Consider the following 144,179-nt stretch of genomic DNA (forward strand, 5'->3'; position numbering starts at 1 on the left):
ATGCTTGAGTGAGAGATTCTCGCTTATGCCAACTTTCTTTTCTCTCCCGCGCGTTTAGAGATGCGCCACACTTGCGTTTCAGGTGCCGGGACGCCAACCAGTGCTGAACTAACTTCAAAGGTGCTCCATTTAGCCCTCTTTTAAATCTACACACGTGTATTTTACTTGTAAGAAAACTATCGATTTGCAGAGTGTTTGGGTTGGACATTCTCGCCCATATCAACTTTCTTTTCTCTCGTAAGTTCTCGCTCGTTTAGAGATGCGCCACACTAGCGTTTCAGGTGCAGGGATCCCAAACAATGCTTACCTAACTTTTTAAAGCGGCTACTTTTAGCCCTCTTCAAAATCTTCAACGTCTGTTTCATTTCTGGAAGTCTATCGACTTGGAAAGTGCTTGTGTAAGAGATTCTCGCGCCTATTATTTTTTTTTCTCTTAAGTTTTTCGCGCGTTTCGAGATGCGCCGCACTCGCGTTTTAGGTGCAGAGATCCCAACCAATTTTTGCTTAACGGTTTAAAGATGCTACTTTTAGCCCTGCCCCAAATCTACGCACGCGTATTTCATTAGTGGAAAACTATCGATTTGCACAGTGTTTGTGTTGGACATTCTCGCCAACTCGTGCGTTTAGAGATGCGCCACACTCGCGTTTCAGGTGACAGGATCTCAACTAATGCTTACCTAACTTTTTAAAGATGCTGCTTTTAGCCCTCCTTTAAATCTACACACAGCCAATTCTTACCTAAATTTTTAAAGGTGCTACTTTTAGCCCTTCTCCAAATATACCAACCTGTATTTCACTTGTAAAAAGCTATTGATTTGCACAGTGTTTGGGTGGGACATTTTTGTACATACCAACTTTCTTTTACCTCGTAAGTTCTTGGGCGTTTAGAGATGCGCCACAGTCGCGTTTTAGGTACAGAGGTCCTACTTACCTAACTTTTTAAAGCTGCCACTTTTAGCCTTCCCTCAAATCTACACACTTGTCTTTCACTTGTGGAAAACTATTGATTTGCAAAAAGTGCTTTGGTAACAGATTCTCGCCCTTATCAACTTTCTTTTTTCTCGTAAGTTCTCGCGCGTTTAGAGATGCGCCACACTCGCGTTTGAAAGGCAGGAATCTTAACCAATGCTTACCTAACTTTTGAAAGATGCTACTTTTAGCCCTCCTCCAAATCTAAACAAGCGTATTTAACTTTTGGAAAACTAACGATTTGCACACTGCTTGGGTGAGGGATTCTCACCCGTATCAACTTTCTTTGCTCTCCTAAGTTCTCGTGCATGTAGAGATGCGCCACACTTGCAATGCAGGTGCCGGAATGCCAACCAATGCTTACCTAACTTTTTAAAGATGCTTCTTTTAGCCCTACTTTAAATCTACACACCTGTATTTTACTTGTCAAAAAACTCTCGATTTGCATAGGGTTTGGGTTGGACATTCTCGCCCATATCAACTTTTTTTTTCTCTTCTAAGTTCTCGCGCGCTTAATGATGCGCCACATTTCCGTTTTAGGTGCAGGGACACCAACCAATGCGTACCTAACTTTTTAAAAATGCTACTTTTAGCCCTCTTCCAAATCTCCAACGTTTATTTCACTTGTGGAGGTCTATCGATTTTGACAGTGCTTGGCTAAGAGATTCTCGCCTTTTTCATCTTTCTTTTCAATCTTAAGTTCTCGCTCGTTTAGAGATGCGCCACACTCGCATTTAAAGTACAGGGATCCCAACCAATGCTTACCTGCTTTTTTAAAGATGCTACTTTTAGCCCTCACTAAAATCAACACACGTGTGTTTCACTTGTGGAAAACTATTGATTTGCACAGTGTTTAGGTTGGACATTTTCGCACAAACCAACTTTCTTTTCCCTTGTAAGCTCTTGCGCGTTTAGAGATGCGCCACAGTCGCGTTTTAGGTACAGGGATCCCAACCAATGGTTAACTAACGTTTTAAAGATGCTACTTTTAGCCCTTTCTCAAATCTACACACGTGTCTTTCACTTTTGGAAAACTATCGATTTGGAAAAAGTGCTTTGGTAACAGATTCTCGCCAATATCAACTTTCTTTTCTCTCGTATGTTCTCGCGCGTTTAGAGATGCGCCACACTCGCGTTTTAGGTGCAGGAATCTTAACCAATGCTTACCTAACTTTTGAAAGATGCTACTTTTAGCCCTCCTCCAAATCTAAACATGTGTATTTAACTTTTGGAAAACTATCGATTTGCACATTGCTTGGGTGAGAGATTCTTACGCATATTAACTCTCTTTGCTCTCTTTTAGGTGCAGGGATCCCAACCAATGCTTAGCTAAGTTTTCAAAGATGGTTCTTTTAGCCCTCCCCCAAATCTACACACGTATATTTCACTTGTGGAAAACTATCGATTTGCATAGTGTTTGGGTTGGACATTCTCGCCCATATCAACTTTGTTTTCTCTCGTAAGTTCTGGCGCGTTTAGAGATGCGCGACACTCGCGTTTAAGGTGCAAGGTTTCCAACCAATGCTTAGCTAACTTTTCAAAGATGGTACCTTTAGCCCTCCCCAAAATCTACACACGTGTATTTCACTTGTGGAAAACTATCGATTTGCATAGTGTTTAGGTTCGACATTCTCGCCCATATCAACTTAGTTTTCTCTCGTAAGTTCTGGCGCGTTTAGAGATGCGCCATACTCGCGTTTGAAGTGCAGGGTTTCCAATCAATGCTTAGCTAACTTTTCAAAGATGCTACTTTTAGCCCTCCCCCAAATCTACACACGTGTATTTCACTTGTGGAAAACTCTCGATTTGCACAGTTTTTGGGTCTTACATTTTCACCCATATCAACTTTCCTTTTTCTCGTAAGTTCTCGCGCGCTTAGAGATGCGTCACACTTGCGTTTTACGTGCGGGGATGCGAAGCAATGCTTTCCTAACTTTTAAAGATGCTACGTTTAGCCCTCCCCCAAATCTACACACGTGTATTTCACTTGTGGAAGTCTATGGGTTTGGACAGTGCTTGGGTGAGAGATTATTGCCCCTATCAACTTTCTTTTCTTTCATAAGGTTTCGTGCGTTTTAGACTTGCGCCACACTCGCGTCTTAGGTACGGGGATCCTAATTTTTGCTTTCCTCTCTTTTTAAAGATGTTAGTTTTAGCCGTCTTATGAATCTCTAACCTGTATTTCTCGTGTGAAAGTCTATCGATTTAAACAGTGCTTGGGTGGATATTTTTAACCATGTCAATTTACTTTTTCCTTGTCTTTTCTCGCGCGTTTAGCTATGCAGCACTTTCGAACTTTTGGTATCGGGATCTTAAACTATGCTCACTGGGCTAGATGCTAGTTTTGGCCCTCTCTTAAATTTAAACATGTGTATTTTTTACTTGTGGAAGTCTTTCGATTTAGAGAGTGCTTGGGTAAGAGATTCTCGCCCATATCAACTTTTTTTTCTCTCGTAAGTTCTCGCGCGTTTAGAGATGCGCTACACCTGCGTGTCTCGTGTGGGGATTCCAGAGTATGCTCACGGGGCTCTTTAAAAATGCTAGATTTGGTCCGCCTCCAAATCTACACACGTGTATTTCACTTGTGGAAGTCCGTCGCTTTGGAGAATGCCTGGGTTAATGATTCTCGCCCATTTATATCTCTTTTACACTCGCGTGTTTTCGCGCATTTAGCAATGCGGCAAACTCGCGTTTTTGATGTGGGGATCCCAAACTATGCTTAAAGGGCTCTTTAAAAATGCTAGTTTTTGCCGTCCACGAAATCTACAGAAACGTATTTCGCTTGTGGAGGTCTATCGATTTGGACAGTGCTTAGGTTGGAGGTTCTCGCCTATATCAACTTTCTTTTCTCTCGGAAGTTCTCGCGCGTTTAGAGTTGCGCCACACTTGCGTTTTAGGTGCGGGGATCCCAGCCAGTGCTTGGCTAACTTTTTAAAGCTACTACTTTTAGCCTTCCCCCAAATCTACACACGTGTATTTCACTTTTGGAAATCTGTCGATTTGGACAGTACTCAAAGTTCGATTTATATTAACTGGGGCGATATTTCTGAGTCCCAGGGACTCTAAACTAATTCGAGAAGACTTTGGTTGTCAGTAAAAGGGACAGAGGAAACATTTTTGAACGCTTGGTTATGAGCAGTCTGCCCGAGATATATAGCCCTCTTTAACTCACTTAGTGACTAGAGAGTCGCCGAGACCGGGCTATGCCCAGAGTGATTTTGACTCTGGGTCGATTTCCAGGAACTTGGGCGATATTTCCGAGTCCCAGGGACTGTAAACTAATTCGAGAAGACTTTCGTTTTCAGTGAAATGGACAGAGGAAAAATTTTTGAACGCTTGGTTATGAGCAGTCTTGCCGAAATATAGCCACTTAGTGACTAGAAAGTCGCCGAGACCGGGCTACGCGCAGCGTAATTTTGATCAACTTTGGGTGGATTTCCAGGAGCTTGGGCAATATTTCCGAGTCCCAGGGACTCTAAACTAAATCGAGAAGACTTTGGTTTACAGTTGAATGGACAGAGAAAAATATTTTTTAACGCTTGGTTATGTCTAATCTCGCCGAAATATAACCCCTCTTTAACTCACTCAGTCACTAAAAAGCCTTCTCGCATTCGTTTAGAGACCCTGGGACTCGGAAATGTCGCCCAAGTTCCTGGAAATGGACCCAAAATTGGTAAAAATCACGCTGCGTGTAGCCCAGCCGCGGCGACTTTCTGGTCACTAAGTGGCTATATTTCGGCCAGACTGCTCGTAACCAAGCGTTCCAAAATTTTCCCTCTGTCCAATTGACTGAGAACCAAAGTCTTCTCGAATTAGTTTAGAGTCTCTGAGACTCGGAAATATCGGTCAAAATCCTGGAAATCAACCCAAAGTCAGTTAAAATCACACTACGCGTAGCCCACTCTCGGCGACTTTACGAACACTAATTAGCTATATTTTGGCCAGACTGCTAATAACCAAGCGTTCAAAAATTTTTCCTCTCTCCATTTCACTGAAAACGAAAGTGTTCTCGAATTAGTTTAGAGTCTCTGGGACTCGGAAATATCGCCCAACATCCTGGAAATCGACTTAAAGTTAGTCAAAATCACACTGCGCGTAGCCCGGTCTCGGCAACTTTCTAGTCACTAAGTGGCTATATTTCGGCCGCACTGCTAATAACCAAGCGTTCAAAAAATTTTCCTCTCTCCATTTCACTGAAAACCAAAAGCTTCTCTAATTAGTTTAGAGTCCCTAGGACTCGGAAATATCGCCCAAATTTTTGGAAATCGACCCAAAGTTGGTCAAAATAAGGCTGCACGTAGCCCGGTCTCGGTGATTTTGAGCACTGTCTAAATCGATATACCTCCACAGGTGAAATACACTACGTCCAATGTTCAACCCAAACACTATGCAAATCGATAGTTTTCCACAAGTGAAATACACGTGTGTAGATTGGGGGGAGGGCTAAAAGTAACATCTTTAAAAAGTTAGGTAAGCATTGGTTGGGATCCCTGGACCTAAAACGCGAGTGTGGAGCATTTCTAAACGCGCGAGAACTCACGAGAGGAAAGAATGTTGATATAGGCGAGAATCTCTCACCCCGTAACAAAACACTCATTACTGGTCGCGATTCTCGATTCTCATGCCCAGGACACTCTGAATATCTAGGTTAAAATTTGGGAAATTTTAAAAAAATATTTTAAGAATAAACCCTAGACTGAGATTCTGAAAAGAATGTATTTTTTATGATAAAAATTTGTAAACAAAATACGATTATATGTTTTTAACTAAACTTTACAAAAATTCTTCCTTTCCATTACTCGCACAACTGCCCAAAAAGGAAAAAAAAAAGAAACAGCACTGGTCATAGGTTCGATGTTCATAACACTACTGGAAGAAGTTTTGTGCGCGATATCAGACTTAAATGCCTGCAGGCTGGCTCCAAAATTACTTGAACACGATCAAGACACCAAATGTATTTACAAAACAGATATGACATACGCTAAAGTCTAAGATTATTCACAAGAATATTATCAGCCTAAAATCGGCAGAAAGATAAGAATATTTAGCATCGGCCGGAAAGAAAACATTCTTGCCAGAAGAGCGTGTAATTAAGTGTATATCAGTGCCCATCTAACAGCAGTATTTCTATAAAAATAGGTCCGCAATGCGTACTTGTGGGTATATGCTTAGTTTTATTCCATTCGGTTGGAGTTTGTTTTTAAAAGTCAGTATCTGGAAGTATATAATGGTATTCTAATAACTTGACGTTTTGCAACGTTTAAGCCCAAAAGGGACTCTAAGGGTGCGTTTCTTTTTGTTGTTGTTGTTGTTTTTGGTTTTGTTTTTTTTAAAGAAAATCTAAGATTAGATTCTTAGATCCGAAAGAATCCAAAAATGGATTTTGCTTTCCGTTACTAAACAGATCAATCCAAGATCTCACGGATCATGGTGGGTCAAAGGAACCGAAATATCCACTCCCAGATCAAAATCCGTTTTTGGATTCTTTTGGATTTAAGATGCCAATCTTGGATTTTCTTAAATAAATGCACCCTAATTATGTCATAGAGCACGTTTGAATTTTCAGGTTTATGCATTACCAGACATTAGAAAGGCGGCCCAATAAGGCTCTCGAGTAGGTCAAAAGAGGAGTTATTGCTCAAGTTTCTGCTAACTAACCAGTTCTTGCTCTAGAAGAAGTATCCATTGCAATAACAACTTTTTGTTTCATTGGCAAAACTTAAAGAGAGATGTTTTTATCACTTCACAGCCGCCACGTTGGTGCCCCCTCCGAAGGGCACCAACATGGTGAAGGCTTCCAACAATGCAATACATTTTCAGTCGAGTTGGTTTGAGATGACCATGTTTTAAGTCGTCTGGTAGTGTGAGCAGGTCTTTCCTTAGCTTGTGTGGTGCTACAATTAAGGTTCATCGACGGCAGTATACGCGCTAAAAGCAGATAACACGTGACGTGACTCTTCAACGGTACATCTTTATTGTTCATTACGATGCCTTATCGAATATGGCAGAAACACAACTATCATAAATCAAACACGAATAACATATCACAACTATTTTGCAAATGATACAAAACCATACTACTATGAACTGCAGAGCATATATTTTGCCTCTCTCTTACCTAATTAGAGCTTCAATGTATCGGTTCACAGCAGTATTTCAAGGATAAAATTCTGGCTATAAGTCTTAGGCCTATTCAACTTCACAAGGGGTTTGAGGTGGGTTTATAAACAGGAGGGCTTATATCCTTAGGGCGTGGGGAAGGGGGGGGGGGGCGGCGGCTAATAAATGGTATAGAAAACCTTTTCGCAATGAGTTGATGAGACCAACCTATGTATCAAGTATAATAGAGTCGTTAACTGAAATAGCTGTTACATTTAAGCAATATACTTCTATGAACTACCACTTTAAGTCGTCCCGGTCAAAGTGCTGCTTATTTTAAAGTACTAGCGGACTACTGAAAATGGGAAGGTCAGCTCCCCTTGTCATGTAAGCAGGATTCGATACTTGCAATATTTGAGTGCTTTCACTCTACTGAAGTAAAGTTAACTATGATCAACAGTTCTCTCTGTTTCACTCTACTGCTTTGGAAGAAAACACACACACACAAAAGAGCAACTGAAAAAACAACTTTCGTCACTGGCTATTAATGCATGGTAATTGGGTGAACATCCCTTTCAATCATGAAGCGACGTGATCTACAACTCTGATTGTGTAGCTACGTTTTCGTAGCCTCTGCCTCCATTCTGCTCGTCTTGTGAAGATCTTCTCTCTCCTAAGCGTAATTCGCCCTTGAATTCTGGGTCACCAGGGTGCACGCTGTTCTTCCACCGGCAAGGGTTTTGTTTATTAAGAGAAGTTGTGCGATTAAAGCAGCATTGGTTCCGAAACCTACGTGTGAAACTAAGCGAAAAAAAATTTAAAAAGTACATAATTTCCTCAGTAACTTGGACTGAAACAAAAGGAAAACCGCTGGGAGTGTATGTAACGTGCTTCCACTATGATGTGTATGCGTGTTCATACTTAAAATTGAAAAGAGTATTCTACGTGAAACCTCGATTTAACGAAGTGCCAAGGAACCTTGGAAATTTGGAAATGTCAATATAATCTGTTTCCTGAGACTTCTCTGTTTGCTTCTAAAACTTATATCTTCCAGTACTACTTTTCCGTTTCTTTTTATTTTATTTTATTTTATTATTATTATTTTATTTTTTTTTTTTTGTACTCAGATAAATAAAGTGAATTCACCTTTTCGGAGTTAAATTTCACGTGTAGTTTCACGTGACTTATGATGTAAACAAACTGGGAAAGTTCGGACATTCTAGTGAAGCACGCATTACACGTGTACCAAGTTTTCAACTTCGCCAACGTCCTGTCACTACTAATATATATTTCTCTCTGCTTCAAGTCTTTGAACTTAGAATAGTTTCACCTTCAAAATGGCAGAAAAAAAGAATAAAAGCGACTTCAACGCCATGAATGTGGCAGAACTTAAAAGATATTTGCAGGAACGTGGAGTTTCAGTAAGCGAACATTTGAAAACTTCGCTCGTGGAAATCGCTTCCGCAGTCGAAAGAATGGGTGTGCCAGTGATGATCCAAACTTCGAAAAAGATCAAACCACTGATGCTGACGAATAAATAATTCATGAAATGCTAATTCCCAAGCCAGTTTCCCTGAAGACCTTGAACAACTTCAACTCGTCGTCGCCGTTTGGGTAGTACGACATTTTTAATTAATTGATTTACCACTCAACCGATTACGATAAGCAGGGACTCGCCGCTTACAAGTCATTTGAAGATTATCGTTTATTCGCCGATGGTTACGTGGAATCTTTACTAACTGCTCAGTTGAATCAAGAGGGTGTTCATGTATATATCGCCAAAGTGCGACCTTTGAAGTTTCATGAAAATCAAAACGGATGAAGGACGGGGTGGTCATGAAGGAAAGGAGCACTACGATCTCTGGTTTATTCTCGAAGGTAGAGGTACAAACCAAGGCAGCCTTCTTCAGGCACGATGCAAGTTTAAAGGTGGTAGAGATGGGGGATGCAAGCACATTGCGGCCGCCATGTACTTTTTCATCAGTCTTTCTGTTGATTTGAGACTCGATCGGTTCAGGAAACTCGTCGGTTCGCTCTTCCGGTTCGAATTTCTCAGGGGCACCCAACGACCGTTTTCTCTCAAATGCTTTTTAATGCTGTTTTAGGCTATCTGGAGTACTTTTAAAGCTCTGTAGGTTACTTTCAGGTTGCGCCAAAAAAATTTTATCTGTTCGGTTATTCTAGGGGAACTTGAGTATTCTCAAATTTATTAGGGCTTCTTTGTCCATTCCCCCAAAACCTTGGGTCTTATTACCTTTCCGAAACTGATAGTTGACCTATTTTCGGTACCCAAAACGACATTTTTAACAATCCGAAAACAACAGACATTGAATTTCTCAAATCACGAAAGTTCGAGACGACAATTCTCTTCAGAAAATCAGAAGAGATTAAAGGCCTTCCGAACAGATAATTTACCGAAACGATCCGTTGGGTGCCCCTGATTTCTGGATGCTTTCCTCATCGGGCTCTCCTAAACTCGCCACTGGCTCTGAGCTCAGATCTAAAAGAGTCATGGCGGCGGAACGTTCTTCTTTAGATTTGCCAGCAAGGCGATTAAACGTCAGTTGGGTTTTAACCACTGATCGTTCAAGGTAAATTTCTTGCTTCTCGCTTTGTCTGCCTCGCGTTCACGGGATGCCTTTCGTTTACGATTCAGTCACGACACCTAGGCACGGTATAAAATATCAATTCAAACGACAAAATGTGTTATAAAAGCACATATTGATAAACGCACCCTTTCTTTACTGGCAACGGCAGATATAGGATCAGGATCCTCTTTTGTTAGACCATTTCCAACGACAAAATGTAGGCTACAAAGCTAACTGTCTTTCGTGCACACGAGCGAGTCACCGCTGTGACATGCTTTTAGCCACTTTTTATCTTCTCTCGTTTTGTCTAAATGCGCCAGGAAAATGGAAGAACCTCACTGGATCGCCGTTTGGGTTTCTTTTCCACGATTCAGGGTATCGGGAATCGTTTCTACATGTAACAAAAGCACATCTTTTAGTCGTGACCATTCTGTTAGAACACTACTTGTCGAACTCGTGTGGTTGACTAGAATGTCCGAACTTTCCCGGTTTGCTTACATCATAAGCCACGTGACACTACACGTGAAATCTAACGCCGAAAAGGTGAATTCATTATTTTTGTAATATCAGTGTTCCCCAGGGATTTTGAAGAAGCCGACAAAAGTCGAAATTTTGCCAGCACTTATTGATCGAGTCTCCAAGCGCAAGAGCCTTTTTCGAAGTCAGAAGTATCGTTTTAAATAATTCAGCACAACTGAACACAGTTAAAAAAAATACAAAAACAAAAACAAAAACAAATGTAAATACCTGTAATAGACAGCGACACCAATAAGAATAAAAACAACAGGTATGACTACCCCTAGAGTGATTTTGAGGATAGTACTGGGGTCTCTCGGCTTGCTAGCTTCTTTTGCATCTGGTGGAAAAATCAAACATTTAAAATAATTTGGACATTTACCATCTGCAACTTTTATTTATTTTTTTTTTCTTTGTTTTGTTTTGTTTTGTTTTGTTTTTTGCGATCTCTTTAACTTTGGCCATCTGTATTGCTCACGCTAAACGCTAGACATCCTAGCAACAGGTGATCCACTCACTAGAATTGTCATCTGGCGGTTTACTATATAACAATACTAATACTTCGCCTATCTTGCTGTTGACTACCATATCAACCGTTAAGTATCATTACTTTCTGCTTTACATATTGAAGTGCAATCTTACACTCGATGCACCCGTCACTGTTAGTCGTTCCACGTCGGAGGGTTGTCATTCCCTTGCCACATGTTTCGCAGCTGGTCCGGCCTTCCTTGTCTTGGTAGCTGCCTTTACCACATAGTTTACAATCTAGGCTGTTTTGGTCATGAAATGATCCGACAGAACAAAGCACTGAAAGTCAAAACAGGCGTTAACTGTTTGCATTATTACGGCAGCTCACATGACCAACCGTAAGTGCTTGAAAACAAAAATCTTTCCAAGGGTAAACATTACAATCAAGCTCATTAGATCTATAAAGGATGTTACAATTAAGCCAACGTAATTCTGGCCCAATCCTAACATATTTTCCAGGGTGTATTTCCACGGCGAGTTGTCGTAGTAGCCACTTGTGTTACATTGGCAAAATAGTCGATGAAAAAATCAATAAAATTACCCACCAATTATGCAGCACGCATAATTAGGTTTATGTAACACGAGAAAGGGTCATTGTTAAGGATATCTAGTCGGCGGAGAACAATTGGCCTTACGGGTTGTATCAGATTCCTTTATAAAAGGTGTGAAGACATGATCATCGCAGTAATGCACGCAACTTAAGCAGTTGCGAAATTAAAGCCTGAAACACACACACACACACACACACACACACACACACACACACACACACACAAATATTCAGGCCTGAACGGGATTCGAACGCATGACCTCTGCGATACCGGTGCAGTGCTCTACCAACTGAGCTATCAAGCCATCTCCGAGCTGGTCACTTTGTGAGTTTGTAATACACGCGTAAATGATGAAGAATGCAAATAAATATATTCATTTGAATATAAAGGTGTGTCGCCAAAGAGAGGTCCTCTCTTTGCTCCTAGCAGCTGAACGTAAACGTCGCTGCTCGTAGTTGTCAGAAGTTTTAACCCTCTCCCGCCCCTTCTTAACATTGGCCCTACCCCTATTTTTTTTTTTTTTTTACTTATGCCTATATCCAATTCACACTTATGTCATCAGCGTTCTAGTTCTCCCCACTTTTCATGAATGTTCGTTGTTACTGTCATCACTTCATGACGTGACAGGATAAGTGTTTATGGGATAAGTGTTAATTTGCCACAATCGTGGCAAATTAATCCCAGCAGGGTTGTTGTCTCATTTCATCAAACTGAACTCGCCACCGTCAGGTAATGAGCTGAGAAATAAAGCCATTAGCAGTGTGTCTTCTTTTGAGTCGTAACGTAAAAATAAAGAAAGAAACAAATCAATGGATAGATAAATCAATACCTAACTAAATGAATAAATAAATACATAAATAATTAAATAAAATAAATAAACAAATAAATAAATAAATAAATAAATAAACTTACTACTAAATACTCACCACATCTCTTTCCATTATTGCTTGGGACAGAGCCAACACTGCAAGTAACCTTAGAGAAGAGATATTTTAGTGAAGACCTCTGAGCAGTGGTGTTTATTCCATGTAAGCTTATCGTGAACTGTCCAGCAGCAACGGCATACTGCATCTGAAACAACACTTCTTCACTTTTTTCTTCGACATTGCCTTCTGATGAGGACGAATTAATATCCTTAAACAACACCATTGAAAATAGAACTTTAACGTTTGTGTCGACTGCTCGTTTTGACCTTTGATTGGCTTTCGATTCACATCCAGGAACTGCGACGGTCTTTAAGTTACATGAGTGACATCCAGAGAGTGTTGAAAGTGTGTTGCTTAATCTCTTCTTGAGTGCCGAGCGTAACTCGTCGTAACTCTGGATGTCCTCGCATTTCATTCCAGGAAAATCAACCGAGAAGTGATGTTCTATTTCCTTGGGCGCGGCATTTTCTGTGGTAGAAAGTGAGTTATAATTGTGAATTTGAATAACACTTATAAACTGGAGAATTGAACTGTTTTTGAAACTCAGTGACTGATGGCTTCCATTAGAATATTGGCTTTTCGAGATTTTATTTCAATTTACAAAATAAAATTTACGGAAATATCGCAAAGAGTAATTTGGCCTACTAATAGTTACTTCCATGTCGCTCTGCATTTTTGATGTTTTGCAGAAACAAAGGAACGGTCTGTGAAAGTAAAGCTGAACTCACATTTTATCATGCCAGGAACTTTTCGTTTCTCTTCTGTGGAACAGTACCTCAAATATTTTGTGCTGGTACAAGTAACCGACCTTCCAACTTTTAAGCACGAAATCTAGTCAGGCAGTTTACCGAACATTGCCCTGGGTACAGGAGGTTTTTATTTCTCGCGACTTGACTGGGATTGCAAATCAGGCCATGTTACCCAGGGAGCAACTTTTTCTGATGATAGTTAGGAGATAAATCGATTTCTTCAGTTATTAATTAAGAACTATAGTGCGTTGTTTGATCAGTTATTAATACGCACTTAAGCAGGTTGGTATAGTCATATCCATTATGCCATTCCAGGTCCACTCTGTGTCAGGGCCGCAGACAAAGGTAGTCACTGCCTCAGCACTGAAAGAGTGACCTTCATCGCAGTTCATAGTACAGGAAATCGCTCCAGCAACTTTTTGGCAAGATTTTTTTCCATTGACGGGCTCTCTCAATTCCGGACACTCTGTAGAGTTCAGATAACACGCCGTTAGTGGTGTCCTTGTGTTCTTCCGCAATGAAATTTATAAGAGCTTTCTTTACAAGTGTTCAAGAAAAGTTTCGTTGCTTTCCATACAATCATGCAAAATAATGCATTTAGTGTAAATACAAGATAGGTTGAAAAAGTTAAGATATGGCTACCTGCTGAGGACGGTGCTCTTAAAATATCGCAATTCGTAAGTTGTTTAGACAGTTGTCTCCTTGTCTCTCGAATGTATGTTAGGTCAACAAAATGTAGAGAACTGAACGTAATTCGTCTTAAAATAATAAGGCAAAGAGTTTAAGACCCTGGTAGCAGACCACTTCTTAAAATTCAAATTAATTTATTCTCTTAGGTCCTCTTGGACTCTCATGAAAAAAAATGTGTCACGCTTACCCAACAGATGAACAAATTCATAGATTTCTTTCATCATTGTGCTATAGACTGATAACTTCTGTAACCATCATACCTCCTTCATTGATGATTTTCTTTTCACAATTTACTCCCCAATAGCCTTTGCTGCACTCGCAGTCATAGCGATTCACACCGTCGACACACTTCCCATTGACGCATGGATTTGAGCTGCAGTCATCAATATTAATGTTACAGTCGGTTCCTGAAAATCCGGGTTGACAACTACAGTTGTATTCGTTCTCATGAAACTCGCATCGGAGGAAGTGCAAGCAGTTGGCAGTGCACCTGTCAAACGCTGCAAAGCAAAGTTGTAAAACGTTATAACCTGTTGGTTTTTCTTTCGTTTCTAGGATAGTATGAAAATCGATGTACTCTTGCGGTGACTGAAATGAACTGAACTACCGTCTATGTTAAATATAAATGTAAACTGCAATACGGAAAAGCTCTCAGGAACTCATTACAAAGTGTTCCAATAAGACTAGGGAGTGTTGGATTTTGTGGCGGTGGAAAAACCGGAAAACCCACGGAAAAGACCCTCGAACAAGGATATAGAATTAAAAGCAAACTCGTCCAGGTTTTTAAAATAAGCAGGCACCGAATCAAAGTCATCGGCTGTTACAAGCATTTGCGGCAGGTACTTTTTGTATTCCAAAGTTTTCTAATACGCAATTTTGTTTCCCCAACGTAATCGGTCTATGTCAGGAAATAACTGAACAAGTGAAAAAAATAAACAGTGTGGCTATTGTATGTACACCTTTGAAGCAAGAGCAACTTTTTTAGCGGGCGTTCTGCCGTCATTCAAACTTACATGTATCAGATTTGCCTATACATGGACATTTTCGACGATTGAAGTGGAGGCGACAGACTATGGTAGCTGTCTTTTATTGCCACTGTTAAAAAGTTAGGAAGGCAAACAGGTAACTAACAGGTTACCAAATATTATGTGGTGTGCAGAACCGTAGCTAGGGGGGTCCTTGGGTGCCCGTGACGCCTCCTTTTGTAACCTACAACAGGTTTCGAAAACGACAGGACAATCTGGTGAGTACCCTCACATTTACATAGTGTGAGCCCTCTCCCCTTTGAAAAATCCTGGCCACGCCCATGGTGTTCTAGTTTTGAAAGTGATGATAAAACAATCTCCTTACAATTAGGATGAATGCAATACAAATTGGCCTAGCCATGTACGCGTGCGCGTGGTGAATATGTAGTCAATCCCGGTACAAAATGTTAACAAAAAATATCCATCAATAAGGCGAGTGTTTGCTGTACAAAAGAAACGAAAATTCTAAACATCGAAGCACAAACTAAACGAAACCGCTGATATTTAAAGTGGTGATCAAAGTATGCGACAGAAACTATGTCACCGGCAAAATATATGTCACCTTAATCCATTGACCATCAGTTGTGTCCCTAATTCATTTACTGCTATTTCATTTCAAAAATTAACACAATTTTGTTGCGCGCTATTGAAAGTCTATATCTCCAACTTTCATAATTGACATAATACTGATAACAACGCGACAGCTGATTCACGTTATTACAGTTCAATTAAATAGAGATGAATTCACTCGAAGATTGTAAAGTAAATGACTTAAATAGGACTGTACCAAGAATGCTAAGTACCTTTACACTGTGTCATGAATCGTTTTTCTACATGTCCTTTGACTCCGAAGAGAAAGTTGCTCCATGCACGCAGACTTCCTGCGATGGGCCACGTGCAGTTATGAGCCGCGTTCCACATGTCTAAAGGACTTGCTGGAACATTCCAAAAGTTTACTTGATGCATGGTGCCGGCAAAAGCTGTTGAAAGGGTTGACATCTTTACCTCTGCGAGATATCGCTGGCCAAGTACAACCCACCCTCCGCCAATGATCGTATCGTTGGTCTTGACGTTTCTTGCCTTTTTTATTTCTGCCCTATCAACGTACACCGAGACAGTCCCAGTTATCGCCTGCCACACGACTCCCAAGAAATGCCAGTGATCGTCTGTTAACTTAAAGTCTGCGCTTACTATGCTATCTTTAATCTCCACCTGAACTTGAGACTTGGTAAAGGAAAGCACGATGATGTGGTTTGGTTGCTCAGGCACACTGTAGCTGAACAATGTTCCAAAATTGTATCTGGAGTCTGCACGAAGATATAGGGCGATTGTGAAAGAATCCATGTTTGGAAGACCTTTGCCATCTGATAGCAAAATCATGTCATCTGTGCTTTTGCGTTTGAAAATGAGATCAAAGTCACTGCCGAGAACTGCAGACAAAGTAAGAAAACGAATGTTAGGATATTCCCTCCGTTGTGAAACATTCCCTACAATGAACTTAAAATATAATTTGCAGCGGTTCCTCTCGAAAGGGTTATCATTTCATGCATTTCATGGGCAAAGGGATATAAAAAGGTGGTTGACGAGTCGAAGTGAAGATAGGTCAGGGGAAACTTTCATTCAGGTATTTCAAGGACCCTTTCGAAACATCTAAAAGTAACGTACTTAAGGACTAACTCATCCTAGTATTTGAAGGGTTCTTCAATTAAATGGTACAGGGAAGGGAAGCAGTGTTCACCCTATATATATAAGAAAGGTGTGAATGACTAACTGCTACATAACAACAGTTTGTCTAGTCAGATACATTTCTTACATTTCTTAGGCTCCATTTTCGGACAGCTCATTGAAATGAAGAATTCGCGAGGTGGGTGAAGAGATCCGCTATACTTTATTGTTTTTAATTATAGACTTGCTACTATTCTTATGGAAATGTTGCCATTTTAAATGGCCGAGCCACTTTATAATACTTTGTTAAGGACGCTGTAGATTAAAGAGAAATTTAAAAATACAGCTTGCTTTGCTGCTAATGCCGTCGTATGAAGTACCGCCCCCCCCCCCTCTCTCTCTCTCTTTCCCTCTCGCACACGAGTCCACTGCCCGTCAGCAACTTTCTCAGAGTTTATGAAGATGATATATTTACTCTCAGTCGCTTTTAGTAGCTTCTTATTCCAAACTTATGGAAATTTTGATGTTGCTAATATTTGGCTTCGTTTTTTGACATGCCATAATAAATGCATTTTGCAAGTGCATCTTTGTGATAGAATCAGCCATTTTACTAGTTTTCTGAGCAGCATTGCAGAATTATATTGCATATTTCCTTTGAGTAAATTATCCTGCAATGAACCTTTTTTTCTGACCTTTACAGAAAATAATGAAATCAATGATGACGACGTCATAGTCAACATATAAACAATGGTATCCTGGAGAGCTAAGTGCCATCTATTAAACGCAAAAAGGGGTTTGTACGTCTTTTTACCACCTCCTTCCCCTCAGAAAAAAACAAAAACAAAAACAAAAACAAATAAATAAATCTGAGGGAAAGTCTCATCCTACGTCTTTCCACCTGTGCCGTTGTTTAGGTAAGAGTTTCGATTTGAATGGACCTCCGAGGGTCAACTCAAGTATTTTCTATCTATGGCATTTCCCATTTCATCCGTTTTAATAATAAAGAACTATCAGAATTACTAACTTACAGATGTCACAGTTGTCTCCAGAGTAAGAGGGGTAGCATTCACAGCTGTAACTATTCATCATATCCTGACAATACGCGTTTGGCATGCAAGGCTCTGAAGCACAGTCGTCGATGTCCACCTCACATTTTTCTCCGGTGAAGCCGGCTTTGCACGTACAGCTGAAGTCTTCTGAGTAATTATAAGACCTACACGTACCGCTATTGAGGCAAGGCATTGATAGACAGACGTCTGTAACGTTTTGGCATTTCTCACCAGTAAACGGACTCAAACATTCACACTTGTACCCTGGTGTCAGATCGATGCAGGTACCATTGTTGATACACGGGTTCGATTCACATTCGTCGATCTCGGTTTGGCAGTAGGTTCCATTGTATCCCGCGGGGCACAGACAAGAATACCCGAGAATATGCTCAACACAAAAAGCGCCATTTTGACACGAGGCATTGACACAGTCGTCTATGTTAAGCTCACAGTACCTTCCAGTATACCCATCAGCACATGAACAAGTGAGATTATTGACCGCATCGTGGCAGGTTCCGTTGTTAAAACACGGCCTTGGTAAACACTCGTTTATTTCCAATTCGCAGTAATCTCCGAAGTAGCCAGCGCTACAATTGCAGTAAAAATGGTTATGAGAGTTAACGCAGAAGCCATTTCGACTGCAGTTAGTTTCTTTGCAGTGGTCAATGCGGTTTTCACAGTTATAGCCGTTGAAGCCCTCTGGACAGGAACAGGTGTAATTTGCCACTAGATCTGAGCACGCGCCATTATTTGCACACGGACTGGATTTGCAGTCGTCAATATTAACTTCGCATTGCAGACCTGTCAATCCATTAGGACAGACACAAGCAAATCCGTTGATCTGTAAAGTAAAAGGAGACTGATTTGAAGTTCCGTTACCGTATCGCTGCTATATACAAAAAACAATCCAATGTGTTTCTACTACTTATGTATAGCACACCTTTTTATTAGGCGTTTTAATTTCCTACGTAGCTATAGTCGGGCCTCCCCTTTGTCAGCAGCTCGGTAGTTTAACTAAAATCAGATTTTTTGAAAACGCAAACTACGACAGCAAATCCAACTATCTGAAAGCATCCATGGGTCCGTGCACCCATGAATCCATCCATTGATGCATACATGCATCAATGCTTCCATACCTCTATGCATACATTTACTCTTTCATTTACCGGAGCAAAAAATCGGAATAATTTGCCAACCAGTTTTAAGGAAGGAAGTTCAATAAAAAAAAAAAAAGGTTTATGGGTAGGTAGACCTATACTATCAGGTCAAGCAAAACTAATTCTGTAACATTAAGCTAGTAATAGTAAAAAAAGTAACCTATATTGTGTGTGGTATTCTCTGCAGAGCCCTTATTGAAACCAGATTTAACAAAAATGCCGTGTTGAAATAAAAGATTCCATGCATGCATCTATCCATCCATCCACAAAGAACGTTGATGGATTGTCATTCATCCTCCAAAATCATTGTCGACGAAAAGGAAAAAGTTTTGTCAACCTTACCATGTTTTTTTTCCTCTAAATCTTTATATTTCATTAAATTCTCATACAAGTAAATAGGGACTACATCTACTAACCTCAACCGAACTTAATTCATGGAATGTACATAGGTTGCTCCGCTTAACGAATGTTACTACTTGTCTGGGCTTGTGCTTAATTAATACACGCGCATAACGTAGGATTGAGCATTTGCACATTACCTGATCATAACATGTTCCTCCATAGTAACAAGGGAAAGACAAGCACTCATCGATTTGCACTGTACAATCATCGCCCAGAAATCCAGGTGCGCAGTCGCAAGTGTAGCTGTTCATTCCGTCTCTGCACGTGGATCCATTACCACAGGAACTTAGCACGCAGTCGTCGATATCAACCTCACAGTGTGGTCCGCTGAATCCATCAGCACAGGAGCACTTGTAGTTATCCACTTTGTCGATACAAGTAGCATTATTGGCGCATGGAGAGCTGGCACACTCATCGATGTCAATGCTGCAGTTTTTTCCTGTGTATCCCTTTTTGCAAGTACAACTGTAGTCATCTATGAGATCAGCACAAGCTCCATCGTTTGCGCATGGATTCTTTCCGCAGTCATCGATGTTTACTTCGCAGAGAATACCAACAAAGCCGTCAGAACAAGCGCATTTGTATCCATCTATTACGTCAATGCAAGCGCCGTCGTTTAAGCAAGTGACATTCTTACAGTTGTCTATATTGCTCTGGCACTGATCTCCTTCGAAACCATCTGGACACTGGCAAGTAAAGGAAGTGGTACCATCAAAGCATGTTCCATTGTTCAAGCAGGGCATCGAGGCGCAGTAGTCGATGTCCACATTGCATATTTTACCTGTGAAACCTATCGGGCACACGCAGGTAAAGTTGTCCACCCCGTCATGACACGACCCGTTGTTTGAGCAAGGACTCGATGCACAGTCATCTATGTTGTTTTCGCAGTGTAATCCATCAAAACCATCGCGACAGTCACAGCGATAGGCATTAACCATATCCACACAGCTGGCTTGATTTTGGCAGGGACTGGAGATACATTCATCGATGTTGAACTCACACGCTGATCCAGAAAATCCCCTCTCGCAGATACAATAAAATCCATTAATTTGATCTAAGCATGTAGCGTTGTTCTTGCATTCTGCCCCAGCACAATCGTCGATATTATGTTCACAATTTGTCCCGTTAAATCCTGCAAGACAATTGCATTGGTAACTGTCAATTCCATCGCGGCAGTGGCCCCAGTTTTGACAAGGGTCACTCGCGCAGTCATCGATATTCTCTTCGCAATCGTTGCCTTGGTAACCAACCGGACAGACGCACTCATAGTTGTTTATTTTGTCTCTGCAAGTGGCTCCATTCTGGCATGGAGATAACAGACATTCATCAATGTCCGTATCACACAGTCTTCCCGTATAACCAGGCTCACATTGGCAATGATAACCACCAGGGAGATTTCTGCACGAGGCATTGTTTGAACACGGCGAAGAAACGCACTCATCTATATCCTCTTCGCAGTTAGGGCCTCGGTAACCATATGCGCATGAGCAGGTGTAGTCGTTGAGCAGGTCTTGACATGTGCCATTGTTAAAACATGGTTTATCTTGACAGTCGTCAATATCAGTAGCACACTGCTTCCCAGTGTACCCAGGTTGGCAGGAGCACAGGAAATCGCCAATGAGGTCAGTACACGTGGCGTTGTTGATACAAGGGTTAGAATAGCACTCGTCGATTTCTGGAACAAATAAACCCCCTAGAATTAGAAACTATGAGTTTCCAGCTTCAAGTGGTTGCGGACAAAAAATTAGGTAAACATGACACAATTTAAAAGCACGCACAGAAGCTCCGCGAAGAAATGGAATTGTACTTAGGCGGTATTCTATGTTAATTGACAAGTGATCAAAGTTCATAAGCATTCTTTTGTCAATCGATTCCAGAACTTTTACGACGTGTTCTTTTTATCATCATTCGCAGTCCGTCTCATCTTAATCAATCGTAGCCACTCGTTTTCTTCTTCGTTTAAGTTTACATCTTCAGTGTCCATCTGGCTTAGTTAACAAACTTCTTTTTTGATGAGGTTTCTGTTTAATTGAAATGATTTGTATGTTATAAACGTCTCTTGTTAAAATTATTGCTGTCTTAAAGATTTTCTTTGAAATTTATCTTACTGAACCATTTAGGGAAGAGCGGCTCTCAATGTTTCAGTAAGACTACTGACCTATACAGTCTTGTGCGTTCTTTGATCCGGGTCTCAGTGTTACAGTTGTTCCTGGGCATGAAAAACACACACGACTCTTGTCACGTGGCTGAAAAGAGCGTCGATCGCATAAAGAACATGGGGCCAGTCCAGTTGGGGAAAATGATCCAGCCGGGCACGGAACTGTGGAAAATAATTGATCAAATGCTAGTCATCAGAATGAAGATTTTTAAATTCGTTTGGAAGAAACAATATGTAAAACCATCATTTAAATCTATTAATATTAACATCGTTTTCGACATTGACACAATGTCTACTTAAACTGAATGTGCTAACGACGTGTTCTTGATTAAAGAACGTAGCCGAGGTCAAGTTTTAGCACCTAAATTGAGGAGCGAGACAGGTCCTTAAGTTACTAGGTATGTTGCCGGTCCGCTACAAGCCAACTCAGCATTCTTTTCTTAGCTTGCCCTTACAAAAGGCTAATAGCTAGCAGGCATATCATTTAGATTCCCTGGTGGAGGAAGACACTGTGTCCATGTCGTCCAAAGAGCACAAGGAAACTTCGCAGGGTACGAAAAAGAACCAGAACCTCTTAATCCAAAAGTAACTTTGCTAGAAATCAGACTATTTCATTTCTTTGGGAGTAACACCTGGTGTATCACATACATGGAATCTTTTTTTTAAATACATACCTTTACATTGTGTGGAGCTGTTAGATCCCTCAGCAGAAGTTGTCTTGTTCGGACTGCATTTAAAGCATGAGCTTTGGCCCTCCTTGGTCTGATAATAGCCCTTGTCACAAAGAAGACAGGGCTCCATTCCGGTGGGCGAGTGCGAACCAGGTCGACAGAGAGCTGCCATGAAAACAAATAGTCAAGAGAGGCTGCCAGTTATGCTTAGTCCTAGAGGTTGCGCACTTCACTCTACCTCAATATATATTAGATAATATCTTAAGGTCTACTGAACACTTGACGTGACCACAGGATATTCAACCTCTGGTGAAATTCTGGGACCCTACCTTTACTCCCTCCCCCCTCCCATTGTGTATTCGGCATTTTTTTATGTTCATTGATTCCGCTTTGCCATATAGCCAAGGTTATTAGATTGCTCATTCGTTAGTGTCAACAGCTCAGAGCTGAGAAATTTCTGTCTCATCAGCTTTATTAGAAAAGTCAGTTACCTAAGCAGTCGGAGCTATTCTGTGTTCTGGAGTCTGTTGTGGAAGTGCCTGGTGGACACATCGCACACTCTTCCTGTGCACTGAGCTCTTGGTATGATCCGATAGGACAGTCTTCGCACTTTCCAGTGGTACTGTCTAAGTAAGTCCCCAGCGTGCAGTTTACTGTAGATCACAAAGACAAAGATGTAGTCAAGAAGTTTGTATGAATGTAAAACACGCAAATTCAACTTACCTCGACAATAAACTAATGAGCTCTTTACAGTTATAACTAAAATAATACAAGGCAAGATAGTTTTGCTGTAAGCGTAATTCACTAGCAGGAAACGTCTTAGGTACTTCGTGAGAAATGCTGACAAGAGCTTAACGGCTAAAACTAAAATCTGAAAAACTAGAAATAAAACTTTATCCTGTGCCTACTTTAAAATGAGGCACTTGAAGCATCGCATTGTTGGGTCTTTTGGCGCAAAAATGCGATCAAATTAATAACAAATGTTAATTTGAGGAAATATACTAACGGCAATATCCCTTTCTATTAAATGTTTGTCCCTTGGTACAGAATTGTTTAGGTTCTGAGATGTTGAATGAATTTCCATCAGCTACGAAGTCAGTGCCATTGATGGTCAGACTGAGATTGCCGTTGTCAACTGCAGCTTTTATCCGACTGCTGATGTTTTTGGCAATTTTTGTGCCCTCCTCGCCAATGAAGATCTGGCCTTCTTTGGTGTCATTTGCTTCAATGCCATTAAGGTCAACTACAAGAGTTAAGCATTCAAATATCATTATTGCACTGAGACTCGATAATAATAGGTTATGGCATAGATTATTTAAAGTCTTTGACTTTGTGTCTTTTGGTATCTTTTTGGTTGCCTTATGGTTAATATGTTGGCGAGAAATATTTCCAACGTGGCTGCGCTGATAGGCTAGAGACTTTCTCTCACAGCTCTTTGCTATACCCAAGAGTTTGGTTTGGGTAAAGGTGGATAAGGACAACCGGATGCTATTTAAGTCCCATCCGGCAGTATACAGATATTTCCATTCCATCCATACCACCGAAATGGGAATCAAATTAAAACCCAGTCATGAGTTAATGCCTTTAAATTTTCAATTCTCGGAAGCTACATTCTCCGTTATCACTATAACGAGTAACGTGACTTTTTGACATTAAACCATTGCAAAGTGAGAAAAGGGTCGGTTGAACGATTTAATTTAGGCAGGGTGATTCAAAACTTGAAGTTTAATTTTCTAACTATCTAGTTTTAGGAGAACAAGTCTTTCTTCACACGCTAAACTGCAAGTTATGTAGAAAAACACTTTATTATAATCGACGCAGACAACCCTTTTGTCATTTTCAGGTGTTCAGTCGTCCCAAAAAACAACCAATTAAAGTAATATTATTGACCTACCAACGATATCTAGAGTAACTGTGGTTCGTGGAATTGATCGTCGAATTCTTCTATGATGACCAACATCGTCTGGAAAATAATAATAATAATAATAATAATAATAATAATAATAATAATAATAATAATAACGTAAAGAGATTAAAGATTCAGGCAATTCAAATTACAGGGCTTATTCTCTACAGGTAATTATACTGAGGTACAGTCTTAGTTTACAACAATTGGATAGTGCAAGTGCGAGTGCAAGTGCACAAGACTGTAAGATGAGATGTGGCTGGACAAAGTGGTTTTCTGTCAGTCTGTGTGTGTCTGTCTGTCTGTGTGTCTGTCTGTCTGTCTGTCTGTCTGTTCAGATCTGTAAAACGAATATTTAATAAGCAAGCTCCCAAACTGATTTGGTGCAACGTTTAGATCTATTTGAAAACATCCAGTAAGAAAGCGTGCACTTATAGCTGCACTTCTCGGACTTAGTAGAACAACAGTTCTGTAGTCCAAGCCGTTCACGTAATGTTGAAGCAAGGAAAGAGAATGTACATCTTCTTTTCCGCAGTGTTCTCTTAAGAAACTAGACAAAAATTTTCTCTTTGTAAGTTCGAGTAACGCAAACATTCTTCAAAGTTTGGAAGAACTCGAAAAAGCACATGCCGTTCGTGTTCCTTTTTGCATATTTCCACTATGGAAAAACTTGATAGCCTAGGGATTATGCAAATCCTAATAACAGAGGCTTTGAGCAAACAGTTAGGAATAAAAATCAGCGATAACATTTTCGAATGACGTTTCGATGACCCGTGCACCATTCGAAATTATTATCGCTGATTTTTATTCTTAATCTATTATGAGCCTCCCAGTACCCACGGAGTAAGTCGGACTTGATCTAGCTGTTCGCTTCCATTTTCGCCTAGTCTTGGGTTTTCACCAGGCCAGATCGATTCCCCATGACTCATTACCATGTCATGAATAATAATACCTACGGTAGAATATTACATTATTCCATCCAATTGAAACAACGAGGATGTTTCTTGTTTCTTAAAATAATGAGAGCTTTGTGTAATGTTGCCATACCTGCTGAACGCCTTCTCCTACTGATAACAAAATCAACCGCAGCGCACGTTACTTTCACATTTTTTGCCTTGCACTTGTCCTTGAGTGTTGGATCTTGGCAGATCTCTTTGAAGAAAGACTCGTTTAACAGTTGGATAAAGTTCTGTTTTATTTGAGCCTGGGCTTCTGGCGTATTACAGTCACCATAGTAGTAGTGCAAATCCATTGCCATCCTGACATCGTTGGGGCGGTATACCTCTACAAAAGGGTGGACAAACAAAACGAGTTGGGTCTTCCTTACATTATCTGAGGGTCTGGATGGGTTTTAACTGAACTGATAGCAGAGAATAGGTCAAGATTTGTGAAAATATGAAAAATATGCGGGGTTTCTTTTTTTTTTCTTTTTTTTAACTAAGAACTGCGATCTCAGATCAGCAAAATTTGCCAATAGTTGAGAATGAGGTGAACTTTGACTGATAACTAAATAAAATCGCCCAAAATGTGGAAAGCTTTTAAAACACGAAATGGCGAGATTACGAAATGGCACTACAAGTAAGAGTCCATGTGGGATATGGGTGTCTGTAAGCGTTACCTTTACAATTACTGAGAGCTAACCACTGTCAAGGCAGTAATATTTAGGCTAATCTGAGTTCTATTTAGGCTAACTGGAGCCATTTCGCCATTTCGTTGCTTAAACACGCCCTGAAATTTAACTGATAACTGAGTTCCCACCAGTTCATCTAGACCGTCTTAAAAAAAAAAAAATTGTGGCTTGGTAAATATTGACAGAATTTCATTTCTAGTGTCAAGCACTTTTATAGACCATGGGAACTGCGTCGTAACATTAGTTTTTAAAACGCAAGTACAACCGCTAGACTCAGGCCCATGATACCCTTCTCCGTTGACATTTAATTAATTTTACTTCAATATAAAACATGATTAATTCAATCCACCATTTGGATTACACTACATTGTTATGTCCTTAGCAAATAACATAAATCAAGATAAGATTCCAGAACGGTAAAAAAGAAAAACTATGAAAGAACATATTAACATTGCGAAGTTACTTACGAAAATAATATCAAAGTAACACATAGCAAAGGAGCAAAACAATTATGTCAGAAAATTTCAATTTTGGGTACACTTGCACAGTTGACACAGTTGACGGTTTGTTGTCACATATTAAAAATGCCCCTTAAAGACAAGCCATCGCCAAAAGAAGACAGGGAATGGTATTTATGTAACTTCTTGTGTTGTAGTGTAAAAAGGAAAAATGCAACTAATTATTTACTCACTTGTACAGTCTGGAAAACGATTGGTTGGCATCCAAGTTCCTCTTGCTCCACAAACCCACATAGCCGCAGGCAAAGGTTGGGCAAAGTCCGATTTGTTGCTGCAAAAAGGTGAACAGAACGTTCCAAACATCCAATCGTCACAAGCCTTTGCGCCCCCTTTGGGAGGAGGCAGGTCACTGCACTTCGTCGCTGTACGAGTAAAGAAAATTAAATTTTTCCAACAATTATTGTTATTGTTCTTCTTCATTCTTTCTGACCGGTTACTTTCAAAAGTACTTTTCAACATTGATTGTTAGTTTTGTTAAAAATACAAAGAACCGCTGATAATAATTTTGTTCATTACAATGTCGTCATCAACACAATGTCTTCTGCATAGTGAGATACAGGCAATTAGGGGTTAAACTGATGGTATTCCGAAGAGGTCACCGTAGTTTATCAAGTATTAGCACATAATAGGAGTAAAACAGTACGCGACAAAGAGAAAGTCGACATTAAATTTAACACCAAAGAGTTTGGCTAGTTCAAGGTACTGAGCGGTAGTTGCATGTGGCACGGGACGTTTATACAACTTTCAGATGCTTGCCCTTTTCTATTTTTTTGAAAATTGGGTCTTCAAATATCTTAGGTTAGTCTACCTGATGCTTACGTTTAACCGTTATAGTAAACTGGCAAACAGCTGGGTCGTTATCTGGATTATCATCGTAAGCTGTGCAATGCACATTCCATGTCCCCCAGTAAAACTCAGTCCCACTTTGATGACTGCATGTTATCACCAATGGACTATTGCTGTTGTCTTTAAACTGAGGTTCGTTCCACGTAACTGTTGTTGTCATCTTCGTAGCAGTAATTTTCTGGTCTGCGGGGCAATATACAACCTGAGGGCCTAAATTATCTACGATGAAAATATATAAAGGGTTTGTGTCAAGAAAAGACTCTATCCTCGGAGCAGATTCTATTACATTGACATAGCTCTACCGGCCATTTTGGCGATAATTCTTACACCACACAATGACAAGAGAGAAGGAGCGGAGAGTGATCGGTCTTCACTCTTAGACCGAGGTGAGATTGTTGGCAGCTGACAGAGTGCTGGACTATAATTTCCTAGCCTTTTACTCAGACATTATATGAGTAAGGAATCATGTCAGCAATATAAAAAACAGTTCGGAAATCAATTTGGCATAATTCTCCATACACGTGGCAAAATCTCTTTCGGACTCACCTTCCAAAACTACTTTAAACGAACACTCTTTCTTGTTCCCACTTGCATCTCTTGCAGTGTAAACAACAAGAGTAGTTTTATTGAAGACGTGTGGTGGGCTGATCCCTGCTGGAACAACTGTAACTTGTGGTGGCAGATCGTCGTTGTCCAGAGCGACAGGCTCCGTCCAATTAACCAATGCTGTAGAATTTACATTGATGCTTGCACGAATATCTGAAGGACAACTACTCTTGAACACTGGTGGGGTAACATCTATGAGAATATGTCAATACAAAAATACGTTAAGATTTCAGACGTACCATCTTCCTTAACGGATCATCATAGCCCAATCGTTTAACTATTATAGAAATCAGCTGACTTTTAAAAATGCAGTTCTCTAATAAGCTAAAGGCCGCATGTGTCTCTATCCACCCAAATAGAGACGGAAACGTTATAGATCTATGTAACATGTGTTTCTAAATAAATATAGTTGAATCTAAACATCCGCTGTGTGTTTTTGTTGTTGTTGCTGTTGTATATAGCTTTACTAGACTGGAATAAACTTCTAATGAATACTTTAAAAGTGAAATGTTTTAAAATAGATATAAATGTTTCTTTCAACAGGGAGCCCACTTCACATACATGTGGTTTTCAGTGGGGCCCTGCAAAAATAAAATTGCAAAAGCTAAAGAGATAGTAGATTAAAAATAATAATAACATTTAACCATTGTGCTAATAGAAATATAGAAAACATTAAAAAAAAAAAAAATGATAATTAAAAATTAAGAAATACCCCTAATTCGACTTTTAAAATTAAAAATACTGATACTGTTCCTAACTTCATTGGGTAAAGTATTCCATTCATTAACTGCATTGTAAATAAAACGCTTTTGTCCCCAGGAGTGACGGGATGGAGGCTTACAAATGCTGTCTTTACTTCTCGTATTATACCCATGAATATCTTTAAAACTACAAAAATTAAAATCCCAGTCTATTAAACCATTTAAGGCCTTAAAAATTAAAATCATGCGATGAAACCTTCTCCTTCTCTTCATGTTCTCCCAGCCGAGCTGTACGAGTGCCTCTGTAGCAGATGAATGCATTGGCTTGTCGAGAACAATCCTCGCAGCTGTGTTTTGCAGTACTTGGATTTTATTCATCAGGATTACATTGTTTTTGTCTCCCCATGTAACATCCGCATAGTCTAATAACGGTGTTATGGTCGTCTTAACAAAAAGTTCTCTGATGTTCCTCGGAAGAAAACACTTAATTCTTCGTAATAAACCCAATCTTTGCGAGACTTTGGCACAGAGGTGTTCTACATGGTCTGACCAAGTCAGATTCTCATTTATTCTCATTTACAACATTAACTAAGCGAAAAAGACTGACCGGCCTCTATTTATATGCAGTTATCAACGATACACAAGATTGACACTGATACTGTCTCATATAGATTATTAACTCAGGTGATACAACACATACTCGGATCAATATATGATAATTTACAAAGCGGTTACCAAGGCACTGTAAAATTGAAGATTCATTTTTGGTCCAGTTTCCATCATTCCCACACAGAATCGAGCTAACTCCTCCGTTCCCAGAGAAACCATGTCTGCATTCGAAAGAGCAGACAGTTCCACTATCTGGGGAAAATGTACACATGTGCGGGTAAATAAAACCATTCTGAGGTGCACTTAGTGAAGAACAGGAACGTACTGAAAAGAAAATTAGGACATAAGAAAATAAATTAATAAAGTAATTAATCAATTAATTAAATAAACTAATTAATTAATAGTTGTTTCAAGTCTTTAAAATAGTTTACAATCACACCGATGTTAATGAGTTTTCTCAAATGATAATTTACGCGAAAACTCTGAAATATTTACTGCAATGGACCCATTAGCCTTTTAAGTCCCAAGCTGAAACGTTAGATTTTCTAATGTCATTTGGTGGTAAATCGTGACAATATCACTTAGTTGGTGATTTCGTTTACTTTCGTCTCGTCCTACGTTATTTGCATTGTAACCAGAATTAGATTTTGATCACTCCACAGGATTAATGGGGCTTTTCCAATGAAAGTGATTTCTGTATCATTTTGCAAAATGCAGTCACGTGTCTCAGTAACCAGTAACTGATCCTCGGGAAGGTAATAAACTAATAAACAAAAAAAAAAAAGGGAAAGCTATGCAGAGGGAAGGTTTTGACGGTTGTCAATGGCAACACTGATTAGTTTAGACTACTGTTTCCAAGATATGGAAATCTGAGACGTAGCTCCTTTACGATACTAATCTAAATAGGTCTGGGAATTACAAATTTAACGGGCTTAAGTTAGGAAGTTAAAGTTTGATGCAAAAAGGGAACATAACGTTTACGAACTACTGGTCGCTTACTTTTACAGGTCGGAATCGATCCGTTCCAGTACCCGGTAAGATGGCCCGGTTTGTGAAGGCAGGTGAGGATCTCGGATCCCAACAAGTTATATCCATCTTTGCATCTCATTTGACATGTGCAGCCGAAGCTGTTGTCACAGTCTCCCACTAGAAAGCCGTTTAATGGAGGAAACAATGTTTGGCATCGCACAACTGTAGAACAAATTACAAAACAACACATGTAACAGCGAGTCTTTCTAACTCGAAAATGGTGATGTCTGGAAATGCCCTTATGGTACAATATTGACCTGCATACTGTTTAGAAGACTCGCGCACACAGAGAGACAATTCGTATTTAATGTGACTTAGTGTGTCGCTGATGGTCGAAAAACAAAAAGGTATGGCCGGTGTTTCCCGAGGAGAGATCTGCCACAAAATAATGCTCAATCTAAATGCCTACTTAGTTGCCAGCTACATCTATATTGAAAACTATCGCAAAAAGCCTTCCTTACGCGGAATGTTTTGGTTAATAATAAGCAATAGCAATTTGTTTTGCAGGGAGATCTATCATTACTTAGTAAAAAGCTTACTTTCGACCGTGACGTGGAATTTGCAGATTCTGTAATTCCCTGCTGCGTCACTTGCGTTGTAAATGACCTCATGTCGTCCTTCGTAGAACTTGTTCCCGGAAGGAACACCATGTTTCGTAACATTGGTTACCATGCCAGAGTTATCTGTGGCAACCACTACAGGCCAGTTTACAGTGGTATAGTTTTTAGCCCTGTCTGCGTACCTTCTGATGTCACTACTGGGACAAGTACCGCCGAACAAGGGTTTTTCCACATCTGCAAGTATTGGAATAATAAAAGGGAAATCTTATTTCGGAGCTCATTAAATATTTCTCTTCCACGAGATTCAAGTTTTAGATAAATACCTAGGTAAGTAAATTTGAAACTGTTCCTCATCATGCCCGACGTAACGCCCCCAGAAACAGAGAATTGACTTTTTTTTTTTCTATTCTTTTAATATAAACTAACCTTTACAAAACGTAGTGGTGTTTCCTGACCATTGACCGTCGCTAAGGCAGGTCACTATTGGCTCTCCATGCAGTCTATAGCCTTGGGGACATGAAAAGTGACATGTAGTACCGTATTCAGGATAAATTCTGCAAGAGTCGGGTGTCACCTGACCATCTGATGGAGCTTCAAGGGACTTACAATGGACAACTATAGAAAATAAAAACAAAACAATGGTTTTACTAATAAACGATTTAGGCATTTCCTCTCGTCAACATCATCCTTATAAACTACGTTCAGTGTGCAGTACACTGGCATCATTATGTGACTCAGAAGAACAGGATTTTAAGGGTCAATAAAGCTTTCTCCTTTTACACATTCGCGAGCATTTTGGTAAACACCAAGACCAAAAAAGACCACTTGGGAAAATAATACCCGTTACACTCATGCAGTGGTATAAATACGCTTTGTGGAAACAAAAAAGTGATAAGTGATTCCTATTCATGTTGCTTCCCTTACCTTGACAATGCGGTTTTTCTCCAGACCAGGTACCATTTGCTTGACAGACCCTCTCAGTCGAGCCGTTAACTAGGCGATAGCCACGGACGCAGTACAGAAGACATTTGTCACCAAAGACGTTTTGCAAGGAACCGCCTCCGCAACCAGACAGTATGCTGTTTGGAGGGGGAACGAGTCGATCACACTTGGCGACTAAGGAAAGACAATTGAATGCTGACTTTAATTTGTGATAATAGTTTTGGTGGAAAGAGATGGAAAGATCGACTCGTAAAGCTTTCAATGAAGCATTTCTTTTTACAAATATGCAGTCAGAATCTTGTTTTTATAAGCTTTACCCATTATTATTATTATGACATGAAAATGTGGATTATGACATTAACTTAAGCATTATTTTACTTACGTTCACACTTTGTCTCATTCCCAGTCCAGACACCAACCGACGTAATCGGATCCTTCTCGCAGATTCTGCGGTCAGAGCCATTCATTGCATGGCCATCACGGCAAGCGAAGGAGCATTCTGATCCATACTGATTGTCTTTGGTACACTGTAAGGAGCCTCCAGCTGGAGCATACAATTTAGGCAGGCATCGGACAACTAGAAGGAGATGACAAAACAGCAAAATTAGCACGAAAATTCGAATTTTAGAACGTTAGTCCTTTTTTTTTTTTTTTTTCTCAATACATCTTTCACTTTATCGGTAGTTATAGTTTTTCAAATGTAAGACCCTCTAAGAACTTGACGTTTTGCAACGTTTTAGCTCGACAGGTTTCTGCATTTTAGTAATGTAGCACGTTTGAATTTCCTAGTTTATGATTTGCGTGACATTAAAATGGCGGCCCATAAAGTCTTTCGTGTGGGTCAAAAGCTGAGTTATCGATTAAGTTATTGGTACCCGAACGGTTCTTTCACTAGACGAAGTATCAATTTCAATCTGTTGGAGCATTACAGTAATGCATTTTCGTGTAAATACGCAAAACCAAGAATTACAAATGTTTCTGTTCCTTTGTTCATGTCTGTGCCCCTCCGAGGGACACCAACATGGCGTCTCGCATTAAGGCTTTATAAATTTGGGTGAAACACTCCTCCGAATAACTCGCGAATAAACACTGCGCGGACTTAAAAATCTTAGCGAGGCTGTTTAGATATCAATCAGCTATCATATACCAGATTCTTGAGTTAATATATTCTGGTGGTTACGATTTTTAACTTTAATGGCGTTACAGAGTAACCAGCAATGTATAACTACGCCTCAGAAAAATAGAGCCACGAACAACGACGACGAAGATGCAAATGGGTTCCATGCTTTGCATGCTATAGTGCGAGTGGCTGCGTGGCATTTTGAGATAAAAGCAAAGAAAAAAAAACTTTTATGCATCCTTTGTAAAAATTGACATATTTTAGGACTTCGTCATGGACAAAGAAAATGTCTAATGATTCGGGGTCAAATTTCTTTGGGTAATTAATGGTGTGGTACCCTTCCGGTATTTACGGTTGATGTTTTTGTAGCTCGATCAGAGGCGTTCTTGCTAATTCGTTGATAATAGGGTGGACAGAGAGCGCTTTCCTATCAAATAAACCTAAAATAAGGCCATGTTTATGAAAAATTCAATTTCTTGAAAATACAAGAGTTGAGACCGTCGTAAGCTGCTCCAGTTTGAGTGAAGTAAGACAGTGTCGAATTTAGGTATGTTCCACTGTAAGCTTGTATATATCGCTGACCAAGTTGTGTTCCGACTGATGCTTCGTTTACATGAGCTGTACATTACTCCACTTTAAATTTCACATATGTTGAAGATTAACAGCTTTTCCATTACACAGCAAAAAACTAGCTGGATATATCTAGATAACGCAGAGCTTCAGGACTTCATAGTTTCCTGGCTCCTCTTGCCACACGCTTGCGAGGAATTTGTCAGTCTATCGCGACCGGAAAGTAAAACAAAATAATTGCTAGTTTGAGTTTCGCTTGAATTGTAAGCAACGCTTGATGTTTCATCAAGGCTTAGTAACTTTACGTCCGTAGATACTGCTCAGTTTTATTCGTGTAAAAATCCAGTAAATTCTCTGTTTTCGATGAATGAGAGCGCCCACCGATGCGTGTTTTGTACAGTCAGTAAACATGACAAATTGTACTTCCGCCGCACTTTCGTGTGAAAGCGTACATCGAACTCAAACAATAGCTCTATAGTTTTTAAATATGTTTAAGATTGATAAATGTTTGACACCATATTAAAAGTTAAGCTGAAAATATGTGAATAAAGCAAAAACAATCAGCGAAGTTACGATGACGCTTTCTTTAATCAACTTGGAATAACGATTTCGATTTACATGATCGAGTTATCAAAACTCCTTGTCTATTTTCATTTTCGCAGTGTAAAACTTCACTATGCTTATGTTGAAGAAACACACATGATGTAAGTAGCCTTTTTGCATTCGTGAAATTTGTTGCAGCATCTCAGCACAAAAGATAACGAAAGAAATCTTTGTCAAGATTTGTTGACAAATGAAAACACCGACTCGGACTTGAAAGTGCACGAGCAGCATACACTGTGCAAATGAGCTAATTGTACGCGTCAGACTTTCCTTTCAAAAACTTTTGCAAACTGACCAAACAAGCAGAGACAATAAGAAACCATCAAAACAGGTTTTGGTTATGATTAAAAATTGTCTGAGAAACTCACAAATTAACTCGATACCAGAGTAGAGAGTTTTCTTGCTATATTTTTAAGCATACGCGTAAGCTTACGACTAGCGTGAGCAGATCTTATTATTCATTCCCAGCGCGAGATTGAAGTCTTGTTTTCAACCCTGAAAAACCCACCTTTTCCGTTAGCTCAGAGCATAAAACTACATATAAGCGCCCTGGTTCGTATTCCCTGCCTTATTCCCTGCCATCGCTGTGAAAAATACGCAAGAGAATCTCTCAACTCTCACCATTTGATCACGCAACGTGACAACATCCACGCGAAAGCCCCTGACATGTGCGTGAATCCGCGCGGATATATGACGTCAGGATGGCGCAATTTGTTCTAAAAATAGAAAAATTGTCCCATATCATGGGTGCGCGCGAATCCCGAGACTTACGGTCTCCGTCCCCGATTATGGTTCCTGATTTTTCTTAATCGTGTACTTGTACCAGCTGACTTCACGCCAACATCTCCACTTTGGACAGCATTTAAGAGAATTTCCTGTGACTTGGGGTATTCAAAGACTAATAATATGTCGTGACGCAATCAGCCTAAAAGATCACAACATTTTAACATCTGTCATGTAACACTGGATAATTTGTCCAGTGGGTCTGGTGCAAAATAAGGTTATTCAGATAAAGACTGGTAAAAGCACAGAAAACATGAGTTAAGTGTCAGAACTTTGGTTGATTACACGGAACGGAACAACGAAACAAAAACTTTTAAGATGTGCTTGTTTGAAAGTCAATCTTGTTTTGTAAAAGAGCAGGAATTGTTGGCATTAATACTATAAATCACAACCTCAAAAGAGAGCAACCCATTTTAAGTAAAGTCTTCAAAAATTATTTTCTCTTCCCGAGTGCAATCACACGAAATTGATCTTTCTTACCATATTTCAACAAGCTTTTTGGTCTATTTTAGGGTATCATAATACAACCTTAACCGGACACTAAAAATTTCCGGACATTCCAACCGGAATATTTTGTTCGAATGGAAAGCACCCAAAGATTATCCAAGATGAAATCAGTTGCTATATCTACATGGGGCATGCGCAAATTACCTAACACGAAGACTTTAAATTTGCATTCGGCAACGTTTCCTGCTTTGTCTGAAGCCAAGTACCGGATGCTGTGTTCCCCAGCATGAAATAAGTCCCCTGGTTGTTTCCCATAGTGTGTTATGTTGGGGATGAAGCCAGAGTTGTCTGTAGCTGAAGGATGAGACCACGTGACTAGCGTGGACGTGGAACCCCTGTCAGCGGTGGCTACAATATTTGACGGACAGTTTGAGATAACTGGTGCTGAGACATCTAAATGATAAAGAGATATCGCTTAGCAAAGACAATAAGAAAATACATATAAAGATGTCATACACATGCAGTGGCAGCTTGGCGATTAAAAACTGTTAAATATAAATGTGATAATAACGAGAGTGACAAAGCCCAATCAGCATCATAAAGAACTATTACATAAAGGTCGTAGCATCATCGTCATCATCATCACCATCATCATTATAATCCTAATCATCAACAACGGCAGGAAAAACAAAAACAAAAACAAAAACAAAAACAAAAACAAAAACAAAAACAAAAACAAAAACAAAAACAAAAACAAAAACAAAAACAAAAACAAAAACAAAAAAACAAGAACAAGATATAGTTGCTTCCATTTTGTCAAAGTAAAAACACCAAAATGTTATGTTCATTCACGTCCAATAAACTAATTTTCACTTGTTTTAAAATTATTGGGAAAACAACTTCCAAGGTCGTTTTCGCAGTCAGGACTTTTTTTAAAATTCAGTTTGGGCACTTATATTCCTTTAATGCAACGATTCGTAAGTTAAAATTCTACGGATTCGCATGGAAAACATGAAAAGCATTTTTAAGGCCTATTGAAAATAGGTGTTGCCATATCGCAAATTGATCAACTTACCATTGCACCATGGATTTCCTAATGGCGCCCATGTCTTCTGCTGATTACAAGTCTTCACCCCAGGTCCATGGTGTTGATAACCGTTTTTGCATGTGAACCAGCACTCTGATGCGTAATAAATGACAGCACTTGCATTGGTGCAGAACGGAGGGCTAATGTCCAGTCCTTCCGATTTTATTGTCAAAGGGGAACAGGTGATAGCTACAAGTCAAAGAACAAAAAACCCCTTTTTTCAGCCCATTGCAATTGTTACGAGACAAAGCGTGGTATGTCAAAGAAGACGCATGTTCGCTGGTTCGTAAATCTTAAGGTTGCTCTGTGCTTGTTTGTTTGTTTGTTTGTTTTATATTGGTATCGCTTTGGTGTTTTTCTACCTCTGGTTTGTAAATTACCGGACAAATTACAGTCATACTTTGCTGCTGGTTGAGGCTTTAAAAATCACTGACATATTTCCATCTTTAAGAGGACAGCATTAAAGAAATTGGTAGCTTGCAGCTTCGCTTGGTAGAGAAGGAAGTTAAAGATATATAGCTCTACACTATATGTGTATTGAGCACTATTTTAATGGGATCTGCTACTTCCTCATATGGTTAGCTAAGATATCATGGAAAAATTACCAAAAGATGGATATATGTCAAGGTAACTAGGAGTCGCTTTTCTTACTTTTCAATCGATGAATACTCTTTATTACCTTGACACTGTAGCTCGGTTCCACTCCACTGTCTAGTCTCCAGACAAGTTCTTTTTTGTGATCCTACTAGAGTCTCATATCCTACCAGGCAGCTGAAGAAGCAGGAAGTGCCGTAGTTAGAGCTCAGGCCACTGCACCCATATCCGGACTGTATTGCATAGTCTGGAGTATGCAGTGAGGGACACTGGATGACTGAAACGAATAATAAAAAATAAAATTACACATTTCCGAGTCTTCTTCTTTTCACTTTTAAGCTCGTGAATACGAGTTTGTAGTGGTTACTAGAAATCACTCGCTCGATAACTCCGCCGATTAAACGACTGCAAAGTCATCGGCGGTTATAATGTTCAAATACGCTTTGGATAACTTTAGCACTACATTTCTTCAACACTTCAAGTCTTTAAAATTTTGGATGTTTTTCTGCCTCTAAATGCATTTCTTCGCTTTATCTTGAGCGATAATCGATTCTACAAGTTTCGTTAACATTTATTTCACTTGGTCGTCTATCGCTGCGAATTTATGCTTTATCTTATGCTTTAACAAATAAAGATCGTAATTATTGTTACAAAAACTGAACAGGATTTAATTGCCATTGCTGTTATTGACATTTCTTCACGGTTTTGTTTGTTGAAGTAATTCGGTTTCGGAAAAGGCTTGCTGGTCAGTTTTTTAAAGGTTTAATATTGTTTCAGGTAAATGATTAGTATTTTATGGGAGATCAAAATAACTCAATGCAAACGACCGCTCTTGGTTGATAATAAAATTTCAAATGGTCCACCTCCAGAATGAAGACGTGAACAAATACCCAACTATTGCCTGGAAGGGCTGTGGTGGACACTGCTGGAAATACGCCCCCGAGCGAAAGCTCACTCCAAGATGGCGGAACTGATAATGTTTTATGTAAAAACATGCTAGTTTTTGAACACGGCAAGGTGGTTTGCCCCATCTACTGAATCAAGCTCCAAGGCGTTTTGTCCACTGAATGACATGCTCATTTCATTTGTGACGGATTCTTATCCAAATGCGTTTTTGGGACTTTAGCAAACAACTACTGCATAAACCGAACTTATCGCATAGAGACCAAAGACAAAATTATGTACATAATCAGTAACCGATAGTCAGGAGCTCCTGACATAATTTCATTCACCTTTTGTACTCACGAGTTTTGCTCATAGAGTGTTTTGATCTAATGTAATAATAATCCAATAGGTTGGACCTTGCTCAATGAAAAGTTCCATAGGAGGTTCATAATACAGGCACCAGTTGAAAGTGCCAGTTCGATAATTGTCACATGCCACGAGTTTTCCAAAAATACTTCCCTATCAAAATGTGTTTACATATTTCGACCCAGTTACGCCAAATCAGAGTGCGATTATGAATTATTTATTTTATGAAGGATTTTCACGATAATGGAAAATATGTTTACATTTGCCTAGCGGGCACGTTTCTGCAATAAAAATAAATTATAATAGCTACTAACCCTCACAGGAAGTTGCATTTCCTGTCCAATATACTACATTTGTGCCTGCTTTCTTGGCACACTTTCTCTCGGCAGATCCCTTCAAATCATAGCCCTTGGAACACGCGAAGCGGCAGACACTTCCATATATATTTCCACAGGCGGAATTCTCTATCTTCCCGTTTGCAGGTGAAAAGAGAGCGGAGCATCTAAAAACTATCAATTTTTATAAAGAAAGTTGACGTTTAAACATTAGCACTTGGCTAGGGAATCAGGTTCGGGGTGAACACTTTTGGTGGTTAAACCCTTAATTACACACGCTACAGTCTACATCAAAACTGGGCAACGCTAAGAGGGGGCTTTCTAAACCATTCAAATACGGACAATGGTGACCCAAGATTAGAATTTAACTGAAGTGTTCATTTTTCTTTCATAACTGCTTGCGCTTTGTGTAGTTCAGGCTTTAGATCACCCACACTCAAAACTGAAACACGTTTGAATCAGTTTGAATCAGCTCAAATAATTAGTTTTTATTAAGAACCTTTAAGTTGAGTTTTAAAAGATCCTGCGTGTATAATAGGCCCTTTGCAGCTAAGCCATCACGTGACCTACTTTTCATAAAATTATGGGCTATAACTTAACTAATGCCAGAAATGGAAAAAGCATGTCGAAAATATCAAAAATGGCCAAGTTTGAGGCCCCCATCATCAGAGAATGAGATTTTATGATGGTCTGAATTTTTGAAAGAATAAGAAGATTTGTATGGGAAAATGTTGCTGGAGAGCAAGACCTTGCTCTCCAGCAACATTTTCCATACGAATCCTCTAAATTTTCCGAAAATTCAAACTATGGTATAAACTTACTCGTTTTTTCCTGGGGCCTCAAACTTGGCCTCTATAGTATTTTCGATGCGCTCTTTCCATTTCTGGCATTCTTTAAGTTATAGCCCATAATACAAATTTTTTTTAGGAAAAATTTGGTCACGTGACCCTAGCTGCAAAGGGCCTATTGTACCCCAGAAATAAATTGTCCTTCTTACCTTGAACTGTAATTTTGAAGGAGCATTGTTTTATGTTTCCCGATGGATCTTTAGCAGTGTAGATCACGGTATGATCTCCTTCAGAAAATATATGTGGGGGTGTCACTGCAGGGAACACAGTTAAATTTGCTTGATGATTGTCAGTGACTTTAACTGGCGCCCAGGTCACCACCGCTGAGGTTTTCCCTTTCTCTGCAACAGCACTTCTTGAGGCTGGACAGGTTTCACCAAATGAAGGTGCTTCCACGTCTTAAGGAGAAAGAAAAAAAAAAAATACGTAAGTTAGCAAGTTGGCGACTTTAGTGAGCAACAAAGTTAATGAGTTAGTTATTTCGTCACCCATTCACGCAATAACTCGGTTACCCAGTCAATCTATTAGTCAGTTATTCAGTACATGTACTGTGTCACCCATTTGCTCCGTTGGTCGCTGAATAGACCTTTTTCGCTTCGGCGGCTTGTTTTCCCATTACAGACTACGTGGTATCCTCTAGAAAATTGTTCTTTTAACCATCTAAAAATTATATAATAATATACACGCGGCTATTTGAAAATATGAAAGGAAGAAGTCTCAAGAGTATCATCACATGATCTGGAATGGGGCAACAAACCGCCCAGTCGGAAAAGGTCTAATGCTCTGGTGCTCGGTTAACTAGTCTCCAGCATTCAGTCTGTTCATACTACCGTTCGCTCATCTAGAGACTACTCAATATAGATTTACAGTGCCTATATGAATTTCAAAGTTAATTGGAGGATCATTTCCAGTTATCTGTCCCTTTTTGAGGAAGGCGCCATCAAAGACTCTAAAAATACCGAGCTGGGGTTTTGTGATATTTAGTTCCAGTAATTACCCTACGAAAGGATTACTGGTAGTCTACGACTTGTAGATTAATAGCAAATTATGTGAAGCCATCGCACACAACTTTCCCAAAACGTGAAAATATTATTATTTTTGCAATTACCAGATTTGTTATCCCACGGAAACTGGAGCGAGTTGAGCCCCGAGTTACAAGCGGGGCAGGGGAGGTGACAGAGATAGAACCCCTCTCCTGGGTTTTCGTTCTAAGAAGGCTAATGTAAACTATTTGACCTATGTAAACTATAGCCCTCGGCATATTCTAAAAGATGGCACTTGTGTTTTTGGCGAGTCTGCTTCACAAAATATGACATGATGTCATCAAGTCCGCCATCTCGGAATTCCCTTTTTTCTCAGATTGGGAGAGAATAAAGTAAATTAATGAAAAATTATTCAAAACTAATACTATACTGGTTTTGCAATGGTTTTAAAGAAATTTAGACAAAGCCGTAGAATACTGTCAAAAATGACGAAATGTGGCTTGACCTGCGTGTCAAAATGCAGTTGCTATGGAATGTCAAAATCTTGGTGTGGGTGGGATGAATGAACAGCCACTGAATTTTTTAACATCACAGAGTACATCGTCTTGTTAAAACTCTGAAAATCCCTCGCACGAGGAGTTTGTTCGGACAGGAATCTTTTAAATTTTGTGAAAATTGAGCACGTTGCATTTCTGTTGTAATTCTCTGGGCCCAAGTATGTGGGTGGCTGAGTAAGTGTATAGAGTATGCCTTTCGTGACCATATGATAATTTTGTAAAACTCACCTTTACAGTGGAAGATACCCTGTCTCCATTGCCCGTTGTCACACATATTCGAGCTAGAACCAACTCGAGCGTAGCCTGAGCTACATTCATAGGAACAATTTTGACCATGCAGGGGTTTTATTTTACAAATCTCAGGAATGATTTGTCCATTGTCTGGTGCCTTTAGGGATGGACATGCACGTACTGAAATTAGAAAAATCAGTAGAATAGGAGTTAAAACTATTGTGAACCGTATTTAAATATCGCGAGATTCCATCATCATGCTCTTTTTGCTTTATTTATTCACTACAAAACACATCCTAACCACATAAATAAATCCCTGACCTCGACAATTTGCGGTTGCTTTAGGGCTCCAGCTGCCATTAACGTCACAAAGAGAGCTTGTGTTTCCGACTATTTCAAAGCCACGATTGCACGTGACCACGCACTGAGTCCCATGAGGAACCTGCGATTTACCACGACAAGGGGTCGAGATCTGTCCGTTGCTTGGAGACGGCCAGTCACTTGTGTCACAGGTGATTCCTTCAATTGACATACATATAGGTCGACAAAATTAGTCACGTATTTCCATCTCACTGAACACAAGGTTTGTAGATCTGAAGTCACTTGGCTAGCAGGATAACCTCTTGACATTTTTTTTTTTGGTAAAAGAAAGAAGAAAAAGATAGAAATTGTCATGCTATGAAAGAACCCCTTGAGCTACGCCTTGAAATAAATGTTGCATTGTATTAATAATGTATTTGATTAGTATGTATTAGTATGTTAGTATTAGTATGTGTTAGTATTTTGATATGTAAAGTTTTACATCTTTCCTCTTTCGAGTAGCCTTGAAAAATTAAGAAAATGTTTAATGTTCTTTTTGGGCCATCTTGACATCTTATTTGCAAGCTTTCGCACGTAACCGCTACTGAAACGAATCAATTCCCGATGCTCATAACACATGATACAGGCCTCGTTATCATCAGTGACGCTTCTGGAGATAAAGGGGTAAAGAAAACCGACACCTTAAACAAATTGGTTACTGTAAGAAGAATGTGAAACGCGAGCAAGCAAAAAACCAATAGCACCTCTTATAGCCATGAGCTAAAAAAGTAAAAAAAAAAAAAAAGAAAAAAAAACTTTTATTTACAGGTAGCTGGCTCTCGCAAAGCACTATCCGGTTTGATATACATGGTTCATCCGATTAATTGAGTAAACCAGTGTCATATATATGTATATATATATATATATATATATATATATATATATATATATATATATATGAGTAATAACGAAGAGGCAAGATTTGCTGTTACTCCGAGTTTCGTGCTTACGCACTCATCAGACAGTATTTAATACTTAAATACTGTCTGATGAGTGCGTAAGCACGAAACTCGGAGTAACAGCAAATCTTGCCTCTTCGTTATTACTCATATACTCAGCTCTACACTATATGTGTATTGAGCACTATTTTAATGGGACCTGCTACTTCCTCATATGGTTATATATATATATATATATATATATATATATATATATATATATATAGGCAATTGTGGAAAACGAGGACGGACAACTTCGAGCGAAAAAAAAATATATATACAGTAAAAAATCTAAGAAATCTAAAAAAAGTTTAAAAATTTAATAAAAATAAACGTTTCGGTCAAAGACCTTCATCAGTTGCAGTGCAAGTGAATAATAAATTACAATAACCTTAAATAAATTTACAGTATAAAAAATGACATAATATACTTATATATTTATACTGTAAATTTATTTAAGGTTATTGTAATTTATTATTCACTTGCACTGCAACTGATGAAGGTCTTTGACCGAAACGTTTATTTTTATTAAATTTTTAAACTTTTTTTTAGATTTCTTAGATTTTTTACTATATATATATATTTTTTTCGCTCGAAGTTGTCCGTCCTCGTTTTCCACAATTGCCTACAAATTTCATTACTCGAGGTTTGGACTACGAATCCTTTTGGATCCTTCTGGCGCGTGGCATCCCTGTTGGCTCGAAGCATCTTAACTTTATATATATAGTTTCAAAACCACGTTTCACAACATGATAAGGTGTCCCAAAATAGGTACTCTGTCTGCAGCATACCGTGAAAAGGTTGCTGAAGATTTACAGTACCTCTCAAGAAAAGGTTCTCATTGTGACTAAGACCGGTTTAAACTTTTGTGAGAAATTGGGTCAGTCAAAAAAAGAGGCTAGAGAAAAAAGAAACGTGTAACAAGTGGAATCTGGCTAACTGAGGTGTTCTTTTGTTTGTTATGTAGCGCTATAGTTTCAACCGAGCTTGGGAGGTGTGGATGAAAAAATTTTGACCTCGTCATAGGTGCAAACTTCATGCATTGCATTAGATTTGTACTTACAACCTTCTCGGTCAAAATTTTCCCATAGTGACCTCTCGCTCAGTTAAAGGAAACTAGTTCAGAGAGCAGATGTTCAGCCAGAAAGTTTATACTTACTGACGCATCTTTTCCAATTTTGTGGCGATGTTTGATACCCAGGATAGCAACTGCACGTGAATGAACCGAGCGTATTATGGCATAGATGTTCGCACTGTGCCAAACCAAGAGAACACTCAGAGCAATCCTGTTTTTGGCTATTAATTCCATTGCATCTGGATCCACCGTGGGCTGGTGGGGGATTGGTGCAGTAGCGGTATCTTGTTTGATAACCACCTTGACAGCCAACACTACCCCAGCTCTGCCATGATGACCAACGGCCATGAATTGGTGCTAAAAAAATATCATCTGCCTGTTACTGAATAGTTATCTCGGCATGCAAGGTTTATAGAAAAAGACCATTACGTATATGTCATTCACGCCGTTCTCTCTAACCGTGAGCTACTCAGACCACTGTACTTTGTAAATTTTATTTCGCCAGGTACTATGATCGTCGTCATAACTGCAACTTTCCTATTATTATTATTATAATTATTATTATCATAATAGTAATAATAATTATCATTGTTATTATTATTATTATTACTGCTATTATCATTGTTGTTATTATTATTGTTATTATTATTATTATTATTATTATTATTAATCACGCGGCCTAGGGCAAGCGCGGTTCTCAAAATGAGGCTCACTTCTTGCTGCTACACCGTGCTAACGATACCCAACCAGGTCGAAGCAGCTGTCCACCCGTCAAGCTTCTCTCCTTTATTGTTGTTTCTATTTTTGGCTGCTTAGTTCTTTTACAGTTCCTACGTACACTAGCAGCATTTTTCGTTTGTAGTCTGTACATGAATCATTGTATTTAGTGGCCTCTTTAGATCCGATATGCTGCTCATGTTTAACATGGTATGGCAATGTACTTTCAGCGAGAAAGTTTTTGTCTCTCCGCACTCTCCTTTCGCGACCACGACACGATCTTCTGTATTTTGCATATTGTCCGTGATCACGCGTTTAGACATTGGCCAATCCGCAAACATTTGGATTGAGTTTCACCTGAGGTCATTATCATGTGCATTTAGTAGACGATCGGCCAACCAACCGGCTGCTTTACTTCTTGCTGCTACACCTTGCTGCCGAGACTCAACCAGGTCGAAGCAGCTGTCCGCGGTTGTAATTCTTGACTTTCAGTTTGGACTCTATCATGTCGTTGTCCCGTTAAGCTTGCTACGTAGTCGATCAGGCTTGCTACATTGTTATGTTTCTATTTTTAGCTGATTAGATCTTTTACAGATCCTACGTACACCGGCAGTAGTTTTGTTTGCGGTCTCTTGCATCATTGCGCAGGATGCGTGAGGTAGACCGCGTCATACTTTCGGTCTAATTTGGGAGCACGTGGTCTTTGTGCTTGTTTCCCGTGGAAGTATGTTGAAATCACGTCGGGCCAAAGGAACAAATATTTGTTTTATCCATAAATTTTCTTCAAAAGCTCGTATTACCTCCAAAATGCACCAAGAACATGCTCGATAGATGCCCTAACCAACGCTTTCCTACATCGCCTACTTGGTGAGAATCTAAACTTGCAAATCTCGTAGTCATTTTTCCAGGCAAACTATAGTTGTATGCTGAGTGGGATTTTGAGCTCGCAAATCTCGCCGATATTTCTCATAGAGAGACCCACCGAGAACATTGCTTTCCTCAATCGCCGGCAAGCGTTCGCTAAGTGGGAATTTAAACTTGCAAATCTTACAGAATTTTTGGTTCACCGTAACGCACCGCAACTGATATTTTTCACGGCGAGCCATCGCGAAGCCCAGCAAGTTAAAAATTTATACCGAAGGAGGGCAGCCATAAATTTGCTTTCCCTTTGTTGTTGGAACTCATCAGTTGAGTGGTAATTTAGATCGCAAATCTTACAGATATTTCTTCGGTGCGACCCATCGCAAAGTCAGGCGAATTTGCCGAAGGAGAAAAATAGCCATAAATTTGCTTGAAAACTCCCACCGCTTCCAGGTTTCTCATCGCTGCACGTAAAAAACACTGAAAAACAGTGAAACCAAAACTCCCTGAAATCGCTTTACTTCGACTTTACTCTTAAACACGACCTAAACCTCTACAGCAACATGGAAAAAACGTACACAAACGAAGCCAGAGAAGGTGTTTTTAGTGTATGTCTTTTCTGCAGTGAAAAATTGGGAGCTGCATGAAAATTTGAAATGCGACACGAGTGGGGCATTTCTATGTCAATTTGACACAACAGTAATAAGGTCGACAATGCTTATACTACTATACTACTACATAAATTTTAACGCGAACCACATTATGTTATCTTTTTGGTGAAGAAAATACAACTACAAAACTGAATGTTAGCGTTTCCGTTCGTGTTTATTGTTGCGCGGATATTGCTATTCGAAGTTGATAGCATTAGTACATCGACCAAAGCATCCCGCGTGAAAGTTGTTGTACTTCAACTGAGAGCGCTTTTATGCATAAATAAAATTTAAAAGGCTGGTTTTTGAGCTCCTTCGGTTGTACTTTTATGATGAACTGGGTGTAAAGGGACGGTGAAATGTGTTAGAGAATAACAAAAACTGCCGTTGTAGTAAGTTGGTTTTCAAGTGCTGCGTCACAAATTTTGAGGTGCTCTTTCCATTAGCACGATTATTTTTTGATGAAGTAAAAATACAAATTCAAAAAATCCAAACGACCTTACCGTGTAGATACTGTAATAGAGCTTTTAACGTTGCCGTTCCTAAATTTTGGAACTCACTTCCAGCCAGTCTAAGATCTATTTCATCCCTCATAGTTTTAAAAATAACAGTAAGACTACTCTTGAATGAGACTTTTAGTAAAGCTTACTTAATTTAGGGCAATGGTTAAACTGGGTGTGTCTTTGTTTCATTGAATATTTTTTCAGTCTTTAATAATGATATAGTCATTTTAAGAAGTTGCAGTTTTGATCTTAAGTGAGTCTAAACCTTACTGGTACAATTTAAGTTGCACTCTTGTTTTGATGATATTGTAATTTTAGGTAGCAGTAGTTTTTATTTTAATCACAAACATTTAATTTAATCACAAAGATTTAATTTAATCACAAACATTGAATAATCAGTCATCGGAGTACCTGAAAGGCCTATTTAAACCCTTCAGCACGGACTATGGACTTAGAAATAGTGAAAACAAATTGGCTCTGCCTAAGCCCCGTACCGATTTTTTGAAACGTAGTTTCTACTACAGTAGAGCACATTTGTGGAATAAGCCTTCCATCTAACGTCAGAGCCATTGGATCTTTTATTAATTTTACAGATGGGATAAATCGCCAATTGTCCTTCTCGTACTCTCACACGGCAAACATATAAATCAGTTTTTGTAAAGGGGCATTGGGCGTCGGAAATGAGTGCTATATAGATTCATATATTGTATTGTACTGTATTTTACAAAACAGTCCCAAGAAAATACGCGCGCTGATTAGTTAAAAATCGTGTTTCTATAACTCGATGGAAACACAGCACTAGTACGAGCTGTTGACGTAACGATAGCGCAATAATCAAAGTTAGCGAGCTGTTTTCCTTTTTTTTTTTTTTTTTTTTGTCGCAGTGTTTTCTAAAAGAAATGGAAAACACGTTCTCCGTGTTTCTATCGAGTTATAGAAACACTCGTGAAAGTTTGGGAGAACTCGAAAAAGCTGTGGAAACACTCGCATACGGTTCGTTTTCCCACAGCATTTCTCGTTCTCCAAACATCCACTCGTGTTTCTATACCTCGATAGAAACACGGTACATGTTTTCTATTTCTTAATTATATTGCACAGTGACCATGATTCTGACAACTGAGAACAGATTTTCGACGGAAAGCGTTGTTTAAACTTCTTTAACTTCCTTTGAATATCAAGCAATTGCAATAAACAATATACTAAAGCAAACGTGTTTTAACCATCGGCGAAAAAGGTAAACGTGCATTGTCCAAAAAAAAAAGACATTTCACTTTTAGATCAGATTGTTGTTATCATAAATCGTGCTGTAGGTGTTGTAACTTTTTCAAATTACGATCTTAGTACTAATGAATTAATGCAGATGGTAAACTGGGTTAAACTGGACTGCTAACGCCTTGTTGATAAAGCAATAATAATGCATAAGACTGTAAATAATATGGTTCCGGACTATCTTAGTTCGCACTTTGTCTTCCATTCCGATACCTTAACATATAACCTAATTATTTTAAAACAAGACTGTACATGTCCTACAGCGGAGCTGTACTGTGGAATAGTCTGCCCTTGGATATTCCTCAGTCACCCTCTCTTAATGAATTTAATTAACAAATTGACGTCAGTTTTTTATGCGTCTATCCTCTTATTGATGTTAAATATTGCGTCATAACATTGTCAAAGTGGTTGTGGAACCACAAGCCGCGGGCGAGTGATTCCGCAGTAAGCTTTGACAACGTTATGACGAAATTTATTATCAATAAGAGGACAGACGCATAAAAAACTGACGTCAATTTGTTTTTTTTTTACAACAACAAGACACCAAAATGGCCAAATGCCGGAAATAAATGAAGGGAAAGGAGGCCGTAAACTTGCCGTAAACAAAAATAAGTGAATTTTATTCAAAATGACATGAACATTGTCATTAGCTTTTCTCGCTTTTTGACTGACTACTTAAAATAGTCCATAAAATCTCATTGGTTAAAACGTTGACAGTTTGACAGCTGAAAGTTAAACTTGAAAGCTTGCATAAATTAAAATTTTATCTGTCTGTACTCTTATTCATGATAAAAATGAGCTAATCAGCGCGAGAGAAATTATTGTAAAAATCTAAGTTGAAGACTTATGATTTTGATAGACTTAAAATCTGCTAAAAAAAAAAAAAAAATCAACAACAACCACAACATATAAATGGCTAGTAAGCAAAAAGTTTCTCACTGCCAACATTTTTATTAAGTGCTGGTTGCAAATCACGAATCAATCTTTCTTTAATTTTACAATGCACATCAGATCGTCCGGTGGCTAAAATGTCAAAGAGATCCTATTTTATCCTGTTGCCTGTCAGCGTCATATGGTCTGCCATGGCAGAAGAGTGGTTAGTACTCGTCAGCGCTTTAAAATGCTCCGTTTTACCGTCATGCAACCGACGCTTTGTTTATCCAATGTGAAAGGCGTTGCAATCCCAACAGCCAGCTTTGTACACAACCTTCGACATAAGGGAACGGCTGAGTCGGTCCTTATAGGGGAAAAAATACTTAATTCAACTAGTGTTTCGGAAAATAATTTTAAGACTAAAACAACCATAGAACCTGTGGATACATGATTTGAGCTGTTATGTGACAATTTTACTTTGAATTCCTACATAAGGTAAAAATATGAAAATTTCTTTTTTGGGGACATGAGTGATGGGGTCTTTAGGTTTGTTGTGTTTGTTCACAACATCGTTCATGTTGTAGTTAATAATACCACGGGGCTACCCACTGCGTGACAAAAGCTTCTTGAGATCGTCCAAAGCACACTGTAACAGACTGGGTGACGAACAGATGCGAAGACACCGATATGTTGAGATGCGGATTAGGTTAACTTTGTACTTCCGAGGTGTAAAAGAATCCCATTGAGTGTAGAGTTCAGTGAAAGTTTTCTTTCGGTGAAGTCCAAAAGGGAATTGGCTATTTTAGTCTTAAAATTATTTTCCGTAACACTAGTCGAATTAAGTCTTTTTTTCCCTTATAACGACAGACTTAGTCGTTCCCTTATGTCGAAGGTTGTGTACAAGGCTGGCTGTTGGGATTGCAACGCCTTTTACATTGGAAAAACAAAGCGTCGGTTGTATGACAGGAAAACGGAGCATTTTAAAGCGCTGACGAGTACTATACTAACCACGCTTCTGCCGTGCCCGAGCATATGACCCTGAAAAGCCACAGGATAAAATGGGATCACTTTGATATTTTAGCCACCGGACGATCTGATGTGCATTGTAAAATTAAAGAAACATTATTGACTCGTGATTTGCAACCAGCACTTAATGAACTTAACGTAATGTTTTTTGTTGTTGTTTTTCTTTTTGTTGTTGTTTTTTTGTTGTTGTTTTGTGTTTTGTTTTTTGTTTGTTTGTTTTTTTCTCAGCAGACTTTAAGTCTGTTTATTTTCATTTACATCCATTGGCATTTCTTTCCTTATTAGGTACCGGTTTACCTTATTAGGTATTAGTCTTCTCGTTTAAATTTATTGTAGTGCAGCTACCATTTCTATACTTCTGATGATGCATGTAGGAGCATACGAAACGTTAAGTTCTTAAATCAAGGTTTTTACAGCATGCGTTGTTTTGTCATGTTTGTGACCGCAGTTTGTTTTCTATTTTTAATTTAATATTGTTTAGTCCTAAAGGAAATGCCTGGTAAAAATAAATATTTTACCTTTCTCCTACCTACCATAAGTCATAGTATGGCAATACTTAAAGCATTTAAAAACTTTTCCAAAGTATAAAAGAATACTCACAAGGTCCCCATCTTCTACGGCTGCTGCAACCTGATGATGTTGGTTTTGAAAAATAGGTTAAAAATAGTTTCTCAAAACAGTTTAAAAACAAGTTTAAATAGTGTCCTGTTTGTTAAGGGCTCTTGGACGTACAAGCTAACTCACTCCCCACCGTGGTAAAAGGGGTAATGGTGGGGGGGGGGGGGGAGGGGGGGTTGAACCCCCTTGGGTTTTCTTTCTCTTAAGTCATAGCAAAATAAATTTATAATGATTAGATAGCCCTTTGCAGTTGCCATGGCAACGTCAAAAATGATAGACACACAAATGAAATATCAAAATTTCCGGAAGAGATGAATGAACAGCTACTAAAAGTTTCAGCCCCTCAGAGTAAATCGTCTTTTCAAACATTTGAAAAAACCTTATTTCGTGAGGTGGCACCACTCTCCTCCCCCAACCCTCCTGTACGTCCGAGGGTTAGGTGGCACCACGATCTTCGTAAGTTTAAAAAACAGATGACACAACATATTGATACACATGTTTGGAATTGGAGATCGATCAACTAACGAAAAAAAGGTTATAAACAACATACTAAAGCACACATGTTTTAACCATCAACAAAAGAGGTAAATGTGCGCTGTCTAAAATAAGACATTTCACTTTAAAATCAAATCAGTTGTTGTTATCAAAAGCCTTAGTATGGCAATACTTGTTGCATTTAAAAACTTTACCAAAGTATATATATATATATAAAATACTCACAATATGAACGTCTTCTACTGCTGCTGTACCTTTGTGGTGGTGGTGGTGGTGGTGGTTTTGGTGATGGTGGTGAGCGCCTTCTTCTGCGTCTCCGCCACCACCACGCATCTACATCATCTTGAATGATAATAAATGCAACCACCAATACCAGGAGACCTAACTTAGCGAAAGAGACCATGCTGCTGGATAGGCACTCTAAGCTAGATGAAGGGACATAAACCAATCAGCATTATTTAAAAGTATTCAGTTAGCCGTGTACTTCTTTAATATTCTTCCCTGCAAACAAAGCCGAGTACCCTACGTCGATGTTACCTTTTGCTTCGAGATGACGAAATTAACGACGAGGCGACGAAACTAATGACGTCAAACTGTTATTATCAAGTGACCAGTTTTTCATGCAGCGCAAGTTAATTTCACGCTATCTACTAAAGACAAAGTCAATTATAAGTATGACTTGTTTTTAAGAATAACTGGTGATGCGCAGATTTTATCTCTTGTAATTCAAACGCAGTGACTCTATAAAGACGAACTGCTTCTTTCCAACTTACTTGCGAAATGGTTGTTCCCCTAAAATGTCAAAATATACAGCAGGAGAGGTAAATTATCTTATAGGTACGAATTCAAAGTAAACATCTCCAAAAACTGTTCAATTTATGTAATGGATAAAAGAAAACAAACAAACAAACAAAAAACAAACAAACCTACAAGCAAAAGGTAATGTACGTACTTCCACACACATCTTAGAAAAATGTATTATCTTTTTAAACTTTTTCCAACCACCTACTTTGATTTACTAGCCTAAAAAGTGCTTCCGTTATATAAAATCTTACACTGATTGGGCTTTGCTACAAGACGACTTTGACAAGCTGGTTGATTGGAGTGACAACTGGAAGCTGGCCTTCAATATTGACAAATATTCTCTCTGCACAGTAACAAGGAAGCGCAACACTCATAATTTGTAACTACAAATTGGGAGGGAAGATTCTTAGCAGAGTAGGAGCCTAACGCGATCTTTGGGTACTTATGTGACATACAGCTAGCTTTAGTGATTACACCCACGCCCAGGTGAGCAAAGCTAACAAAATGGTGGCTTTCATTCGTCGCACTACAATTTCTCATCGACTAGTCCGGTCTGTTTTAACCCTTTGAGCCCCAATTACGCATATATGCGTAATTAATAGCCGTGCTCTTTGTACCACTTGTAATGTCATCAATTTAAATGTCATCAGATATTCTTGATAAGCAGATAGTAGTACTAGCCTAGGCCTTTCCGTACAATGGTCAGGTTTAGATATCGACGACATTCCGACGTCGCAAATCGAAAAACAACGTTTTAAGTCCAAATTTTGACTTATGCGCATGCCCAAAATTGAAATATTGCTCAATTTGTACCTAATTCTCGCAAAATGTCTCCTTTTAGTTAAAAAAAGCTTTCTTAGCAAAACGATGGCCTATTTAGCGTCATGCCAACTAAAAAAGCTGACTAAATGGTTAAAAACGGTAATTTTTTTGGCGAATGTTTGGTATTCAAAGGGTTAAACTCGACGATCTGCGATTCATGCCTTTCGTTTTGTACGGTATTCTTTTCGTTCTTCACGCTCCGAAAGCAGCAATAAAACTTCACGTTCGTTAAGAAATCGCGCAAGTAACGACTCCCTAAAAGTAACGACGTGCTCGCAAAGTAGCAAACTTAAGCACGCCTTTACTTCTCAGAAGAAATAACGGATTAAATATATCTAGCTAAAAAAGGCTGCACAAAAAGGATCAACCAAAAATCGTTTTCAACATAATCATTTATCCTTTTCTGCTCTCTGTATATCGATTTAACAAATTGACGACAGTTTTTTTTATGCGTCTCTCCTCTTATTGATGATAAATTGCGCCATAACATTGTCAAAGTGGCTATGGAACCACGAGCCGCAAGTAAAAGACCCCAAAATGGTCAAATGCCGGGAATAAATGAGGGAAAAAGACGTCGTAAACTTGCCGTGAACAAAGATAAGTAAATTTTATTCAAAATGATGCGAACATTGTCGATAGCTTTTCTCGCTTTTTCATTGGCTACTTAAAAAAAGTCCATAAAATCTCATTGGTTTAAAAGTTGACAGTTTGACAGCTTAGAGTTGAACTTGAAAGCTTGCATATATTAAAATTGTATCTGTCTGTACTCTTATCGATGACAAAAATGAGCCAATCAGCGCGCGAGAAATAAGACAGTTATTGTAAAAATATTTTTATTTCATTTGGGACGCAACCCCTAAATAACATCCTGTTGCTAAGCGAAAGTAGCGATGCCCGGAAATATGCCGGCGATAGGATTCTAGGGCTGCTAAATTCGAAACTAAAAGAAAGACGTTTCTTTCCAAAATTTACGGAAGTTGGTCCCATCCATGTAAATAGTGCCAAAAATCGGACTTAGAAGATACAAAAGTCAGGAACAATATGCTAGACGACAGGCCAAGATATTTGGGAGTTTTAGAAAGCCACAATAACGGAAAAACAGCCTCAGGTAAACTGGTCGGCGTCAAATGGCGTAATATTCACAAGGAGTGGTATATAAAGGCCTGATTATCCCAATGGGAACTAATAAAAAGCAACCTAATTTAACACCTAAAAGAAATTTATTTTAATTTGTTTACAGTAACGCGAAGTACCATCTATTAACGCCTATCTTTGCTTTTGTATTTTAGCAGCAAACAAGCCTGTTCTAAGAACAGGAATCAAGGCTGCACGAATTTGGATGAACGTGCTTGCAAACTATTTCTCTTTCAAACAATTCCTAACTTCCCATAAGAGCACTCGCTTAAGTTCTTAGCACCCCATGAAGATTCGAAGGAAATATTCTTACCTAACTCTTACCTTGAATGAAAGCAATACCGAGCAGTTCCGACTGAAGAATTCTCTCCTTGTGTAGACGGAATAACTTTCACTTGGATAACAACTGAAAACACGAAGACCTAAAGAAAACAAAACAAAACAAAACAAAGCGAAACCAAACGTCAATATGATTTAAAACTACCATTGTTAAGTGCTATACTGGTCAAGTTTCATTGACCTTCTTTTGGTATCGTGCCTCGGATCAGGAGAACACAGTGAATAATCTGTTCTACGGATAGTGGTTGGTCAGTTACTTAATTTAGCGCTTGCTGAAACGGGGTCAGTCCTGAATGGGCAAGACGTTATTGACATATAATCCGGTGCGGTATTTCCTATAATAGACTACATGGTTAAGGGTTTACACCCACAGGGGTACCCTTTTCAGGCTGGAGGTATCGTAAAGGGTGGAGAATTCACAAGTTCAAGTTTGAAAGAAGGCAGGGAAATTGCACAAATATTAAGGAATGTTGCTTACTCTTCCTCTTGTGCGCTACTGAAAACAAGCGTTTGCGCGCCTTAGACATGTCGTGGGAACTTATTTATTGTGTAAACATCGATCATATCACGCATTAAATATTTCCTGATCTGTCCGTGCAGAGCTGACCTCGTTTCAGCGCAATCATATGGATTAACTAAAAACTATTGTTTATAGTGAGCAGAAACCGGCGCCGTAAATCAAATCTTTTGCCGACTTGTCCCGTTCTGAGACATAATATTAGGAGAACGTAAGTGCAACTAAAGTGAAATAGTAATTTACAATGAGTGTTTTTTTACCAGGTTATGGTTCGGGTTTTGCTCTTTTATTGCTTTTTCTTAAACTGTCTTCTACGTTCTTTATTTCGGCTTTCCCTTTGAATTTTCTGGAAGGTAAAGATGACCTCCACAAAGGCACGCCACGTTTTCAGTGATAGAAGCGTTAGATTAAATCCAAAGCGATTGTTATGCAAAAAAACTCCAGTCACCCAAAGTTATTCGCGTGCCCGTACAAGATCTATCTCAAACTACTATATCCTTCAATGGGGATTTGTAAATTTAATTTTCTCAGCTGCTTTCGACAGCAGTTTTCCTTTTTTCCCAACATCTCTGTCTCCACTGTGTCATCGGCTTGTGGATGTCACGTGACAGATTTGGAAGGCAGCCATGCATACCTGCACGATTCTTTGAGTGAACACGAAGGTTGCCATTCGTGATCGTATACCCAAATTAATCTTTTTCTTTAAGTTTTTCAGCAAATAGCTTCATGTGCTGCTTGTTTTGGCGCGATTTATATTTTATTTGCGAACAGATCATTAATGTAAAATGTTCTCCATTTCGCTTATTGCTCTACTTGTTTGTTGATGTTTTAATTACACTCTTGCTTAGGGACTATTTTTTAACAAGACCATGAAGGTCATCTGGCACCTTTGTACGCTGTTCATTTTGACGTTGATTCACAAGAAAAGTGCACAAGTCAATAGAGGTACGAATGTCTAAAAACCTGGAATGTTATCAACATTTCCAATCGACTGGTCGAGTCTGTTAAACTCGACGATTTGCGATTCTTCCTTTTTGTTCTGTATCGTATTCTTTTTCTTCACCCTCCATAATAAGTCATAAAACTTCACGTTCGCCAGCAAATGGCGCAAGTAGCGACTCCCCGAAAGTAACGATGCTTGTAAAGTAGCGTTCTCAAACACAGCTTTGCCTCTTAGGAGAAACAATGCGGAAATATATATTATAAACAAATACAAGAAGCTGCACTAGAAGGATCATCCTAAAATATATTTTAACATATCCATATGTCATTGTCTGCTCTCAGTATATCGACATATTTTATTTTATTTGGGACGCTTGCCCTAAATAACATGCCTTTGCTACCAGAAAGTAGCGATCCGCGGAAATATATGCGATATGATTATTAAAAGGACTGCTAAATCCGAAACTAAAAGAGAGACTTTACTTTTGAAGTTTCACGGTTGTTGGTCCCGTCCGGGTAAATAGTGCAAAGAAGCAAATTATGAAAATATAAAAAGTCAGCAACGACATGCTAGGCCAGCGCCAAGAGGATGTTTAAACGTTATTGACAGTGTACTTAAAACATTTTTGGGTTGCCATGCTACCTGTAAGTATTCATTGGGTTTTCCATTGTTTGCAGTAACGCGAAATACCATCTATTAACGTCTGATGGTACAATTATTATGCATTTATTTCCAAAAGCCACGCCGAATGCTTAAGCTTATGCGCTACTGAAAACAAGTCTTTATGCCTTACTTTAAATATGTCTTGCAAACTTAGTGTGTATACTGATAAATATCACGGTATGGGACGTGATGAGTGTCTGACCTATCCATGCAGAGCTGACCCCGTTTCAGCAATGAGATGTCGAATTAACTGAGGGCCATTGTTCATAACGAACAGAAATAGATTATTGACCGAGCTGTCTTGTTCTCAGACATAGCAAAACCTGACATGTTATCAAGCCAGACTTCCTACATTGGTAAGGCTGGCAGAAACCTTAACACGAGACTGACCGGCTGAACACAACCGAGCCACGAGAAATGATGATGCCAACAATCATATTGCTATTAAAGATTGAAGCGCAGCCAGGATGAGACATAATCAAACGAGAAATAAAAACGTTCGCTGGCTAAAAAATTTCATCCCCACACCTGAAGAATTGGTTTGCATGTTTAGTAAATGGGCTGCGCCTCAAGAGAATCCTAACAGTTTTGCTGTCCTTTCGTTCATCAATGGAGTCACGCAGCCACTAACGAGAATTCTTCGAAGGCACGACATTCAAGTTGTAAATAAGCCCTTCAAGACTTTACAACAAGAATTTCCTCCCAAGTTCAGACCACCTATTGAACATCATCCGAACGTGATTTATAAAATACCCTGTGCCGATTGTGATTGGTATTATTTAGGAGAAATCGGCCGGCGTTTTGAAACTTGTAAGAAGGAACATGTCAGGAATGTCAACACATGTGCTAATGGATCAAACATTGCGAAACATGCGTGGTCATTCGACCATCGCATAGATTTTGATAATTCTAGTGTCATCGACAAAGGCTCTTTTCGTATTAGAAAAACTTTGGAGGCTTGGCACACCTCTGCTACCAGGCATGCTAATAATAATTCTAAGCCGATTCCAAACCAGTATAGTGTTCTTTTTAAACATTAGTCACCTAATTTACACATTTTTACTTTGCTTTTGTTCTTATTGCTTTTATCTCGTCTTTTTTTGCACATATTTTATCATTTCGCATTCCATTTTTTTATCCGTCGAAGGCTGTAGATTGACAGCCGAAAGCTCATGTTCCTTTATGAATTTTTTTAGCCAACGAACGTTTTTATCTTAATTTTGGTTAAATCATATTGCTATACATCATCAACTGACAAACCACAACGTAACATTGACTGGGATTCCGCTCAGTGCTTAACCTTTAGTACTATATGTATTATACTATTTTCAACGAGTGATTCTGGAAAGCTGGTACACTAATCTAGAAAAAAACGCCTCTTAACAGATGTCAGCAACTACCGGCGCCTTACAAACGACTTATCCACGATGGAAACGAAACTGTCAAAACGGACTTCTAACGGACCGAATAATTTGACTAACAATAGACGGACCAAAAACCGACCAATTTGACTAACAATAGACGGATCGAAACCGACCAATGACTGATGACAAACTTTACACGAGTCTTTCAGCTAATACCATCATGGCTAAACTGACCGATCACGTCCAACGGACTAAAGTTATAGCATAATCGACTGACAAACACTATTCACTTGACTCTGATGATGACTTCCGCTCAAGTTGTCGAAACGTCGGTCACCAACAACAGTTCTTTTCAGAGCTACACTCACCCGGACGATCACACTTACGAACTACGGCTTTACTTTACTTTACTTATATAAACAACTACTAAATTACACGGATAGGCAGTATATTCGTCTGCTTTGATGATAACATATTCATTTATCCTTTTTCTGCTCTCTGTATATCGAACAATATTTACTTTAGTCAGGACGCATCCCCGAAGCAATATGCTTTTGCTCTCTGACCCGAATGTAGGGAAGGACTGCTAAATCCGAACCTAAAAGAGAGTCGTTAGTGTCAAAATTGAACGGTAGTTGGTCCTGTCGGTACATAGTCCCAAGAAGCGAATTTGGAAAATAAAACGCAGCAACCAGGATACCATACGAGTGCCAAGAAAGCGACAGCAAACTTAATAGCACTTTAACAGCATTTTTTTTTTTTCCTGTCGCGCTCAAACTTCTATTCATTCAGCTTGGGCGAACATATTAAAAGAGCACTCAATTTGATTGACATTACCTGTGTTGATTAAAAAGCGGATTTTCTTAATTACCTTTCCGCGAAAAATTTCCACAAGGCTAATAAAGCCAACTTAGCTACTTTTCACATAAAGCTAAGCTCTAACAAGAAAGCGAACCTGCAGTGTTTTTTCCTTGAAATTGTTTTTTGGACGGTAAACTGCAATCATTCCAATAATGTTTCTCGGAACGAGAATCTGTTTACACAGATGAATATTACACACACGTTGCTGAATTATGGCTGTGCATGAGGGGCACTCAACTTGATTGACATTTCTTGTGTTGATTAAAAAAAACGGATTTTTATTCCTTTTCAAAACGATAATGAACACCGCAAGTTCTTTTCCAAGCAGCGCTGTTTAAAAGCAAATGTCTTCACAAAAGTCGAACAAAATTTCGGCAGGGCTAAAAATAAGTCAACTTTGCATCTCTTTTACATCTTGCCAGGGTCCAGGATGAATGCAAACGGGCAGTGTTTTGTTCTCCTTGAAATATTTTTTGTCTTTCCGAGAAAATCAACGTTTTCGATTTGACCTGCGGCCTAAATTTCGCGACCCCCAACTTGGCCAGTGAAAAGCGACCATTTTCATTCGATTTGCACGTCGGAACTACCGAGCGCAGAAAAGTTGTGATATGTCTAACTTATTGCAGAACTCATTTTCACTTAACCATAAAGCACAATTTCAAAAATATCCGATAAATTTAATTATTTCGAGGTGAACAAAACCAGAGTGTTCTTTGGCGTTATGAGTTAGTCGGTGGGGTAAAAAGAAATGTCTTTTGACCATGTGCCATACCTCGAAATTTTAAAAGATTCTAGATTCTAATTATAAAAGGTTAATTCTTTCATTAGTGTAAAGTTTAGCTTTGGCAAATGAGTAAGCATCCATCAAAAATTACTCCAAATTAAATCGCTTATAAAAATCAGAAAATCACGCCACGCGTGACCAAAAATTATTATCGCTGTACCTTTAAACATGTAATGAAAATATTACTTCAGTTCCAATCATCGACATTACGAAGGTATAAGAATCCTAAATATGTTTACTTTCTTCAGTTTCAGGGGAAAAACTGCAAAGTTTTCTACAGACCTGTGGATTGTAAAAAATCCACAAGACCTAAAAAACAAAACATGGATTCCCATATATGGTTACCCATTTTCACTTTTAACTGCTGAAATTTCAATAAATTGGAACTTTTATTCAGCTAATTTTATTCAACTAATCATGGTATTAGAATTATCCTGATTAATTTTGGTCTTCAAGCCTTCCATAATTTTCCTTTTTGTGAATAAATAGTTTCTAAAGTAACATAATTAGATATGTAATTATCCAAGTAACTTTGGATTTGACGTTACCCAGAGTACTTCAACTGCGAAATCCGCCACATTTTCCAAAACTGAGCATTATTTATTAACCCACATTTTTGGCGCGCCACATTTTAGTTCCCTGTTTGTCCTCAGATCGGCGATATGATTTTGGTAAAGGGTGATGATGATGAACTATGGAGAGCTGAAGTAATAGCTGTAAACCATCAGTTAAATCAGTTAAATCAGCAGGAGGATACTTCTTTTTAAAACATTGTAATTGGAATGACTTTTCCCGTTACAACTCGCTGCTCGGTTATGCTTGGATAAGATAATAAGCCAAGCCAAACTGTCGGCAGTTTCATTCCAGCAACATTCAAAGCTAGCCTTTCTCACAAATTAGTGGGGTATTTGGCTTCAAACGACAGCTGATTGTGGCGTCGTGGTGCCTTTTTAATGCTTCTTCATTCGTTGTTGTTGTCGTCGTTGTTGTTGTTGACGGTGCTGTTGTTGTTGGAAGGAGAACATTCGGCGTCTATGCACTGGTAAGACGCCGTCGACTTATTACAAAGGCATTACTTCGCTCATCTAATAAGAGCATTTAATAATGCCAGCATTATCTTGAAAGTAAAGTTACTTTTTTTTCGCTTTTCGCTCCTAGCCACTATATGCAGCCCTCCGTGTTTGCTGGTGTCAAATACTTCGGATATTGTTTCCATCGACTATAGCACTACAGCTGTTCACTCCGTTATTTCGGGTTTAACAAGAGCTGTTGCCATAGACGTTCATTTCAGTTTGGGCTACATATTCTGGAGTGACGTAACAGAGAAAAACATCAAACGCTTCCGCATCGACGTACCAAGCACGACGACAATTATTACTGGCATTGGAGTTTGTGATGGATTGGCGGTGGATTGGAGGACAGCACAGCTGTACTGGACTGATATGACAAATGATAGAATATCGATATCAGACCTTAACGGTAATAACCAACGCAGCCTTGTTTCCTCACAACTGGAGAAACCCAGAGCAATAGCTCTGGATCTCGATAATGGGTATGCACTATTGTTAGTAATATGTCTTTTTAGAATTTATTTCTGGTTAAAGAACCTAGGAATTTTCTCGAGCTAACAAACTTATATCACTGCGCTTATCCAAACAGTACGAATAGGTAATTCGAACATTCTAAATTTATACAAGGGCGTGATTTCCGTAACCTCAGATATAATAGGGTTATAAAAAGATATGGTTAATGACTGAATTCAGATAAGAAAAATTACAACACTTTGCTTTACCTGAATTATCTATGTTTTATGCTTCCTCTCTTCCATGAGTAATAACCAATTCGATGTGTAGGAGAATTCATTATTGATGCAAGTTTACTTTCAGCTTCTCTGGGCATATTGGAGTATGGAGTGAAATTTGTGTTCTTTCGCTGTTTTCGTATTAATTAGGACAATTGGTGGTCTAAGTTATGACATGCTGATTGACTGACTGATTGATTGATTGATTGATTGATTGATTGATTGATTCATTCTTTCTTTCACTGAGGTTAATGATCTGGACTGACTGGGGAGCTAACCCTAAGATTGAAAGAGCTTCACTAACTGGAAATCAAAGGCTCGTCATTGTAACAACAGATCTTTTCTGGCCTAATGGTATTGACCTCGATAAAGGAAACAAACGAATATTTTGGGTGGACGCAAAAACGGACAAGGTCGAATCGGTCGATTACAATGGCAACGACAGAAAATTACTTTTCCAACAGAGTGGCTTACATCCGTTTGCAGTTGCACTGATTCCCCCTTTTTTATTTTTCACGGATTGGAAAACGAAAGACGAGTTTCACCAACTGGACGCCTCAACTGGGAAAGTGCTTCGAAGTTATAGCATCAATGGTGGGCGTCCTATGGGCATCGTACCGTACGACAGCTCGCGACAACCAGCAGGTATTAAAAGGGAAATTTCATGTCATGAACAGAGCTCGTTTATTTTACAGGGATTGAAAAACTGCCTGACTGACTGACTGTCTGGGTGACTGACTAATTCACTGATTCGTTGATCGGGTCGAATGATTGATGTTTTGAATGAATGTTTGACTGATTAATTGATTGATTGATTGATCTGCTGTTTGATTGATTGATTGATCGATCGATTGGCTGTTTGATTGATTGATTGATTATTTCATTGATCGATCGGCTGATTGATTGGTTGACTAATTGATTGATTGATTGATTGATTCATACATTGATTGATTGAAGGTGCATGCAAAGCACTGGCGCCGGTGGTTCTGGTTTGGTGGTGCAGTGTTTGGTCTGCTTTGGTTTATCACCGATTTCGTCAGTTGATGTGCTTGCATCTAGTTCTTAATCCACTTTCGTGCCCAATAATGTCATTGTACCATGTATACTATTGTGCTCACTAAGTTCACTCGTGCTCAAGCCATGAGCAAGCCGGTATCACTGTGCGCCATTATGCTCGTTTACGTACACTATGTGACAAACTTTGTTTTACATTGTGTCTCTTTGAAGCCTCAAGTGCTTGTGCTGTTAATAATGGTGGATGCAGCCATTTTTGTGTCGCAACACAATCTGGTTACGAATGCGTTTGTCCCACTGGTTTGACAGTAAAGCAAGATAACAGGACCTGCGAAGACAGTAAGTCTACTTAAAAAAGTGGAAGCATCGCGTATGACGAAGTAGAATACAGTTAATGATTTTGCTCCATGATAGCAAGTCTCAACCGAGATAACACCGCAAATTAAACCGCAATTCACAAATTAATACAGTTTAAATGGAAACGATTGTTTCTTATTGCCAAGCAGGGAACAAGGTCGGCTTTATATATATAAATCTATCTATCTATCTATCTATCTATCTATCTATCTATATATACATATACAGAAAAGAAACTCCCGACTTATCTTTAAATATACCCGTGTGACAAACCTAGTTCGTACTTTTTTTTTCAACCAGACGTTTATTCACGTTGTCGTCTACACGCTGAGTGGAGATTTTAAGATATCTTTGTTGAAGGTCACCTCAAAACCATTATCTCTACTTCCTTCTCGTGAGATCCAAAAAATAGCCTGCTCTGATGACTCCTTTGACAAAAAGGTCAAGAATGCATTACAGTTTGTAACCCTGTAAGGAGCTGTACAATAAGTATTTCTACATCACCGAGAGAAAAAAGTCAAATCGTCAAATCAAGAAATGTGTTGTCATACAGTTCTTGTAATTCTTATCGTAGAAGTGAAGAAGTTTATAATTTTTGCTGACGCCGACGCCAAATCGACGAACATTATTTCACTGGATGTTAACTACTTTGTGGTACAAACTTTGTTTCGTCATCTTGGAAATCAACGCCCAATTGCTTTGGACTTTGACCCAGTTGAAGAACGTGTGTACTGGTCAGACATTGCACAAGGTCTCATAATTAGCGCATTTTTCAATGCAACTGCTGTGAAAATTTTGTTTCGCTGTAACGTGGAGAGTCCCGAGGGCTTAGCCATTGACCACGTGGCACGAAATATTTACTGGACTGATAGAGGGACCAATAGGATTGAAGTGGCTCGGCTTGATGGGACAAGCAGGAAACTGCTCATCAAAGATGGACTTGATGAACCAAGAGCCATAATCCTGGATGAGAGAAATGGGTAAGTGAATCGGATGCCGAAAAATTGGAAGGTCGTAAAATAACTCACTTAGCATTGCTCTTTCCTTGAGGTGAAATCTGCCGGCATAACATACGATAAATATAGGTCCCGGCATTGTTTTCAAGATAACACAGCTTATAGCATTTGATCATGCATAATGTTGCAAATATTCTACTATATATTTGAAGCGAAATTGGTTACTACAGTGGAACCTCGATTAAGCGAACCTCTATATATTTAACGAGGTCCTCGGTATAACGAATGTTGTTCTTCGATCCAGTAATAGTAAAATGTATGCAAACGAACGTACCCTGATATAACGAAACCTCGTCCTAGCGAACGTCATTCGCCAGTCCCTTTGCCCTTCGTTATATCGAAGTTCCACTGTGCATTGAATGGCGGTATATATATATTTATCGACATAGTTTCACCTCGTAGCCACCCCCAGGCGGAATAAAGTGAAATGTTGTAATTTTTGGTTTACCCAAGGAAAATGTAATCTACGGTATATTAATGCATATATATTTTTTTCCCATCCTAATTGAATGATACCACTACTTAAATATTTATAATCAGCCATCAGCCGATCGATAATTTGTCCAAGGAGGAAAAACGTTTCATACTTAGGCATTCATTCGACACGGACATCGATGGATGTACTAAATTTTGCACTGCTGCGAGCCCCCTGTGTTCTTACCTTATTCCGAGTTCAATCACAAAATGTTTCCGTGTTCTTTGACGCTTTCAGCACGATGTACTGGACAGACTGGGGCGCCAGTCCAAAGATCGAGCAGGCGGAGATGGATGGTTCAGCGAGACGAGCCATTGTAACTAGAAACCTTGTCTGGCCAAATGGACTTACTATCGACCAAACGTCAAACCGTCTCTTTTGGGCCGATGCCAAACTAGACAAAATTGAGACATCAGACCTTACTGGAGGAAATCGACAGCTTATACTGTCATCTGGGAACAACATCCATCCTTTTGGCCTAGTAGTGTACAATAACATGTTATACTGGACCGATTGGAATAAAACGAGCGTTTCAAGATTCAATCTAACTAGCGGAAATCAGGATGTGATAATAACTGGCCTGCAAATGCCCATGGACATTCACGTGTTTGATCCTTCCTTAATATTTTCGGGTAAAACATCCACATTTCTTTCTCTTTAAACTATTAACAGTACATGGTATATGAACCTAAAGTAATTATTTTATTTTTGTTAATGCTGTTTAAGAACTGTTATGCTCATTGTGGAACGGTTTTCAGCTTTCCATAGTTACCTGAGATGGGAAAAGCTAGAAACTTTAAAATAACAAAATGCAAAGGATCCAAAGATCCATTTGTTTCTTTTTTCTGGGATAATGCTTATTGCACAGATGGTACGTTTCTGAATATTTCTAATATCACGGATCTTTGTCTAACATTCTTCTTTGCGTTCAGAGACGCAAACTGTACTCGATCAGCGTCAAATACATCACAATTCTAACGAAATTCCGAGGCTCGCAAGACAAAACGCTAAATTTGTCCACTTCTTCTTTGCATCCGGTTCTCCTCCGGGAAAAGGGATTTAAACGATTTTTCTTTCCCTAGGGGCCTTAAAGTCTTGTTAGAAGACTGAGATATCGAGCGTTGACTATTGCAATGCTTTATTTCTTTGTCGGTAGGACCTCATGTTTGTTCTCAAGGGAATGGTTTATGCAGCGATTTGTGTCTTCTGAAACCAGGAGGATATCAGTGCGCATGTCCAACGGGTATTGCACTCAAGCCGGATGGTAAAAACTGTGATTATGGTGAGGGTACTTAAGTATTCCGCAATTAGTCACTTTTTTTTACCAAGCTCATTCACTCACTAGTTTAAGTGAAATCGATGATTCGAGCTATATCACCACCTAGCTTTTTCTCCTTGGTTTTCCTATGGACACACTCTGAAACATTCTAGACTGTTTGTTGCGACAGACATTCAATGATTTCTTTACTGATCACAATTTTTGCTTTATTTTTTCCCCATTAATGCCAAGGTTTGTTTTATAAGAGAAGCTCTGAAAAATTTATGATCTTTGCTGAAGCCGATTCTGGAGAAATTTACAAGGTTCCTCTCCCGGTAGAGGAAAATCCTTGCTTTCCGCTCAAAATCAGCACAAACATCTCAAGACCGGTGGCAGTTGATTTCGATCCAGTGGAAGGAAAAATTTATTGGACAGACGTTACCTTAAAACTGGTGGCTAGGGCCTTCCCCAACGGGTCTTCGGAGGAAGTCATTGCGTATAATAATGTAGAGATACCTGATGGGCTGGCATTGGATTATGAGGGAAGAAATATTTACTGGACTGATGCAGGAACAAGTAAAGTTGAAGTAGCACGGTTAGATGGATCATTTAGGAAGAGCCTTATCACTTCAAACATTGACAAACCAAGAGCTATAATCCTTAACCTGGCAGAGAGGTAATTCGGAGATGCAGAGTTTTAATTGATTTGCTTTTCAGTCCATCTTATAGTGACTATCATCTAAAATGAGTTCACTAAGTAATCTGGTACAAAAGCTGCAGCATTTGGGATAAGTATGTTTAACTTTACTATATAGACACGGGTGTTTTCAGGCCGGAATATAAAACACTCGTAAAATACAGACGAAACTACTTATATAACATCTTTCCTCCAAAGAGTTTCTCCCCAAAAACGTTTTCCACTCACATATCATGATGCTGTTTGTTAGGTCGCTTGCAAAAAGGACTACCCAACCAATCAGATTCGAGTTGTCATCAGGATCAAAATGTCATATTTTATCCTACGAAGTTAATTAAATAGTCGATTGTGTTATTTATTGTCTTACGCCTTTTGGACCTTTAGCAGGTCAATCTTTTCGAAAATTGTCTTCACCAAAATCATGATAGCAAGTCGTTTAGACAGAAATCACTTCAAATTCATTAAAATCCCAGGGAAAATCAAAATACAATTCCAAGTATTCTGTTTTATTATGATAAATCTGTTATTTAGAAAGATGTACTGGAGTGACTGGGGATCATCGCCAAAGATTGAACAAGCCAACATGGACGGTTCCGAAAGGACAGTTCTCGTTAGCTCCGGACTTGTGTGGGTAAATTCACTAGCCCTGGATTTCGAAAACAGACTGCTGTATTGGTGCGATGCTAGCCTTGATCAAATAGAAAGAGTTGACTTCCAGGGAAACAACCGAGTGCTCATACTTGACTTTTCCTCTGATAACCTGCATCCGTTTGGACTGGCCCTGACTGATAACGTTCTGTACTGGTCTGACTGGAAAAACAAGAGTGTCCACAAACACAACATGACCTCCTCTCTCAGTGAAGTATTGGTTCAAGGAATGGGAAGGCCAATGGAATTGCATATTTATGATAACACAAAAATCTTTAACGGTAAATCAGCTTCGATTTGATAAAATGTACATTCCCTGGGCGTCCTTAAACTTTCTTTGTGGCGGGGAGCGCGCGCGCGCAGAGGGGGAGGGGGGGGAGAGGGGGGCACCCTCTAAGAAACAAGGAGCAGATAGCCAGTCAATAGCATTAACTTCTCCCGGGGGTGGAGGGGGGGGGGGGTCAAGCGCTGAAGTGTACAGGTAGAACGAAGTGAGTTGGTGCCCATTGGCAGTTCACAAAGTATGTTTTGTTAAAATGTTTGTTCAATGACTAGGTGAAAAAAGAGTGTTGTGTGTACGTACCAGCTCCCAACTTAAACACAAAGGCAAGACGAAAAATAACAAGGTAGCTCTCTGTTATCTCATAGGGTCCACCAGCTGTTCTCAACTGAATGGACACTGCAGCCACATCTGTCTTCCAAATCCACACGGCCATCAATGCGTTTGTCCGGAAGGAATACTGCTGAAGCCTGATGACGCCCTCAGTTGTGAAGGAGGTAAGGCCCGGCCCAGGCGAAGTGTCAAATGATGCTCGCATATTCCTATGTGCATTTTTATTAAGCAGATTCAAACTAAGAATGGATGATGAGTTTCATAGGCCATAAGTTTTCGCAAGACCAACAGTAGGACATCCTGACTAACGCACAGTTCTTTCCCAAAGTCGACAATGCCACAAATCTCTATAAAGCCCTTTCCTTGAGTACATGTTCTCGGGCCGGTACATACTTGCTACGCAATGTTGTCAAGTGGAGTATGGATTCAAATGTTTTTCTTTTGTAAAATAGTGAATCGCTGCCCACAGCTTTCGGCACCAATCCACGGCAGTCTAGAGCCTTGTTCCACTTTGCCAGGAAAAACTTGCCACTTGTCCTGTGACAGAGGATACATCCTAAATGGGTCAACAACACGGACATGCAACAGCGATGGGACATGGACCGGCACTCAGACTCAGTGTAATGGTAAGTGTGCTATTGTCTCTTGATGAAAATATAGGGAAAAAATGAGAAAATCTCGATAATGGAAATGGGCAAGATATATGTGCCAGATAATGTGCAGGACAATTTTTGATTTTTTTTTTTTTGTTTCCTTTTGTTTTTTGTTTTGTTGTTGCTTTTACGCCATTCCTCTCTTACGTTGAAATGAAAGAACGCAAATCCCGGCTCCCGACTAGTTTTGTTTAAAGCTAGAAAAAATTCGTTTGTCAGACGATTCTTGGCAAACTACGCATATCAGAGACTACATCTTTTCTGAGTAGATAATTAACAAGAGGTACCTGAACATGTATATCGCATCGTGAGTGTTTACATAACAATTGTATTGAAGCATGCTTTAAGTGCAAGCAACGTAGCCCTACGTTTATTCAATTAAACCCTTGCTAATAAGCACCAACGACCAAAATATTCTTGCTGTGGGTTGCAGCTGTTACATGTCCACCTTTACCAGCACCGTCCAATGGCATCAGGCAAAGTTGCACAGGGACAGCAGTGGAGTATTACAACACAGTCTGCCTCTTTGTCTGCCATCCTGGATATAATGCAATCGGCTCTTCATCAAGAAAATGTCTTGAAAATGGAACCTGGAGTGGCCAAGATTTCGTTTGCCAAGGTGAAAATATTTATAACCAGATTAAGCTTACATTATCTTTTTTTTTTTTTTTAGCAAAATCGCTTTTATGTGTTAGTTAAGAACGATAACTTTTCTTTCTCTTCAAAAGATCCAAAGGCTTGTCATTACTTGCTTGCATACCATTCATAGCACGTTTTTGTTATTTGCTAGTATTATTAAAACAAATTCGTGCGTTATACTTAAAGCTGTCACCTGTGCGCCTTTGAGCATCCCTGCTAGAGCCATTCTGCTGACTGTGTCCTGTAGCAATACGTACGGATCAAACTGTGTCTTCGGCTGCCAAAGTGGATATGGCAGCCTTTACGGGAATGTTACTAGGACGTGCTTACAATCTGGACAATGGAGTGGAAACGCGATCAACTGTGCAGGTACCAGTATCTGTCCCAGTACACCATACACCCTCTAAGATACTACTGAGTAACTTCCATTTGAATCATTGACAATTTGGTACAACTTAATATAAAAAGCTGCTGATAACGAACCCCATCAAAGAAATCCTGGGAAGGTTTCATCCGAATAACCAAAAACAAACGAAAACGTTATAATGCTAGCTATGCGAGAGTCAACTGAAAGTGTGGCCTTGCAAAAAAGATCCCGACAGGTTACCGTGACATACAACATGTAATCAGTTAGAAGTTATTTCAGGACTTCGCTACATCAATTGAAGTACTTGTTGCGGTACTAAACCGACTGTTTAATATTGCATTCTTCCATATTTCAGATATCCTTCCTCCGACATTTGGCCTCAAATGCCCAGCAAGTCCATTGCTGGTATATGCAGAACGTGGCATGTTTTCAGCAGAAGTAAACTGGACGGAACCGGTTGCTACTGATAATTCAGGAATCATGCCTACGGTAATGTCGAATTACCAACCGCCACAAAGACTCAGTCAGGGAACTCACGTGATCATATACACTGCAGAGGACCAATCAAAGAACAAAGCAACTTGTAGCTTCACTGTTAAAGTAACAGGTGCGAATTGAATATACACGAAGTTAAAGATACTTACTTTTTTTATAAATTTTGTATCAGCACATCTGTAATAGCAAATTATTATATGATATAGCATACAAAACGTGGTGTTGTATCTCACCATCTCCCTCTATCTCTGCACCAAAAAACATTGCTTTTAATATTTCTTGCTGTCTCGTCTTCATTTTGCTCGTGATGTAGTGATAAATTATTTTCCCACATGTAGAAGCTAAAGAATTTGCTATTTTCGACGGGTAATACAGTCCTATTGAAATGCTAACCAACAATTGTGCTTATCATGTTGACGTCAACAGTTATCAATTGTACATCGCTGATGGTAGACCAAGGAAGTCCACTGCGCACGAGCAGCTGCGGTAGTCATTTTGGGGTACAATGTAAGTTTTCTTGCATGATTGGTTATCGTTTGAATGGCTCATCAACAGTCAGGTGTGTTGCCCCTGGCAGCAGACCTCCTGGATCATGGGATAACCCGCTGCCTATATGTCAAGGTAAGTAATACAGATGACAGCCTTCATAGAATCAAACGATCCATTTTATTTTTACCCTCTGAATAATGCTCAATAGAGTTAAAATATATTGACATTCATCAAGCTGGGACATCAACCACGGAGAAATAACAGGGTACGTATCCTTGTAATATTTGGTTGTTTAATTTTTATTTCACAAGTTTGGCTCAATGGTTGATGTGCTGGACTCAGGAACTTGCATTTTGTGAGGTCTATGCGATGTAAGTTCTTCGCAGAATTAAGAACTGATCTTTTCGTTTATTTGTAGCCATAACATGCCCTTCTCTGCCTTCTCCATCTAATGGAGTTAAGACCGGCTGTACTCATATCGGATCAGAAACTTATAACACTCATTGCAGTTTCACATGCAATATTGGCTACACTCTAATTGGTTCACCGACTAGGCGGTGCCTAGAAAATGGGACTTGGAGTGGAGACATGCCTTCTTGTCAAGGTTAGTAAAATACAACCCTTTACGATCAACGGCTGTTAGTAATTTAGTTTTAAAAGCTGTAAAACACACGAGGCACAATGACTCACATTGGTAGGAACATACCTTCTCCATTTCATGGTTAAAGCTTTCTGTAAGCCATTGCCGATTACGACTGATTGTTTCACACTAGCTAAAGCAAAGAGACAAAGGAAAGGAATAATATACCAGAAACAGCTGCTTCTTTGTGGAATAATGGAAGTCTGTCGGAAACAGTTACACAGTACAGGATTGAAGAGTGCATTACATCAAGTTTAAAGTTCTTAATCTCAGGAATAGTCCTAATACAAGCATCACCTTAACATTTACGCTTCCATAAATTCATATTTTTTTTTTGTTGTTGTTCGTTTATTTTAGTAATCAATTGCGGCGCACTCACTCCTCCAGCGTTTGGTGTCATTTCTCCACCTTCGTGCCAAGTTGGCAGTAATTATAGCCAGACATGTCGATATACTTGTGAAAGACCCGGATACGTTCTCGAGGGAATTTCTGTACGAGTGTGTGATAATAACGGACAGTGGACTGGGTCGAACGATACACATTGCAGAGGTAAAGTTGGCTAGCTTACCCTAGTGTAGAGTAACGTGTGATTTGTTTTTGCTTGTTTTCTTTTCTTTTACCTGCATCTGCTTATTACCAGTATATTTCAATATTTTAATATTTTGACATTGAAATACCATGAATTTTTTGCAAATCATTTAGAGGAAGTCTTAGAGCTTTTTCTTGTGCTGCATCGGAGTTATGGAATTCTGTTCCAGAAGACGTCAAGAAAGCTAATACCGTCAAAAGTTTTTAAACTAAACTGCAGATCTATTTTTTTTTTTTACTAAATTAATTAGACTGTTATCTTTCATAAGTTATACATAGACAAGTAAAAACAAACGATATAATCTCCCGACGTTTCGGCGACCTCATGACGCCATTATCAAGGGTACAAATGAGAATTAAATTAACAAATGCGAGTTCAAGAGTTATAACTAATTTACATAGCGGAGGTGGCTGCACAAATGCTTTAGCACGGATAGAATTCATTTGCACCTTCAAACTCGGTGGTAATTGTTTGATGTAAAGCATCTCGTTGACAAGACAATCGAATTTGTTCATGCATTTCTTGAGAACTTTGAAACAGCTAAGGAGGTCCTCAGGGACAGCACCCGCGTGGTCGTTGTCATAGTGCTTGCGTGCTGAAGATGACGTGCTTTTATGGCCATCCACGCGGGCATATAAATGCCCGCGCGTGTAGCCAACATAGCTCTCTGAATCACACAGGTTACATTTAAACTAGTACACTACGCACTGTTGATTAACCAGCTGCGGTTTGAGTAATTTGTTTAATTATTTAAATTAGTTAGTTAGTTTTGTTTTTTTTTTTTTTTTTGCCGTGTTTTCACGAGAGAGGTTTACTACGGTTATTGCTTACCGAGGTTTCGTAGCCAAACCGCAGTTATCAGAGAAGCTGTTTACACGGAACTAATTAAATAAAATAGGCCGCATACAACGGACGGTTTGAGGGTTTCTCGGAAAGCAAGTGCTGCAATGTGGCACAGAAATTATCGGAAAATTATAGAATTTCTGACTTTACTCCAATGCCGAACGCAGGTCGTTGTCAATTTGTTTGCGATGATGGCGGGCCAAAGTCTCCTTAAATGCAAAGCTTTGTAGATGAATACCGGAAAGAAAATTTTGATATCTCGCTGAGCCTCTTCCCGCAAAAAAAAAAAAAAAAAAAAAAAAAAAAAACCCTGAAACGGCATCTGCCGCGGAGCCCGGGCTACGTAAATGTTTACCAGTACTTCTTTTTTATTTGGGGCCGCCTAAAATTCTAACATTTGTTTTCCTTCTCCATAGACATCAATTATGACTTTTTTCTCTTTATTTGTGGTAGGTCTTCTTCTAGTTGCGCCTGCCGGTACACTGCCATTAAGCTACTGAGCTTCTAACAAAAAGGAAACGCTTACGGAACTTGGCGATGAACAGGAAACAGCAGTCCGGGATTTCTTTGCCTAAGCATGAGTTTATTTTAGCTTTTTTGGCCCGTTGACCTGAAACTTACTTATATTAGGAGGAATCTTTGTCTCCTCTTTACGCGCTGAACGCGTGAACACTTGCTGCTAAGATGTCGCGGCAACGTTTCCTCGGTTTCTGTCGGGTACTGAGCTAACCATGATGAGGCGTTCAACTGTCGACAAACATAAGTTGGCTTACTTTTGATTTTGCCGCCATTTACCGAGGTTTGCTACCGTGTTACCTCGATTAAAAATTTCACTTCAAAAAAGCTTCTCTGGCCTTACCGTAAGGCCAGGGAAGCTTTTTTAATTCAAAAAGGCAGAACAATTGATCCTAATGGTCTGAACATCCGCGAGGAAACATATTAATTGTTTTCATTTGTTTTCTTCTATTATGTTCTTTTATCATGTTATTTTATTTTACCGTATGCTTTTCTTTAATTTACACTGTCAATTACTTTTGCGTATTTCCGGTATTACGTGAATATCGGCTACATAAAAATACGTACCAATGTAAAATTTTCCCTTGTACCTGAAGAAGGCTGGTTTGGCCAGCCCAAATATAGTACACCTTCAAAAAGATCATCCTACGTTGTGTCGGTTTTTGCTTTTGTATTCTTCATTTTATATGTAAAGCCGATTAGATCACTATTGATCCAACGTATACCAGCAGGATCATCGTTCCGGTTGCTTGCTTAAACATTTTATAGTCACTTGATATAGTACACGGGTCATTTTGCAATTTATGTGCGTTGGCTGTTGGGCTGGCGTTACATATCTTCGCAACACAGTGCTGACGGGCCCCAAGAAGGGCGAAACAGCTGTCCACTGTTGCGATCCTACTTTATCGGTTCTTGTCATGTTGGTGTCTCGAAACGTTTTTCACGTAGTATCAGCCTTGCAGTCTATTGTTTGTCTTCACACATTTTTATGGCTGATCAGATCTCTTGTAGATCCTACGTTGGGAGCGTTTATCGTATGCGGTCCCTTGTAGTTTCTGGTTTCTCGTGAAGACACCGGCTTGGTTAGTTAGTGAGTTAGTTATTTTTAGGCGCGTTGAGTTGAGAAATGCGCCCTAGAAAAATGTAATTATTATTAGTAGTATTATTGTAAGTATTATTATTACTATTATTGTAATCATCATTATCATCATCATCATCATTCTCATAAATTTCTGTCTTGTTAGAGGTCACCAACTTAACCATCATGTTCCCTTATAATTTCTAGGGTACTGGTTATCAACTACTTTATATCTTTGATTGGTTCAACCATTTTTGTCCGTTAAAAAGTTGAATCTTTTTTGTCGTTTACAGATATTTCTCCGCCTTCGTTTAATGGCACCTGTCCCAACAACATGGTGTTCTATGCTACTGAATGCTCGTCCAGGGCCTTACTCCTATGGAATGAACCAGTGGCGACTGACAACTCTGATCACGTGTCTGTCAGCTACCCTGACATTCGTCCTCCAGTCAACCTTAGTATTGGTCTGTACAACATACTGTATTCCGCGATAGACAGCAGTGGAAACGGAGCTAACTGCACTTTTATTGTGCAAGTAACAAGTAAGTCAATCTTTCTGTCTTCAAGAAACTATGGTAAATAAATATAATACCAAGAAATATTATAATTAAGCTTGATTAATGGTTCGGTTTCTCTCTAAAGACAGAACTGAACTTTTCTGATTCACAGGAAAGTCCTGTACTGTTCTTCAAGCACCAATACACGGGGCCATAACTTCTCTTTCGTGTGGATTTTTATTTGGTTCCCTGGCTTCCTTCTCTTGTGATAAAGGATACCGAATGGCTGGGTCTCGACAGCGCTCGTGTAGAGCAGATGGAACATGGTCAGGCGACACAACCCTTTGTAACAGTAAGTGACTACTACTCACTTCTTTTTGATCTGCATATATATATTTTGACGCAAAACTGAAATTTCGTGTAGCACTGTTAAATCATTGTAGGAGAGTATTATATTGCAATTGATTGCTCGCGACATTCAGTAACTTGTTTCTCCCATGCATAATACCTAATTGTATCTTTTTGGAGCGCTTCGGCTAAACAGGTTCGATTAGTGTCTCGATAGCCTAAACCATGGTCTGAACCATCATCTGAAATACCGCCGAAGCGTACCAAAAAGATACGATTATATATGAGAATCTGGTTGACGTATGCAAAGATAAATGACTCGCTCGAACAATTACTGGATGTTGTTTTCCGTTATATCCAGAATAATCAAGTGTAAGTGTTATCGGCTGAGGCTGATAACCTCTATAGTGACCTTGGTAAGTCTGGATATCACGAGAAATCGAACTTGGTAATTGTGTTATACCTATTGAACGAACATAGCTTTCATCCAACTCTTAGTGAAATCAATTTAATTTGAAGGCTGACTGACCAATTCATACTTTGTTAAAACTCTTCTGTTCACCTGTTCGTGATAATTATCCCCTTTATCCATTCTACTTAAACTTTCACGGCTTTTTCAGTGGATTTTTTGGAAACTGAGACCCTACGGTTTAATAAGCGTAGGTGAATATGAATGCAAGTGCAATTAAAGATTTACACTACGCCTGATATTTGAAAATTCTATCAAGCGTGCACAAGCCTTTAAGGGAGTGCAATTTGAGAGAATTTACAAATATCAGGAGTAGTGTAAATCCTTAATTATTCGAACCTTCCTACGATTACTCATTTAATATATGACAGACAAAATTAAAAAAGGCCGCGCGTTAATTTGCAATGCAGTGCAAATTAAAAATAAACGACAAATTGGCCCGCTCTCAGCCAATCACAATGAAGTAGTTTTCTCTCTTGAGGAATGCACTTAGCGTTTAAATGCTCTTATTTTTAAACAAATAAGATACCCTCGACCGTGCTTGCTCCGTTATCAAGCACGGAAGTGAAAGAAAGCGAAAGACGAACCGCTAGCTATCGAACTCCAACTCATTAAGCTTTATTGAGGAACAAAGCAACTTTTTCTTACTCCAAAGCTTTGAGCAAGAGCCCCAGTTATCTTTCAAAATGGTTCGTAATTCGAGTTTCCTTCCTTCCAGTTGTTAGGTGTCCAACAATTACAGCGCCAACACATGGAGAGGTATTTCCGTATCCATGTACGTCGATCTCTGGTGTAAATTATGGAACAGATTGCTTCTTCATGTGCAATGTCTCTGTTGGTTACCGAGTGGAAGGTGCAAAAAACGTATCCTGCAATGAAAGTGGGTTTTGGAGTGCAGATACTACCAAGATAATATGTAGAGGTATCTAATGTAGATGTACTTTTGTACGTGGTTTATTTACCTGATAAACCAGGGAAAGTAACGTATCTTAATCATTTTCGTCATTTAACTGTTTCATGTTTCTCCGAGGTAGCAGGTGCACGAGACCATCACGCTCTCTAACCAACCTGCTTGTTTTTTGTTTGCTTGTTTGTTTTTTGTTTCTTTTTTCCTGGTGATTCTTCAGCTCCACCATTCCCCGGTCTTTCTCTTCTCCTCGACCTTTCTACGCGAAAATTCCTTTCTGAAAATCCCCGACCTTTTCTGCCTTCAGCCTCACTCTTGACCATCCACTTTTAATTCTGATATCCATGCAACCTAGTGTCCTCATAGTCCCTCGTTTTTCTTCTCTTCCATGTTTTGCAGACGAAGCAGGGCTAGCTCTCAAGCACACTGAGATAAATAGGCCCTTCAACTACAAAAAGATAGAGATCCATTACTATCATCGGCCGTACTCATTATGCTTGTTACATACTGCCCCTCGTCCTCACCAGATTTACCACATAAATCCCTAAATTTCATACTGTATAGACATTATTATCTGCTTGAAACGTATTTTATTTCTAATTGTGCAATGATAATCAGTACTGTTCTTCGGTATCCATTTAATAAGACTCGTCGTTAAACGGCTATCTGAGTTGTCATTCAGTACAGCTTACCTTCTTGCTGACCTTTTGTCCTTTTGCAAACCACCTATCATGCTAAACGTTGTTCTTCTTGGTCCATTCACATCCACTGACGTAATCAATATACTCCTTATCTACTTTGCTCCTCGCAGCACATTACAAGTTCGGTGCTTAACGAACACAATCCATTTCGTTGGGGAACGCTATAGCATTATCAGGCGTCTTACCAGTTATCTTATCGGCCGCAAAACCTCTCGTTAGCTTTAGTTCACCCTGCGTCATGAACTCACTGCCATTACTGGTTGGACTTGGAGCCTACTGCTTTTCTCCAGAGCATATCTGACTCCCCTTGTATCAAGCTTCTACGGGAGTAAGTGATATCGGCTCCCAACAAAACCCCAAATCATACAGAACAAGTTCATCTAATAGATTTACACATAACTAATTCTCTTCTGGAATCATCCTCTCCGCCAAAAGAGATGAGTTCCCAATAATCTTTCCTCACTACCTCTTAACAGATGTTCAACCTCCCAGCATTCAATGCCCACGTGATGTGGAGATTCCCACAGAACCTGGACAACCATTTGCAAGCGCGACGTGGCAGGTACCAAACCCCACCGACAACTCTAACGAGCCTGTAAGCCTCAGTGGTTTGCTTCCGCCGCAAAAGTTGGATGTTGGCAATAAGCACATCGCATACATAGCGACGGATTCAGCTGGGCTTATTGCAAGCTGTACATTCTCTATTTATGTCAGAGGTAGGATATGATTTATCTTAAAGCCATTAAATTCCAAAACTTGCTTATCTTTTGGAGCTGTTTCTTTACCCATTTCAGCTCTAATAGCCGGAATCCATAGGATTGGATTAGAGTTTCGATTTCCAACTTTCCGTCCAAGTTCTAGAAAAAAAAAAAAAATGGCTGAGAAAAGTTATGCAGCCTCCGCTTTGACATGTCTCTTGATGTCAGCCATTTACAAGGCGTAAAGCGATTAAAAATTAATTGAATATATTTTATTTGTACGAGGTACTTTTAACATAATCTTAAGTGTTATACGAAAAACAAAAATAAAAACTGTCCTCGCTACTTGTTACGGAAACCGTCCATAACATCAACAATTACTTGTCTGTTTAATTCGCTTGATGATTATTCTCCTTTTCTTCCTTAATTTTTCAAGAAAATTAAAGATGGCTCTCTGAGCATCTCCACGGAATAACTTTGTAAATTTTAGTGCGTCTCATATCATTTTGATATTATCGTTGCATATTTGAGAGTCTCTCTATATTATTGATTTTTAATAGTTCATCTTTTTATTTCGTAACTATTTATATGAAGGCTACCGGTTTCTCAGTTACTACTGTTATGTGGTACCCTCGATAAGTAACGTTAATCATCATCATCATCATCATCATCATCATCATCACCACCATCATCATCATCGTCATCATTATCATTTAAATTATTATTATGTTCACAAACAGATCTGGAATCGCCTAACATTGCAAACTGTCCTGATGATATCCACAAGACTTCTTCAAAGAGACTGACCAAAATCTTTTTCCCTGGAGTCACTGTCACAGATAATGTTGGCCTCTACTCATTTACAACAAGCACACCAAATGGAAGCGACTTCACATGGGGAGAGCACAACGTGACTTATACTGCAACAGATATTGCAAGGAATGCTGCCAAGTGCCATTTCCAAGTCATTATAACCGGTAGATACATAAAAGTTACTGAACGTTATTTTGTTAATGACAAAAAGACAAGAGACAAAAAGACAAAAAAAAAAACTACCTGGAAAATACCTGGAAAAAAGGCAACCAAATTTTAGTCAATCGAGTAACTAGTTTTTATTTATCTTTACCTCTGTAAAAGATTACACCTGTCCGGATTTACAAGCACCTTTGAATGGAGCCAAGGCATGTGAGACGTGGCTAAAGGGCATGTTTTGCACCGTACACTGCAATGAAGGTTTCGGGTTCGTTGTTCAACCAGAAGCACTGTATGTGTGTAGTCCTAAGGGAATCTGGATAAATGCAGGGAAAGAAACGCCCAGTCTTCCCGACTGCTCAAGTAAGAGAAGATGCTATGTTTTAAACATCTTATTCTAAACAAACCTAATATGATGTGCGATATTTTCCTCCCATTTTAGCAGTTTATCTTCGTTTAATCCGTACCAGTTTAAAGGTATAATTTCCTACCCTGCGTATCAAAATAGTTTAATAAAAATATCATTATTTATATGTTTATTTTATGACAAGACAGTCCTGAGGTAAATCCGTATAGTAGTGTTCTGATTTGTTATTTATTGGTCTGGATTCAGCCATACGGGCTGTTTCCATGGAAAGGGTTATAAACGTTTTTTTGTTTTGTTTTGTTTGTTTGTTTGTTTGTTTGTTTGTTTTCGAAAGCCAGACAATTCAAGATTTTCCACTTGCTCTAGTGCGAAATAATAAACTACTTAACAAGCTTGCTTGAGCCGTTCAAGGAAATACTGGCCCTCGGTCATTTTAGTACGGACCGAGCACAGCGAGGTCCGTACTGCCATGACCACGGGCCAATACTCACCAGTAAGGCTATAGCTCTCGGTTAGTAAGAGGTAAATATTTTAATATTACAGAAACTCACATGCCCAAGGAAGCCGTGGTAAATGGAGATGTACATTATCTAGTTGACAAGTGCGGCGGGGAGAGCGTGAACGAAGTCATCGCCGGCAATTTTATAAACCTTTTCAGAAACTCGCCATTTGGTATGGCTGGAGGCTGCAACGGGAAATGCACGATCGACAACGTGGGGGTTGAATGCGGAAACCAAACTGAAGCACGTAGGAGAAGAGACGCACCTGATGGCAAGCAAGCTTCTAAAATTTCTCTTACCGTGCATTTTTCTTTAAAAGTACCGTTACCAAGTAACGCCTCTTTATTTGACCTCAACCAGACCAGTCAACAAATATCAAATAACCTGCTCGAGGCATTGAACGAAACAGACCTGACATTGAACATCAACGGAGTCATTATAGTACATGATTCATCAAAGCCGCCAGTGTTTCGGCTTACCAGTCTTGTTTGTAGTGAAGGACAAGTCCAAAGAGGGCCAAGATGTGGTAAGAAGTTTTTTTATTATTATTATTATTATTATTATTATTATTATTATTGCTTTTGTCAGATCACCTGACTCTACCAAGATCATACAACTTTGAATGTAATAGGTAGCGTCTTGACAGCCGGGATTAGAATATACGGTGCACTTACCTTGCTCCCAGTGATCGGCCAGTTCCGATTACCTTGGTTCTTTTAATTCGACGCACACGCATACAAATACAAACTATCAAACTAACAAAAAGCAACCCTTAGTGGACAAACAACTAAATCACATCTTCACGTACAATAAATAATATAGTATTTTTCAGTTGAGGGTTGCGAAACCAAAACCAATGTAATCACTTTAGCTTAATAACAATGCAAAGGACACAGAAAATCTAAATTAATCAATCAAAACATGAAGTTAATACACGTACTGAGCTGTCGAAGAGCGGAAAAACACGTGCGAACAAGTAATAATTGCTTTTGGTTTTTCTTCTGATTGGATGAAATGGTGCCGCTAGTTGTTGTTGTTGTTGTAGCATAGTAATGCAAAACCAATTACTACAAAACCGCTCTATGTATTGTTATGATAAATTATTAGTGTTAGTATAATTAGAACTTAGATGCTGATACCACTTTGTTTTGCTTGTTTTATTTTTTGCATTAGTAAACTGTCCACTTGGATATTTCTTTAACACTTCTGGCTGCCAGGCATGCGCAGTGGATGAATACCAAGATCAAGAGGCCCAGACGTCATGTTTATCCTGTCCATCCGGGACAACAACCTTCGGACAGACAGCATCAAAGTCGCGCAAAAATTGTCAAGGTCATTTGAAAATGAAGCTTTAACTTGTTTTGCTCTGTTAAACAGCACATCTCTTGGTTGTAGGCAACTCTAAATGCAAGTAAAAAGTGATCGCACGATTTTAAGACATGAAATCAATTAATTATTGCGTCATATTGCTGCACGACAATAAGGAGTTAGCATGCCTGTCAAGTCTTGAGTTGGGCAATGAAGTATAAGTTTACTCGCCTTGGAAGAATTACATAATCTGTCGCGATTTACTTATATTTACTGATATTTTGGCATTTCCTTTCAGAAATTCCCAGCCCCTCCAGCGCTGAGAAGCAAGGTTTCTCCAAGCCAATTCTATATTCAATCATTGGCGGAATAGGAGCCGGCATATTTATTGGGTTGATTGGTATCACCATCTTTTGTGCGAAGAAACACTGTGTGTAAGTTATTTCATTACTAAAAAATGTACCTCACGATAGCGCTAAGTTAAAAAAGAATTTTTGTGGAGAATTTCTTCGATCAGTTAGTGTTGGTTCAAGATGGATCAGCTTCACTTTGAACAGAATGAGCTGAGAACGTTCCTGCGCCCCAAATTAATAAATTGTCTAAACCTGTTTAATTCAATACACCTATGTTTCTACGGTAGCTTTGCATGAGGGAAGGGCTAATTTTCCAACTGCAGTGATGCTTATGATTCCAGTTTGTGGGTCACTCACAAACAATATTATAATATAGATAGGACCCTGCACGCGTTCTGATTGGTCAAAAACCCAGGTTTTATTTAAGCAATAGACCACTCTTTCTATGGGTTTACTGGCGCAATAAACCAGGTGGGATGTTGGGAGACCACGAGAAAAGCTTGTAAATCACGAGCCGTTAGGCGAGTGATTTACAAGCTTTCCGCAGCGTTAAACGATAACTTTCCAAAGTTTTGCGAATGGAATCAAGGTTAGTTACAGAAACGCTGCTTCCGAAATTTATTCAGAATTTATTTACCTATGCTGAAGGCTATGAAGTCCGTGTTTCTCTGTATTTTGCTAAATTAAAACTATGGCGTGAACGCTAAGCTTATGTCCGGAAACCGAATTCATTTATCGTGTTATGCATGTACGCATTGAGTTTAAACTCAAAATGTCTGATAGAAAGAAATCTTTTCCCTGCTTTTTTGACAACCCAAATTGATCAGTCAAGCCCAGCTGACTTCGTCCTCCACAGGCCGGGGAAAGCACCGAAAAAAAGATTTACAACTTCCCTAATTTTAATCTCAAGCGTAACCGGAGTCGGCGTAATATTTTTTCCGTGGGAAAAAAAGGTAAAGCTTTATGTGACGACCAACTTCTGGTCCTTTTTTCCCTTGCAAATTTCCATGTATATGGTGAATGAAAAGATATTCGTGTTATTGATATCTCAGCCATTTAAAAGCAAAACTGTTTTTTACATTTGTTTTTTACATTCGCTGGAATTCCGAGCTGTCTAGTTCCCGCGTAGAGCTACCGTAGATCGGGAACCGTGGTTTACCAGTGCAATAGAACATAGGTTTAGCAACTCTATTGACCAATCAGGGCGTGTGTAGTATCTCAGTTATTTTATAACAGAGTATAAAACATAAAAAAGCGTGTTTTATTGTTTTTCGCCACATTATCTCTATGTCATAAAGCAAATGAAGAAGCCGTATTGAGGACACTCGAGAAATGTAGAAAGCACTCGCCTGCGGCTCGTGTTTTCTAAATTTCCCTCGTGTTCTCAAATACTCGTCCTGTTTTGTCACAGTGTAATACACGGCTTCAGCTTCTTTATTTGTTAAATAAAAATCTTTAAAAATATAATAATAATAATAATAATAATAAATCTAAAGCTGAAATAATGACACATTGCATGACCACAGGTAGCCTCTTTAATTTTTTTTTTCGTCTGATAACTTTACTATCCTTCATCTTCATCAATTTACATCTTTACTCTACATGCCCATTATCGTGATTAATTTTATAGCATTTTCTCCCGCATTTTTAACAATTACCCACGAGCGGGTTGGATATGAGCTGGTGGATAACCAACGAGGCGCCTAGTCCCGTGTTGGCTATAACCATCTCATATCCAACAAGCGCGAGTGGAATGATTTTTTAATTAAAAACTCCAATAAAATATAGCAAACTAGACTAGAATGACAATAAAAACGTTACCAACAATTCATTTGTACGCTTACCGTATTTCTGGAGCATGTTATAATGGTTCATAACCCATAATGGCTAAGCCAATGAAAGCTCTTGAATTTCATTATCCCATGATCCAGTTTTTTAAGAATTTTAATTATTTTATTTTTATAGTGCTGGCAAAACAAAGTCACGAAAAGAAAGACGAACTTACCCGTACCCAGTGGATGACGATATGGGACGCAGCAATCCAACATATGTTGGTACTGAAACTACTCAAACGAAGGATCCATTTCCTGTAGAAATGTGTGAATTATAGAAGCGCGGTCTTTGTTTTGACAAGATGATGCACAAGGCGCACCTAATGATTTCAGAAGACTTAATTTCAACCAGTCAGAGGTGTAGATTGCATAAAAGGGTGTTTTGCACTTTGCCTCTAACATCTTGGCTGATATATATCAGGAAAAGTACGTATACAATTATAGGCGATAACACCAGTTGCATATATGTGTGGAATTATGAAAACCGAGTCAATTTCAACATAACGATCCTGCCTCTTTTATCAAGAAAACATACAGTCCTTTTCAATCAATCAATCACAGGCAGTCTGTCACCACACACCCTACTCACCCACCTTGCTTGTGTGCGGCTGCCTGGCTTCCGATCCCTGAGCCTACACAGCACGGCGGGCAGTTGTCCTGCAAAGAAAATGACCAGTTTTACTGACAAAAATGCTCCTCTCTAGTTGTGTCTCTCCCCCCCCCCCCCCCCTTCCACGCTAACTCTCGCTGGGCCTAGGCCATTGGCCCTTGGTATCAGCTGTTTGCCAGGAACCTGGGCTGTCTGCCCCAACCCTCCTTGACGGAACCCTACCTTGCTTTGCCCCAATTTTTACACGTTTTCTATAAATCCAGGCATTTATACAGGGGAGATTTTAACTAATTGTTTTAGCATTTAGGTTAATGGTAGAAAAATAAATTGATCGGTTTACTTTTTGTGAATTTTTATCGATGCTTCTACTAACATAGTGTCCATAGAATTTAATTAAGCGGGATTACAGCAGCTTTTTGAATTGGCTGTTTACAGTAAGGCGAAATTACATGTCCACATACTAGAATCTACCATGTTAAGGTTACTTCCCACCTTCAGAGGCCTAAAAAATCGTTTTTTTCTTTTATTGGACAAAATTTAAGTTCGTCATTTTATCCAGTGTTTCCAAAAGAAAAACATTAAAAATCTCAAAAAGCGGCCGAGTTATTTAGAAAAAACTTATTTTCAAATAAAGTTAATAAACTAGGAAGGTGTCACAATCTTGTCAACGGGCGAGAACCCCGGGGAAATTTTCGCGGCAAACGCTCACTGCTCGAATTTCATGTCATTTGCATATTTTTATTTACATCACGCACTTGACAAAAATTCCCACGTGGAAACTCTACGCTAACTCCTATGGAAAAATCAAAAGCAGAAAAAAGGCCTTGGGTAAAAAACACGAAAAACACCGGCCCAAAAAAGAAAGAAAAAGCTCCACATTGTCAAGGAAAGAAAAGAAAACCTTGCCGAAAGCGACAAAGGCTGTTGGTTTGGCCAAACGCCTTCGACAATCTCGACATCTGCTGAAGATCCGGAACGTTCGAATATCCTTGGAGCAAGTAGCTTAAAAAATCAAAGTCAACGTCAGTGCAGGCTGCAAACAAGATTCTTCGTCGGAATCTGGCGGAAGTGATGAAGAAAATGAAACCCACCCAAGGAAACTCATTTCAGCAATAAGGGTATTTTTTAAGCTGTCCGTCGATTCCTTAACGTCTTGTTTTTCAGCGGCACATTTTCCGCCTTAAACCTTTTTGGCGCGGGTTTTGCCTTTGCCTTTGCCTTTAGCGTCTTTGCCTATTATATTACGTCGCCATCCTGAATTGAACTCCACTGAGCAAGATAAAAAAAAACATGTTGCAATGCGATGCTTTTCCCGGGAAATCTTGATCTGTTGTCATAGACCCTAGGAGGTCCTGTTGTTCCATTGGTTTGCGGTTTCATTAGGCGTGATAATCTCCGGGCGTGGCACGAGTTGTTTACAAACCTTTACAACCTAAAATCTCGCATTTGATTTTTGGAGGAGTACATCCACCTTGAGCGAATTTATAGGGTATGCAGATTTGACGGATTTTCGTGAAATTTCGCCAGATCATTCCAGAGATAATGACAAACCAAAGTGTGTCGGGAAATTTTGATATTTAACACATTTTTCCCGTGGCGTCCATTTGCGCAACACGTCTCGCATGTTTTTAGCTACTCCAACTTTAGAAGTGGATATCTAGACAACCAATCAGAATATCGAAAAAGCCCGACACACTTTTGTTGATTGATGGCTTGTGGATAAGACTGTGCGGCCATTTTGCTCGTACTGAGGAATCCGATACCCGATAAATTCAATAGAAGAAGCCTCGGTCGTTTCACGCCTTACCGCCTCCTGACACTTCCTAAAAGAAAACATTGCTAAAATTGTATTTTTTTCGTAAAGTACATTTATTAAGCTTTCTTATGATATATAGTTTGTTGGAGTTTCATTGAAACTGGCGCGCGTACAATTTTTTTCCCGAAGGGCACCCGCGAAGGTGGGAAGTAACCTTAAACCTCCTATAACAACTATATTATTCTTATTGATCAGTTCCTTCAACAAGAACAACAACAACTCTATTTAGGTCACACATTTACTTGTTATCCTGACGAACGTGCATGTCTCGGCTCAATCAAGACGATCGATAAAAAAAAAAAAAAAAAAAAAAAGCTAAGAATTCACCTCACCTCTTAAAGAATGATAGCGTCATTAAACAGGACGGAGGATTGAGACTGTCACTTGAATTTAAGCTTCGTTTGATTGTTTGCTTCTTTGTTTGTTTGCTTGCTTGTGTTCTTTAAACCATCTCGATTGTTAGACCCATTTCATGAAACGCTTTTTCTAAACTGACAAGGACTCTTAATATGGGCACTGTTACTTAAGTTACTTGGTATTGTGTATCTTAAAACTCTTAAACCTTGATCTAGTTCATAGATATAAGCCAACAGAACTGAGTTCAATAGGAGTAGGGATTTAAAACTTATGTTCTCCTGCACGTCGTTACTTTGAATACCAATAAAGAAGTTTTATAACGAACCTTGCAGGTATGCCAAAATTGTTCTTCCGCATAATATCCTATATTCTAAAACTATTTATCAATGAGATCGCACGTTTGATAAGTAGGATGCTGGACACTCTTCAGGACGACCTTTCGTCCAAATACTCATTTAAGCGTGTTTATGGTCGAGGTCTATTAATAATGGTAATAGGACTGAGTGGAGTCCAATTCGGTCTGTAATCATACAAGTGCGGAGTTAACAAGATCGGACGAACGTGAAGTGGGAGTGCGATTTGTTAATCAGGAGTATGATTACAGACAGAATTGGGCGACTCGATGTCCTATTACCAATTAATCATAACCATTACACTTTCCCACAAAAGTAAAAGTTTCATTTGAAAAAGAGCATTTAATAGTCATTTTTTTAATTATCATAGTTAAAGTATGAAGAATACCATACAAACTGGCTGTTAAGTTTCTTTCAGAACAGTGACCGGAGACTAAACCTCCACAATACTACAAAGTAAGTCTCTTGAATTGGTCATTATATTGATTGTAATCAACGTTGTGATTAGTGGATTTAGTGGAGAGGACTTGAAATAATTGGCTTATGTAACCGTACCGCCAACTGTCCGATTACAACTTTGCAGATTAATCAGAGCAAAATACAACTGTTTATGCTTCAATCACATTAAAAAAAAAAAAAAAAAAAAAAAAAAAAATGTAATTGTTATCATTAATATGTAAACAGAACAAGGCCAATATCCAGCCAACTTGAACAAGCAGGCTTGGTCGAGAAAGTATATATGGCAAAATGTTTTCCTTGCGAGATACCGACGGTACAAGGGTCATGGGAAGAAGGACGAATTACTCGAGAGAAATATCTTTTATCCTCAAGGGAACGCCCCCTCTATCTCCTGGGGTGATACTTGATACAAACCAGACTTAAGAACGATTGTGTGACCGTCATGGCTTGACACAAATACCATTGTGCGTGAATGTAAAGTTTGGTGTTTAAGGGAAATACCCAGTGGGCAAGATATCCTCATCTTGCTTGCTCGGGTGGCCAATGACATCGCAGGAGTTGGTTTATTTTGTCTGCTAAATAATTTTTGTCCTAATTTATGTATGCCCTAGCAGTGATATATATATATCAAGTCCTCAATCCGTGGTCTAGTGGTTTATATCCAATCTGTGGTCTACAGTCCGTAATCTGTGTTTCATACTAACCGGGATGGGAAGAGGGGGCTGATGCTGTGGGTTGGTAAAATGTGGAAAGTCAAATATAGCTCCTCCTAGAAGACTCGAGCCGATTGAGACTGTTAGAAGTTGTAAGATACTCCTGTAGTTCAAAATAAAAGGGAAGAGAAAGCGAAATATTTTGTACTGTTATGTATCTTGAGTAAAGTTTAATCTGACGACCGCTCTTTTTGGTTTATCTGTGGTCCAGTCGGATTGGTTAACCAGTGGTCGATTGCTTTGAATTTCTATATTTTTTTCATCCATTTTCATATTTATTAGGACCCACAAACATTACAGAACATAAGATATATATTAAAAATAAACATCAAACTAAGTTAACCTTCCTTTGGTTCAGTGTTCTTTTCTCGCTTGGAATTGAAAATGCTTTCCAGAAATTTCCAGACGTCCGGGATCTACTGGTGGTATACTAATAGGGTTAATTCCTTTCGCCTCGTTACTTTCTACTAAGCTATATAACAAAACAATTCATTACTGGTCGAGATTCTTGGGAAAAAAAAAAAAAACACAACAAAAACAAAAACAAAAACAAAACAAAACAAACAAACAAACAAACAAACTTGAATCTATATTTTCGACTGTTGTGAGTCATAAATCAAGTATAATCCAAATTGGTAGAGCAAGTTATTTATTATTGTTTCCATAAATGCTACAGTACAGTAAATGTGCTAATACGAAGTAATTACAGGTGGATGATTAATTAGTTCTCTTCTCTTGTGGTCGTCAATAGAGTGTTTTCACAGGACGTCTCGGCAGCCATATAAGTGTCCCAAAACAATGAAACAGTGGCTATTTCCGTGTTCCAAACCAATCCTGCGGGGGATCGAGTTAAACTTTTTTCCTTATCTAAACACTTTCTCTCGATTGTTCCAATATATTTGCGTTGGCTGCTGGCCAGGTAAATGGAAATGCTGTAAAGCTCTTCTAGGAAAATATTATTAAGGCAGTACATAGCGACTCGACCATATTTGGAGCTATTTATTACATATTGTATTAGCATAGTGTAAGCCGTTTTAATGTGGCAATATCCTCAACATTTCAACTTCTACGTCATCTCTAATCTGGGTGCTTTTTTGGGGGGAGCGCGTTCAACTTTATCCCAATTTTGTCGCCATCGCCTTTCAATATGGCGACAAATTTCGAGATCGGGCTTCACCCCTTCCACGTTCGCTTTTTTTTTTTGCTTTTTTCTCCCATTTGTTACGCCATCGTTAATTTTAAAGTTACTTACTTAAAGAAGTCTTAAAAAATAAACTTTCCTTCGCTTCATCTAAACGATTTAAGTGCATGAATAATCCAACTGTAAATCTATATCTAGCTCACTTTCCGACGGACACAAACAAACATATTTCGAACATTGTGACTTACTCTGATCTTTCACTCTCTTTTCTCAAGCAAATACGTAATTTCATGGCAAACAGCGTTTCTCAGTTTAGCTGAGTGTACTACTTAATGGTAATATTTAACGTCCGCGATTAAAGAAAGGTCGATCAAAAAAAAAAAGTTTCTTCAAATAACGCAAGCTGCAAACACGCCCTGGGTTATGGTCTCCTGGCCACACGTTTTGTTATTCAGCTAATCGACTTATCAGTAATTTAAAGGTTATCTACTTAAATTAAAGAAGTCTTAGCAAATGAACTTTCCTTTGATCCATCTAACCGATTTAGATGCACGGATAATCCAACTGTTTATCTCGATCTAAATCGGCTTTTCGACTTACACTGACGAACAAACCTCGAACATTGCGACTCACTCTGATCTTTCACTCTCTATTTTCAAACGAGTACGTAAACGTGTCACGAAAAGGATTTCTCAGTTAAGCTGAGTACAATATTAAACAGTAATATTTAATTTCCGCGGGAAAAAAAGAGGAAGAAGAAGAAGAAGAAGAAGAAGAAGAAGAAGAAGAAGAGCAAAAAATAACGCAAGATTTAAACAGGTTCCGGGTTATGGCCTTCGTCACTACATGCTTCTGTCGATTTATACCTTTGACTCCTACGACTGATCATGAGCGACAGGGTTTTCGAAAAGAGAATCTAAATCGTTATCATTTGCATAGAGAGCGGGCGATGTTACATTAGCAGTATTGAGTTTGTCACCAGCAACAGCATCACAGTTTATGAAATTGTTCAGCCTCTTCTCAGGCATTTCCGAATATACTGAGTCGTTAACGCCGCAGCTCTCTGTGTTCATCTGCTGCAAGGCTTCTCTCTTTTCCATTGCAACATGATATTTTTCGAGACTAGGGTTGCTTTGACCAACCTTGTTCTTTGCAACGCAGCAAAACCGGCGGTACCTATAATGTAGAAGGGGAAAAAAAATCAGCGATGTGTGTAGATTCAAAGTTAACAAAAGGTGGTAATGGTGTGGTATGGGTTTTTCTCTTCTTCCCATGAATTTGCTCGATCTCAAAAGCAGTCACATATGTTTTAACGTCTATCGTCCTGTAGGCATTCGAAATGATTTGCCGTGCTCTAGCTAGTAAGCGAGCTCTGGTCAAGAGTGTGATAGCGGATCTCCGGCCGCCCGAAGGGCCGCCAAGTCGAGCCCCACACCCATATAGGAAAGAAAAGAAAACCCACGAATTGATTTTCTCGTGGTTATCATGGCTAGTGGTATTGCTCGTGGGCGCGTACGAACGACGACGACGACGACGACGACGATCGGTGTCGCGCAAGATGGCGGACATACTCTAGCTAAAAGGTTAACAGAGACATGCAGTCTTGATTTATAGCCTCCTTCTTTGATATTGGACATCCATGTTGTGGTCAATAGTCACCTTTTAAAACAAGGTATCTGTTGACCAGTATCACGTGACCATATCGCGGGCTCAAGTTTGAGCTCGTCGAGGTAACGTGTTATTTTTAAGTTCACAGTTGACCATAAGCTGTTTTTTTTAAAATTATTATTATCATTGGATTGCGGGCTCATGTTAGGTTAACTTGTTGTAAACGGTACCTGTTGTTCGGAAGCCGGTTAATGCTAACCCAGCATTAAAACTTAACAGAAGTATAAATATTTATTGTATCCAAATGTTTTGTTCCGTGTATTTTGAGATTATTCAAACTCAAAACAGAAGGCCAAACAATATACAGAAAGCCTCACTGCAAAGTTACAAAACTAAAATCAAAATTCTCGCTTAACCTGGGTTATCTTAACCGGGCTTTGAACAACCTAGCCCAGGAGCTCCGCTTTTAGACTTGGCTAAGTCTATATATTGAATTTCTGAAGGGATTTTGAAGGTGACGACAGAGGGAATTGTTAGTTTACAGACAGAATGACACATGACGATCGATGAAAATCCTACCTTTGATTAATTTACTCAGAATTAGATTAATTGTCATAAAGGTTCATTTACATACCTGCAGTAGGCAGCTGTAGCTACTATGCCTATCATTGCAATCACTGCGATAAACGATACTGTTATGTAGACAGCGGTATTCTTTCCCTATCTCGGGACTTTGTTGGACAAAACGCCTGCTGGCGAAATAAAGAAAACAATTCCTCGTACCTTTGACATTATTCGTAATTTTAACGAACCTGTAAATTACTTCTTATTGTTCAACTTTATTTTTCGTAGTTCATGATTATCGTTCTCGGTTTTTTGACCTTCCCTTTGGATTATAATAATCTAGCTATTTGGCGTTTCTTAATTTCCTGTACATTACGAAGACGACTTAAAACATCGCAACAGCTCCTTTCAAAAATTAAGCTACGGATCTTTGGACGCATGGAGAAAAATGGTTTTAATCTTCCACGACGTTAGGCCCTTTTTTATTTCGTTCGCCTTGCGTTCAACGCACGGTTTTGAGGACCTTTCAAAGGAAATTATTTATCTGCCCTATATAGTTTCGATATGTACATGTACTAACCCTTGACACATTCCTCACTGGACGCGCCTCCCAAGTTATCGGTCGACTTTCCTTCATCGCATTCTGTACAACTGGCCTGGCCTTCCTTGTCTTGGTAACTGCCTTTACCACACAATACACATTTTGAACTGGTTTTATCATATGATGTTCCAACGGGACAAGCCACTGAATTGAAGAGAGACAGGTTACGTGTTAAAATACGCAGAGAGAAGTCCAAAAGTACCGCCTTTCTCCCTCGTTGACGCCCTCACGGACCCCTCACTGACGTCCTCACAGAGGCCCTCACTGATGTCCGCCCTGACAGCCAGCTTCGGAATATTTTCCCGGTGGGGCACGTACAAAAATGTGCGCCATATAATATCCTTGCATACGGCGGTTGCGCCCGCAGTACGAGCGGCAATCAAACCTGAGCTGTCCTACCGAAACGGTCATCGAAACGACACGATAATGGCCTTTTCCTTCGAAACAAGCTATAGCAAAAATAAAAACAATGCTAAAGTTGCTTTGGCTTCTTCTTATAGTTAACTTGACAATTCCGGGTTTAATTTGACGAGGAACCGCACATTTTGTATAAAATAACAGAGCTGTTATTCTACCTGGCGACAATCAAAGAATTACGAGCGAGTTGCCATGCCGGACGCCGGCAACACATTTTTGGCACCAAATTAGAAGCTTGGTGACACAAAATGTTTCATATTTTTCACTTTACAATCTAATAAGGTTTTTGGAATTGTAAATCCCTTTCCGTGACTATATAATGCCATACCCAGTGAGAAAATTTGCCTGATTTCAATGCCCTTCCTGTTAACTTACAATGACGTCAGGACAGTAAACTTTTCCCGCCTGCTGACTCCTGATTGGTCAATTCAAATTTCAGGCGCGCCAGCCGTATGCAAGGATATCATTATACCGACAAACTGAACGTTGAACAAAATTATGATGACAAGCGGTCGATATTTTTTTAATATTGACCGCAAAGATGGACGCTCCTAAAATAGTTTTGCTGGTTTGCTGTTTGAAACTCTGAACTAAGGGAAGTGTTTGTCGTGTGTAGCCACCATTATGGCTTGACGTCTAGGAGAACGCTTAGCCGTGTCGGATCTTTGATCATGAATCTGGGACTGCAAATCTAAGTAAATTGAGCTTTTATGATTCTTATATTTTCAATAAAATCTGTTCTTCTCTCACTAAGGAAGGTAATCAGTCGCAAGATGGTCCAACCGTATCCGGAGTAAAAATTTAAAAATAAACAATACTTACCACATCCCTTTCGATCAGCGCTCGTAACAGAGCCAGCTGCACAAGTGACATTGGAGAAGAGATGTTGCAATGACGATCTATCAGCAGTACTGTTCGTTCCATTCAGACTTATCTGAAACTGCCCTGTAGCGACGGCGTACTGCACCTGAAACAATACTGTTTCGCTCCTCTCTTCAACATCATCTCCTGGCGAAGACGAATTTACGACCAGCGAGAAGAGAACTTCCATCGCCGGATCTATCGCTCTTCTCTTCTTTGTATTGGCTAACGAATCACATCCGGGAGTTGCTACGTCCTTTAGTTTGCATGCATGGCATCCTTGCACTGCTAAAAGCATGTCTCTGATTACCTTCTCGACTGCAGCGTACAGCTTTGCGAGACTTCGGAGGATGTTACATTGCAAACCGGGAAATTTAATTGAGAAGTGAAGTTCTATCTGTTTGGGGGCAGCCTTGCCTGTACGAGAATGAAAAGAAGAGTAATATAAGGATTCAAAACTCCGAAGAGTAAATTGCTTAGGGAACTGATTGCATTCTATTAGTTAGGTCTAAAAGAAAATGAGACACTTGCAATGTGATGCCTAAGCTTGTCAAACTAAACAATTTAACGTTGTGGTCAAAGTTTCTGACCTCAAGACCATTACGAAATATCATGTTCTCGCTGCTAATATGATAAGAAACTGAACATATTTCTTCAATCAATAAACCATTCACTCGATAAGAAAGCCATCCTTAATCCGGCAAAATGAGTTGATTCACAGAAAAATTATTATAAGGTTAGAATGTCATGTCCGGAGCGAGCTTTGCCCGTTTTGAAACTTTCTCGAGGATTCAAAGGCTTAATTGTACGACTCACTATTTTTAGGCAATATTCTCTAGGTCTCAATGTCAAAAACAACAGCGTGTAAGAAGTCAGGAAATGTAGCCTACCGGTTGGGCATAGAATAGTAATCCGAGGATGGTTTTGAAATACTGGTAAAAGGAAATTAGCGCTAGAGAGGCGTATTGTTTGGTTTTAAATTATCACGCGCAAAGCTTCCGTATCAGTAAAGAAAATAGCAATAGTAGAAGGAGTCCAAGTGTACGAGATAGCCAGCCTTTTGTACTTAACTGTGACACGCGCCTATTTTTCATTGGACAGGAGACTTCCATGGTTGCCAGATTAGAGCACAACCCGCAAACGGATAAGACATGGGAGATGCCTTGCGATAAAATAACATTATGCATTCGGTTATTGGCATAATATCTTTTTTTATTTCGGGCGGAAACTGGACACCTTTTGAGCGGGGAAGGAATGTATCCCTTTACACTTTAGCAGATCATACGTACTTGAACATTTTGGCAATACTGGCTTCTCCACGCCATTCCATTTCCAGTTTGTATCAGGACCACAGCCATATATAGTCACTGCCTTCGCACTGAACGAATAACCTTCATCGCAGGACATGATACACAGCAGTTTACCGGAAACCTTTCGACAATATATCGTCCCATTTCTAGGCTTATTCAGTACTGGACACTCTGCAGAAAAGGTGACAAAACACTATCAGCTTTCTTCGTGTATAGTATGATACAGATCATTCAAAGTGAACATATTTTCAGTTTCTAAGCTTCAAATATCAACCCATTTTGATACCAAGGTATTACAGCGGCTGTTTTGGCTTACATAACGTCTCAAGTCTTAAAAGGGACCGTAGGCATTTTTCATATCTCGGTTTATAATGCCACTTTAATTTTCTTTTCGTTCAAATTTTATCATTATAGATTGTATGGGTCATTAAGAGTAGCCAACGCCCGTCCCATGCTAGGATGATAGTCCATAAGAGTTGACAAAAAGTTATCATAGCCTTTGATATTAGCTAAGAATAGTCAAGCGAGAGTTTGAGATCGTGACATCTCCTGTGGTTGGTCCAAAAGTCTAAAACGTAAAAGACAGAAAAGCAGGTGAACGCAAAAGACACTGAAGCTGCTAAAACACCCTCACTTCTGAAAAAGAATGGCCAGGCCAAAGCCAGTGTTGGTAATGGCGAACAAATTCTTAAAAAGCACACGGGGAGTGAAGTATGGTACGGAAAACGTACTCTGGTCACCGATAGAGAGTACCGATTTCAGTGTTGCTATTTTCTTAACATAACGTATTCGTGGTATTCCTCTAAGTAGTGTTAAACTGAGCGATTCAAGACTTATAGCTTTATGACCCTTTAACCTTTTCCGTTGATGATCTTCTTCTCACAGTTGGTTCCCCAATAACCTTTGTTGCACTGGCAGTCATATCGGTTGATACTATCTACACACGTGCCATTAATACAGGGATTTGAACTGCACTCGTCGATATTGATGTCACAGTGAGGACCTGAGAATCCGGCTTGGCATTTACAGTGGTAAAGTCCCTGGCGAGACTCGCAGTGAAGGAAGTGCGAGCAGTTAGTTGTACACATGTCCAAAGCTGCAAATAAAACAGTGAAAAAAAATATATATATCCCACTATTGCAATAATGAAGTTTCGTACCATATTTTAAAAGCAGTCAGGCACTGCAAAATACTTCCTGGTCAGATGGGCAGTTTTCTTTGAATGAAAAGCTAGAGTCAGGTTTCTTATTAGAGTTCAAATAGTGCTGCTAAATAGTCGTCATTATAATAGTCTCGTACTCGGATCTCATCTTCAGGCTGAAAGTTGATATAAAGCGTTTTCACGTGACGTCATCAAATTCTTAAACCCATAAATAAAGAGCCACCAAAGTTTTTATCTTCACCAGGCCTAAGAAGTAGTAATTTTATATCTGTTTACAACTTTCCAGCTCAATAGTGTCCTTCGCCTGGATACCAGCCCATTTTGAATTTCAGAGTTATGGCGGTACGTGACATAAAGCTACGATCGCGTTTATCGAAAAATATGTATTTATCTCGTGATTTTTAGCCATTTAAGACGTTAAAGTATTCGGAAAAGTGCTTATTTAAATGTCTGCTTGTTCAGTGCAGTTAATCAGCGTCCTACAAGGTAAGTTCCAGATGTTAACACTATTTTCCGGCCGCCATACTGGTGTACCACAGAGGAACACCGACATGGCGGCTCCATACAACTGAGCGCTGTAAATTTACGCGGAACATTTCGACGAATATTTCAACTTTGGGACAACGCACACACCTTAAACTTGGCGAACTCTGCTCTTTATTTATCTCCTATAATATCACACTTTCTTGACCCCATGAAAACGTTATATTGTCTTGTAGAACATAACAAAGAACACTATCACGGAAAAGCTGGTCTGCTAGCAAGCAAAACAAACTGTGGCACAATTAAGGTTCTATGGGGTGGCTATACTACCGTAATTAGCTTTCTTTTTTCCGTAAGTTTGGAATTGCTTTAATTCGGATGAGCTTGCGTAAACTACATGATTTATAACAGATGCCAAGTGGCATTACAATTTACTATAATAACAAATACCTTTGCATTGCGTCATGAACCTCTTTTCTACTTGTCCTTTGATTCCTGGTAGAAAGCTGCTCCATGCTCGCACACTTCCTGCAATGGGCCACGTGCAGTTATGCGCCGCGTTCCACATGTGGTCAGAAGTTGCTGGCACATCCCAAAGGCTCACTTGATGTAACGTGCCACCAAAGGCTGTCGAAATGGATGTCGTCTGCTCTCCCGCGAGATAACGTTGCCCAAGTACAATCCACCCACCTCCAGTGATAATTTCTCCGATTTTGACTTTTCTCGCGTTTTTCACTTCATCTCTGTCGATGTACACCGAAACACTTCCGGTGGTTCCGTTCCACACGACCCCCAAGTAATGCCAGTGGTCGTCTGCTAACTTGTAATCGGCTGTAACTACTTCATCTTTAATCTCCAGATGAACTTGAGACTCAGTAAAGGATAGTACAATGACGTCATCTGATTGTGGTTGCCCAGCAACGCTATAGCTAAACAGTGTGCCTGATTTGTATCTGGAATCTGCTCGCACAAACATAGCGATGGTGAAATATCTCATGTTTGGAATACTTTTACCGTCTGAGAGTAAAACCATGTCGTCTGCGGTCTTATGTTTAAAAATAAGATCGAAGTTGCTGCCAAGAACTGCAAAGAAAGAGTTCATAATGTTTACAAAACAATTAAGTCTTCCTGTTTAACTAGAAACATGGAAACTATGTGAAAATTAGTTTATCGGTCTTTTAGCGTCTTAGATACAGTGCTAAATGAAGCCACAAATGCACAAACTCTACCTTGTGGACGCTTAGGTTTTTTTTTTTTTTTTTTTTTTTCCCGGTACAAGCATGATACGCGCGATATTTCTAAAATAATTGAATCCCCAGGTTTTGTAAACGAAGCATTTATATTAAAAAACACTTTGCTACTTACAGATATCGCAAGAATCTCCAGCGAAGGAAGGGTAACACTCACAGCTGTAACCATTCTCCAGATCCTGACAATACGAGTTTGGCATGCAAGGACCCGAGACACAGTCATCAATATTCTGTTCACACGTGGCACCAGTAAAGCCAGTTTTGCATGAACAAGTGAAGCTCCCAGTTGAGTTGTCAGAATTGCACGTACCTCCATTTTGACAAGGTGTTGAAAGGCAGAAGTCTGTAATGTTTTCGCAGTTTTCGCCAATAAACTGATCTGGGCAGAGGCATTTGTATCCGGGTGTCTGATCAACGCAGGTTCCGTTGTTAGTGCAGGGGTTTGATGCACATTCGTCGATCTCTGTTTGGCAGTACGTTCCATTGTAGCCTTGTGAGCACCGACAAGAGTAGCCCAGAGTACGGTCGACGCAAGTAGCGTTGTTCTGGCAGCTATTATTGACACAGTCGTCAATATTGTTGTCGCATAACCTGCCTGTATAACCATCAGCACAAGAGCAAGTAAAGTTATTGACGGCATCATGGCAAGTTGCGTTGTTGAAACAAGGCATTTCCAAACACTCATCTATTTCAAGCTCGCAGTATTTCCCATAGTATCCACTTCTACAGTTGCAGTGGAACTCTGTACGAGTGTTGACACAGACGCCATTGTGGCTGCAGTTGGCTGTTTTGCAGTAGTTAATACGGCTTTCACAGTTATAGCCACTGAAACCTTTCACGCAAAAACAAGTGTAATGTAACACCAGATCTGAGCATGTGCCATTATTTACACAAGGATTGGATTTGCAGTCGTCAATATTTTCTTCGCACTGCAAACCTGTAAATCCATCTGGGCAGATACAAACGAAGATTTAGACATAATTAGACATAATGATGATAAGAAATGATAATAGAGATAAGTCGTCTTGATTGTAGGACTACGAAAGAAAGAGTCCCTTACTGGGTTCGAGCTCATACAAGCCCAGATACCGATCGGGCATTCTAACGGTTGAGTTTGCGAAAAAGGAATACGTCGCAAACAGTTTTTTTGACATCTTGCGTATTTCTGCACAGGTATATGTTTACGAAACAGGACGACAATTCTATAATTCCAGAACACGTTCAACAACTCTGTAAGCATTTTGAAGAAACCATTTGTACTGTGTTCAAAATAACGTCTAAAAGCTTCAAGCCAAACCATTAAAAATCATTACTTAATGGTTTATGTGACTTGAAAATAAGGGTAACATGCGGTATATCTACACAGGTACATTACCTGATCATGGCATGTCCCGCCGAAGTAACAAGGCGAAGACGCGCACTCATCAATTTCCACTGAGCAGTCATCACCTAGAAAACCTGGCGGACATTCGCAGGTGTAGCTGTTTATTTCGTCCCTGCACGAGGATCCATTATCGCAGGAATTTATCACGCAGTCGTCGATGTCAACTTCACAGTGAGGTCCGCTGAATCCATCAACACAGGAACAAGTGTAATTATCGATTCTGTCGATACATGTAGCATTATTTAGGCAAGGAGAGCCGGTGCATTCATCAATGTCAATGCTGCAGTTTTTTCCTGTGTATCCCTTCTTGCAAATACATCGATAGTCATTTATAAGATCAACACAAGGGCCATCGTTCACACATGGATTCTGTGCACAGTCGTCTATGTTTATTTCGCAGCTGATACCAGCAAACCCGTCGACACAAGAGCACTTATACTCGTCTACGCCGTCAATGCAAATGCCGCTGTTTAAACAAGTGGCATTTTTACAGTCGTCAATATTGATCTGACACTTATCTCCTTCAAAACCATCTGGACACTGACAAGTGAAGGAAGTGGTGCCATCAAAGCATGTTCCATTGTTCAAGCAAGGCGTCAAGGCGCAGAAGTCGATGTCTACATTGCAGATTTTACCTCCGAAACCTAACGGGCACACACATATAAAATTGTTTACCCCGTCATGACACGACCCGTTGTTTGAGCAAGGATTCGATGCACACTCATCGATGTTGTTTTCGCAGTGCAATCCATCAAATCCATCGCGACAGTCACAGCGATAGCCATTATTCATATCCACGCAGGTGGCTTGATTTTGGCAGGGGTTAGAGATACATTCATCGATATTGAACTCACAGGCTAACCCGGAGAATCCTTTCTCGCAGATACAATGAAACCCATTGACTTGATCCAAACATGTAGCATTGTTTTTGCAGTTTGCGTCAGTGCATTCGTCGATATTGTGCTCGCAATTGCTGCCATTAAAACCTACCGGACAAATACACTGGTAACTGTCAATTCCATCATGGCAGTTGGCCCCGTTTTGACAAGGGTCACTTGCACAGTCGTCGACATTCTCTTCGCAGTCGTTGCCTTGGTAACCCGCTGAACAGACGCACTCGTAGCTGTTTATTTTATCTCTGCAAGTAGCTCCATTGTGACATGGAAGTAAAAGACATTCATCAATTTCCGTGTCACACAGCCTTCCCGTGTAGCCAGGCTCACACTGGCACTGGTAATCACCGGGGATATTTCTACACGAGGCATTGTTAGAACACGGCCACGAAACGCACTCATCTATATCCTCTTCGCAGCTAAGGCCTCGGTAACCGTATGCGCACGAGCAGGTGTAGTCGTTGACCAGGTCTTGACATTTGCCATTGTTGAAACATGGTTGATCCTGACAGTCATCAATATCAGTATCACACTGCTTCCCAGTGTAACCAGGTTGGCAGGAACACAGGAAATCGCCAATGAGGTCAATACAAGTGGAGTTGTTGATGCAAGGGCTGGAATCACACTCGTCGATTTCTACAACAAATATCATCCATAAATAAAAAAAAAACACAACAACAAAGAGACACGACCACGGTCTAAATGAATTAGGTGAACTGTACTTTACGGGGCGCGTGTTTAACATGAGGTTCGTTGCCAATCCTAGCCGCCCTTGCTCCTTTTATTTTAGTTTTAATCCTGTGTAGCTCTGTGTAATTGAAATGATTTGTATGTCGTAAAGTTCACATAAACAGTCTATCCTCAAGGATTTTTGAAAGTTTTTGTTTTCTAGTGAGAAATTTAGGCAAGGCAGAAGGATAGTGCACAATGTTTCAGTAGCACCACTTACCTATGCAATCTTGTGAGTTATTTGATCCTGTTTTAAGTGTTATAGTTGTTCCTGGACATGAAAAACACCCAGTACTCTCATTTAGTGGCTGAAAAGAGCGTCGATCGCACAAAATACATGGAACCAGTCCAGTTGGGGAAAACGATCCAGCAGGGCACGGAACTGTGGAAAGCAATTGACCAAAAGAACAGAAATCTCCATATAAATAGGGAATGGCATTATGTCAAACCGTAATTTAAATCGATGAGTTGTAACATCGATTCCGAAACTGAAACTCTATCTACGAAAACTGCAAGCCCTGCTAACAAAGTACCCTAGATTAAAGCGAGTGGCTGTAGGCAAGCTAGCACCTAATTCACAAGCGTGATCGGTCCTCAATTAACTTTGGTATCTACACCATGCAGTTACTACGTATGTCGCTGGTCCATCGCAGTCCACTTCCCCTCCCTCCCAAGACGTTTTGTTGTCAGGTTGCTCAAACAATTTGCTATTTGCCAACAGATAAAGGAAGATTGCCTCGATGTCGCGCAAGGGAACACAAGCCAACGTTCGCAGGGTTAGAAAAATAACCAATCCGTCTTTAATAAAAACCTCGCGTCCTTGGGGGGCTAGTTACAATTCGAAACACCTGATGTAGCACGTACATGGTATGCCTATAAAATACACACCTGCACATTGCATAGAGCTGTTGGATCCCTCACCAGGAGTTGTCAAGGTAGGACTACATTCTAAGCACGATCTTTGACCTTCCACTGTCTGATAGTACCCCTTTGTACAAAGAAAACAAGGCTCCATTCCGGTGGGCGAATACGAACCAGGTTTGCAGAGAGCTTCCATGAAAACAAATGATCAAGAGAGGTTTCATTCTAAAGGTGATGTATTTCATTCCACCATGATACATATTGAATAGTATCACAAGGGCTTACACTGACCACTACCACCTGTCGCGAAATGTTCGGAATACACTGCCGCCCCCCCCCCCCCCCCTCCCTCCTCCCACTTATTTAAAATGCCTTTTCCTTTAAAGGTGCCATAATTTTTTTAAAAAAGGAACTCTTTCACTGGGATTCGGACTCCCCTCCGTCTTTGAAACATGCTGCTTATAGAATTTTGCTTAATTAAAGATTTGTTGAAAATACTGATATGGAGAAGAGGAAACGCAAGGTGCGATTTTTTAAAATTATCATCTTAACGAAGTGTGTCTAGTTTTGATTTGGCAATTTGTTGTAGAATAACTAATTGTGTTTTGCTATGTAGCCAGGGTTGAAGGTTTATTGCATCTGACAGTTTGTTTATAAGTTCTGGAATACCAATTAAGTTTTAAGTTACAGTAAATCTGAGGCACATTACTTCGTCAGGCTTAGTTACCTAAACAGCTGGAACTGTTCTCTGTTCTCGTCTGCATAGTTGAAGTACCCGATGGACACATCAAACACTCTTCCTGTGCACTGAACTCTTGGTATGATCCGATCGGACAATCCTCGCACTTTCCAGTTAAATGATTTAAGAAGGTCCCACGTGTGCAATTTACTATAGATCAAAGACAAAGATACAGTAAAGAAGTTTATATGGCAGTAAAGCACCCAAAAATGTTATACCAGGTTTTAGTTTAAAACGTGTGGTATAAAAATGTTACTGCTGTAGGCGTAACTACCTAGCATGATATGTCTTGGTGCAGTGTCTAATTGTTCCTATATGTGGGTTTTTAACATGAAACCGCCATCAAATAAATAATAAATCTGAAAAACATACTTACGGCAGTATCCTTCTTTAAATGTTTGTCCCTTGGTACAAAGTTGTTTAGGTTCTAAGATGTTGAATGAATATTTATCAGTTACGAACTCAGTGCCATTGATGGTCAGACTGAGATTGCCGTTGTCAACTGCAGCTTTTATCCGACTGCTGATCTTTTTGGCAATTTTCACGCCCTTTTCACCAATGATAATATGGCCTTCTTTAGTGTCATTTGCGTCAATGCCATTGAGGTCGACTATAAAAGTAAAGCAAAAAAGGATTTTCATTATTTCACTGACACGCCGATGATAATACGTCGTCACATTCAGTGATTATTAGGGGTCTTTGACTTCGTATCCCTTTTCCTATATCGTTGCCTTATGGTAAATATGTTGGAACTAGGAAGGAAGGTTTCCTATCGTGACTTGGTCCCTGATGAATACTGTTGGGCTGAAGCATTCCCTCAAACTTCTTCGCTCCACCCAAGAGTGTTGTGCGCCTAAGGGCAGACGAGGACAACCTGCTGGTAGATAACAACCAAGCAGACAAGTATCCAAATACCTTTATTCCCTTCATGCTAAATAAAGCGAAAATTTAGTGACGAGTTATGTAACTTTGCAAATGAGGGAAAATACAGGTAAGAGACTTAGGCAGCGTGGTTCAAAAAGTGGAATTTCGTGACTATAGTTTTAGGACAAAGACAAGTCTTTTCTTCTTCTTCTTCTTCTTCTTCTTCTTCTTCTTTCTTTACATGTAACACGCTATACTGCAAGTTATGCAGATAAAACATTCACCATAAGAGTCACAAGCAGCCCTTAAATTAAAAGCCAATGTGTTCTTTTTTGTTTTTGTTTTTGTTTTTGTTTTTTTTGTTTTTTTCCAAAATGTTAATCCTTAAAGTAATATTATTAACCTACCGACGATATTTAGAGTAATTTTGGTTCGTAGAATTGATCCTCCAGTGCTGCTATGACAACCGTCATCGTCTGGAAAATAAAATTTAAGGCGTCATCAGACTAAAAACTCGAGCAATTCAAATAACAAAGCTTAGGATCTGCTGGTAACTATACTGAGGACGGACCCTGGATAACACTCTACTTTACATCAGTGTGATTGTAAATATGTGCCTGTAAGTCTACAAGGCAGTAAGAAATGGACAGAAAATATGGTTGTCTGTCTAGCTGTCTGGCTGTCAGCCAAACTTCTAAAGGCAACAAAGGTTAGAATACTTCCAAATCTATTATGTACAAGGTTGGGATCTATTTGAAAGCACGCTGTAAAAAAAGCGCACGTTCAATGCTGTACTTCTCTAGCTTGATAGAACAACAGTACTAGCACAAGCTGTCGACGTAAAGGTGAAGCAAGCAAAGAGAGTGTGCTTTTTTTTTTTCCTTTTAGTGTTTTCTAGGAGAAATGGAAACATTTCCTGGTTTTAAGATCGAGTCATGCAAACACTCGCGAAAGTTTGGGAAAAACATTTTTAGAAAGCTGTGGAAACACTCGCCTATAAGGCTCGTGTTGCTACACTCAGAAATGTCTCTGGATTCTTCAAACGTTATGCTACTTCGCCATACCACCTGAACGTTTTCGCTTACTGGGGACCAAACCGACCCCAGAGCACTTGACCTCCACATTTTCAGCCTTGCACTTGTCTTTAAGTGCGGAGTGACAGACCTCGTTGAAGAAAGTCTCGTTCAAAAGCTGGATAAAGTTCTGTTTTATTTGTGCCTGAACTTCTGGTGTAGTACAATTGCCATAGTAGTAGTTCAAATCCATTTCCGTCTTGACAGCGTAAGCGTGATATATTTCTACAAAAGGTTTAATGGACAAAAAAAAGTTAGTTTTCTTCCTTACATTATCAGCGGGTCTGAGTGGGGCTTAACTGATCGCAGAGAATACATGGGTCCAAATTTGTGAAAGTCAGTTGAACAAAATGACCAGTTTTTTAACTGATGGTTGAGATCCTAGATTAACTGATAACCTGGAAATCACCTCCATCCTGACCGAATTTATGGCTTGATAAATATTGACAGGAGAAAACTAAACAAACTTAACGTTTTTCGTATTTTTGTCTGCTTTCTATTTCATGTCAATTACTGAACTAATAAGTACAATGAGCACATTTTTTCATGTTTTGTAAGCAACCATTTGGCGCGAAAATATGCCCGGATATCTGCCCTCGGACGTTATTAGAAGCGAACATTTGTCCGAGAGCGAAACTCGAAGAAATCTGCGAGCCACGAGGAGAAGATAATGTATAGGGAAAAAATAATATGCAGGGATAATTTTTGGAGTCAAATGGAGGATACTGTGTTTATTATCCTTCAATACATATTTTTTTTTTGTGATACACGGGATCTAATGAAAATTAGGGAATATCACTCGGATATTCCTCAGTTTTAGACGAGGGATATTTAGTCACGCGACGCGTTAACACCAATTGCATGCAAGCGAAAATATCTACTGGATTAAAATCAGTGCTCAATACTCAAGTAAATCGGGGAGCTTCACACCCAGAGAGCCCTACTTCCGTGAGATTTAACTTCTTTGTGTATAAGACGTCATTAATTGGATCCACTATCTTGGAGTCCACTGCATCGTTAGGTCCTCCGTAAATGAAATAAACCAGTACAAAAGTCTCAACCCATGCAGGAATATACTTAGAGTAACAATCCAAAGTTACCGAGGAGCTGAATATCATTCAAACCAAAAAGTATGTGAGAAAATTGTCAAAACAAAAATCAGAAGAATGTCAAAGCAGCTACATCTGTGGACGGCTTTTCACATACAAAGACGTCCCCCACACATGTAGATGAGCGATTACGAAGAGGACCTGGTAGATGGCTTTTATGTGATTTCTGTTATTGTAGTTTAAAAATTGAAAACGAATGCAAACAATAATTTACTCACTTGTACAGTCTGGGAAACGATTTGTTGGCTTCCAAGCTCCTGATGCTCCGCAAACCCACACACTCGAAAGCAAAGGCTGAGCAAAGTCCCACTTTTTGTTACAAGAAGGTGAACAGATCGAACCCATTATCCAGTCATCACAAACCTTTGCGCCCCCTTTAGGAGGTGACAGGTCACTGCATTTTGTCGCTGAGTAAAGAAAATTACGAATTTCAGCGTGTTATTGTTCTTTTCTTTTGTTTGTTTGTTTGTTTTTTTCTTGGTTTGTTTTGTTTTGTTTTTTGTTTGTTTGTTTGTTTGTTTGTTTGTTTTCTTTTTAATACACCCATATGGCCGGGCTGCTTTCGTTTCTAGAGTACTGTTCGACATTGCTTGTTAGTTCTGTTTTAAAAGAGGAACCTTTCATAAACATTAAGGGTGCGTTTCTTTGGGAAAATACAAGATTGGATTCTTAAATCTGAGAATAGAATTGCATTTTTTTTCCTAAACAGATTAATCGAGGATCACTCGGATCATGATGCATCAAAAAGAACTGAAAAATCCTTGCCCAAAGGTGAATTATTCTGTTCATTTCATGCAACACAACCTGATCCCACTGATTTTGGATTAACCTGTTTAGAATAGAGACGCAAAATCCGTCTTCGGATTTAAGAATCCAATCTTGAATTTTCCAAAAGAAACGCGTCCTTAGTTTATCACAGCACAGCGTCTTTTGCAGAGTGCAGATACAGACAACTTTCTGCGAATGGACGGAATGCTGAATAGGTCATAAAGAGGATAAAACAACTCGACAAGCAAGTTTAACTTTTAAAAGACCCTAGAGTTTGGCTGGTTTAAGCTACTGAGCGGTATTTACGCATTGCACAGAACGTTTTTACAACTTTTAGATACTTGGTGTTTTTATAGTTTATGAAAATTAGGTTTTATATCTTAAGTTACTCCTTTGCTACTTACGTTTAACTGTGAGTGTAAACTGACAGACGGCAGGCTTGTTTTTGGGATTATTATCGTAGGCTATGCAATGCACATTCCAGGTCCCCCAATAAAATTCAGTCCCACTTTGATGACTGCATGTTATCATTAATGGACTATTGCTGTTGTCTTTAAACTGAGGGTTGTTCCACGTCACTACTGTTCTCATCGTCGTAGCAGTAATTTCTTGGTCTGGAGGGCAGTATACAATCTGGGGACCTGAATTATCTGTGACGAAAATAAATAATTGAGTTGTGCCAGGGAAAGGCTGTATCTAAAGAGTAAATCCTATTATCTTGAGATCGTTCTACCGAACAATTTGCCATTCTTACAGATATTATACACTGGGGGTGGAGAGGGAGTAAAGAGTGATCCGTCTTTACTCTTAGACCGACGTAGGATTGTTGGCAGCGGACAGAGTGTAGGAGTACGATTTCCTACTTGTTGGTCCAGACAGGGATGAGGACACGATAACAGCACTCAATTTCGGGGCAAGAGAAAGTTACTCGATGGCCAGTTCCTTGTGTGAGACGCGCCTACAGGTAATCATGGTAGCTGCATTCATCCACAATACCCAGTCGAAGATGATGAATACAACTACCATGATTCCCTGCAGGCACGTCTCACACGGGGGATTGGCTATCTGATAGAATTCGCCATACAATTGGCAAAGCCTTTTTCAGACTCACCTTCTAACACAACTGTAAACGAACACTCATTCCTGTTCCCACTTGTATCGCTAGCAGTGTACACAACAAGTGTAGTTTTATTAAAGATGTGTGGTGGACTGATCCCTGAAGGAATAACGGTTACGTTTGGTGATAGCTTGCTGTTGTCCAGCGCGACGGGCTCGGTCCAGTTTACCAATGCTGTAGAGTTTACACTGATGTTTGCACGAATGTCTGCGGGACAGCTCATAAACGCAGGCGGAGTGACATCTGTGAGAATATACCAATAAAATAAGGTAGCGCGTTAATTTAAATGCTATAGAAATCAGTTGAATGGCTGATTTGGTAAAAGCCGCGTTTCTATGATTCTGAGGGGACAGGGGAGCGTTTTCTATCTGTTTAGTTCTTGTTTCTATAGAAATATTTCTGAAATTATGGGGGAGGGACATTTCTTCCGGTCAAATCGAACATCCGTTTGTGCATGCTTGGAATATAGTTCTACAAGGCTGGGATGAAGTTCTGATTGACATACAAAATCCGCGGATAAGAAGGTTTTTCAAATAGACATTGATTATTATTTTACCAGTGGAAATTACTGTAAAGTATTGGTTAGGATAGAACTATATTTAGACTTACACACATCCATATGTAAAATAATGCTATTTTTCAGACTCACCTTTCAACACAGCTCTAAATGAACACTCTTTCTTGTTCCCACTTGCATCCCTTGCAGTGTACACAATAAGAGTAGTTTTATTGAAGATGTGTGGTGGGCTGATCTCTGCTGGAACAACAGTAACTTGTGGTGGTAGATCGCCGTTGTCCAGGGCGACGGGCTCGGTCCAATTAACCAATGCTGTGGCATTTGCATTGATTTTTGCACGAATATCTGAGGGACACTTCATGAACACTGGTGGGGTAACATCTGTAGGAATAAATCAATAACTAGTGAGACAATCTCAGACAGCGCAGAGAGCAGTTTAGAGCTTTGATTTTAGGTTGGACCTCGTTCATTTTTAAATTGAGTAATACGTTGAAGTAGCAAACGTGTCAACTTTACGTTTGTAATTTAATACTTTTGTTTGCACAGATATGTAACATGATATTATACCTTTTTTGTCAAAAACGCACTTAAGATGTATTTATTTATTCACTGCTGAGCCAAATTTCAGAAAGTTAAAATGTCTGATGAAAAATGGAAAAAGAACGATTTTGTTTTATTTTGAAACGCAAATTTTCTTCTCGCATATAAACAAAACCAAATTCAATTTCCAGAGAGTCTCGGAAGAGGACATTCTTCATACGGTTGCCACCCTTGCCACCCACAATTATATCGATTAATACAATTGTGAAGCGTTTCAACGAGAAGTATGGACGGTTAACAGCGCTACGCGACAGAGATTATACCCTACATAGGTGAACGAATCCCCTCGAGTATTGATAAAATAAATTTGCGTTTTGAGCAGGTGCCACGAGGCCTCGCAAATTTGAAAAGTAATAAGAAGTTTTTAAATAGACATAACTGATTATTTCACCCACAGAAATTACTGTGAAATATTTGTTATGATAGAGCTTTGCATTTAGACTTCCCACACATTCATAGGTGAAATAGTGCTACTTCAGGCTTACAACATAATTTAGACTAAGCACAATCGTCCAATAACGTTAATTGATACTGTACATGTATCTGGCCCGGCTGGCAGTCGTGTTACCTTCTACCGGAGTTTAAAGCCGAGGAGAAACGCTACAAAAGTAACATGTACTTGAGCTGGGCCACACTGTTTTATATGGAGTTGGAAACGACACTTGATGCATCTAAATTACTACCTCAGGTGGTATAATATTTAAATCTATCTCGGTCAAGATATGATCTATATAGCTAATATCGCTTACCAAGGCATTGTAAAATCGAAGATTCATTTTTGCTCCACTTTCCATCGTTTCCACAAAGAATCGTGGTAACTCCACCGTTCCCAAGGAAACGATCTTTGCATTCGAAATGGCAGACCGTTCCGCTGACCGGGAGAGACGTGCACATGCGCGGATAAATGAAGCCATACCGAGGCGCACTTAGAGAAGGACATGACCGTACTGAAAAAAATGATAAATAAGTAAATAAATAATCAATATAATAATAATAATAATAATAATAATAATGATAATATGCTGAGAGTAGATTAGTGTTTTATGACTTCGACAGAGTTTGCAGCCACATATTTGACGGCTCTGCGCCAATAACAGCAACGTGCGCTAAGACGTAACAAAAAAACTGGCCCTTAATTAATGGAGAGTTTTAAAGTCAAAAATGGGACGAAAGGCTTGAACCCGTTCATAACTTACTTTTACAGACTAGAACCGATTTGTCCCAGTACCCTTTAATGTGGCCCGGCTTGTGAAGGCAGGTAAGGGTCTCGGATCCAACCAAATTGTATCCATCGTCGCAGCTCATTTTACATGTGGAGCCATAGCTGTTGTCACAGTCTCCCACTAGAAAGCCATTCAATGGAGGGAGCAATGTTTTGCATCGCAAAACTAAAGAACAAAACGGACAAAAGGACGCGTGACGACCATTTATTGCATTGCCAACGGCATGGCCACTATAATTTTGTATGGTATCTTTCAGATGTAGAGCGCATAATGTTGAATGCCTGGATATCGTTCGACATTACCCGACATATTGCATTGACGCGTTTATCTTAGAGAAAATATTGAAACTATCATGAGACCAACAATGATGCATAAACCCTTGGGAAGGGTGTTATTTCATTAACAGAGTTCTTGTCCAGGAATGAATGTAATGACTCTAGAAAAAGCCTTTTGTCCTTGCTTTTCACGCCTGTTTCCAAACTGCTCGCATAATTAGAGGGTATGTCGTAGCGAGCGGTTTCGGCATGCTATTTTACCGCGGAGCCGACATTCCCATTCGTTCCAGGCTTGTGCTTAGCACAAGCCTGGAACGAATGGGAATGTCGGTTCCGCGACTTTTTCTAGATTCATTACATTCATTCCTAGACAAGAACTCTGTTAATGAAAGAGCACCCTTCCCAAGGGTTTGTGCATCACTGGTTTCCTCCCCAAGGGGCAACGAACAATGACGTCTTAGCCACATATTTGCATTCCGCGACTCTTGCAGAGTACAATTCTCTGAAGAAGAACGCAGAAGGCGATCGAAAATTCAGTTTTAACGTTTTTTAGATCTGTTTCAGACTCTTTTTTTTAGAATTTTAATCATAGGCACAGATCGCTCTAACAGTTTTATTGCGAGACCATTTTGTTGTAGTGATAAGTTAATAGAGATGGTGAATTTTAAGCTCGGTAATGAAATGTGAAGGTGAATTAATCAACATGACACGAGCGTGGGACAAAGAAAAATTCTGAATCCCGGACAGGAATCGAACCCATGACCTCCCAAACTCCGGGCGGGCGCTCTATCCACTGAGCTACGAGAACTCATGGAGAGCAAGGTCATTTAACTGAGTTCATATATGATAGGTGTCCTGCATACTGCTAGGATCAACGCTATCGAATTCATCGTGAGTAATGATAAGTTAATAGAGATGGTGAATTTTAAGCTCGGAAATGAAATGTGAAGGTGAATTAATCAACATGACACGAGCGTGGGACAAAGAAAAATTCTGAGTCCCCGACAGGAATCGAACCCATGACCTCCCGAACACCGGGCGGGCGCTCTATTCACTGAGCTACGAGAACTCATGGAGAGCAAGGTCATTTAACTGAGTTCATATATGATAGGTGTCCTGCATACTGCTAGGATCAACGCTATCGAATTCATCGTGAGTAGTGATAAGTTAATAGAGATGGTGAATTTTAAGCCCGGCGATCGAAAATTCAGTTTTAACCCAAGGGTTTATGCATCATTGTTGGTCTCATGATAGTTTCAATATTTTCTCTAATTTTAAGCTCCGAGCTTAAAATTCACCATCTCTATTAACTTATCATTACTCACGATGAATTCGATAGCGTTGATCCTAGCAGTATGCAGGACACCTATCATATATGAACTCAGTTAAATGACCTTGCTCTCCATGAGTTCTCGTAGCTCAGTGGATAGAGCGCCCGCCCGGTGTTCGGGAGGTCATGGGTTCGATTCCTGTCGGGGACTCAGAATTTTTCTTTGTCCCACGCTCGTGTCATGTTGATTAATTCACCTTCACATTTTGTTGTAGTTGTCCATACAGTGACAACGAGACGCTTCCGAAAAAAAAAAATGTTCAATTTAAAAACCTGTGGATTCTAAGAAGCCCTTCTCGTCTGCAAGGTGCAATTTGAGCCTGGTTGAAACTAATCAATTGCCATTTTTGCTGGACTCGGATGGGTGTTTTACCTCTACGGGACTAATTTTAGCTTACCTTCCAGTGTGACGTGAAATTTGCAGATTCTGTAATTCCCTGCTGCATCACTTGCGTTGTAAATAACCTCGTGTCGTCCTTGGTAGAATCTGTTCCCGGTTGGCACACCATATTCAGTCACATTCGGTACCACGCCAGAGTTATCAGTTGCAACAATTGGTGCCCAGTTTATTATGGTGTAGTTTCTCCCCCTGTCTGCATAGCGTTTGATGTCTTTTGGGCAAGTAACGCCAAAAGATGGTCTTTCCACGTTTGCAGGAATTTAAAGATTATTAAATTAGACATTTGAAAAAATATCGAGGTCTTCAGCTAATTAGCTGATGAAGAAGACTCAGCGGTTTCAGCAGCTCAGCGAGAAGCCCATTAAAAGAACCTTTCATCAATAGTTTATAACATAGATGGAAGTATAAGGAAAGCTAAGCGAAATGGTCATTTTAATGACGAAATTTTAACCTGGAACATTTTGCCTTGTTATACGTCTTGCAAAGACGAAGAAACAACAAAAAAATCTTCTTGAAAGGTAAACAAACCTTTGCAAAAGGAAGTGCTGTTTTTTGACCACTGACCATCACTAAGACATGTGACTATTGGCTCTCCATGCAGTCTGTAGCCTTTGGAACAAGAAATGTGGCATGTAGTGTCGTACTGAGGGGAATTTCTGCAAGAGCTTGGTGTCACCTGACCATCTGTTGGAGCTTGAAGAGACTTACAATGGACAACTAGCGGGAAAAAAAAAAAAAAAAAAGAAAAGAAAATTTCCTTATTCAGCGAAAGCTTTCAGCATTTTCTATACCAAAAGGTATTTGCGCACTTCTCTGTATGAAACTGGGAAATTCAAACAAATCCACTCAGAAATCGTGCGGAAAAGGATTGTTCTCGTTCAGTCTTTTTTTTTTTTTTTTCGTTTGCTAGTTTCTATAACTAGCTGTCAAAGACTAAACAAAACAAACAAACAAACAAACAAACAAACAAACAAAAAACGAGCAAAAACATAAAGCGAATGCAAGCCAATCCAGCTTCCATGCACTTTTGGTCAGCTAACGACATTTGACTGAGATATGAAGACCAATTTCCAGGTATCAAGAAAGTTTGATCTGTTACCCATCAACGTAACTGTAGTTTGTAAAACCTAGTTGCAACTACTTATGCTTTGTACTTCTTTCTCTACCTTGACAGTACGGTTCCTCGCCAGACCAGGTGCCATTTGCTAGACAGACCGTCTCCGTCGAGCCGTTAACCCGGCGGTAGCCACGGGCGCAATATAAAAGACATTTATCACCAAACACGTTGTACAAGGAACTGCCTCCGCAGCCAGACTGAATGCTGTGAGGTGGTGGAACGAGTCGAGTACACTTAGCCACTAAGAGAAGATAAAATAAGGCGACCTATTACTTTGTGCACTTGAAAGACTTACGAGCTAGAAAGATCAACTCGAGTCGAGCACACCTGAACAAAATGATGAGGAAAAAAATTATTTACGTTTAACTGAATAACCTATTACTCTGTGCGCTTAGAGTTAAAAATATTACCTTTTAATAATAATTTAATAATACCGAAAATATGAGCCACTACGATGTCAGCTGCTATTAATATTGCAGAAGGCTGTAAACCATTTATTTTCAAGCCGGTGCTTTCGGCTTCGCTGTAAACGACGATGGTTCTAGTTGCAATTCCTTATGGCATGGAAAATCAAAGTTATTTACTGAAGAAATAGAGAATAACGCTTCTTTACTCGGCACAAAGACCAACGTGCGTAGAAATGTCAATTACTTAATCAGGATTTATTACGAAGGTCGTTAAAAAAAAAAAACAGCAAATTAGGTAATTCTAACAAGTGAATATCGTGAATCGCTATTTTATTTTCCTTTATATTTTTCTTTTTGCCAAAATACACAGCGTACATAACAAAAAAAAACAAAAAAAAAACAAAAAAAATATGGGTTCTGACATCAGCTCCAAAATTATGTTAATTACATACCTTCACATTTTGTCTCATTGCCTGTCCACACCCCCTTTGATGTAACTGGATCTTTCTCGCAAACTTTGCGGCCTGAGCCATTGATGGTGTAACCATCGTGACAAGCGAAGGAGCATTCTGACCCGTACTGATTGTCTTTGGTACACTGTAAGGCGCCGCCAGCTGGAGCATACAACGTAGGCAGGCATCGGACTACTAAAAAAGGCAACAATAGTGCAAAATTCAAATTTGAAAACGTTATTTAGTACCTGAACACGAATGATATACTTAAAGAGCTTTCGCGCGAAAGCATGATATCTTTACGCGTGTTATGTCATACGAGAAAAGATCACTGTTGCTATGGTTGCATAACAAAAGCGCCTTTCACAAAAAAAGGCAAATTATGTGGTATTTCATTGGCGTTTATATAGTAAATAGAACATTACATGGCTGCTTGGAGAGACACAATTTCTCTTCTCGTTTTGACAAAAATATATATTTTCCAACACGTGAACGGAAATTTCGTATCTTCGCGCTGCAATATAATATCCTCTATTTAACTGATTAATGGCATGGAATATAAAGACAAGAGCAAATGTTTTAAAATCTTCCTAATTCAGCTTTCAGTGGTAAAAGAACCCCCTAAAAACCCTCAACGGAGCTGTACATACATTCTTTTAAAACACGTCACTGACAAGCTATTTAATAGGTAGGGCTGATCAGTTCAGAGCTGACATTTAAATGGCTCGATCACAATCAAACTGTTATATGATTAATCAGATATTTGAAACAAATATTCTCGATTATAGAGTCTATTCCAATCTCTGCGTAGGGATGGAGGGGGAAGGGGATGGGGCATGCGCAAATTACCTAAAACGAAGACCTTGACTTTGCATTCGGCAACGTTCCCTGTTTTGTCTGAGGCCAAGTACCGGATGTTGTGTTCCCCAGCGGGGAAAGTGTCCCCAGGTAGTTTCCCATAGTGTGTTATGTTGGGAATGAAGCCAGAGTTGTCTGCAGCTCTAGGGTGAGACCACGTGACTTGTGTGGACTTTACTACAATATTTGATGGACAGTTTGAGAACAATGGTGCTGAGACATCTGTAAACGAAAATGATATATTCTTTAAAATAAGAAAAAGACGCCGTTAATCAGCCTTGACTGTTATAACTAAGATTAATAAAGCCTGATCGGCATCATAAACAGCATCAACAAAAACATTACCACTTCCTCTCCTTCGAGCTCTACTTCTTCTTCCTCTACCTTCTCCTCCCCTCGTCGTCCTTCACCTCATCATTATCGTCATGAACAACAACAACAACAACAACAACAACAACACGTTCTTTCTAGCTAAGAAGAAATAAATTGAAATCTAAATAACTTAAATACCTGAGAAATATAACTCTCAAGAAGATTTCTCCAGCTTGCGCTCTTTCCGGCATTTTAAATACATTTCATTCAACCACAACTTATCATGTTAAACTTCTCTAATATTAAAGGCTTCATAATTCGCTTGATAAAGCTCTGCGTTTGAAACATTACGCTTCATAATACGTCTTCCTATGTCGTAAGTTGAGTTTCGTAAAGTTAGCGGCTCACCTTTGCACCAAGGATTTCCTAGTGGAGACCAGGTCTTCTGCTGGTTACAAGTCTTCAGACCAGGTCCATGGTGTTGATACCCGCTCTTGCACGTGAATCGGCAATCCGTTGCGTAATGAATGACAGCGCTTACATTAGTGCAGAATGAGGGGGTTATGTCCAGTCCTTCCGATGGAATGGTAATTGGACGACAGGTGATTGCTGTAAGGGAACAAAACACAGCTTACAAGTCTTACACCAAATACAGTGGTTTTCAGTTAGGTGTGGAAAGTAATCGGTCAACTACTTTGGTTTTGGTTTTTGTCTTACTACGTTTTAAGGATGGCTAAGTAGTCTAATTACCCGGCAGTGAAGCCTGGGTTTAAATTTCGGCTCTCTCTTTTTTTGTTTTCCTTTCGTTCAGTCACAAATCGCCATCTGGTCTCTAAGGCGCATGCGTCACCCGTGCATGCGTACAGCACATGAAATTTGGAGAAGTTGTCGTCGTGAAAAGTTAGCACGGATTCTATGATTTCTAGGGCGATGATATCACATACAAACGAACACATCGTTTGCGGTAGACCAACACTAAAGGACGTTATGCGTTTTCGGAACAGGTCGGTCTGCAATCCCTACGAGAGATCAATTTACGAGCGAACATTTTGAGTGAATTTATCAAGAATCATGTTATACCAAAGGAGCTATCAACCGGGGCTATCAGCTCTTCAATTTGATAAATAATATCTTCAGAAGCGTCATCGTATTTTTAGACGTGATCGTGAACCAAGTAGAATCCTAGCACGAACTCAAGAACGTCCAAGCAGCAAGAACAGGTTAGAGAATTTGTTTACCAATGTATCTGTTCGAGTACACCAAAGTAAAATGCTCTGAGAAACTTCGTAAAGTATAATAAAGTTAAAATCTCGAGCTAAACGATATTCTCTCGTTATTTTCTTGTAACATAGTTATGTCTTTACAAGAATAACACGCATATAGCGAATTATTGTACATTTAAGCTGAAAGAAACTAATGTATGTTGACCCCAGCAAAACAATTATTGACTTGCACTGTCACGCAATCCTGACGCAATAAAAAAAGATTATTCGAAAACCATTTTGTGGATAAAGTCAAGAAATTGTGATGTTATAGGAGATTAATAAAGATGCACTTCTCTAATTTTTAAGTCCGTATGTTCTCCCAAACCTCCGCGGTACACCAACATTGCGGCGGGAAAATAGTGTAAACATCTGGAACTTACGTTTGCTATCTAGGCGACTGATTATCTGTACTGAACAAACAAGCATTTCCATGAGCCCTTTTTCTAATACTTTAACTTTTGAATGGGCTAAAACTCACGAGATAAGTATATGTTTTTTCGACAAACGCGTTCGTAGCTCTGTGTCGCGCAGCACCATAATTCTGAAATTCAGTGTCTCGCTCGCTTGGGAAACGCAAAAAAAGAAAAAAAGAAACAATAACAACAACGACGACGATGACGATGACGACAAAGGCTAAGGAAAATAAACTGAAACGTTTATAGGCTGATATAAAGGCCTTGACTCAATTCACGCCCTAAAGGCCTGCAAACGAGTATCAAGCTATTAGTCGATTCCAAGAAATGCAATCAAAGGCAGGATATCTTGAGCACATCGATTCGATTGAATTTCGTACGACTTCAAATGCAGAACATTTAGCTCAACTGCAATTTAGCTAGTGCTTCTCAGTATAACGACTGCCTGAGTGCACGCAGCAAAGCTTCTAGTTGATAAGTAATTATTAGTTGTTTTTTTTTTTTACTTTTTTTGTAGTATTAGGGGGTCAGAGGGCAATTGGCACGCAAGTTCTGTTTCTTTCCCCCGTCACAGCTTTATTTTAACTTAGATTTTCTGACTCATTGTATACTATCATTGACGACGAATTCATTAAACAAAAACTTAAACCCAAGTAATTGGTTTGGTTCTGGTATAACGACACTGAGTTGAAAACCGCTCTAAGTCACAATGAGACATCTTAAGCCTGGAAGCCTGATAACATCAAAATTTGTCAATAGCTCTTGTTAGTTAATTTTGGCCTGTAAAGGTAACTGCCAAATAACAAACCAACAGGAATGTAAGTTCGAAAAGATTGAAAATGGAGAGGAGATTGTTTAATTTATTTCAGATAGATACATCGCTGATCCACAAAAGGTGGTAAATCTTCACACTGAGAACAAGTAATATTGATCAAGTGGCTGAGATTGTAACCTAAGAAGATTTGATATTTGGCAAAAACAAATAGTAGAAAGGTTAATGAAAACAAACAACAGTTAAAAAAAAAAAAACTTCGCTTTTCGCTTTTTGAATCTGCTTTTAACAATATTTTTTTTTTAGATCTACATCGTTGAAAACCAGCAATTCTGTTGCTCAGTCATAAATGTACGTAAAAAACACTCTCCTTACGTTTGCACTGAATTTCGGTTCCACTCCACTCTCTTGATTCCAGACAAGTTCTTTTCTGTGATCCCCCAACAGCCTCATATCCCAACATGCAACTAAAAAAGCAGGATGTGCTGTAACTAGAGTTAGGACCACCGCAGCCGTTCCCAGACTGAATGGCGTGATCGGGAGTATTGAGAGATGGACAGCGGATAGCTACGGCAAAAAATCAGATCATTGATGAGAAAGTGCCAGAGCTACATATAGAAAGCAAGAATAAACACAATAAGTAAAGAACGGCTCCTCTTTTTTGGGGGAGTGGTGGTCTAATAGCCCGAGGGGGTACTCCCGGAAAAATTGGGTGGGGGCGTGCGGCCCGCTTCCCAAAACCCGTGCCCTATTTATGACCAAAATATGGGATTTTCTTTACCCTATGTATGACCTGGCCAAAAATTCGATATCTTATATATGACCTGACCCTTTAATGAACACCCTGTCTCAGACCTGCTCTATATGTAATTTGCTTCCTAGATCAGACCGACGTTAAAAACAGTGTCAATTCAAGACTAGAGTGCAAAACCCTATACCCTATTTATGACCAAAATGGCCAAAATCGATACCCTATTTATGACCAGAACGGCTGAAAAACCATACTCTTCGGTGCTGCACATAGCTGCATAGCCCATGTAAGGGAGTAGCCCCTTGGATGGAGGTGGGGGGCTTACAGCTATTACGCTGGACCTTCAGTTCGAAAGATCTGAGTTTAAGCCCTGGCCAGGACACTTTACTGTCACAGTTCCTCTCTGCATTCAGGAACATAAAATGAGTACCGGCGAATTATAGTGTTATGGCAACCTGACGGAATTCTAGAGAGTAAAGGGCAATGGACTAGCATCCCATCCAGGGGGAGTAGAAATACTCCTAATCGCTTCCGGAACTATGAGTCAGTTTTGCTAGAGAAAGGTTGAAAATCACGTTTGGGATAGACTTTTACAAACCAGTTATACGGCCAGCGTTTCAGTACTAATCATTTCAAGTTGTCTCTTATTTACTGACTGAATCAACTAACATCCCTTAGCTTTTTATTGTCCGTTCAACTTGCAGAGATTTTGAATAGGTGACGTGGAAATTCGAGATTTGCCTGATAATTATTTTAAATACCGTGAATGGTGTAAATCTCTAATTGGTCGAGCTTTCTTAGGATTACCCATTTTTATATGACTGAGGAAATTACCCACGCTTCTGCATCAATCTGCAGTATAATGCAAATTACAAATTGACGATAAATCGGCCTACTCCTCCAGTCAATCACAACGAAGTAATTTTTCAGTCAAACAAGGGAGGTGGGAGATTGGAGGCGCGATGGCCTCAGAGTTAAAGGATTGCGCGGTCGTCCATCATTCTCGTAATATCGAAAAGGAAAATGGGTATAAAGATATCACTCTTCGTTACTGGAAAACTGAAGAAAAGTGGGGGAGTAATAAGTAAACAATCTTCTGAGCCTTTTCTTTTAATTTTGTGAAGCAGCTAGTGAAAAGAGCTAAAATTGTTCAGAATCCAACTGTAGCATCAAAACTGTAGCATCAAAGTATGTGTTCCATGCAAACTCTCTTAATTGTGCTGCGTGGTTTTGCATTACCAGCCACAAGACATAACCTTGGTAACTTACTTAAACATGAAGTTGTATTTCCTGTCCATTGGATCACATTTGTCCCTGCTATTTTGTCGCACTTTCTCTCAATAGATCCTCTCAATTCATACCCCCTGTAACATGCCAATCGGCACACACTTCCATAGACATTTCCACAGGCCACATTCTCCAATCTGCCGTTTACAGGTGCCGACAACACAGAACATCGAAGAGCTAAAAAGGAAACTAGGTGATGTGAATTGGCCGTCTTAGGGCATTCGATTTTAGAAGCGATTAATTACGACGTTTAATTACTCAAATAGTTTAAGGCCTGGGTCAAAGGCTTTTACCGGTTGAAAAAATGTATTAGTTATATTTCTGAAGGCATAAATGGCAATGGAACTAAATTTAGCACACAGTTAGTTTTTAACGTCCTGAACATTTTTAAGCAGAATTAGTGCTTCTGACAAGTCACGTGACATGTCACGTGACGTTTAGCGGAAAATAGCCATTGTTTGAGGATTTGGTGGCAGTTTTTAGTAATATCATCCAAAACGAATGCGTTTTAGGTGCGGTTCAATTATTTCCATACTCTCATGTTTAGAATGACCATCCCTCTTTTTGCAGAAAAATTTTAGAGGCTCAAAGGTCGTTTTTTTCCACAAAATTCGACTTTTCATTATTTATGTCTTCTAAAAACGACAGTAAGGAAAATCATTGAAAGCGTTGATCATTAAAATGAAATTTCGTCACCAGTTCGCCCAGTTACCAATTTTTAACAAAACGATCACTTGACACATCACGAGATCAAAATAACATGTTAAGGCAAAGCAGGACGCTGAGTTTTATAACCAGGGAAAAATTTAGCTTGGATTCACAAATATAACAAGAGATATAGCTTCCCAACCATAATTTTTGTTTCTAACCTTGAACGCTAACTTGGAAGTAGCAGAGATTCGTGTTTCCTGACGGATCTGTAGCAGTATAGATTACGGTATGATTTCCCTCAGAAAACACGTGTGGTGACGTCATTTTCGGGGACATAGTAACACTAACTTGATCATTATCTGTAGCTGTAACTAGTCCCCAGGTCACTGTGGCTGAAGTTTTCCCCTCATCCGCAGAAACACTTTGTGCAGATGGACACGTGTCGCGAAACGAAGGTGCTTCATTGTCTTTAAACAGAATAACAATATTGGATTTAATTGCATTTAACTTGACTTATAGCCAGTGACCCATCTTTCAGGCAGCAGTCATCAATCACAGTCATTTAATTTCTCAGTCACTTGGTGACTTGGTCACTCAGTCCCTCGTTCCCGCGTTTTCTCGATCACTCGATCACTTACCCTGGTTACCAAAGGGTTTTCAGCGGACGAAAATACCTCGCTGCAGCGATTACATTCGCGGTAGACATGACGCATCTGGTCTGGTTTCAATCACATGGCTTTCGCAGGAATAAGATCTGAAAATCGCGCTCTGCTCCAGAGGTTTTTTGCGCGGGTCACAATAGAGACACTACTGACACCGGAAACCGCGCAAGAAAAACCTCTGGCACCCAGGATATCAGGCACTCGGCCACTCGTTAACTCGGTCACTCGCTCACTCGCTCACTCGCTCACTCGCTCACTCGTTCACTCGTTCACTCGCTCACTCGCTCACTCGCTCACTCGTTCACTCGCTCACTCGTTCACTCGTTCACTGTTTGTCGGTTGTCCCACTCTCACTTGACAATTACGTCGGCTAAACTTTTTGTTAAAGTTTGTTTTAAAAAACATTTTATCGCAGTTTTGTATAGTTAAATATGATTTAAACATGTATGTCATAATACCCTCGATGTCGAGGTTTTCACGATACGATCGTTCTAACGGCATTTTCTTCCATCTCGTGCTATGTTTTATACCTGACTACGCAGCATCACGCAACGCGTTTCTCAAAGCTGTATAATCGAAAGATTTACCTTGGCAGTGAAATCCACCTTGAGTCCAGAAACCGGCGTCACACTCGTTTGACCCAGGCCCATTGCGTGTGTAGCCTGGATTGCACTCGTAGGAACATACTTGACCATGGAGAGGTTTTGTTTTACAAATATCAGGAGTGATCTGACCATTGTCCGGGGCACTTAAGGCTCGACACTTGCGCCCTGAAAAAGAAGCCATTAGTAAGTACTGAAATATCAAAAGTTGATTATTTCAAAAAAAATATTTTCTTGCAAATGTTTTCTTTCAGCGAATCATTAATCACAAACATTTGCGCTGTTAGCTATAAATATTTCTTTATGATGTGGCACCTCAATGGCCTCCGAGAAAGAAAAAAAAGTCAAAATGACCACATTGCATTCTTCATTCATTTCGCCAAGTATTTAAAGAAGTGCAGTTTACTATATCCAATTTTGAGGGGCACAAATTGTACTTTACAGAGAAAAAACAAATCTTGCCCTCACGGACTGTTTAAGCTTCGGTTACCAGTAAAGCGACACTTACAATCGTTGACCTACACTTCTGGCCTCGAATTTCGAGATAATTCAGGAAATTACCCATACTAATTACTAACAATATTTTCTGAGTTGTTTTCCTCTCCAAAACCCATTTTCAGGATTTTTGAAATCAATCTAAATTTGTTCTAGTACCTTGCCATTTCGAAGCGAAATTACCTGAGCAAAAATCGTCATGCAAGGCTACAGGTTTCCCAAGCTCTGAAAATGTGCGTCTGCTTACATACAGTAGCACTGGGATTACGCGACAACCGAAATATAAGGATGTGTGTGTTTATTTGATTTTCGTGCAGTTCTAGGCTATAGGCCGATTTATGGCCACTTAGGAAGTTTTCAGTTCCACTATATATCGGACTAGAAGAAAGCAGTGGAATTGAAAACCACCTAAATGACCGAGAACTCGCAGTTGACATAAATAAGCACAGTTACTTAAGATACTGTGAACTAGCCCTTTAAGATTGACTTGTGTCGTTATTTTAAACCCCGGTTTCCTCCATCAGTCACAGCTACACATGGACGGCTATGGGCACTGGCGTGCTTGAAGGCGTGAAAGCCTTTCTTCAATATGAAAGGTCACGATATTTTTGATCACCGAGAATCGGGGCTTGATCGACTTTTGTTAGCACCTAAGCCAAGCAGACCAAAAAAATTCTTATTTACTTGTACAGTGTGCGGTTGTACTAGGATTCCACTTTTCATCAATGCCACAATCAAAGCTTGAAGGTCCATGTATTTTAAATCCATGTTTACACGTGACCGCGCAAGGAGTCCCAGAATCCACCTGCAAATTACTCCTACAATGTGGCGATATCTGTCCATTGCTTGGAGGCAGCAAGACCCTTGTGTCACAGGTGGTTCCTAAAAAAGGTAAAGAAAACTATCAATACAAGTGAATGCATGAAAGACCATATATATTATTTAAACTGCGGAGAAAGATATGAGGACATGATTGATCATCGCAGTTACATACACAACTTAAGCAGTTGTGAAATTAAAACCTGAAAAAAATTCAGGCATGAACGGGATTCGACCCCATGACCTCTGCGATACCGGTGCAGTGCTCTACCAACTGAGCTATCAAGCCAACTAGGAGGTGAGCATGTTGTGAGTTCGTTATATACCCGTATGGTGAAGAATGCAAGTGAACATATGAAAGATCATATCAGGATTTAATTTCACAACTGCTTAAGTTGTGTATATAACTGGGATGATCAATCATGTCTTCAAACCTATCAATATCAACTTCATGTTTTGCACCCAGTTAACACTTTGGAAAGACTTTTCTTTTTGCATCGCAGAGAGAAGCGCGGTGGACAAATGGTTAATACTCCCAGTTGCTTCATGTAAAAGACACTAGCTGGGAGAAGCTACGATAGTATGGAATACTTGGCATAGCAAAAACTATAATTTATCTCGCCAAAAAGTTATTGGTTTTCACTACGATAATTAGATGTCGATAGTTAGCACCTTTTGTTACCAAATTTTCTCAACAAAACGCCCTTGTAGAGAGCACGTTATTGCGTCTACCTAATATGTTGCTTATATCTCTGTCTATGCGCCAGGGAAAACCACTAGCCCTTAATAAAGCCCTTGTTCATGGCTAAATATGAAATGCATTGTAATGTGATCAAGGAGTATTTATCGCGACTTTCAGTGTCCATCTACTATTTACAAACACTTCTCACAAAAATGCCGGGGTCACTTACGTTCGCATCCAGTTTCGGAATAAAGCTTATAACCAGGGTAGCACGCACAGCGGCGAGAATCACCGAAGTCTATACACGTATGATTACATCCTCCATTGTCTGTTTCACATGGACTACACTTTATCCGCTTGCTTTCACCCTGGATGTTCGTGCTGCAGCCATGTCCCCCATGAGCTGGGGAAGGATTGTTACAGCGGCGGTTTCTGGTCTTAATCCCATTATCACATGGGGTTTCGAACCAGCTTGCTGGGAGCCATGAACCCCATCCGCCATGTATTGGCGCTAGAAGAGAGAAAAAAAAAAAAATTCATTTGCGCTCTTTATGTTTCAGTCTCCATCAATGAGTAGATCTTTAATAGTTAATCGTAGAAAACTAATTGTGCGCGAGAAGGTATTTTATTATGAGTCAGTGGTATACCGAGTAGTAACAAATTGATAATCAAAGGAGACCTATGGCCAAACTCGTGAATTAAGTAATCTAGAGATGAAATATGTTGGTGGACTTGCAATTGTTGGTGCATTATTAAATGCTGTCAAAAAAAGCCGTGTTTGTACCACGTAAGGTCACACTTATCTCACAAAGCGTAGGCTTTTGTTGCACACACATTACAAAGACATACGTCCAGAATAGCTAGGGTGGCAAAATTACAGCTGAATATGGAGTGGTAAAGGCTAAGGGTTCTTGGGTCACAGTCAGAGGACATGCCTGCCAACAAAAAGCCATAGAGTACTCTCTCCACACACACACACACACACGCACACACACATGTGCGCACACACACACACCCAGATCTTGGTGTTGATGTTTGTCTGCCTGCTGGGAAAATTTGCATGTATTCCAGTCGTACGAGCGTACAGACCTTTTTCATTGCATTTCACTCAAGGCTATAAGTAAGGTTTCTAACGCGACAGCACTTCTTAACCGCTTGTGTCTATATGTATTGCACGTAACATACATCAAAATAAGTAGCCTTATTTGCAAACTTTTGCAGTGTTGATCGAAAAAATCTGTTGACCTATAAATACGTGTTCCAACAAGCTTATAGGGGATTTCTTTACCTTTGGTATCTTTTCAATCAGAAAGCAAAAGTGTAAATAGAGGACAGGGTAAAAATCATTTAAGCTTATCAAAGTCAAGTATTCGGGAATTTTTTACCAAGTTTATCTGCATTTCACATCCCACTCAGAGTTCAGATCAATGTACTAAAATAAGCAGGACAAGTATAGAGAACACAACTTTAATCTGAACTTAACTCGATGTCGGTTGAACGTGGAAAATTCGACATGAAAGTGCTTTTAACTGCAAAGCCGTGGACGAAGGTTCTGCTGGATTGAACGTTGGATCTCACAGGAGATCTAATCAGCCAAACTTGGAAAGTAAAACGATAATAAGTCAAAGACTACTGCAAGGCTGACACGGCGTCGTATATTTAAAACAATATTTCGGCTGGCCTCAGGTTTAGATGCTACTAAATTAATATATAGATTTAGGCCAGCCTAAAAGCGTAGCCCCTGGGCCGGGTTGTTCCGAACCAAATAACCCAGGAAAGGTAGCTAGAATTTTGATTTGAGTTTTGTAACTTCGCGTTGAGGTTTTCTGTATATTGTTTGGCCTTCTGTTTTGAGTTTTAATAATCACTCTAAACACAAAACAAAGCAGCAAAAAACATTTGTATAGAAGAAAAAGTTATAATTCGGTTAACTTTTAATCCTGGATTAGCGTCAACCGGCTTCCGAACAATCCTGCACTGTTTTCAACAAGTTAACCTGAGACGAGTCCGCGATCCATTAGAAAAACCAGCACTTGGTCAGCGGTCAACTTCAAAAAAACACGCGACCTCGATGAGCTGTAAACTTGAGCCCGCGATATGGTCACGTGATACTGGTCAGCGGATACCTTGTTTTGACAGGTGTCAATTGATCATAACATGGATGTCCAATATCAAAGAAGGACATGGTAAATTAAGGTGCATGTCTCAACCTTTTGTTTGGAGTATGGCCGCCATGTTGCGCGACTCCGTCGTCGTCGTCGTCGCCGTCGTGCGTACGCGCACACGAGCAATACCGCTAGCCATGATAACCATGAGAAAATTAACTCATGGGTTTCCTTTTCTTTCCTATATGAGTATGGGGCTCCGCTTGGCGGCCCTTGGGGCCGCCGGATCTCCGCTATAAAAACAGGTGCTCGATGAGCACATGAATCCACGGCCGTAGGTAAGTGGATTATGAATCTCTGCGGGACCTGCAGATAACAAAAGTTTCGTTTCTGACAAGAGGTAGTTCTTATTATCAAACTGAACTCGGACCAAAATTCTGGATAGCATTTATAATTCCTACCAAAAGACCAACACTTTTCTTGCTCAAATTTTGTGTAAAAAAATCGAGTAAAAACAGACTCTTCTTCATGAGCAAGTTGGACAATCCATACTTCACAACTGGTAGCCACAGTGAAAAAAACAGGTGAAACGCGAACACTTTTCTTCAATAAATGTTTAATTTTGCCTATTACTACTCTGTGTTTAACTGATTTTAAAACTTTACGTGGTAATCTAGATGGTTCTCTGACTCTTCTCCTACATGGAGCAACTGATAAGTATACTAATTAAAAATGAAAGATTTACTCTTACATGTACCTTGCCGAAGTGTAAACACTGGAAAGATTGGCTTTAATTTCACTCCGAGTATTTGCAGAAAAAATACTAGTTACATAATGACCAGGCATAGTTTCTGTGGATGTGTTTTCCATGGTCATGATTTCGTCAGCTGAAGCTTTTTGCTTGCACTCTTCTAAGAGAGTCATATCTGAAAGTGAAGAATGATCATCGCAGTTAATTTTCCAATTTAAGCACTTGGAAAGAAGAAGCCTGAAAAAATCAGGGCTTCAACGGGATTCGAACCCCTGGGCTTTGAACCAGGGCTTCAACGGGATTTGAAGCCCTCATTTCTTCAGGCTTCTTCTTTCGAATTGCTTAAATTGGAAAATTAACTGCGATGATCATTCTTCACTTTCGTCTACAACCGGATTTCATATATGAATTATTGCATATAAACTTCACAGAGTCGTATCTCCTGAAGAGGAACTCTCACGTAATCGCGGTGGAATTGACTGCGTTGTGCTCTGACCGCATCATTCTTCGAAAGGGATGCGTACTCCCTCGAAAGGGCTGCATAATCCCTTGAATGGATCGAATTATCCCTTAAAAGAGCTGAATAATCCCTCGAAAGGGATTCGAGTTTCCTTGAGAGGAATGAATTACCGCGAACGTGATTTCTGTGTCATTTGAGTCGCCCAGTGATCGATGTAATCGGCCTGATTTCAGATTCTGTTCTACATTGCGAAATTTTGTTTTAAAATTTGAGTGCATGGCATTAATGTCCTCTGCATCACAAGCAACATTAGGGACCTCTATAGGATGCAAGGACGGGAAGGCCAAGACGGGAACGGCAGTGGACGCGGGAAATAAACTTTCGCGTGCCGTATCGCCATGACAAAATGCTTTAAGTTGTGTAATTTTCGTATAGGACGGCGATGTCAATATCTCTAACTTCATAAAAGCTTTTCATAAAACCAATGACATCCCTTTGAGATAGTATAGAAATGTTATTCAGTTAAGCTTAAATGATGGTGAACAGGCGACACGGAACTTACTCTTCGTTTACATATGTAAAGCAAACCTTCCTGATCTGTCGGTATGTAATGTAATATTTGAAAAAATCCAGAATTTCCGTATGAAGAATTTATGTGAACGATCTTTGTATCGACCTGGTTCAGATAGCTTTTTGTGAGCAGATCGTTTTAGAGTCGATCCTGCCTGTAGCTGAAACAAATATTTATAACAAAACAAACATTCCGTTGAGTTCCGGGTTGTATGAAAAGATGAGATAAACATCAATTTGCAAATGTGCATTTCATTTGCTCGATAGCTGCTTTGAAGGCACGTAACAATCATATTTCCAATCAAAACCTTTCGGAAACCACTCAAAATCATGCAAGGTCATTCGAGAACAATGTTTTGGCACATTCACTAATAGCTGTACCTTGTTATATCAAAAAAAAAAAAAAAAATTGAAAACTTTGTCTACTCACCAACTCGCGTCACTACGAAGAGCGTGGGAAAACGAGTCTGCAATGTCATACGTACGGTCAGCGAATAGAGATCGTAGTCATTGATAATGCTCCCTAACGCTGTGCTTCTGCTAGTGAATGCGCATTTTTTTTTTCTCTCTCTCTCTCTCTCCTTTTTGACAACCAACTCCCTCTTACGAACATTGACAGGTTTGACTAACCGAAAGTCTACCGACAAATCAATCGTGACTAATCTTCGCATATTTTGTTCCTCTCAATCGTACAGTCGGTCATTCGGGCATTAATCGGGAAGCGATCTTCGCACATCCGAAGTTTGATTAAGTACGAATGTTCTTTTGTTACACATTTTTGGTTAACGGACACACTCGATGACATAGAATCTACGGCCCTCGGGCCGTAGATTCTAGCCCTCGGGCCGTAGATTCAAAAATAAAATTACAATATTATAAAACGGTGCCGATGTTTGTACTGTTTTCAATGGCTGTTTCGTTCATTAAAAATAGTTCGTTTCGCTCATATAAGTTCATTAAGGTCGACCGCTAAGACACATTCTCATCGAAGCTTACCACATGAGCATGAGATTTACTCATTTTCAGGTCACTTTCCAGCAAACAAATGCTCATATCCTGGTAATTTTTTTACGCCTGGACGACTCAAATGCTCCTGAAATTCAGCCTTCAAGTTGGCCATAGTACTAATTCCAACATTCGAAGTCAACTGCACTTCACTTTAGCGAAACACCTAATATTATTGTCGTGTAAAAGCTACAAAATCATCAAATTCAGGCTGGCAAGATGCACGCTTTGAATAGTAACCGCGCAGCTGCACGGTTACCATTCCAATATGGCGTCGGGCTCGGTAACTATTCCAACATGGTGTCGGGCTCGGACGCTCTCGTTCGGGCCGACTAATTACGAACAGTGTCTACACCTGAGTGAGTGAGTGAGTGAGTGGGTGACACATTTGCATATCGGAGTCCCACAACAAACACGTTCTTACGCTTTGCGTATCCACGAGTTTAAAAAAGATATGATATCCTCACATGTGAAGATTTGCCTTGCATACGACGGCTGCGCCCGCAATACGAGCGGCAGTCAAAACTGAGCTGTTCTAAGGAAACGACACTATAATAGCCAATTTCTTCGCAGCTAACAAAAATAAAGACAATGTTAAAGTTGCTTTGGCTTCTTCTAATCGTTAACTTGAGAATTCCGGGTGTAATTTGACGAGGAATAGCATATTTTGTTCAAAATAACACAACTATTATCCTACCAGGCGACACTCGACAAGCTACGAACGAGTTGTCTTGCCGAACGCCGGCGACCCATATTTGGCCCCAAATTAGAAGCTTGGAGACAAAAAAGTTTCATATTTTTCACTTTTTACAATGTGGTATGGTTTTTGGAATTGTAAATCCCTTTTCGTCGAAATGGGGCTTAACTGATAGCTGAGGAATGGTCAAAGTCTTAACTGCACAGCTAAGGTGGCTTACTACAGTCTTTAATGGATTATAAGAGCCCACCTTCTAACTCTTTTGAAAATGCTTCAAGATGTTTTTCCTTTCTCTATTACTGCTAAGTGTCTTACCATTCCACGTGAACCTTGAACAATTTAAACGTCAATAAATAGCCAAAATGAACGACTCAGTGCCTAAGGACAGACCAGGCACCAGTAGGTTAAATGACGTTTTTCTCAAAATCTACTCGTATGAACTCACCCCAAAATTTCAGGAATTAGGAAATGGGTCTTATGTAACATTCATGCAAAGTAAAATAAAAATCTGTATGCCATTTTTCGCAAACTATGAAAATGTGAACTCAAAAATAGTTCAAAATCTGTCTTACCGCCTTTTTTTTTTAAATTTTGCCGGAAATACGTCTGCGTTCGCAGGCTACGCATTTCGTCGCCTTTCCTTTGCTTCGGCATCTTTTTTAGCGAATGCAGGCGTCTTTTTCTTGGGCGCTGTATGAGTTGATGGTGGAAATCTCTGCTCTAAACTCTCTTTGGAATGAGATTGGAGAAGGCGTTTGTACTGTCATTCTATTAGGAGTGCTTCGGAAAAGTAGTTACATGCTGGGTACGAAAGCTCGCTAATGCTTTCCTTCGGCTTGTGCTGTGAGGATATGCTTGTTCAGAATTGCGTTAAAGCGCTCCACTTGGCCGTTTAACTGGGACCAGTATTCCGTAACAGTCTTCAAGTCCACAGCCCAGGATGGTAGTGTGCCTTTGAACTCTGATGATTACAAGTATGAAGCGTTGTCAGATTTCAATATTCCAATGTTCTTTTTGGACGCGCGTTAAATTGGAGTGAGGACAAAAAAACACTACAAAGTCAGGGGTTGTGGCCTCTGATTATTTTTTTTTCTTTTGTTGGTTTGTTGTTGCTGTTGTTGTTATTGTTGTTGTTGTTGTTGTTGTTGTTTTTGCTCTCGCTGAGCCTGAACCTGGAAAAACCTGCATTTTCCTGATCTGTTGTCCAAAGTAACTTGGTATCTGCTTTCGTCATCTGCCTGAGGGGAAATGGTATGGTGCTGTACGTAGAGCTGTAACTGATAAGGAACTTCTGATGATGACTTTGGAGAGGGGGATGGGGGATGTGACCAAATACGTTATTGGTCTGTGGTACCATGGACAAACGTTCGAGGGGTTTGAGGGTAAAAGTAGCCGCTTCCAAAGTCGGACGTGGTCGTTCCGGCTGTTTGAACTGGGCTTTTCTCGATTTTAACCAGAGCTAAATTTTGTCTGAAATGTTGATACATCCAGGGATATCCATGATTATTTAAAACTGGATCATTTTAGATAATGCAATTTTAGAGTTTTCATAGGCTTAGCCATCATGTGTTATGAGTTATTATACCCCTTACACACGGCGGCCGCGCCCGCAGTACAAGCGGCAGTCAAAAATGAGCTGTCCTACCGAAACGACACTATGAGTAGCCCTTTTTTTCGCGGCTAACAAAAATGAAGACAGTGCTAAAGTTGCTCTGGCCTCTGCTGATAGTTAACTTGAGAATTCCGGGTTTAATTTGGCGAGGAGCAGCATAATTTCTTCAAAATAAGACAATTATCATCCTACCTGGCTACATTCGGCGAACCAGAAGCGAGTTAAAATGCCGGACACCGGCGATCCTTTTTGGCGACAAATTATAAACTTGGAGGCACAAAATGTGTCATATTTTTACTTTTTACAATCTGACATGGTATTGTCAACCCTTTTTGGAATATTTAATGCCATCTCCAGTAAAAAAAAAGTTGCCCGACTTCAATGTTTTTCCTGTTAACTTACATAGACGACGGGACAAGTTTTTCCCGCCTGCTGAATCCTGATTGGTCAATTCAAATTTCAGGCGCGCCAGCCGTATGCAAGGATACTCTACTTATATGGTAAGCGTACGCGTGATTTTTGGGGGCGTTTTTATTTTTACTCTAGTTTAGTTTTCTATATTTTGAAGGCGTTTTTAATAAAACAGTTATTCCACTGGCGCTTGTTGGATATGAGATAATTATAGCCAACTCGGCACTACGCGCCTCGTTGGCTATCTATCATCTCACTGTTCATTAGTTCGGGGAATATTTCATGAAAGTATTGTCTTGAAAGCGAAGCGCCCGAGATAAGCCACTTGATGATAAGTCATGTTTCCGGTTTGTGTTCAGTGGTTGAAAGGGAAGCAGTGATTAACCTTAATTCTTCTGCTGAAGTTCAACTGCTGATATCCTTGAGGACATGCTACTCCTTTCATTTTGGGCAATATTTCATCAGCTTCTGGAATTTGAACTATTCGGCCGAACAGGGTCGTGCTTGGAACGCGCATGTTCAGCGCCAATCGTCCATCACCAGTCTTCTTTCGGATTGCCATGAGAGTAGGTTCAGTTTCCAGCGGGGGTGTTTTGCACCGTAGCAACCAAGGCTGGAAACTGAGCTTACAATGAGAGGAGATAGCTAAGGGGTAGCACCACCGACTATTCCAGTTACTCCTGATGCTGAGGGATAACACCGCCCTACTGTTGGGAATGCGTCTGACAGGTTGTGAAACTGGTTGTAGGGTCTTGCCTATTTCTAGCTTGACTTCTGCTTCCTAAAAGTTACCTTCTCCTTGAAAGATGTTTTCGTGTTTGCGGAGTACTCCTGTGAATTTTGGGTCGGCTTTGTTGAGTGAAATTGTCTACGTTGAGCGTAAGCAGGCCTAGTGCAGTGGTTGTCTGTCATCGGAGAATACGTCTGGCCTTTCTAGTTGTGACGTGAAATTTAGCGGGTACTGTTTAGGCTCTCTCTGTTCGGGCGATTGCCAAAATCTCCGACGTGCTCGATACCGGGATTTTCGGCTCCATAAGCGCGTATTTTATTGCTCGAGTTTTGCAACTCATGGTTACTATCGCTCTGGATTTCAATCAATCAGCGCCTTGACACGTTTCCCATTAGTTTCCGAATAATTAATTGTCTCCGGTTGCTTAATTGTGCTCGGAATTCAAGGGGAAAAAATAACCGTTATCCGAATCATCCAAATAATCTTCTTGAAGGATGATGTGTGACATACCCGGGGAAGAATACTCCTAGAAATGGGTCGGGGTGTGCGGCCCGCTTCCGAACACCCGCACCCTATTTAACACCAAAACCTGCGATTTTCCCAGTTCTACTTATGACCTGATCAAAAATTCGATATCCTTTTTAAGTTGTAAAATCCAAGTTGTAGGTATGGATGTGAGTTTCGCGCCATCTTTCCTTCTGTCGATTCCCGTTAGACTCTTTTTTTTTTAATCCAAAACAATTTCCTAGCTCACCGAGTAGTTTAAATTTGAACTACGTCTGGATAGTAAGAAAGAGCTAATGCACAGAGACACGGGAAAGGGAAAACTTGTATTTTTTTCTGAGTTTTAAGGAACAGAACGTGTGAACAATATAAATTTATCATCCATGTTTGCACTTGACCTTCTGAAACCTGAGTAAGAGTGCATTAAGCAATAGACCACAAGTTTTTATGGCTCATAGGCTGATAAACCACGGGGGATGTGGAAGAACACGAGAAGAATTCGTAAATCACGAGCCGCAGGCGAGTGATATACGAATTCTTCGAGTGGTTTACGAATACATCCAAGTGGTTTATCAGCCTATAAACCATAAAAACTTGTGATCTATTGCTTTTATATAATAATTCAGAAGACGCGGGAAATTTCCATGAGTTTACTGGCACAATAAACCATAGCTGATTGACCAATCAGAGCGCGCGCATTCATTTAATTATCATATAAATAATATTTAGCTCTTATTAACCAAGCAGGAGGTCTGTATGGGAGAATCTTGTCCGACCATATAGCGGAAAGAATGTCACGTTTTTTATACGGAATCTTTATTGGTAAAAAAAAAAAAAAAAAAGAAAAAAAAGGTTTAACTAAATTTTCGTTTTAATAAAAGAGATTTGATAATTACTTTTGCACGTCCCAGTTTTACGCTTAAAAAGAAACGAAAATGAGAAGGATTTCATTGTTTTACTTGGCCACGCGTCCTGTACTAATAGCTAAGCTTTTATGATCATATAGAAGCGTTATGGGGCTAGGTCACGCAATTTTATGCAATTTCAGCACTGATCAACTGGTCATAGAATTAACTAAAATATCACAAAAACGGCTCAAAACTATAGAAGATCTCAAACAAAGCACAGAAAAGCCAAGAAGGGACATGGATGGGCAAAACTGGAGAGGATTAAAATGGATTGCATTTGGGTAAATTTGAAAAATGTCGGCCCATCTTTCTTCAAATTTACATCAGTTTATATCAAAATGTCATTTATATAGCTGGAAAATCATTCTCAGTTGGTACGTCGCCGTTACTTTGCAAATGAAAGACTTTTGCTCTACCAATTTGACGTTTAGAGCTCATAATTAACAAAGTTAAACAAAATTACCTAAAATAGCATGACCTAGCCCCTTTAATTTCTTTGTGGTAACGTCCCGAGCTAGGATGACTTGATGAATGTTTAATTTATACGGCGTCACATCTCCGTATATACTGTTGCGTTTCAGTCATGGACTCCTGTTTCTTAGCAATGCCATTGGGCTTTATAGCATCATTCATCGCGTCTCTGACTCGATACATCATGTTACGGACAGCTTAAATATCCAGGCTAATTAAATTGACCTTGACATATAAGCTTATTTAACTACATGATTATGACTCTGAGATATTGTATCAATCTTTTTACATTGTAATAGTCCAAAACATTGTTTTCGAGAATGTTAACAATCTTCGAACTCGTCTTGTCTACGTTACTAGCTCGATATGTAAATAATGTTTGACCAACAGATTAAAAATTCAGTTCAGGGGCATCATCAAAATTGCCCCTGTTTACAGACAATCACTGATTTTTCAAGTTGAGTGCCTCATAGCCACTTTGATTAAGATCTGATCCTTAAATCAATACCCTGTTCTAGACCTGTCTTATGATAAATTCCCAAGTTCAGACAAATGTCAAAGGCAATTGTTATAGTGCTTCAATTAAGTAGGATGGCTTCTTCTGAAAAACATACCCGATTCAAGACTAGAGTGAAAAAAATCATACCTTAATCGAGAGCGAAATGGCCAAGACAGTAGCTATTTCTGACCAAAACGACTAAAAAAAAGCATACTCTCTGGCGCCGCACATACCTATATGGCCTATACAAGGGAGTACCTCCCAGAGGGGTTGGGTGAGTGACAGGTGATGCATTTCTGGAACATATCTTTCCTCGAGCGGGATGAGATTCCCAGTCTTTTATTGTGCGGAGCAATACCGGCATAGCACCATTTAGTGTTCTTATGACCTTTGGGTGGTCCTTTATGGCGCCTGTTTCTAGTCGAATTGGACATGTCGCGTCGAAAACGTGACTTACGCGAAGTTCTGTTTATGGAGTTAAAATGAAAGCGAATTTCGAACAAAGAAATTCTGTGCAGCATCTTTTACAAAGGTACAAAGTTCAATCTAAACGTTGTTCCTATAAATAAATTACATAGTTTCCTAGCATTTTCCCTTTAGTTAGCAGAGATAACCCTTGCTACCTCAAATTTATCCCAGAAAATTATCCCTTGTCCCCTTGAAACAAATTATTGTGTTGCCTTATTCCTCAAAACCCCAGAGGGCACTTAAATTCTCGCTGCAGACAGTTTATTCGTCTGCACGGTGTCTTACTCCTCGTTCGTCTTTAAGGAGCTTTTCTCACCGGTGGCTATATATGGACTCCTATATAAAAATAACGGGGCTGCTCTTCGAAAATTTTCAAAAAAAAAAAATAATAATAACTCCTACGAGGTACCAAGATCCTGCTTTATGGGCGTGGCTCGCATTTTACTCACCACTAAGAGGTATCAATTCTAAAAAAAACACATTTAACTCCTGTCATATTTTTCCGGCCCCATACCAACTCCCACTGTCGACCCTTTGAGGCTGAACACACTAAGAGGTACCAAAACTGCGTTTTCAACCCCTAGAAGATACGACGAGCATCCCCGTCCTGTTTATATGGGGTCCCCTCCCCGGGGTTTAAACGCCATTACACCGTACATGCACACACCACATTTGAGTCTAATGACAAACTTCTTATATGATCTACACAGCTTAAGGTCATTCCTCACATTTGCATTGCGCATCCTTACTGCGCATAATTTATGGCGTCATTAGCGCGCGCTTGTGCACGCGCATATTGAAAACATGACAGATTTGCCTTGATATTGAGCTCTGTCAATTGAAAAATGGCTCTAGCTCACCAACGAGCATGGGCACCCCAATTTTTTTTCAGTCGTTGTAATCAACTAATCATAAGCTTTGCGTGAGAAAAGACTGATCTAATTTCTATTGCTGAAAATTGAATGAATAAGAAAAATAGCAGGTACACTGTGGTCTCTTCTATTTTGCAGTCGGTAACCACGTCAAGAAATTTGGTTCAAATTTTTAAACAAGGATTTAGCTTTCTGCCTGAATCAAACTTAAACGTTTATTTGTGTCCGACACGATGCATGCATTGACTGTAGTTTAATGCGTGTTCTTATAAGTCCGAGCTTACAAAGATGTTACAATTACTGGGAATGCGTTCTTATAATAAGCATTAGATAATGCCAAAATGGGGCATTTTCAGTGCCTCACTGCTCCTTAGTGAGCATGGGCACCCCCCTTTTTTATTTCAAAATTGAAGTTATCATATGACAAATATTCAGTGAACAAAGTTAGAACAAAAATCTATTGTCACTTTTATTTCAGAGGAATTACCTTAAATGCCAGTATTCTTGATTGTTGGTGGCCCGGCGCTACGGTGTAATTATTTTTTTTTTCTTTCACGTAAACAAATGCAGAGCAAGCTAAGGCTTAGTTGGGGGTAACACTATTTTCTTAAAGGAGCTCTGTCATGGTATTTTGAGTTGTTCTGGCCACGCACAAAATTATCTTTCAATTGCAGGAATCCTAAAATAGTAGTTTACTAAGATAGGAGACGCCAAACTGGATAATAATAATAAACCATAAAGGAAGAAGGATGGTTAAGGATGGAGAGGATTGACTCGGATTTTAAACGACGAAGTTGAAAAATTTAGGCTATACTTTTGAAGATCAGACGCGCCAACCGTGACGTGGCTTCTTTAAGCTTTCTTCTTGATAATAAAACTGGTAACTACGCAGTGGCGCGTTTATCATGAGTCATTTATTGCAATAAGTAATAAAAATAGCTGAAAACAAATGTACGGTCATCTTGACGATACTACAACAGTGCGTAGAGAGGTTGATATAGCAAGTAGTCAGTTAGATTCCAGGATCTCGGTCAAATCCATCGCATGACCAGATATCCCAGCTCCCCACTTAGCACTTCTTGTGACACCACAATGGATTGCAAAATACGTCAATGTCATCGGCTTACATCAACCACGTGATCGAACTCTTGCCTTCCGACTGTTTTCATTTCTAATGTTATGTTGTATTCTTCCTTTCTTATTTCTCTTAATATTTATTTATCCCTTTGGGGATAACTACAAAAAGCTTTTAATGGTAGTTTTAATGGTAGATTAAAAGTCATCACACACAAAAGGGCCGGAGAAAACTTGGCTCTTGATCACTCTTGATTGACTAAGCAACATGGCTTCCGAAAGAGGTGCACCGCTGACCTTTTCGTATGAGCCAGCCATTCCCTTATGTTAGGAGTCGCAAAATGTCCTTTAAAATGAATAAAGGTACTTGTTATTTGCCTGGTATAATAATTCGAACCAAGCAAAAACCCAATTGAACACAATCATTCAATTGTTTTGCAATTGGTTCGCCAATAGAACACAATTCAACTTCAACTTTTTAGTGACCTCGATTCTTTTCCTCTCGCTCTATCGAAATTCCCAAAGTTTCCCAAAGACAGGCGTACGCTAAAACATCGATCGGTGAGAGCGTTTTAGCAGTAAAAATCTTTCTTGTTGAATATATGCTTTGATACTCATGTTAATCCGCATAGAACAAACGCTTTTAGAACGAAACATTGCAGTTTGTCATCTCTTGTGGTGTTACGTTAATCTCACATCACTCTGCTGTCGTGTCCTTTCCCGAAACTCGCTTGGAGGGAAGATTAGAATAGTTTTAGAACAAGGTTAATGAGCCACGTGTTTGTGGAATGGAATATTTTCCTCCCGTTTTATCTTCCCAAAGACACGTAAGCTTAAACATCGCTGTGTGCGTTTCAGATCGTTTTGAATACGAAGCACCCATTTAGAACGTAGACCAGATACTCAGTCAACAAGAAACGCTTATCTCATGTTATATTTGTTTTGTTGTACCGGTGTTGTGTTAATTTCATATCATTCTGCTCACTTCCCCATAACCCGCTTTACTATACTCGGTCAACAACAAACGCTTTAAGAACGAGAGAAACATGCAGCTAGTTATCTTTTTTTGTGTTACATGTATGCAGTAATAGCATTATTTTCATCCCGCTTTATCGTCCCAGAGAGAACAGAAAGATGCTTGTCATCTTTGGCGGTCTTTTCGTGTTATGTTAATAGCGAAAAATCGCAAATTTTGTAAAATCCGCAAGCCGGCTGCGGTGTGGTTAGCATTACAAAGATGTGTAAAAAATCGCAAATTTCCCAATGACTTAACGAAAAATCCTGAAGTTAGCGAAAAATCGCAAATTTTGTAAATTTTGTAAAATCCGCAACCCGGCGCTTGCCGCTCGCTGTATATTTGTACTGTCATCTGGACGGTATTCACTACAGTTGAATATTTCGAAGAAATGTTGAGCTCTTCTGCATGTTTCTTCTTTACCGTCTCAAACACGATCAACCCGTTCATATACGCAAGAATGAATCCTGTATTCAAAGGAGAATTTCATAAAATTCTGTTTTGCATAAGAAAACGAAAAGTTTTTGTCGTGCCTGGAATTGAAACGCTCCCTGTCTTTACACAAAGTGAAGTTGTCGAAATTCATAGCACAGTTTTACAACTAAGCCGAGAGTGGGAAGAAAACTCGTTAGTTTTGATGAACAGTCCACTTTCTGAAGGGAGCGAAATTTATCTGTACAGACAACTGGGAGTGTTCACACTAGGCAAGCGTCCGATTACTGCTCATGAGGACAAATGTGATTAAACTGGAATACAATCAAAGGCGTTTGTTCGCATCAAATAGTTTCTCAAACAATTGATAAATAAGGAACATGATGTACTAGCTCTTTCTTATGTAAGAGCTTCCTTTTTCCGGGCTGAGGCGGAGACCACGTTTTGCTGGAAGATTGAAGATGGAGAGTCTACCGTTTTGCACGCGAAATTCTACATCTCTACCACGCTGAAAGCTGAAAGGTGCGCGGAAATGAAAATGAAGCCTGGAAGATGGATTCCAAATCCGTCTATTTGGGAAACTTAGCGAATCTAGAACATTCGCTGGTCGATGAAACAGGAATCAAAAGGATTTAGCGGGTGTAGACTCGAGTAATCACTCAAATTCTCAAAAAAAAAAAGAAAAAAATATTGTCGCGAAACACAGCCCAAGTTTCGAAAGTACAGACTGCAAGAAATATCGTCAACAATATGCTGACGAATATGTAAATTTGGAAATTGGATGGGCAATTGACATCTCCACAGGTGAAAGCGAAATACTGGGATTAAAATGTGACGCCGATAGCTGAAAGCTAGCTAAAACCAAAATGAAAAACCTTTGCTGAGGCTTTGCATCAAAAGCCGAGAGCAGTTAGCTCACGAAGTCTCAGTCTGATCGTTGTAGAAGTCAGCTTCCTGATAACCTTGAACTTTTTGTCTCTAATTGGAAACACCTTGGTTTGTATTTCGGTTTGCAAGAATACTCGTCTCCGAACGACGACAAACTTGTACATTATCGCTTTGGCCGTGAGCGATTTGCTCTGTGCTGTGTTTGTGATGCCCATAAGTGCGAGCGTATTGATAGCAGGCAGCTGGATTGTCGGCGGAACGCTCTGCCAACTTCATGCCTTCTTCAGCCTGTTTGTTATCTACGTTTCTCCTGTGACCATGGGCTTAACAGCTGTAAATCGTTATGTGAGGATATGCAAGTCGAATCAGCAGTACAAGAGCCTGTTTTCAGCGAGAAAGTCGCGCGCTTTGCTTGCCTCTGTGTGGAGTTTCGTTGCATGTTACACAGTGGTTCCTCGATTGCTCGGTCTTCAAGCGTACGAATTTGTCCCAGGCTACGCCCAGTGCTCTATCGCACACCTCAGCGAAACCGGCAAATCTATTCACTACGGCATCGTCCTAACGTTTTTCTTTTTAACAGCGTTGATATCAACTACATTCAGCTACACAAAACTCGCGAAGATGATCCGACAGCACAATGCGTCTGCAACTGCGACGATTCAAAGACGAGAAAGCGCTCGGGAAAGAAGCCGTAAATGGCGAAAAAGCAAGGGTTTCACCAATCATGAAATCAAACTCAGCAAGTCTCTATTCGCAGTCGTCTTCGCCTTCATGATCTGCTGGGTTCCGTCACGGTTCTGGTTCATCGTTATTCTCCGTCGCTTTCGTCTTGTCGCGATGATGCCTCGAAACGTTGAGCTCTTTTGCATGTTTCTCTTCTATTTGTCGAATACAATCAACCCTTTCATATATGCTGGGATGAATCCCGCATTTCGAAGAGAATTCCGTAAGACTGTCCTCAGTAAACACTGGCATGAAATCGAGGTAACTGATGACAGAAGAGCAAAGAATGAGGATACAGCTGAGACTCCAAACATGGAATTGTTTCGGCGCGTGCGCCGACCGAATTTGCATGATGATACTTCTTTGGTCAGTCTTTCTGTCGAAATGGGTGAAATTTGTCGAATAAGGTCGGTAGATCTTGGACTTGCATCGCCCATATCAGAAAATACTTGTTTATAGAGGCGAATGATCAACTGGTTTATTTCAAAAGTTATGCTAGTATTGATCCTGCTGTTCTTGGTCTTCATCGATGTTTGCACGCATGAATAAAATCAAGAATCAAAATAGGTGAACGGCAGATATAGAGAAACATTTGAGAGCAATTTTAGGCTCAATCAGTAGTGGTCAGAAGAAAGTTTTAGGGAAAACGATGTTCAGAAAATTACAAGACTTAATATTGATCCGCCATGTTGGTGTCCCTCCAAAGGACACCAACATGGCCGCCGTGGAAGTAGGTTAAGCAGTAGACTAAACAAGCAATCAGTGTTCCTAATGTTGTTTCAGGATTGTTGACTTCAGCACTGGTTATGACTCTCACTAACTTGAAAAAATGTACCTTTCTTAAAATTAAGAAATAAATAACGAACTAATCAATAATTAAACAAAATTAAAAGTTGCCACGATAAGAGAGCCTTTTCCGGTATAGTATACCGCGTGGCATAACATTTTCCAAGGAGTTTAGCTTCACGAATTGCTCAGGTTTTGTCAGTTTTGCGGAAACAAATTCAGGCGAATTTGAATTCATATTTTCTGTCTTGTATTTGAATTTTACTTCATTACAAAACTGGTATGCTAGAGCAGCCATGCATGTAGTTTTGTCTTGTACAGTTTATCGGCCCAGCACGCCACCTTATGAAATGGGTCAATTTAATTAACGTGGCGAATTAACAAGGCCTAGTAACAAGGCAAATAGGTGAACACGCCTGACAAATATCAATATATCACATTCCACATAATTTTGCCATTACGCAAGTCATGCCAAATGCCATTTCACAAACTCCTTCCGCCTTATCCCCTCACTAGTTGGGGCGGTACGTTTATAGAATTTTTACCCATTGGCAAACTTGCGAGCCCTCCTCATGCTAAACAATGAATAAATGTAGCGTGGCGTGCATTTTAACGGAAGAAAAAAGAGGGCGCTCAAGCCGTTTCGCTTGATCGGATAAAAAGCATGGCGCCCTTCTTACAGGAGATCCCATGTCAATGCTTTTGTTTCAGTTAGTCTAAAGACTTCGAGATTCAACCGTGAATTTTACTGCATGTTTTGGATGCAAAATAGAAATTGATAAGACTAACGATCCAAGAAATTGGAAGTCTCCCAGAATGTACACAAGGATAATGTGGCTAACGTTTTATTGCTAAATTATATTGAAAAACCATTCTTCTATGCCTTAAAATTATTACATTACAAAGGCAACAAACAAATATCAGCAAACGAATTATTCAAGTTGAAGTACAACCTCCCCACCTGATTCCCTACTACAAAATACGTGACGTCTTCTGTTTAAAATCAAGGTGTCTAAACGGACGTTTCGTAGTATTTTCCTTATTTGGTAATGCCATAATTACTTCGAGATATTTTCAAATAGGTTTGTCGGCAGCTGTCAATTGTTTTTCTTATTTACCAAAATATGTCATATCTTACGACATATTTATCTTATTTCTAACTTGAGCTTCATCCAAAGCATCGTTAACAGATACATTGATGTCCTTGGTAACAGCAGACATACCTGCACGGTCCTTCCCACTTAAAAGAAAGGTTTTGTTCCTCACTGTTTTAAATCGTATATTTTGAAGGCGGTTTTTGCTTACAACATTGGCGACAAACCAGAAATTTTGATGTTCGAATTGTATCAGCTTAACTCTAGGAGTATGAAAAATAATCTGAGAACTATTTTTTTACCTCCCTTCCCCTAGTTTTTCATTTTGATCAAAAAAATTTAGTGAGTAAATATTACCACCGAAAACCCTTTCCTACCCTAGAAAAACGTCCTTGGTCATGCGCTATTTACAAATTCTACTTCGGACGGAAGTTTCGTTGAGGTAAACTAAAACTACACCCAAAGTGTTCAATTTCGAACAAAAGATGACAAGAACCGCCAACTATAGTGGACTAAGCATAACTGTCCGCAAGAACAAATAAATTAGAAAAGGAAGTCTTCCAGAATGTACACAAGGATAATGTTGCTTACACGTACTGTTTATTTATCTCATCTTTGATGTCATCAGTAATTTTGAACAGAAAATGTGATATCCTTGGTAACCAAAGGGAAATGTTTCCTTTTGATCAAGTTTAACAGCCGATAATCAGTAGTTTTTCAGCACAGTTTGAGAAATGATACTAGTCATGCGCTATTTGCAAAGTCTACTGGGGGCGGAAGTTTTGTTCACTTTTCAAACAAAGCTGTAAACGTGTAAAGCTACACCTTAAGTGTTTATTTCGAACAAAAGATGACAAGTACTGCCAAGTATGGTTCACTGGCATAACTGTCCACAAAAACAAATAACTTAAAGGAAGTCTCCTAGAATGTACACACGGATAATGTTGCCTGTACATACCGTCTGTTTATCTCAACTTCCATGTCATCGGTAATTTTAAACAGAAAATTTGATTTCCTTGGTAACCAAAGATACCAAAAATACCAAAGACAAGAAAATAACAAACTACAAATACCATCATGTGCGAACGATAACAACAGTAAATTATTTGCCTCCTGTTAAAGTAGCATGATGTTCTCTGGGAGACAAAGTTGTAAGTCTGGAAACCGAAAAAAACAAAACAAAACAAAACAAAATAAAACAAAAACAAAAACAAAAACAAAAACAAAAACAAAAACAAAAACAAAAACAAAAACAAAAACAAAAACAAAAACAAAAACAAAAACAAAAACAAAAACAAAAACAAAAACAAAAACAAAAACAAAAACAAAAACAAAAACAAAAACAAAAACAAAAACAAAAACAAAAACAAAAACAAAAACAAAAACAAAAACAAAAACAAAAACAAAAACAAAAACAAAAACAAAAACAAAAACAAAAACAAAAACAAAAACAAAAACAAAAACAAAAACAAAAACAAAAACAAAAACAAAAACAAAAACAAAAACAAAAACAAAAACAAAAACAAAAACAAAAACAAAAACAAAAACAAAAACAAAAACAAAAACAAAAACAAAAACAAAAACAAAAACAAAAACAAAAACAAAAACAAAAACAAAAACAAAAACAAAAACAAAAACAAAAACAAAAACAAAAACAAAAACAAAAACAAAAACAAAAACAAAAACAAAAACAAAAACAAAAACAAAAACAAAAACAAAAACAAAAACAAAAACAAAAACAAAAACAAAAACAAAAACAAAAACAAAAACAAAAACAAAAACAAAAACAAAAACAAAAACAAAAACAAAAACAAAAACAAAAACAAAAACAAAAACAAAAACAAAAACAAAAACAAAAACAAAAACAAAAAACAAAACAAAACAAATTGTACTCTGATTTATAGAAGCGGTGTCTTCCACGTGCGCAAATACTCAAAGTAATTCGATCTTCACGATGCCTTAGTCGGTGATTACAAAAAACAGAAATTGATAATACAAAAAGTTAAATAAAAATTAGAGTCTTTTTTCAACGAAAGCAAGATACTTAAAGTGAGCTTACCGAATTATTTAATGATAATTATACAAATTAGACAAAAGGCATAATTACTGATGGAATAATGGGATATCCTAAGTTAGAGGCTACAATCAACATTCAATTCTCCAGAAAACTACCTCTTCCATTAATTAAAGTTATGTTACAGTCACCAACTTTTGTAGCACCTATGACCACGAAAAGGGCGATATAAATTTAAGGGCGTAAAGGGTTAAATTTTATCATAGACCTTACAAAAACCAGATAGCAACAAGATCATAATTATCTTTTCATGTCATGTCCTGTCTTGTCTTGTCTTGTTTTCTCGTCTTGTCTCTTGTCTTGTCTTGACTTGTCCTGTCTTGTCTTGTCTTGTCTTGTCTTGTCTTGTTTTGTTTTGTCTTCTCTTGTCTTCTCTTCTCTTCTCTTCTCTTCCCTCCTTTCATTTCTGTTTCTTCTCAATATTGTTCCCTTTCGTTTGGAAATTGAAAACCAGTTTTTATTATCAATTTAGGAGACAAACATTTCGGAACGTTTGCTTGGCAACGTTTTGTGAAAGGCTGCCTTTCCTAGCTGAACATCAAATATGACTACAACATGTCGGAGAAAAACTTAGCCGCGAGCGTTACAAAAAGCGCGCCCTTTCTGCACTGAATAATTCTCTATAGGTCTATATCTTAGAACGCAAGTGTACAAAATGTTAAAAACCAGCTGCCATTACCAAAAATATTTCAAAGTTATGCACAATACTTGTACTCTGCACAGCACGGGAATTGCTTTTCAACATTTTCTTGTGGTCGAGATCGGTAACTGACTTGTGATTATTCACTCTCTAGGCTGTAAGACGCGATTACTAATCCAAGATAATCAGAAGTGTAGGAAGGGCGCGCTTTCGAGTTGAATTAATTTCCAGAGCATTCTGTATATATCACATTCCACATAACTATGCCATTACGCAAGTCATGCCAAATGCCATTTCACAAACTCCTTTCGCCCTATACCCTCACTAGTTGTAACGATACTTGTATAAAATTTTTATTTATTGGCAAAACTTGTGAGCCCTTCCCATGCTAAACAAGAAATAAATGTAACGTGGCGTGCATTTTAACGTAAGAAAAAAGAAGGCGCCCATGGCGCCCTACCTATAAGATATTCCGTGTCAATGCTTCTGTTTTAGTTAGTCTAAAGACTTCAGCTTCGAGGGACAGATCTAAGACGAAGAGTTATATTATCAACATTCAACGGTGAATTTTACTGCATGTTTTGGATGCAAAATAGAAGTTTATTAAAATAACGATCCAAGAAATTGGAAGTCTCCCAGAATGTACACTTTACTCTCACAGTTTTTTTTTTTTATATACACTTTACGCCCAGGTGTATAAATGGGTACCGGCGAACTTAATGCCGGGGGTAACCCTGCGATGGACTAGCATCCCATCCAGGGGGGAGTAGAAATACTCCTAGTCGCTTCATGCTACAGAAACCGGGATAAGCTCCGGCCTGATGGGCCACTTGCCTCGCATACAGTCTTTACCTTTTTAAAGACAACAAACAAATATCAGCAAACGAATTATCCAAGTTGAAGTAGAAACTCCCCACTGGATTCCCTACTACAAAATACTTGACGTCTTCTGTTTAAAATCAAGGTGTTTAAATGGACGTTTCGCAGTATATTCCTTATTTGGTAATGCCATAATTACTTCGAGATATTTTCAAATAGGTTTGTCGGCAGCTGTCAATTGTTTTTCTTATTTACCAAAGTATGTCTTATCTTACGACATATTTATTTTATTTCTAACTTGAGCTTCATCTAAAGCATCGTTAACAGATACATCGATGTCCTTGGCAACAGCAGACATACCTGCACGGTCCTCCCCACTTAAAAGAAAGGTATTGTTCTCTACTGCTTTAAATCGTATATTTTGAGGGCGGTTTTTGCTTACAACATTGGCGACAAATCAGAAATGTTGATGTTCGAACTGTATCAGCTTAACTCTATGAGTATGGAAAATAATCTGAAAACTATTTTTTACCTACCTTTTCTTAGTTTTTAATTTTGATCAAAAAAAATTTAATGAGTAAATATTACCCCCAGAAACCCTTTCCTACCCTAGAAAAAGGTCCTTGGTCATGCGCTCTTTGCTTTGAAGGACAGATCTAAGACGAAGAGTTGTATTATCAACATTCAACGGTGAATTTTACTGCATGTTTTGGATGCAAAATAGAAATTTATAAGACTAACGATCCAAGCAATTGGAAGTCTCCCAGAATGTACACAAGGATAATGTGGCTAACGTTTTACCGCTAAATTATACTGAAAAACCATTCTTCTGTGCCTTATTATTATTATTATTATTATATTACAAAGACAACAAACAAATATCAGCAAACGAATTATTCAACTTGAATTACAAACTCTCCACTGGATTCCCTACTACAAAATACGTGACATCTTCTGTTTAAAATCAAGGTGTCTAAACGGACGTTTCGCAGTATTTTCCTTATTTGGTAATGCCATAATTACTTCGAGATATTTTCAAATAGGTTTGTCGGCAGCTGTTAATTGTTTTTCTTATTTACCAAAATATGTCATATCTTACGACACATTTATCTTATTACTAACTTGAGTTTCATCTAAAGCATCGTTAAGATATACATTGATGTCCTTGGTAACAGCAGACATACCTGCACGGTCCTCGCCACTTAAAAGAAAGGTTTTGTTCACTACTGTTTCAACTCGTATATTTTGAAGGCGGTTTTTGCTTCCAACATTGGCGACAAACCAGAAATTTTGATGTTCCAACTGTATCAGCTCAACTCTGGGAGTATGAAAAATAATTTGAGAACTATTTTTTACCTGCCTTTTCTTAGTTTTTTATTTTGATCAAAAAAATTTAATGAGTAAATATTACCACCGAAAACCCTTTCCTACCCTAGGAAAACGTCCTTGGTCATGCGCTATTTACAAATTCTACTTGGGGCGGAAGTTTCGTTGAGGTAAACTAAAACTGCACCCAAACTGTTTAATTTCGAACAAAAGATGACAAGAACCGCCAAGTATAGAGGACTAAGCATAACTGTCCGCAAGAACAAATAAATTAGAAAAGGAAGTCTTCCAGAATGTACACAAGGATAATGTTGCTTACACGTACTGTTTATTTATCTCATCTTTGATGTCATCAGTAATTTTGAACAGAAAATGTGATATCCTTGGTAACCAAAGGCAAATGTTTCCTTTTAGATCAAGTTTAACAGGTGACAATCAGTAGTTTTTCAGCACAGTTTGAGAAATGATACTAGTCATACGCTATTTGCAAAGTCTACTGGGGGCGGAAGTTTTGTTCACTTTTCAAACAAAGCTGTAAACTAAAACTACACCTTAAGTGTTTATTTCGAACAAAAGATGACAAGAACAGCCAAGTATGGTTCACTAGACATAACTGTCCGCAAAAACAAATAAATTGAAGAAAGTCTCCCAGAATGTACACACGGATAATATTGCCTGTACATACTGTTTGTTTATCTCAACTTTCATGTCATCGGTAATTTTGAACAGAAAATGTGATTTCCTTGGTAACCAAAGATAAGTATCCCCCTTTCATTAAATGCAAGTAGTTTTTCAGCACAGTTTGTTTCTTTAAGTAGTTACTGAACACCGAAAGCTCTCCCTCTACTGGAAAAATAT

General features: G+C 39.3%; 4 protein-coding genes across 5 annotated transcripts; 2 read left to right on the top strand and 2 right to left on the bottom strand.

Moving 5' to 3' along the window:
* Positions 1–6,323: 6,323 nt before the first annotated feature.
* LOC145502475 (uncharacterized) lies at positions 6,324–51,477 on the bottom strand. The gene is made up of 34 exons (XM_081481798.1): positions 50,110–51,477; positions 49,372–49,401; positions 42,957–43,229; positions 40,821–41,018; positions 40,497–40,679; positions 38,878–39,126; positions 37,860–38,054; positions 36,380–36,571; positions 35,689–35,889; positions 34,818–35,066; positions 31,473–31,667; positions 31,073–31,264; positions 30,575–30,763; positions 30,128–30,382; positions 29,559–29,750; positions 28,686–28,883; positions 27,190–27,441; positions 26,617–26,862; positions 25,971–26,159; positions 24,697–24,933; positions 23,638–23,706; positions 22,750–22,986; positions 22,235–22,396; positions 21,747–21,908; positions 21,073–21,234; positions 19,052–20,589; positions 17,335–18,196; positions 15,445–16,071; positions 13,877–14,116; positions 13,201–13,392; positions 12,178–12,645; positions 10,815–10,979; positions 10,404–10,512; positions 6,324–7,869 (listed from the first exon to the last, which is right to left on the bottom strand). The coding sequence occupies exons 1-34, from the start codon at positions 50,285–50,287 to the stop codon at positions 7,665–7,667; spliced, it is 9,291 nt and encodes a 3,096-aa protein (XP_081337924.1). The 5' UTR covers positions 50,288–51,477; the 3' UTR covers positions 6,324–7,664.
* A 2,030-nt stretch (positions 51,478–53,507) lies between these two features.
* On the top strand, positions 53,508–82,696 carry LOC145502341 (uncharacterized). 2 transcript variants are annotated; one of them, XM_081481621.1, is made up of 28 exons: positions 53,508–53,711; positions 54,349–54,445; positions 59,274–59,667; positions 60,164–60,561; positions 61,144–61,269; positions 61,862–62,267; positions 63,016–63,410; positions 63,935–64,060; positions 64,289–64,712; positions 65,265–65,662; positions 66,030–66,158; positions 66,447–66,620; positions 67,081–67,266; positions 67,473–67,655; positions 68,009–68,260; positions 68,575–68,769; positions 69,056–69,241; positions 69,635–69,826; positions 72,597–72,845; positions 72,973–73,152; positions 74,336–74,539; positions 75,702–75,941; positions 76,664–76,900; positions 77,061–77,258; positions 77,806–78,288; positions 78,936–79,094; positions 79,369–79,504; positions 81,389–82,696. In XM_081481621.1, the coding sequence occupies exons 2-28, from the start codon at positions 54,370–54,372 to the stop codon at positions 81,531–81,533; spliced, it is 6,471 nt and encodes a 2,156-aa protein (XP_081337747.1). In that variant the 5' UTR covers positions 53,508–53,711; positions 54,349–54,369; the 3' UTR covers positions 81,534–82,696. The 2 variants fall into 2 exon arrangements, with proteins under 2 accessions (XP_081337747.1, XP_081337748.1); XM_081481622.1 differs by lacking the exon at positions 53,508–53,711 and having other exon boundaries at positions 53,753–54,445.
* Positions 82,697–87,579: 4,883 nt separating this feature from the next.
* LOC145502045 (uncharacterized) lies at positions 87,580–118,603 on the bottom strand. Its single transcript, XM_081481345.1, is given in 31 exon segments — positions 87,580–87,880; positions 88,947–89,061; positions 89,457–89,621; positions 90,717–91,172; positions 92,045–92,236; positions 92,922–93,161; positions 94,161–94,793; positions 95,076–95,933; positions 96,332–97,873; positions 98,187–98,348; positions 98,855–99,016; positions 99,555–99,716; positions 99,943–100,176; positions 100,838–100,906; positions 101,495–101,728; positions 102,831–103,019; positions 103,785–104,030; positions 104,492–104,740; positions 105,147–105,395; positions 106,364–106,561; positions 106,811–107,002; positions 108,841–109,092; positions 109,371–109,559; positions 110,009–110,200; positions 110,819–111,013; positions 111,668–111,898; positions 112,397–112,597; positions 114,814–115,005; positions 116,459–116,653; positions 117,346–117,594; positions 118,377–118,603. Coding segments are annotated over 31 exon segments (8,943 nt in total). The 5' UTR covers positions 118,576–118,603.
* Positions 118,604–125,546: 6,943 nt separating this feature from the next.
* Positions 125,547–137,222, top strand: LOC145502046 (melatonin receptor type 1B-B-like). The gene is made up of 2 exons (XM_081481347.1): positions 125,547–125,561; positions 135,872–137,222. Exons 1-2 carry the CDS (start codon positions 125,547–125,549, stop codon positions 137,039–137,041), a joined length of 1,185 nt encoding a protein of 394 aa, XP_081337473.1. The 3' UTR covers positions 137,042–137,222.
* Positions 137,223–144,179: the final 6,957 nt, after the last annotated feature.

This window comes from Orbicella franksi, chromosome 11 (genome assembly GCF_964199315.1).
Source record: "Orbicella franksi chromosome 11, jaOrbFran1.1, whole genome shotgun sequence".
NCBI lineage: Eukaryota > Metazoa > Cnidaria > Anthozoa > Scleractinia > Merulinidae > Orbicella > Orbicella franksi.

Coding starts and splice junctions, on each gene's coding strand:
- LOC145502475 (XM_081481798.1), bottom strand. CDS start 50,287: ATGGTCTCTTTCGCTAAGTTAGGTCTCCTGGTATTGGTGGTTGCATTT. Junction 41,019..42,956: donor AAATTGGAAAAGATGCGTCA/GTAAGTATAAAC, acceptor TGTCAATTGAAG/GAATCACCTGTGACACAAGT. Junction 38,055..38,877: donor CTTCAAAATTACAGTTCAAG/GTAAGAAGGACA, acceptor AAAAATTGATAG/TTTTTAGATGCTCCGCTCTC.
- LOC145502341 (XM_081481621.1), top strand. CDS start 54,370: ATGAAGGTCATCTGGCACCTTTGTACGCTGTTCATTTTGACGTTGATT. Junction 54,446..59,273: donor AAGTGCACAAGTCAATAGAG/GTACGAATGTCT, acceptor TTTCGCTCCTAG/CCACTATATGCAGCCCTCCG. Junction 77,259..77,805: donor CAGTCTTCCCGACTGCTCAA/GTAAGAGAAGAT, acceptor TTAATATTACAG/AAACTCACATGCCCAAGGAA.